The 129620-nt window shown below is 53.4% G+C and overlaps 11 protein-coding genes across 20 annotated transcripts; 6 read left to right on the top strand and 5 right to left on the bottom strand.

Moving 5' to 3' along the window:
• The first annotated feature begins 1480 nt into the window (after window positions 1-1480).
• Dus1l (dihydrouridine synthase 1 like) lies at window positions 1481-9277 on the top strand. 4 transcript variants are annotated; one of them, XM_052194706.1, is made up of 15 exons: window positions 1481-1571; window positions 2148-2394; window positions 3061-3169; window positions 3917-3967; window positions 4293-4405; window positions 5121-5203; window positions 5421-5524; window positions 5712-5856; window positions 6080-6176; window positions 6263-6351; window positions 6758-6903; window positions 8607-8644; window positions 8749-8824; window positions 8919-9001; window positions 9087-9277. In XM_052194706.1, exons 2-15 carry the CDS (start codon window positions 2158-2160, stop codon window positions 9096-9098), a joined length of 1383 nt encoding a protein of 460 aa, XP_052050666.1. In that variant the 5' UTR covers window positions 1481-1571; window positions 2148-2157; the 3' UTR covers window positions 9099-9277. The 4 variants fall into 4 exon arrangements, with proteins under 4 accessions (XP_052050666.1, XP_052050664.1, XP_052050665.1 ...); XM_052194704.1 differs by having other exon boundaries at window positions 8919-9277; XM_052194705.1 differs by having other exon boundaries at window positions 3094-3169; window positions 8919-9277.
• A 147-nt stretch (window positions 9278-9424) lies between these two features.
• Window positions 9425-14280, bottom strand: Gps1 (G protein pathway suppressor 1). 4 transcript variants are annotated; one of them, XM_052194702.1, is made up of 14 exons: window positions 14170-14280; window positions 13319-13411; window positions 12652-12833; window positions 12031-12195; window positions 11810-11945; window positions 11648-11725; window positions 11426-11483; window positions 10996-11081; window positions 10702-10796; window positions 10511-10616; window positions 10353-10433; window positions 10116-10253; window positions 9902-10036; window positions 9425-9827 (listed from the first exon to the last, which is right to left on the bottom strand). In XM_052194702.1, exons 1-14 carry the CDS (start codon window positions 14200-14202, stop codon window positions 9753-9755), a joined length of 1461 nt encoding a protein of 486 aa, XP_052050662.1. In that variant the 5' UTR covers window positions 14203-14280; the 3' UTR covers window positions 9425-9752. The 4 variants fall into 4 exon arrangements, with proteins under 4 accessions (XP_052050662.1, XP_052050661.1, XP_052050660.1 ...); XM_052194701.1 differs by having other exon boundaries at window positions 11426-11486; XM_052194700.1 differs by lacking the exon at window positions 14170-14280 and adding an exon at window positions 13796-14014.
• Window positions 14274-17298, top strand: Rfng (RFNG O-fucosylpeptide 3-beta-N-acetylglucosaminyltransferase). The gene is given in 10 exon segments (XM_052194708.1): window positions 14274-14451; window positions 14453-14614; window positions 14745-14794; window positions 15192-15293; window positions 15397-15550; window positions 15826-15858; window positions 15860-15915; window positions 16002-16167; window positions 16486-16571; window positions 16659-17298. Coding segments are annotated over 10 exon segments (993 nt in total). The 5' UTR covers window positions 14274-14349; the 3' UTR covers window positions 16741-17298.
• Window positions 17299-29889: 12591 nt separating this feature from the next.
• Window positions 29890-32917, bottom strand: LOC127694031 (carbonyl reductase [NADPH] 2-like). The gene is made up of 8 exons (XM_052195395.1): window positions 32834-32917; window positions 31347-31444; window positions 31085-31239; window positions 30959-31001; window positions 30767-30866; window positions 30603-30667; window positions 30257-30374; window positions 29890-30177 (listed from the first exon to the last, which is right to left on the bottom strand). The coding sequence occupies exons 1-8, from the start codon at window positions 32883-32885 to the stop codon at window positions 30074-30076; spliced, it is 735 nt and encodes a 244-aa protein (XP_052051355.1). The 5' UTR covers window positions 32886-32917; the 3' UTR covers window positions 29890-30073.
• A 17948-nt stretch (window positions 32918-50865) lies between these two features.
• LOC127695025 (carbonyl reductase [NADPH] 2) lies at window positions 50866-53322 on the top strand. The gene is made up of 8 exons (XM_052196882.1): window positions 50866-50975; window positions 51694-51791; window positions 51895-52049; window positions 52150-52192; window positions 52286-52385; window positions 52488-52552; window positions 52779-52896; window positions 52976-53322. The coding sequence occupies exons 1-8, from the start codon at window positions 50924-50926 to the stop codon at window positions 53077-53079; spliced, it is 735 nt and encodes a 244-aa protein (XP_052052842.1). The 5' UTR covers window positions 50866-50923; the 3' UTR covers window positions 53080-53322.
• Window positions 53323-55608: 2286 nt separating this feature from the next.
• LOC127694924 (L-xylulose reductase) lies at window positions 55609-57454 on the top strand. The gene is made up of 8 exons (XM_052196703.1): window positions 55609-55743; window positions 55824-55921; window positions 56344-56498; window positions 56584-56626; window positions 56704-56803; window positions 56884-56948; window positions 57036-57153; window positions 57267-57454. The coding sequence occupies exons 1-8, from the start codon at window positions 55692-55694 to the stop codon at window positions 57368-57370; spliced, it is 735 nt and encodes a 244-aa protein (XP_052052663.1). The 5' UTR covers window positions 55609-55691; the 3' UTR covers window positions 57371-57454.
• Window positions 57455-58702: 1248 nt separating this feature from the next.
• Window positions 58703-61075, bottom strand: Rac3 (Rac family small GTPase 3). Of its 3 annotated transcripts, none has more exons than XM_052195658.1 (6): window positions 60967-61075; window positions 60284-60355; window positions 59954-60071; window positions 59784-59846; window positions 59287-59446; window positions 58703-59194 (listed from the first exon to the last, which is right to left on the bottom strand). In XM_052195658.1, exons 1-6 carry the CDS (start codon window positions 60978-60980, stop codon window positions 59064-59066), a joined length of 558 nt encoding a protein of 185 aa, XP_052051618.1. In that variant the 5' UTR covers window positions 60981-61075; the 3' UTR covers window positions 58703-59063. The 3 variants fall into 3 exon arrangements, with proteins under 3 accessions (XP_052051618.1, XP_052051617.1, XP_052051616.1); XM_052195657.1 differs by having other exon boundaries at window positions 60946-61055; XM_052195656.1 differs by lacking the exon at window positions 60967-61075 and adding an exon at window positions 60640-60806.
• A 385-nt stretch (window positions 61076-61460) lies between these two features.
• On the bottom strand, window positions 61461-68927 carry Lrrc45 (leucine rich repeat containing 45). The gene is made up of 18 exons (XM_052195655.1): window positions 68802-68927; window positions 68327-68582; window positions 67887-67948; window positions 67445-67515; window positions 67054-67232; window positions 66722-66850; window positions 65362-65474; window positions 64982-65040; window positions 64644-64721; window positions 64335-64470; window positions 64179-64256; window positions 63948-64059; window positions 63776-63846; window positions 63481-63573; window positions 63098-63190; window positions 62517-62690; window positions 62282-62429; window positions 61461-61970 (listed from the first exon to the last, which is right to left on the bottom strand). The coding sequence occupies exons 2-18, from the start codon at window positions 68544-68546 to the stop codon at window positions 61774-61776; spliced, it is 2013 nt and encodes a 670-aa protein (XP_052051615.1). The 5' UTR covers window positions 68547-68582; window positions 68802-68927; the 3' UTR covers window positions 61461-61773.
• A 117-nt stretch (window positions 68928-69044) lies between these two features.
• Cenpx (centromere protein X) lies at window positions 69045-71903 on the top strand. 2 transcript variants are annotated; one of them, XM_052196824.1, is made up of 5 exons: window positions 69045-69109; window positions 70929-70980; window positions 71060-71113; window positions 71342-71430; window positions 71514-71903. In XM_052196824.1, the coding sequence occupies exons 1-5, from the start codon at window positions 69083-69085 to the stop codon at window positions 71526-71528; spliced, it is 237 nt and encodes a 78-aa protein (XP_052052784.1). In that variant the 5' UTR covers window positions 69045-69082; the 3' UTR covers window positions 71529-71903. The 2 variants fall into 2 exon arrangements, with proteins under 2 accessions (XP_052052784.1, XP_052052783.1); XM_052196823.1 differs by lacking the exon at window positions 71342-71430.
• Window positions 71904-73408: 1505 nt separating this feature from the next.
• On the bottom strand, window positions 73409-109025 carry Aspscr1 (ASPSCR1 tether for SLC2A4, UBX domain containing). Its single transcript, XM_052195287.1, has 16 exons — window positions 108867-109025; window positions 107846-107901; window positions 103914-104028; window positions 102573-102673; window positions 94423-94480; window positions 92761-92834; window positions 91976-92405; window positions 80607-80746; window positions 80340-80421; window positions 79578-79644; window positions 78867-78929; window positions 78401-78453; window positions 74078-74129; window positions 73858-73927; window positions 73612-73787; window positions 73409-73510 (listed from the first exon to the last, which is right to left on the bottom strand). Exons 1-16 carry the CDS (start codon window positions 108966-108968, stop codon window positions 73497-73499), a joined length of 1653 nt encoding a protein of 550 aa, XP_052051247.1. The 5' UTR covers window positions 108969-109025; the 3' UTR covers window positions 73409-73496.
• Window positions 109026-122192: 13167 nt separating this feature from the next.
• Notum (notum, palmitoleoyl-protein carboxylesterase) lies at window positions 122193-129384 on the top strand. The gene is made up of 12 exons (XM_052195263.1): window positions 122193-122312; window positions 122737-123107; window positions 124256-124308; window positions 124387-124482; window positions 124756-124816; window positions 125213-125271; window positions 125564-125666; window positions 126357-126548; window positions 126676-126776; window positions 127213-127360; window positions 128293-128340; window positions 128576-129384. Exons 1-12 carry the CDS (start codon window positions 122235-122237, stop codon window positions 128880-128882), a joined length of 1617 nt encoding a protein of 538 aa, XP_052051223.1. The 5' UTR covers window positions 122193-122234; the 3' UTR covers window positions 128883-129384.
• Window positions 129385-129620: the final 236 nt, after the last annotated feature.

Below are 129620 nucleotides of genomic sequence, written 5' to 3' on the forward strand. Positions count from 1 at the left end.
ACCCCATAAGACTATATTTACAGACAGTTGTAAGCTGCCTTGTGGGTGTTGGGAACAGGAACTCAGGACCACTGGAAGACCAACTAGTAGTTTTGGATTTGTTTTTGTTTTGTTTTGTTTTCCGAGACAGGGTTTCTCTGTGTAGCCCTGGCTGTCCTGGAACTCACTCTGTAGACCAGGCTGGCCTCAAACTCAGAAATCTGCCTGCCTCTGCCTCCCAGAGTGCTGGGATTACAGGCGTGCGCCACCACCACTAGTACTCTTAACCTCTGAGCCATCTCTCCTGCCCTTCTTGTTTACAGTCTTTATTTTTTTACTTTATTTTTCAAGATAGGGTTTCTTTGTGTAGCCCCGGCTATTCTGAATTAGCTCTGTAATCAGGCTGGCCTCTAACTCACAGAGACACTCCTGCCTCTGCCTCCTGAAGGCTGGGGTTAAAGGTGTATGGCATCACCACCCAGTTTCCTGTAATTTTCTTAAGAGGTAGAAAATTAGAGTATCATAAATGGCTTGTGTAATACACATATATTACATTATATCATTATACCATTATACATGTATCATTAGACATACATATATCATTATAAAGTATGTATCAGCAGTTGGACCAAGGCAGGAGAGCAGGACTCAGTGACACAATGTTTCTGTAAGGTTTGTGGAGTTGGAAGTCTGACAACAGGAGGTAAACACCGGAAGCATGTAAGTGGTAGGATACAAACTTTAGACTCTGAAAACTCAAGATGCATGGAAGTAGCAGTAGAGTGATTCAAGAGTAGGAAAACAAATCAGACATAGTGATTCATGCCTGCAATTCTGTTTTGAGAGGCAGAGTCTGGTAGATCTAGCTCTGTGAAATAGAGCACTGCTATTAAAAAATAAATAAATTTACAGTCATAGTTTGGTTTCCTGCTTAAAATACCCTGACAAAACTTGTTTTTGTTTTTGGTGGGGTGGGGCGGGGGTTGGATTTCTCTGTGTAGCCCTCGCTGTCCTGGAATTCACTCTGTAGACCAGGCTGGCCTCCAATTCACAGAGGTCTGCCTGCCTGATGGGATTAAAGGTGCAGGCCATCACTGTCAGGCCAACACCATATTTCTTTATGCATGCTCCTTTCCTCTAGGAGGCATCTTATTCAACAAAGGACTGGCCTCTTGTACCCTTTCCTATCCAGGATCTGAAGAGATAATTCTTTATCTCGTTTCCTATTGTGGTGTTATACTGAATTTATGTCTTGTGTTTGAAGAACCAAGGGCTACTCCTGGGAAGCAGGGGTGGGTTGTGGGAATAGAGGTGGGAGGAAAGGTTTCCAAGTGCCAATCGTCTGGAAGGGACAACGTGGCCCCGGGCATGCGCAATCTGTACTTGCTCAACTCCAGTTTCCACAGGGTCGGCCCCTTCAGCGCTGAGCTGCAGTTTCCGAGGATTTTATTTTTTGCTGCACCGCAGACGGTGCGGAGCGACCAGCAGTGCGCTTCCGGCCTCTGCACTTCCGGCGGTGGTGTCCTGAGTCTGAGCCACAGTGCCTGGCGGCTGCCGCCGCCTTCCTGCGGGTCCTGCTGGCGGCGCCGCGGGTAAGGCAGAGGCTACGGGGCCTGGTGTGTCCCTTTCTTTGGAGCGTGTCCGCAGCCCCGGCCAGCTCCGACGGTGCGGGAAGTAGTCCTAATTCAAGCCTTTGACGTTGTCCGTGGCGGTCGCGGGGCCCCAGCCAGCCCTAGGGGAAGGGTCAGCGCGGGAGGCTCTGGGCCAGACCAGGAAAGGCGCCTTCGGGGCTAACGCGCTCGCTGCTCTCCCAGCCCAAGATCCGAGGCGGCGCCAGGCCTCGTGCAGCCAGGTGGTCTCAGCTGGCCACGTCCCACAGACCTGTTTCTCCTCCACACCTGTTCCACCAGGCTGGCGTTTAATCCAGTAGCAAATGAGGGTGTAGGGTCCAGAGGGTGGGTGGTGTGTCAGGGACACTGCTAGAAAGGCGGAGGGAGGGCAGCCCGACTCTGTGCCTGCGTATGCCTCCCTGTTTTCATCTTGTGTTTGGGAGAGCCGGCAGCAATAACTCACGAGAGCGGTCAGCCCCTTGAGTTGAACTTCGTACCCTCCGGGGTATGGTGGTATACAGTGGCTGAAATGTGAGCCTTTTCCTCTTCTGCCCTTAGTGTGGAGAGGATGCCCAAACTGCAGGGTTTTGAGTTTTGGAGCCGCACCCTGGGGGGTGCCCGACATGTGGTGGCACCCATGGTGGACCAGAGTGAGCTAGCTTGGAGACTGCTGAGCCGCCGCCATGGCGCCCAGCTCTGCTACACACCTATGCTACACGCCCAGGTCTTCGTTAGAGATGCTAACTACCGGAAAGAGAACTTATACTGTGATGTGTGCCCTGAGGACAGGCCTCTCATTGTGCAGGTGAGCAGAAGGACCGTGGCTACTGGGTAGCACCCGAGTTCCAGACTTTGTATGCAGGACAGCATTCCTCAAGCTCGTTATATACATATAACCCAGGAAGAGGGTCGGGGTCCCTGCAGGACACGCGCAGTAGGAAACAGCTGCTGAGTGAGCATCCCCAAAGCTGGGAACTAGCCAAAGTCCTGGTAAAGGGGCAGTTTGGAGGACATGAGGCCTCTGTAGCACCAGGGTCACCTTGATACTTCTGCGTCTCAGTGCCCTCCTGTCGAGAACCATTAGTCCTTTAGAGGTCTGTGCCAGGGGCTTCTGTTATCTGTCATATACAGCTCATATTCCTAGTGATATGAGATGTTTCCCACTTTATTTATTTATTTTTGGTTTTTTCAAGACAGCGTTTCTCTGTGTGGCCCTGGCTGTCCTGGAACTCACTCTCTAGACCAGGCTGGCCTCGAACTCAGAAATCCGCCTGCCTCTGTCTCCCAGAGTGCTGGGATTACAGGCGTGCGCCACCACAGCCTGGCTGCTTCCCACTTTATAATATTGTATATGTTGATGAAAGGTCCATAGCTCATTGAGTCACCATGGATTCTTCACAGGGCTGGGTGACCTAGGCAGGGAGAGTCCTAGGCCTGATCTGACCAAGGCTGACATTCATGTCTTCTTCAGTTCTGTGCCAATGACCCCGAGGTGTTTGTCCAGGCAGCTCTCCTAGCACAAGATTACTGTGATGCCATTGACCTGAACTTGGGCTGCCCACAGATGATAGCCAAGAGAGGTGAGGTCATTTCTTTTCTTTTTTTCTTTTTTTTTGGGGGGGAGGGTTTCAAGACAGGGTTTCTCTGTGTAGCCCTGGCTGTCCTGGAACACACTCTGTAGACCAGGCTGGCCTTGAACTCAGAAATTCACCTGCCTCTGTCTCCCAAGTGCTGGGATTAAAGGCATGCGCCACCACCGCCCGGCTAGGTCATTTCTACAGTCCTGTGTTGACACCTGTCCAGGCCAGTGCTGAGTCCACTGGGCCTCCAAATAAGGGGTCCAGACCTGTTCTGGTGGAACCTGGGTACTGGTGCACATGGAAAGAGTTAATCCCTGCCTCTCACTGGGGTGGCACCTGTAGCCAGCAAGCAGCCCTTTTTCTGGTCTTATCATCCTGGAGAGTTCCCAGGTGCTTGACTGGGGACCAGACTCTGCTAGCCACATAGGTATCCTACTGATAACTGTGACCAGCTGGTGGGGGAGTCCTTGGCTCTGTAGTCTCACGCTCAGGCTCACTGGGCACCCAAGCAAGCATTATTGGTCTTAGGATGTGTGGCCTACTTTGGAGCTTTGACAGCCTAGCAGACAGAAGTAGGAAGCTGTCTGGCTTCATTTTCACTGTAAGCAGAGACTCTGGGGATTCTCTGTAGAGGCTGGCGCTCACACGCACGGGCTAGCAGTGGAGTGCCCTGTATTCTGAAGAGCTGGCCTCGTAGGGGGTTCATGGCAGTGTGGGTGCGACGGGGGCCACTGTCACCCTCTGCAGGTCACTACGGCGCTTTTCTGCAGGAAGAGTGGGATCTTCTTCAAAGAATGAGTGAGTCGGCTGCATGCCACGGTGTCATCGAGTGAGTCGCCCCAGAGACAGTCTGACAGGGCTCATAAGCACAGCTGCTTGGCTGGGGCTCAGGAGAGGACAGTGGTGATCCCTCTGGGGGTTCTTGGCCACAGCACTTTCCCTGCTAGCAGGAGGTGACTATAAAGTTCCCTGATGTATACCAGCTATCCCCTTAGAATCAGACATTAAGTGCTAGGACAGTGTCCTTACTCCTGTTAGCTCCCAGTTCCCCATGGGGACATATTGGGGTTTGGCCACCCTGGAGTGGTGCTGTGATTCCCTCAGAGGCTATCTTTTTCCTCAGTTCTGTTGGCTCATGAGCGACTCTCTGTTCCTGTCACGTGCAAAATTCGTGTCTTCCCAGAGATTGACAAGACAGTGAGGTACGCCCAGATGCTGGAGAAGGCTGGCTGTCAGGTGAGGCCGTGGCTCCCAGGGTGGTTGTTGGGATCTAGCAGGCAGCCTGGCCTCACATTTGAGCACGGTATCTCTCCATGACAGTCTTCCAACACCAAGAGGTAGCTTTTGCTTCTGAAGCTCTTGAGTGGGGGCTGCAGCCAAGAAATTTTCTTTGGGCAGGGCAGTGGGCCCCTCTTAGCCTCACTTCTCTAAGACCTGGTTCCCTGGTCTCAGACCTCTAAAACTGCCATTCCAGCTCCAGGGGGCTGTCTGCGTGGAGAGTAACCCTAGGTTCACTACCGCATGTCAGGTTCTCTAGACATCAGCCAGAGCTGCTTTGAGGTGAGCTCGGTATCCAGCTTCTCTGGAAGCGTGAGCATAAGCTGTGGGGATATCAGACCTGGGCGTCTTCCGTCCTGCGTGTTGAGCCTGGCCAATGTACTCTGAGACATGTTTTCTGGAGACAGCAGGAGCCACCCTCACTCAGCACCTTGAATCCTGAGTTCTCCAGATTTTTCCTGTACTCAGGATTCTGCCTCTTATGTTTTCTGACTGCAGCCTGGGGCTCTTCCAAAGGGGCAGGGTCTCAAGACCCAGGGACCAGGGACAGAACCATGCTAGATGGCCTTGGTCCCTTCCAGCATGGAAAGCTGAGAGACTTGAGCAGGTCCCCTGTGATTGGTTTGAGGTCTTTGCGTACAGCAGGTTTGACCCACGTGTTGGTCTGTCCTAGCTGCTGACTGTACACGGACGCACCAAGGAGCAGAAGGGGCCCATGGCAGGAACAGCCTCCTGGGAGCACATCAAGGCTGTTCGGTGAGCAGATGCAGTGGGTCAGGTGCAGTTACTGCCCAGTTCACACCTTGGGTGTTCAGCACCACCTGATGCCCTGTGACTATCTGGGAGGGAAGGCACTAATGCCACAAAAGCCAAGGTGTCTCACCAAGATAGAACTTGGTGACTGGCCTCTGCCCCTCCTGGCTTAGCACTGCCCTGGCGTGATATAAGAGCAGGCTTCTCTTCCCCCCCACAGGAAGGCTGTGGGAATCCCTGTGTTTGCCAACGGGAACATCCGGTGCCTGCAGGATGTGGAGCGGTGTCTCCAGGACACTGGCGTGCAGGGGGTCATGAGTGCAGGTGAGCAGATACACACCTTGGCCTTGCTTCCTTGGAGACCTGTTTAAGTAGATGGTGTTCACTGTCATGTCTGCTCCACGGAGCCAAACGAAGCCCTCAGACCATTTCCACACTTGCCAACCCTGTAGCTAGCCAGTGACTTGAGTGGCCTGACAATGCTCCAGGCTCTACCTTACCTTCTCCCCAGAGGGGAACCTGCACAACCCTGCCCTCTTTGAGGGCCGGAGCCCTGCTGTGTGGGAGCTGGCTGACGAGTACCTGGACATCGTGCGGCAGTACCCTTGTCCACTGTCCTACGTCCGGGCCCATCTCTTCAAGCTGTGGCACCACACGTGAGTTCTTTGGGCAGGAATTGAGAGGGGGCTCTCTCTAGGCAGCGTCAGAACCCTGCCTGGAGGGTTCTGTGGTCTTCCCAAAATAACTTGAATACCAAGTTGCTGAAGGGCTGGTGGCTTGGGGTGAGGGAGGGCAGGGACCTCAGTGGGAAGAGATAATTAGCCTTGTGCCTAGGACTTGGACTAGGTGGTGACTGGGAGTGATAGGCATCTGCCTCAGGCTACAGGTACATCAGCAGCTTCGAGAAGAGCTGGCCAAAGTGAAGACCCTGGAGGGCGTGGCTGCTGTGAGCCAGGCGCTAAAGCTTCGGTGTCAGGCAGGTGCAGGGCTGGTGCTTGGGAGCGCAGCAAGTCCTTAGTGGGCCGGCAGTTTAGGTCCTTGACAGGCCTTGGGCTTTTGCAGGAGGACATGTCCAGGCAGCAAGAAGGACTGAGACCAGCTGACAACTTGCCTGCTTTCCATTGGATCTGCCAGCCCTACATCCGGCCAGGGTGAGTTGAGTCGGCCTACAGAGGGAGTCTGCACAGGTGCCCTTTGCTATTGCTCTAGTTGCTAAGGCAAGTCCCTGTTCTGGGAAGGAAGAGGAGAGTCTGTGTGCCTAGGGTACTTACCCAAGAGCTTTTAGGCCTGTGTGGCTTTGTCCTCTGGGTTAGCAGGTAGACCCTGGGCCCCTGAACCTTAGATGTCATTCCAGGAAGGCTCAATTTCTGTTAGCCATTCTATTGCGTGAATTGTACCTGTGTCCTCTGTCCTTGGATGAGCCCTGTTTGCCTGGGCAGCCAAGAGTAGTTACTTGGGATGGGTGGGAGAACCGTGCATGCCTCTTGGCATCTTGGGCCTTGGAAGTGCTCCTGAGAGCTGCCGATTTAGCAGTGGTGAACCATCCTTCCCCTTCAGACCCAGGGAAGGGAGCAAGGAGAACGGTGGTGGGCGAAGCAAGCGGGCCCTGGAGGACGAGGAGGGCAGCATGGAGGGCTTGTCCAAGAATAAGCTCAAGAAACAACTGAGGAACCCTCACAAGACCTTCGACCCCTCCCTGAAACGTGAGTGCTACTCCTGTTGAAGCCAGCATTCTCTTCACTCTCTTTACTGGGGATAGGAGTCCAGGCTGTCAAGTTTAATGCTGTATCCAGAGACATGTCTGTCAGCCATCCTGTGCCCAGACCGGACTGTAGGCACTAAGAACCCATGAGGGGCCTTCGAAGCTGGTCTGTAGTCTATGGCTATAAACCTACTTAGTGTAGCAGACAAGGCCATTACAAGCTCCTCAGCCAGGTGCTGTTCAGGCGACCACAGGAGTTTGCCTATGTGACAAAGACTGGGTCACTAGGGTGTCTTTGGCCTGCTGAGTCCTGGGTGTGCCTCATCCTTGCATGGGGCTCAGGCAGTCTTCAAGCAGTAACTGGCAGTTTCCAGGGAACATGCTGCTCTTGACTCATACAGGTTGATATTTGGATACTGCTGGGCCAGGATCCTGACCTGGATAGGTGCGGGTAAAGGTACTAGCTGCTAGACACTCCGGACTTTTTGTTTTTAAAAAAACTTATCTTCAAGGCAACTTTCTTTCTTTTTTTTTTTTTTAAAGATTTATTTATTTATTTATTATATGTAAGTACACTGTAGCTGTCTTCAGACACACCAGAAGAGGGTGTCAGATCCCACTACAGATGGTTGTGAGCCACCATGTGGTTGCTGGGATTTGAACTCAGGACCTTAGGAAGAACAGTCAGTGTTCTTAACCGCTGAGCCATCTCACCAGCCCAGTAACTTTCTTTTTAAGATTTATTTATTATATGTAAGTAACTGTAGCTGCCTTCAGACACTCCAGAAGAGAGTATCAGATCTTGTTATGGATGGCTGTGAGCCACCATATCGTTGCTAGGATTTGAACTCAGGACTTTTGGAAGAGCAGTCAGGTGTCTTAACCACTGAGCCATCTCTCTAGCCCCAGGACTTTTCAGTATGGTTTCTGGATGTGCAGCTTGAGGTCTCAGTCCAGGGTATTGTCCTCTGTGTTCTAGCCATTTTGGCCATCTGGGCTCACACACACAGATGCTTCCTAGAGGTTTAACAGTCTGATGGCAGCTCCCTGGGAGTTTAATCTGAGCTGTGCAAGGCTGAGGAGACAGCAGGAAGGACCATATACTTCACAGTCCTGCATAGACTACTCATGAGGGAAATGCCATAGTAGTTTCTGCCTGTGATTCTGCACCACAGGAAGTGGGCTTTAGGACAGGGATTCTGATTTTGCCCCTTTTGTTTCTTGACCCAGGTCTCAATCTGAAATCCAGGCTGCCTTGGATCTCACTGTGTAGTGTACTCTGACTCTGTAGCTGGCAGCAATCTGGAGTGCTAGGATCACAGGCTTAGGTCCCCACACTTGGAGGCCCCATTTTTCAATGGGAGAGTAACAAGACCTTGCGCTCTGGATGCTAGGGGTAAGGTGGGCAGCCCACCTGCTTGCCATCTCTTGTTATAACTAGCTGCATCCTCTGTCCTTACTCAGTTTCCTGGCCTGGATGGCCACAGCAAGCTTTGTAGAAGTGAGGACCTCAGAGGGCTCAGAAGTTAAGCGTGCTTCTGTTGGTGCAGAGGTCCTGAGTTCACTTCCAAGCCACCATAACTAATGAGATCTGGTGCCCTCTTCTGGTATTCATGCACACGTGCAGACAGAACACTGTAGAAATAATCAGTCGCCCTGCCCTGCCTCATTCAACCTGCCTTCCCCCACTTTTTTTTTTCCCAGCCAAATATGCCAAGTGTGACCAGTGTGGAAATCCAAAGGTGAGCTGGCCTTCTGTTCTGTGGGCAGGGCAGTACTCGTGGTGCTCCTCATGCCTGGAGCCTGGGACTACTCTGCCTCAGCTCATTAGCTTTACTGTGCACAGGGCAATAGGTGTGTGTTTAATCTGTGCCGTGGTTGCTGCAAGAAGCGAGCTTTCAGAGAGACCGCAGATTGCCCGGGTGAGCAGATGCCCCCTGTAACCAGCCCACCCAGCCAGCAGCAGTGGGAACTTTGGCTTCCTGACCCCCATTCTCCTCCTGCCCTCCCTGCCAGGTCATGGATTGCTTTTTAAGACCAAATTAGAGAAGTCTCTGGCCTGGAAAGGGACCCAGCCTGGACTGCAGGAAGCTCAGCAGGTGAGGCCTGTAACACCAAGTGGTTTCTCTGAAGTCATGGGTAGTGCCCTAGCCTGAATGCCAGCAAGAGCCATCTCCACCCCAGGACGGCCACTGACGCCTGGACACTCAAGGAAACGCCTTTACTCAGGGAATCTCCTCTTTCACGCAGAAGAACATGTTGACGTCTGCAGGTGGGGGTCTGGCAGTGCCGCACCCAGGGTAGCCTTGGCTGGACTTGCCCTGTTCCCACACTCATGTTTCCAGCATTGAACAATAAACCATTTCCGAGATGCATTTGCAGACATCTATAGTAATGGCCTATGGCTGTTGCTCCTAGCCCACACCCAAGGAGCCTGCTCTCCTGGCTCAGTGGACGTCCCCTTCTCTTGTGAAGGCTCAGAGTCTCCAGGGAACACGAGCAGAAAGGAAGGGAGCCTAGGCAATGATCAATCTGTACTTTAATGGACTACTTGGTTAGTGACACTGCTGCAGTCAGAACTACATGGACAGGAAGGGTCTGAGGTTCCCTTACCTGGGAATTGCACATGGTCTGTTTCACTGGGACAGAAACCTAGAGTCAGGCCGAGTAGCCATATGGGCAGGCTGCCGCCCACAGCAGAGGCTGCAGTGCAGCCTCAGAGTGGAAGGCAACGAACTGGCATCCCATTGGCCAGACTGCTCTAATGAACCACACAGTCTGGGGGCCCGGGCGCTGCTTCCACAGGCAGAGTAGGTGTGCAGACTCCCGTCTGACAGTCGTGGGTGCATTTCACATGTTGGTGCTCATCCGTGACTGGCTGTTTGCTGGAGTCAGCTCCCCTTGGCTCCCTTCTCTAGGAGGAGACTGCAGTGGACAGGGCGGGGTTCAGTGGAGGCTGTGTGAGCGCTGCCCATCCCCTCACACCCCAGGCTCTTCACCTTCACGTGGATCTGGTTACGTAGCACAGCTGCCCTCAGAATCATGGCTTTGGCACGGCGCTGGAACTCCTTGCCCATCAGCAGGGATTTCTCAAAGGTGGTGCTGCGCTGATCCACATCTCGAGCATACAGTATCTGTACAAGGATGAGGCGGCTCAGAACAGCAGTGGGGCTCCACACCACATCCTCGTGGCCTCCCAGCCTTGTGACCCACCTTGCTGTGAGAGTCGATGCGGGCATTAATGAGCCCCTCCAGGATGAGCTGCGTCAGCTCATCTTCCAGAGCTGCAACTGTTGTGTTGAAGGCTGCAGCCATCTTGTGCATGTCAGCTGACACATAGGGGCTGAAGTACTACAGGACAGAAGCCATGGCTGTCCACTGCTTCTCAGCAGGCCTGCAGCCCACACAGCCCTGAACGTCCACACCCCCTTCCCCAACATCCACACTCACTTGGATAAGAGCCCGGTTACGAATCTGGGTGTACAGTGTCCTGACGTGGGGGGCCAGGTACAGGTCCAAGAGCAGGTTGTCCTGCAGAGCAGAGCAGAGCTGGTCAGGGGCCCCGCGGCACGCCGGCTCGGCCTCAGAGTGCCTGTGCTGCGTCTTACCTTCATCTCATCCAGCATCTTCAAGCATGAAGCATACTTGGACTCGTAGAATTTGAAGATGATGTCTCTGACCTGTGGCTCCAGCTCCAGGAACAACTTGAAGGAGCTGAGGACACCAAAATGCTCAACTAAGAAGGGCCAGAAGGCCCGACTCCACAGGAGCAGAGGTAGGAGCCCACTACCCAGCTTACCTGCTAGAGATGACATTGCGCTGCAGCTCCTGCCGGTCAAAGGTGGCTAAGGCACACAGGCCACCATACACAGCCACATTGCTGGGGGACAGCAGCTGGGAGGCAGAAGGGGAGGTGGGTCCAGAGACCTGGGGTCCTGGGCATCAATGGATGCACAGACCAAGGAGGAAGCCCAAGGTTGGGGCCTGGCCTGCCCTTCCCACTACCCATTCAGGACAAGCATTCCCAAGCTGACAGCCCAACCCACTTCCTCTGTGGACCTGGACAAGCTGAAGAAGCCTTATTCCTCCTCACCTCTGGGAAGTCACAGTGATCAAAGGAAGCGAGGAGGAAACACTTAGCAGCCTGCTTGTACTTCCGTGCGGCCAGCTCAGCCAAGCCTAGAGGGGGAAGACTGATGAGGCTGCGGCTCTGGAGCAGGGTGGGAGTCCTGGGATACCATGGCCGTCAGAGGATCACCCCTTGGCCTCCTACCCCAGTATTCCTCAGTCTAGGGATGGAAATCCTAGCTGTCAGTAACAGCATCTAGCTGAAAACATTCCAAGTTAGGCCTGCAGGGAATCCTCAAAATGCCCACAGTGTGTACACACACACTCACACACACACTCACACATACCCAGGCTCAGGGAAACCAGCTGCCCTTCCTCCCCAGACCCACTAGGTTCTCCATATGAACCTGGGCAAGTGCCACCCAGGGAGGGAAGAGTGGGGGCCAGAAACTCACCGGCAGCACACTTGAGCTTGGTGAGGATAGCCTGCGTCTGGCTGTCCCGCTCTCCACGCTGCTGCAGGAGAAGGCAGAGGACGTGAGGCCCCCTACCCTGCCCTCCTTAATCAAGCTCTATTCCCTGTCCCCACTCAAAGGGGGACTGAGGCAAGGAAGGAGTAAAAGGGGGTAATGGGGGTAACACTAGATAGAGCAGGGTATCTGTGGACGTGGACTTACCTCGGCAATCTCTGGAGTAGACTCGGCCTTGCTGACATAACTTAACACATGAGACCAATTCTGCAAGTACACACTGACCTGGCAGACGAGTAGGTAAGGCCGCGTAAGTGTGGGCTGTCCCTCCTGGGCCCTCCACGCCTACCCAGCCGTCACCCGGGCCACCTTGATGACGTTGAGGCACATGTTGATGACATGCTTAGCGCTGGTACAGTAGTCTCGGGCTCGCGAGTAACATTTGAGGGCATTGCTGAGGTCCCCGCAGTCCAGGTAGTGATCACCCAGGTCATCATGGCCGCGCCTGTATGCCTGGCAGTGAGTGCGTGCTGCTCGAGGGGTTAGCAGGGCCCAGCAGCCCACCTCCCCTGCCCAGAGCAGGCCGGCACCTGATGCTCTCTTTGATGGAGTTGCCCTTGTAGTTCTTCAAGTCTGTGTCCAGCTTCTCCAGTTTCAGCAGGGCCTTCTTCCGCGTGGCCTCTACCCAGGCTGTGTCCAGGGGTGGTGGCTCCACTCCACTCTCAGGGATGGCATCAGGTGCATTCTGCAGCTCCCTGACGGACAGGCTAGCCATCAAGATAGGGAACCACAGGCACCAGGATATTACAGCCATAGGCTGAGTCTCAGGAGACCTCTGCCTCTCCCTGCCCCACTGAAAGGGTAGAGACAGTTGCTGATCTGAGAGACCACAGCCAGCCAGGGAAATTCAAAGGAGAATGAAGGAGAATGAATGGGTGCTTTGGACCCAGTGCAGGCATGCTTTTTTTTTTTGGGGGGGGGGGGGTTTGGGGTAAAGGCGGGCAGCCATACCAGATGCTCAAGGACCAGGACGCTCAGTTGTCTGCACAGAGGCAAAGGATGCCAGAGCAGAGCAGACCGCCTGCCAGCACTTCCCACCCCAAGGTCAGACATCACGCTTCTCACCTCCAGGCGCATCGCAGGTGAAACGCTGGCACAGAAAAGCCAGCCCAGCTCTGGTCACTTGCCTCCCCTGCTCGCCAAGGGCTTACCTGGTAGCCTCAGACAGCTTCCGGTGTATCTCTTCATACATGTCTACATTGAAGGTCCTCTGCACGAACGACAGAGCCATTTTCAAGGCCTCTACCCGGAGTGGAGGGCAACGGTCAGCAATGAACTGTAGCCGCTCAATTCGCATCAGTCCGCTGTAGCTGGCTGCATACTGCTCCAGATCCTTGTGAGGAGGAGGGATAAGGGTCAACCGGGGTGAGCCAGGGCCCGACAACTGAGCCAGGCTACTAAATCTTCCACAGTCCTGACTGCTGTCCCAGATGCTGGGAAGAGACCACTGGGGTGGATTAACCCCAGGTTCAAGCTCTGCACTGGGAAGTGGAACCACAAGCAGACTAACCAGTGATGGAAGCTGGGGTAAGAGAAGGGGAAGGTGTTGGTTGCAAAGACAGCTTCCCACCGTGCCTCACACTGTGACGTAGTGGGACTGCTCCCCATCACAGAGCGGTGGGTACAGGGCCTTGGCACTACCTGAGAACCCAACATAGGCGGGCAGATGCAAACCCAGTTTCCTGGCCTAGAGACATGTGACTAAGGCAGTTGCTAATAGGCCTCGACCATCAAGGATAGACACCACCGTGGGGGTCTGACTTGGTCCCCTCAACGGAGCCAAGCTGCCAGCCGTCCTCCGCCACATGGGGTCCATACCAGGGTGGGGTTCTCCACCACGTAGTTGACATCAGGTGCGTTCTGGGGATCTTCCTGAGGGTCTACATCAATCTGCATGGGTTCCACGGCCCCCTGCAAAACAGGAAGAGCAGCCTGACACAGGCACCGGGACAGGTGAGGATGGTCCTGTCCCCACGGTCACTGCTGCCCGACCTTCCAAGGCAAAACTTGTCTGGGCCCCCACAGGTGCTGGTAGCCAAGTGCCCTCCTCCACTCTCCCACCCAGGTCCTGGACACAAGACTGACTGCAGGAACCCTCAAGCGTTCCCAGCCGCCATCCCATACAGCTTCCTCCAGGCCACAGCGAATGAAACCGACTGCCACCCGATCTCCACTAATCAAGAGGGCCAAAGCAGACAGGCCACGATGCGGAGGAGGTCGGCCGAGGGCTCGAGGGGCCGGGCCCTCAAGCGCCATCCGGAGAGCCGCCGCACGGCAGGCAGGCGCGCAGTGTACCTCGGAAAGTAGCGTGCAGGCCGACAGGCTGGCGCTCAGGCTGTAGTCGCCCGACGTGCCGGGCCGCAGGTCGGACCTGCTGTGCGCAGGGCTGCGGCTCAGGTCGGAGGCCGACGACGAGGCAGAGCTGGGCGCCGGGCTGCCCCGCATCTTGGCCTGACGCACCTCTCTGCGAGGCCAGCACCCGCACGAAAAGCGTTGGCGCGCGAGGCGGGGGCGGGGCGGGGGCCGGGGCCCAGAGCGGCCCGCGAGGCAGGCGACGCCCGCGCGCCCAGGCCACAGCCGCGGGCCCCGCCCCGCCCGCCGCCAGCCCCGCCCACCAGGCCCTGCCCGGACCGAACGGCCACGCGGCGAGCGCAGCCACCAACCCCTACCTGCAAGTTAAACACCTGAACCGGCAGCGGCATCTTCCACCCCCGGCGCCGCAGCGACGTTCACTTCCGGGGCGGCGCGTCCGTCAGTTCCGGGTCAAGGCTCGGGGCGGGGTGCTGTCACTCTTAAAGGGGCCGCCGCAATCGCAGGCGGGCGCCCAGCGCCGGGGCCGGGGCGGTCGTATGAGCCGTGCACGGCGGGTGCTGTGCCGGGCCTGCCTCGCGCTGGCCGCGGTCCTGGCTGTGTTGCTGCTACTGCCGCTGCCGCTGCCCCTGCCTCGCGCGCCCCGCACCGGACCCCGATCGGGTCCCGACCCGGAGCCTGACCCTCGAGGTCTTACGCCTGCAACCCGACGACGTCTTCATTGCAGTCAAGACCACTCGGAAGAACCACGGCCCGCGCCTGCGGCTGCTGCTGCGTACCTGGATCTCACGAGCCTCACGGCAGGTGCGCGCTCTGTCCCCCACTGCGTAGGGTCCTAGATTCCGGGCACTCGCCCCTGTCCCCCGGGGCTCCGCACCTGCTCCCAGACCCGCTCATTGCATCCTCTGGCGCCTCACGATGTTTTCTCCCGCAGACGTTCATTTTCACCGATGGAGACGACCCTGAGCTCCAGCTGCTGGCAGGTGAGATGTTCCCCTGGCCTGAGTCGTATCCTCCAGGGCCATTCATTCCTGTGTCAGGCACTTGACTACTGTGACACCGCTAGTGGAGAGCAGAACCAGGACACCCATCCATTGTCAGTCCACCTCCCAGTGCCCATCCTTCTAGTCACCAGACCCCCACCTTGTCCCCAGTTCCCGACAGGGTGCCACGGCTAATGTCACCCACATTCCCCCCCCCCCCCCAGGAAGGCCCAGCAGCAGTCACCTTCGAAGTGTTGTCCTGTTTCCGCCCGTGCTGTTCTAAGTAGCTCATCTGCTTCAGACTGAGGGCTGTGCAAGTGCCTGGACAGGCCTCTTCCAACCTAGACCTAAGGAGGCCAGGTAGAAGCCACCCCTTACGTTTCCCATTTCGTGCAGGCGGGCCGCATGATCAACACCAACTGCTCTGCTGTGCGCACCCGCCAAGCCCTGTGCTGTAAAATGTCAGTGGAATATGATAAGTTCATAGAATCTGGACGAAAGTAAGTAGCCTTATCCTTCAGAGAACGGGGCTGAGCAATGTGGAGGCTCCCACCCAAGTTGGGGGGAGGGGCCCAGTGCCTAGGCCTCTCCCTCTGCCTTCAGATGGTTCTGCCACGTGGATGATGACAACTATGTGAACCCCAAAAGCCTGCTGCGCCTGCTTTCCGCCTTCTCTTCCAACCAGGACATCTACTTGGGTCGACCTAGTTTGGACCACCCCATCGAAGCCACAGAGAGGGTCCAGGGCGGCGGCACCGTGAGTGCTGGGCTAACATCCTCCCTGGGGCTGACCAGTGCTGAAGAGTGACAAAGCTCTAAGGCAGGCCTGGGCCAAGCGCCCTGGTTTCCAGGTGCCGCCGTGGAACTGGCAAACCAGGTGCAGTGATAGAGAAGGGCTTAGAGGGCACAGGTGGCATGTCAGAAAACCTCTTCCATATGGTGGCCTAGGATAACGGTGACAGGTTCAGGTGGAGGGTTGAGGGTGAGGAGCCCTATCCTGGTCAGCGCTGACCAAGATTTCCCTTTCTCCAGTCAAACACGGTGAAATTCTGGTTTGCTACTGGTGGGGGCCGGGTTCTGCCTGAGCAGGGGCCTTGCCCTCAAAATGAGCCCATGGGCCAGGTAAGTGGGAGCCTGAGGGCCTGGCTGGCCGCCTGGTTTGGGGTGGCAGGGGCTGCAGAGGTGCTGACCAGCCTCCCCTCCCCCAGCCTCGGCAGCTTCATGAGCACCGCAGAGCGCGTTCGGCTGCCTGACGACTGCACTGTGGGCTACATCGTGGAAGGGCTTCTGGGTGTCCGTCTGCTGCATAGCCCCCTGTTCCACTCCCACCTGGAGAGCCTGCAGAGGCTGCCTTCCAGTGCTGTCTTGCAGCAGGTAAAAGATGCTCAACCTGGTACTCCACTCCTACAAGGACCCAGCCTGGCTCCCAAGGGGTCTCCCAGTTGTTCCGGGTTCAGGAGAGGGCTAGCCTCAGAATTTCCTTGTCCCTGAGGGTGGACCCTGGGCAGAGACTTTGCCTGCTGGATGAAGGACCTTCAGGAACCTGCCCATGGCAAGTCTCATGGGGCTTCTTTCGGAAGGGCCACTGTCCTGGTTCCCTGAGCCTGAGCAGTGGGTGGGAGTTCCTCTGGCGGGTGGAGGACGCAGGAGGAAGAGATGACCCTCCCTCACCCTCCCTGATCCTCCTCCCAGGTCACCTTGAGCTACGGGGGGCCTGAGAACCCACATAACGTGGTGAATGTGGCTGGAGGTTTCAGCATACAGCAGGACCCCACCCGGTGAGTGGCCCTGGAGCCTTTGGCCCCGAGGTGGTCCCTGGTGTCGGGCCTACATGGCAGACCTCATCTGACTCCTTCTCCTCATAGGTTTCAGTCTGTGCACTGCCTCCTCTACCCAGACACCCACTGGTGTCCTGTGAAGAATGGGGTCGAGGAAGCTTTTCAGTAACTGGGGCCCCTGGTGGCTGCTCTACCTGGCTCCCTCGGGCCTTAGATTCAGGCAGTCAGCAGATGCTGAAGCTACCTGAAGGCCTCCCACGACCCCAGTCCCAGTTGGACACCAGGTACCTCAGGAAAATGCGACAGCGGGTCTGTGCATGCTGAGATCGTCCAGGAAAAGAGAAGGGCAACGCTGCTGGGCCAGCCATGCCTCTAGCCCGGCCCAAAGGTCCTGCCTATGGATAAGGGCTACTACCCCAGCTTCCGTGTGACTGTGGCCAGGAGAGAACTGGTTCCCAGCCGCCCGCAGCATGGCTTGTCCTCACCCGCAGAAGACGGTGCCAGGCAGGCTGGTCATTAAGGGGTGGGCTTCGGGCCTGGCCACCGGCTCAAAGAGCCACCACTAAAGTCAGTCTCCACTATGTGCAGACCTTGTGGCCAGCTTCAAGACCGTGTTCCCACGCAGGGCTCCGTTGGGCTCCTCAGGAGCAAGCTGCAGGCCCATCATCTTTTAGAGGGGTGCCTTGTGGAGACGCGGTTACAGTGTTGAGTAAAGGCTTCTTTGTCATTCTTAGTGTCACTCCTGTCATAAATGACCCAGACCCTCGGAAGCTCAGCTTTGCAGACACCCACACACACAGCTCATCCAGGAAGAGAGAAGGGCAACGCTGCTGGGCCAGCCATGCCTCTAGCCCGGCCCAAAGGTCCTGCCTATGGATAAGGGCTACTACCCCAGCTTCCGTGTGACTGTGGCCAGGAGAGAACTGGTTCCCAGCCGCCCGCAGCGGTCATTAAGGGGTGGGCTTCGGGCACCCCTATACGTTAGCATCATGACTCCCTCCCACAAGACCTCATGGGCTCACAAGTTCCAGGCAAGGGAGCCAGGCCTTCACCACTATCTTTACACTACGTACACACAGCAGCTCAGTCTCCAGGAAGACCCGTCCCCGCCACACCGCCCGCCTCCCTAACCTTCCCTGCCATGCAGCCAAGCACTGCTATCTGATGTTCCTCAACAGGCATGATGGAAGCTCTGACACACATGTGTAAGCATGGCTGCTGTGTGCATGGCTGCTGTACTGAGGCTTGTGTGGACACAGAGTGGGCACGCTGGTTCTGTGAGAGGGGGAAGCATGGCCATCGTGTGCATGGGTGTCCTTGGATACATGGGCACACGCATAGTGATTGTGTGAACATGCTGAAACTGTGTGTGCCATGGACTCTGGCATGTGTGTGTTTGTGTGTGTTGGTGTGGAAAGGGGTGTATCAATGGCCCCAGGCTTAGAATGGTTCAACAAAGAATTTTTTTTGTTTGTTTGGTTTTTTTTGGATTTGGTTTTTTTCAAGACAGGGTTTCTCTGTATAGCCCTGGCTATTCTGGAACTCAGTCTGTAGACCAGGCTGGCCTCGAACTCAGAAATCTGCCTGCCTCTGCCTCCCAGAGTGCTAGGATTACAGGCGTGCGCCACTACCGCCCAGCTAAGAATTTTTCTTTTTAAAGACAGGGTCTCAATTAGTATAGCCCTGGCTGTCCTGGAGCTTGCTGCGTAGACCAGATGAGCCTTGAACTCACAGAAGTCCTCCCACCTCTATCTTCTGAGGTCAGGAATAATGTAGTGCACCACCATACCCAGCAAGGCACCACCATACCCAGCAAGGCACCACCATACCCAGCAAGGCACCACCATACCCAGCAAGGCACCACCATACCCAGCAAGGACATTTACGTAGTGTAAAGATAGTGGTGAAGGCCTGGCTCCCTTGCCTGGAACTTGTGAGCCCATGAGGTCTTGTGGGAGGGAGTCATGATGCTAACGTACAAGCTTTGAATACTATAGAAACCCTGCTTGGCCAGGTGTGCTAGGTAACGTTTGCCTTTAATCCCAGCACTCCGTAGGCAGAGGTAAGTGGGTCTCTGTGAGTTCAACACCAACCTGGTGTACAAAGTGAGTCCCAGGACTCTGTTATGCTGAGAAACCCTATCTGGAAAAAATAAAACTAAAAAAGCAAAATCCTACTCTGAAGCTAGGTGTGGTGGTTCTCACACATGTAATCCTAAAACTGGGAGGAACAGGCAAAGGGGCCACAAGTTTAAGGCCAGCTTGGTCTACGTCATGAGTACCACATCAGTCAAGACCAAATAGAGACGCTGCCTCAGGTGATCCGGACTGGGCCCGCCACACAACTATCCCCAGACACAGAGTAGTTGACAGCCTTCAGCAGTGAGGTCTTGCGGGTGGAGCCGCTGTGTCCGGAACAAACCGTGTTGCCGAGCGAGGATGCAGCATGAGCCAGTTTGTTAAACACACCTGCATCCATAACGTCTCCAGCTTGGGATGGGCTCATGGCGTCCCCGTGTTGCTGGAAGAGCTTGTGTGTAAAGGGCAGAAGGTGCCAGAAGGGAAACCCAGAGTCCTGCATGGTGGTGAAAACCAGGCTGGGCGTGGTACTGCACACTGGTAGTCCTGGCATTCAGGAGGCAGAGGCAGAGGCAGAGGCAGAGAGATTTCTGTAAGGCACACATGAACAGGTACACACACACATGTGCAGAAGCAAGAGAAATTCCAATATGGGTCAGATCTTACAGGTCTTGGAGTCCTTAGGACTGGAATTACAGGGGGAGGCTTTGGCTCTGCACAGGTGGGTTCTGGGTAGAAGGCTGAGGGCCAGGCTGGGAAGAGGCGTACAGCTGAGCTGGATGAGCCTGAAGCAAGTGAGCATGGAGTTATCGGAAGCTGCTCAGCCTCAGCAAGCTGGAGAGGTGGCTCAGCAGTTAAGAGCACTGGCTGCTCTTCCTGAGGTCCTGAGTTCAAATCCCAGCAACCACATGGTGGCACACAACCATCTGTAATGAAATCTGGTGCTCTCTTCTAGCCTGTAGGCATACGTGCAGGCAGAACACTGTATACATAATAAATAAACCCAGAAAAAGGGGGAAACGTTTAAAAAAGAAAAAGATGAAGAAAAAAGAAAGCTGCTGCAGGAGGGCTGCAGAGGTAGCTCACCCGTTAACACTGACTGCTCTTCCAAGGGTCCTGAGTTCAAATCCCAGCAACCACATGATGGCTCACAACCATCCATAATGAGATCTGATGCCCTCTTCTGGTGTGTCTGAAGACAGCCTCTGTGTACTTACATATAACAAATACATCTTTAAAAAGATACTGTGAGAAATGATGTCATCTGTCAGCCAGTTCAGCTGTGGCATGTTCACTTGCTTGTGACCCCAACTCCATCCAGTGCCTGGAATCTGAGGTCTCCCCTTGTCCTTAGCAATCAGATTGGGCTCCTCCTCCCAAGGGTGAAGGCCTGCCCACACCACCTTCCGTGTGGACACACCTTCATCCTTGGCACGTCCTTGACACAGCTGCTCACACAGACCAGGTCTTGACTGCCAGAGGCTTCCCAGAGTTGATGCAGCTTCCTGTGGGACAAAGAACATGCGGCTGTGTCCCCAGTCCCTCCACCTGCCAAGGCTGGTCCTGTGACCTGAGCACCACATAGCCCATTGCTGTCTATGAAGCTCCTACTCCATCTCACTGATAAGCGAGACCAGATGGGAAAGTTCTCTTTAATAAATGATCTGTTGCAAGGAATCCGTTTGGTGGCACAGGCACACACTTTTAATCTGAGACAGAGGCAGGTGGACCACTAAGTTCAAGGCCAACCTGGTCTACAAAAGAAGTCCCAGGGCAGCCAGAGCTGTCACACAGGGAAACTATCAAAAAACAAACAAACCAATCTGGGTGTGGTGATGCACACCTATAATCACAGCACTGCTTGTGTGCAAGAACTCAAAGCTTCATAGTGACTTTAAAACTATCCTGGCACACGAGCCCCTATTTCTAAACAATCCGTGCCCCAGTTGTATACCTCCTCCTGAATATGGCCTTACTTGGTATCTATTCCTGCCCACGGTTCCCGACTCACTGGAAGTGGTGTGTGTGTGTTCATGGAGAGAGACCCCTAGTTTGTGTGCGTGTGCGCACATGCTTGCATGCATGCGTGTTCATGTGTGTTCACCTGTGCATGTTCATGAGGTTGATCCTGGCTGTCACCTTCAGTTGATGTGGTGTTATTTTTCAGACAGGGTCTCTTAGGGAACCTGAGGCATGGTGGCTGGTGGCACACATGTCAGACTGGATGCTAAGGGACTGCTCCCCGCCCCCATCCTCCTGTCTCCACTTCCCCAGAGCGCAGGGAGAAGACCAATGCTGCCTCCTCACTCAGCTTTTTACCCGGGTGCAAGGGATCCCCAACAGAGGCCATTTTTGCACAAGGACACTACCCATTACACCATCTCCCCATCTCCACTTGTGGATTCCTAGGGACAGATGGTGAGAGGATCATAGTATCCCTTTCATGTTAATTGCTAGGCTGTGACAGTGCTGGCTGAGTCCTTATTTAGCTCCCAGTTGCTCTCAAAGCTTAGCTTTGCATCCCCCCCCCCCCCAAAAATCATTACTTGGGAAATGCCTTTGGAAAATCCTAAGGCTCCATCTACACAGCCGGCTTTTCTTTGATAGTTGTGTGTATGGCTTCCAAGCTTCTTGGATAGTTTGTCTTCATTTGAAGAGCAAGCTACCCAGGATTACCCGGAGCTCTACACCAAATCTCCACTGTGCTCAGGGAAGGTGCATCGAAGGACTGAACTGATCCTGAGAAAACTTTTAAAAAACAACATAAATAGAGGAAAAGGTCGCTCTTCTTTGTAGAAGCCAAACTCTGCACTTGGCTGTCAAGAATGTCTAGGTTTTGGCTATGGTTACACATTTTTTAACAGTTTTCTATTCTGATCCAGGCATTCCTGCTGTTCGGATATTCTGGAAAGAGACTTGAGTCTCAGACTTGAGCCCCTGGTGGTCTGCTAGCTACAATGGAGCACAGTAGAAGAAAAACCAGCAGGAGTATACATCTCAGGAGCAGGGCTAGAGTCTGGACAAAGGCGGCAATTTGCACAGCAGGAAGTGGTAGCTAGGAGATTGGCTGCTGTGGCCCCTGAGCTCAGCTCTGGTTCAGCTCCGGTCACGGCAGGCACATAGACAGCAGGGGGCAGCACAGAGCGAGAGTGGCTGGTACAAGGCAGGCTTACGTATGGAAGGTAGGGGGCGCTGCAGTGCAGAGCGAGAGCCTCAGGCTCTGGTCAGTAACTGGCGACAATCCTCAGTCCTTCCAGCACCCGGGATGGGTCAGCCTCTGGAAAGCCCCCGAAGCACTTTTCTTTCTCTTTTGTAGAGTCAACAAAAGTAGGAACCATGGAAAGGAGCCTGCCGAGTTGTAGATATGTGTGTTTCCTAGCAACAACAATTGTAAGTCAATATTAAGTTTAGTGGACACAACTGCCTTACATACACTCTCGTAGTTAGTACCCCCCATACACTACGGAGTGGGCTGAGATCACAGGGAAAGAATTACGCACCAGGTGCGTGGAACACAGGATTTATGGGACCTACAGAGTGAGTTCATCCAGCAGAGAACCAAGAGAAAGCAGATGAGTTCACCCCACCCCCACCCTCTATGCCCCACCCCCACCCCTGTTTCCCAGTGAGGTGTTTAGACACGGAACATCTGGGAGAGATTGAGGAATTCTGGCTCAGGTTCACGCCAGGGCCCCAGGGTGTTCAAAGGCTGAGGTTGGGTTCAAACCTGTAGGGAAAAAGCCATAGCTGGCTAGTCACAGTGAGGTCAAGGCCTTAGCTGGCTAGACACAGTGAGGTCAGGGCCTTAGCTGACTAGTCACAGGGAGGTCAAGGCCTTAGCTGGCTAGTCACAGTGAGGTCAAGGCCTTAGCTGGCTAGTCACAGTGAGGTCAAGGCCTTAGCTGGCTAGTCACAGTGAGGTCAAGGCCTTAGCTGGCTAGTCACAGTGAGGTCAAGGCCTTAGCTGGCTAGTCACAGTGAGGTCAAGGCCTTAGCTGGCTAGTCACAGTGAGGTCAAGGCCATAGCTGGCTAGTCACAGTGAGGTCAAGGCCTTAGCTGGCTAGTCACAGTGAGGTCAAGGCCTTAGCTGGCTAGTCACAGTGAGGTCAAGGCCTTAGCTGGCTAGTCACAGTGAGGTCAAGGCCTTAGCTGGCTAGTCACAGTGAGGTCAAGGCCTTAGCTGGCTAGTCACAGTGAGGTCAAGGCCTTAGCTGGCTAGTCACAGTGAGGTCAAGGCCTTAGCTGGCTAGTCACAGTGAGGTCAAGGCCTTAGCTGGCTAGTCACAGTGAGGTCAAGGCCTTAGCTGGCTAGTCAGAGTGAGGTCAAGGCCTTAGCTGGCTAGTCAGAGTGAGGTCAAGGCCTTAGCTGGCTAGTCAGAGTGAGGTCAAGGCCTTAGCTGGCTAGTCAGAGTGAGGTCAAGGCCATAGCTGGCTAGTCAGAGTGAGGTCAAGGCCTTAGCTGGCTAGTCACAGTGAGGTCAAGGCCTTAGCTGGCTAGTCACAGTGAGGTCAAGGCCTTAGCTGGCTAGTCACAGTGAGGTCAGGGCCATAGCTGGCTAGTCAGAGTGAGGTCAAGGCCTTAGCTGGCTAGTCACAGTGAGGTCAAGGCCTTAGCTGGCTAGTCACAGTGAGGTCAAGGCCTTAGCTGGCTAGTCACAGTGAGGTCAAGGCCATAGCTGGCTAGTCAGAGTGAGGTCAAGGCCTTAGCTGGCTAGTCACAGTGATGTCAAGGCCTTAGCTGGCTAGTCACAGTGAGGTCAAGGCCTTAGCTGGCTAGTCACAGTGAGGTCAAGGCCATAGCTGGCTAGTCAGAGTGAGGTCAAGGCCTTAGCTGGCTAGTCACAGTGATGTCAAGGCCTTAGCTGGCTAGTCACAGTGAGGTCAAGGCCTTAGCTGGCTAGTCACAGTGAGGTCAAGGCCTTAGCTGGCTAGTCACAGTGAGGTCAAGGCCTTAGCTGGCTAGTCACAGTGAGGTCAAGGCCTTAGCTGGCTAGTCACAGTGATGTCAAGGCCTTAGCTGGCTAGTCACAGTGAGGTCAAGGCCTTAGCTGGCTAGTCACAGTGAGGTCAAGGCCATAGCTGGCTAGTCAGAGTGAGGTCAAGGCCTTAGCTGGCTAGTCACAGTGATGTCAAGGCCTTAGCTGGCTAGTCACAGTGAGGTCAAGGCCTTAGCTGGCTAGTCACAGTGAGGTCAAGGCCTTAGCTGGCTAGTCACAGTGAGGTCAAGGCCTTAGCTGGCTAGTCACAGTGAGGTCAAGGCCTTATCTGGCTAGTCACAGTGAGGTCAAGGCCATAGCTGGCTAGTCAAGTGAGGCCAGGGCCTTAGCTGGCTAGTCACAGTGAGGTCAAGGCCTTAGCTGGCTAGTCACAGTGAGGTCAGGGCATGATGGTTGTTAAGGGCAGAGATGTGATGGACGAGGAAGTGGTGGGAGGAGCTAGGGAATCCTCGTGTTACTTGAGGGTTAGTCAAGGGCCCGTGAGATGGCTCAGTGGACAAAAAGATGCTTGCCACCAAGCTACATTAACCTGAGTTCAGTCCCTGGGGCCTGCATACTGAACTGAGAACTCAAGAAGTTGTCCCTTCCACTCCACAGGCCCCACTACAGCATGCCTGCACACATACAGACAGACAAAATAAAAATCTCATACACGTATTTTTAAAAGATATGTAGCCAGGCGATTGTGACACACGCCTTTAGTCCAAGCACTCCCACCCAGGGAAGCAGAGGCAGGAAGATCTCTGAGTTCGAGGCCAGTCTACAGAGCAAGTTCCAGGACAACCAGAGCTACACAGAGAAACTCTGTCTTGGGGGGTGGGAGGGAGGAAGATAAAATGTAAAGTGGAAATAGTTCTTAAACATATCAAACGATATGTAGTGTATGTGGAGGTGGGTCACACACATGCCAGAGGTGTGGTGCTGTGTGTAGGAGTTGCTTAAATCTTCCTTCTCTCCTTTTCTTCATTCCTTACCTCTTTAATGCACTGGAGAAACACAGACTTGGCCTGTAGGGATTTCCACGGCCATCCTTTGCATGATAGCTCCAGTAACAAACCTTTATGACCCTGGCCAAGAGAAATCATGCCTTTGGGGTGACAGTCACACAGTGAACAGACCCCAGACAAATCAGCAGTGGATTCCTACCACTTTCCTGCCAGTCAGCAGGCCCTGGAGAAAAGTTGTTGTTGTTGTTGTTGTTGCTGTTGTTTTTGAGACAGGGCTTCTTTGTGTAATGGTCCTGGCTGTCCTGGAACTCACCTTGTAGACCAGGCTGGCCTCCAACTTACAGATATCCACCTGCCTCTGCCTCCCAAGTGCTGCAATTAAGGACACGAGACACCATGCCCCGAGAGATTTGTTTTTTGGGTGTGGGTAAGTTTGCTCTGTACATCATAGGATGCAGTGACTGTGGAGGCCAGAAGGCATCAGATCCCCTGGAACTGGAGTTACAGACGGTTGTAGCATCTGTAGCATGTGGGTAGTAGAAATTTAACTCAAGTCTCCTGTAAAGAGCAGTCAGTGCTTTTGACCATGGAGTCATCTCTCCAGCCCCTGGCAGAGAAATTTGAAATTTTGTAGGGACCGTGACCTGTTTTTAATTTCTTTGTTGTATGTGCTTTCGAACTATTTTAGGTTTAGGTCATTTGTTTTTAGATAGGAAATTTGGAATCCAAAAAGTGAGAGGGCTCAAGGTGCCTTAAGGGGCTGGGTGCTGTGTGAACTGAGTGTTGGTCTAGAGCCCTGGGAAACACTGGATGTGCTAGCATGGTGCCACAAGGTAGGATTCCACCTGGCTGGTCCAGCACGAACCTCTGATCAGTAGACCGCGGGCGTGAGTAAGATGAGTGATGTGTGGACGTGTCCAGGACCCAGCCTCGGCCATGGAAGCAGCAAAGCCTTGTCCCTGGTCTGAGGGAAGACAAAGCCTTCCTCTGGCCTGACTGGGAACATTGACAGTGTTTACAGAAAATGCTCACTGTAGCTGTCTGCACCTTGTGTGACCACCTTAAAATGGCTCTCCAGCTGGATACAATAACCAGCCTCCCTTGTTGGAGTCTATGTAACAAGTGCAGTGAGATGCCACTTCAGGTGAGATGCCGCTACACTGTGGCTTCTCCACCAGACTCCCATCTCAGTTTTTCTGTGTGCATACATTTGTCATTTCCTCGCTGCCCCTAGTCACCATTCCAGGATCCAAGCCGCGCAAGGACACAGCAATAGGCAAAACGATGATTCACCTAAGTATGGACTCTGACTTGGTACTACCGTTTCCATGTACCATGTGCATATTTGTCTGTTAGTCTTTGGGACTTAGCCTGATGGAGGTGGGGACGATCTGACGGCTGCAGCAGTTGTCTCATTAGAGGCTCAGCTACCTGAAGAGAAGCAGCTGCTCCTGCAGCCCATTTTGGGTGACTCTAGAACACTCGGGTACTAGAGGAAGCATTAGGGGTGCCAGACACCTTAGGACAAGGAGTAATCTTGTAGGGAGCCACACAAGAAAAAATAGACCTGTTCCTGGCTTGGCAGGAAATCCAGTGGCTTGACAGTAAGATGGAGTATATGGATGTGTGTACCGATGGAAGGGGGAATGTATGGACATGTTTAGTTGATCCGGGGATGTTGTGTGGCATCTCTCAGCCTGGTTTGACCTATTCCACTCTGGGCAAGTGTTGTGGACAGTATGCTAGAAATGTAGAAGGGTGGGCTGGAGAGATGGCTCAGTGGTTAAGAGCACTGACTACTCTTCTGGAGGTCCTGAGTTCAAATCCCAGCAACCACATGGTGGCTCACAACCATCCGTAGAGAAATCTGGCGCCCTCTTCTGGTGTGTCTGAAGACCCCTACAGTGTACTCACATATATTAATAAATAGTGAGTGGGGCCGACTGGAGCAAGCAGAGGTCCTGAACTCAAATTCCTAGCAACCATGGCTCACAACCATCAGTACAGCTACAGTGTACTCATACACACTAAATACACATATACATACATACATATAGACATACATACATAAATCTTTAAAAAAGAAAATGTAGAAGGGCATACTTTTATTCCTACGATCTCAGAATATATTACAGAAAACAGTAACTGTACAGGAATTTAAATCTAGCAACATGGCTACTCTGGCTGGAATACAGACAGGTCTTTAATCCTAGGAGAGAGAGAGGCAAGCAGATCTCTGAGTTCAAGGCCAGCCTGGTACAAAGCAAGTTCCCGGCACAGAAAAGCAAGGTGGTACATGCCTTTAATCCCAGCACACAGGAGTTGGGTGTGCAGTTCAGTTGGTAGCAGGTTTGTGGCGGCGTTTGGAGGTAGTTTTTACTGGGACAGTTTTACAGAAACAGGTAGCAGAGAGAACAAGCTAAACACAGGTGAAGAAAGTTTGAGCCAGAGATTAAGAAGGAGCCAGAAGATTAGAATAGATTGCTAGTTAGCTTGAGGCCAAGTGGAGCAATTTAGTAAGAAACTTACTGTCTTAGTTAGGGTTTTACTGCTGTCAACAGACACCATGACCAAGGCAGCTCTTATAAGGACAACATTCATTGGTGCTGGCTTCAGAGGTTCAGAGGTTCAGTCCGTTATCACCAAGGTGGGGACATGGCAGCGTCCAGGCAGGCATGGTGCAGGAGGAGCTGAGGGTTCTACATCTTCATCTGAAGGCTGCTAGAAGACCCGGTTCCAGGCAGTTAGGAAGAGGATATTAAAGCCCACGTCCACGGGGACACATCTAATCCAACGAGGCCTCCTGTATTTCAACAAGGCCACACCTTCCAATAGTGCCGTTCCCTGGGCCAAGGGTATATAAACCATCACACTGTGAGAAGCCAGATTGATCAGTAGTCAGCTTGGAAGAGTTTGGGCCAGAACAGCTAAACTGAACCAACCAGCCAGAGTTCCCGAAAGATCTTGAAAGAGTGATCTTATTCAACAGTGTAAGTCTCTCAGTCTGAAAACATTCTAGACCTAGATTAGATTGTACAGAGGCTAGAGGCTTCCAGGACTAGGCCTACATTAGCCATTTGAGGCAGTAAATCTCCCAGAGGACAGTTACATTCTGCTAATAAAAGTTACTTTTATGTAACATGTAACAATAAATTCACATTCTACTTTGGTTCACTACAATTTACAAGTAAGGTCAATTTCCTTTATGTCTGTTGGCAAACAAAGTTTATTATTTATTTATTTATTTATTTATTTATTTATTTATTTGGTTTTTCGAGACAGGGTTTCTCTGTGTAGCTCTGGCTGTTCTGGAACTTACTCTGTAGACCAGACTGGTGTCGAACTCAGATATCTGCCTGCCTCTGCCTCCCAAGTGCTGGGATTAAAGGTGTGCGCCACCACCGCCTGGCCAAAGTTTATCTTACTTAGTTTTAATTAATAATTGAGTTGCAAGTTACATTTCAGAGCTGTGTGTATTCACACACCGGGATATAGGTTATCAGATGACTGTAGAATAGTTAAAAGAAACTGGAGAGTTCAAAAGTCTTTACTGGAGGCAGAAGAAAATCCAGATAGAGTTGCTACATGTGGTTACATCAGAATCCACAAATAGGCCAGGTGGTGGCAGCACCCTCCTGTAATCCCAGCACTCAGGAGGCAGAGGCAGACAGATCTTTGAGTTCAAGGACAGTCAAGGCTACACTGGGAAACAGAGAGAGAGAGAGAGAGAGAGAGAGAGAGGAGAGAGGAGAGAGAGAGGAGAGAGAGAGGAGAGAGAGAGAGAGAGAGGAGAGAGAGAGAGGAGAGAGAGAGGAGAGAGAGAGAGAGAGAGGAGAGAGAGAGAGGAGAGAGGAGAGAGAGAGAAGAGAGAGAAAGGAGAGAGAGGAGAGGAGAGAGAGAGATAGATCACGGAATGCCGAATGGGTTCTGAGAACTCACACAGTGGCTCACAGACACCCGTAATTCCAGTTCTGGAGGCTTTGATGTCATGACTTCTGAGAGCACCAAGCTCTCGAGGAGCACAGATAAATGTGCCCCCAAACACTCATACAAATGGAATCATTTTTGTCTCATCTTTTGAAACAGAGTCTCTCTGTCGTCCTGGTAGTCCTAGAACTCACCAGACTGGCTTGAACCCACAGAGACCCTCCTATCTCTTTTACCCTGAGTTCTGGGATAAAGGCATACACCACCATGCCCAGCAGAGATCCCCCTGCCTCTACCTTCCAAGTGCTGAGATTAAAGGTGTGTGACACCATAACTTCCCTTGGTTTGCTCAGCCTGCTTTCTTGTAGAACCAAGGACCACGGCCCAGGGACGGCCAGACAAGGGGCTGCTGCCTCCCCATCAGTCTCTAATTAGGGAAATGCCCTACAGCTAGATCTTATGGAGGCATTTTCTCATTTGAAACACACTTCCTCTCTGATGGCTCTAGCCTGTGCCAAATTGTCATAGGACCAGCCAGGACAAAGGTTAACTAAGCAGATTCCAGTCACCGTGGCTGGATCAGTCCAGTACACTGTGAGAAACTGCTCCCTTGTGTAAGGGGACCCTTGTGTCACTCCCTCTTCTATTCAGCCTCTAACCATGACAAAAGGTTTGACATATTGTTTGACTGTATACCCTTCGTTTTTAAAAAGCCAGTTGTCCCGAATCCCAATCCCCATCAGGCAGGGCCACTGTAAAGCTGGCTTCCAGGCCATGGTCACTGTCACAGGCCTGGAGAGCTGAAAGTCAAGTGGCAGCAGTGGGGTTCAGAGGGGGCGTTAGGAGCACCCAGGAATTCTGCACAAAACACTGGGCAGCGTAAATCCACAGATGAGCACAGGACACACAACACTATTTCCCCGGTGCACCAGCTGTGCTTTCAGGGTTTGGGAGACTGTACTGGCTGGGTTTGTCTGTCAACTTGACACAAGCTGGAGTTATCAGAGAGAAAGGAGCCTCTGGCATTTAGGAAATGCCTCCACGAGAGATTCAGCTGCAAGGCATTTTCTCGATTAGTGATCAAGGGTGGGAGGGCCCCTTGTGGGTGGTGCCATCCCTGGACTGGTAGTCTTGGGTTCTATAAGGAAGCAAGCTGAGCAAGCCTGGGAAGCAAGGCAGGGGAACTTCCACGCCCTCTGCATCAGTTCCTGCTTCCTGACCTGCTTGAGTTCCAGTTCTGACTTCTTTGGTGATGAACAGCAATGTGGAAGTATAAGCTGAATAAACCCTTTCCTCCCCAACTTGCTTTTTTGGCATAATGTTTGTGCAGGAATAGAAACCCTGACTAAGACAGAGGCTATGGTCCATTTATTTAAGCAAATTAGCCCAGCCTTGCTGATATAGAGGGGAGGTGTCCAGAAGTCTGAGGTTGGGGATAGATGTGGGGTGGATACACAGGATGGAAGCAGAACTGTTGAGCTGGGTTGAAGGCAGATTCGTGGTGTGAGGGTGGGACCAGGGAGGCCTCCAGGGTCTGCGGTATCTGGGCAGACTAGGAGGCCAGGAAGCCAGAGTCCACCAGGATGCCAGAGCCAGTGGTCGAGGCACTGCTGTCGCTGAGGAGGAAGAGGATGCTGTTGACGACGTCCTCAACCGCTGCAGGAGAACAGACCAGTCAAGGCCTCTGCTTGCTTGGCTGCTGACAAGTTTCCCTCACCCACTGTCCCCAGCTGACCTGCGAACTTCCTCAGCGGGTGACGCTCTTTGAGCTTCCTGGCAAACTCAGGGTCTGCAGTGATTTTCTTGCCCATGTCAGTCAGCACCACGGTGGGGTTTACGGAGTTTACCCGGATCTGGGGCCAGAAGCCACAGCTGGCAGCACAGCCAAGGAACCAGTCCTACCTGCACAGCTCGGGCCTCGCCCCAGGACGAGCCTGGTGAGCTTGCCTACTCTGTCCAGATGAACCCTGAGCCCAATGCTCAGAGCCTTGTGTAGTCCTCAGGTCTCACCCCCAAGCCCAGCCCTGCCCCAGGTGCCCGTGGTCTGTCCTTCGGGTGTGGCCAAAGCCCCTTGTGCCTACCTTGTGTGGCCCCAGTTCCATGGCCATGGCTTTGGTCAGCATAGTTAATGCACCCTTGGTGGAGCCTGAGGATGTATGTGAGTGCTGAAGACCCCTCAGTTAATCAGTTCTCCTCTGGGAGGCCCACCCAGAACCTACTCCTGTTCCTCCCACAGTACACTCACAGTAGGTGGTCAGGCCAGGATAGGTGACATAGGCCACCATGCTGGAGACGTTGACAATGGACCCTGCCACTCCACGGTTAATCATGCCTTTGGCTACCATCTGGAAGTCAAGCATTTTGGGCAAACATATGCATCATCCCACCCCACCCTCTCCAGGTTTGCATCTGGGTCACAGCCCTCCTGTATCCTCACCTGGGACACCTGCAGGACAGCGCGCACATTCACGTTGAAGGACCTAGCAGAAGGGGACCATCGGCCCACTGAGCCTCTGGCCTCCAGCAACCCTCCCCGGCCTGCCCACTCTCCCAGAGCACCCACCTGTCAAAGATCTCCTTTGTGGACTCTATAAAAGGCTGCATCAGTGCCACTCCTGCGTTGTTGACCAGCAAGTCCACAGGGCCGATGCCGCCCAGCGCCTTCTCCGTGGCCTCCCAGTCACCCAGGTCCACACACACGGGCTCTATCCCGGGACACTGTGGGGGACATTGGTGGCCTGAGGCACTCACTGTTCCAGACGCCTTCTGATGTATTTCTGAGGTGGGGACAGGCGCCCCGCCATGCAGGGCTGTGTGTGCCTTACCTCTTTGGAGAGGCTGACCAGGTCTGAGTTGATAAGGGTCACGGCCACCACTTTGGCTCCTGAGGCATGCAGGGCCTTCACGGTGTCACGCCCGATCCCTGTGGGAGGGAGAGTGGTGGGACAAGGGCCTTGTAGGCCTGGTCACAGTGGGATCTGGGTCCCAGAAGAGGGTAAAGGCTGCTCCTCCCAGCAGTGCAAGTGGGCTGACCAAAAGCTGCAAGCCAGGGTTGGGCGGGGCTGTCGCTTGGCGGAGGTCAGGCGGACAGACCCTCCTGATGGGAGACAACAGTGACTGGTGCCCACTCTTGATGCCAAGCTAAACTCGCCCTTCAAATCGTAGCATGTGGTAGCCAAGGAGAGACTGGCATTTTGACTTGGTGGGCAGCAGGTCTCCAGCCGGGTGGCAGTGTTGGGGCTGGACTCCTTCCTTTCTCCGGTGCCAACTCCCCCACCCACTCACACTCACCTTCCCCCATCTGCTCACATGCACCTTCCCCACCTGCTCACACTCACCTTCCCCTATCTGCTCACACTCACCTTCCCCCATGCTCACACTCACCTTCCCCCATGCTCACATTCACCTTCCCCCATGCTCACACTCACCTTCCCCTATCTGCTCACACTCACCTTCCCACATCTGCTCACACTCACCTTCCCCATCTGCTCACACTCACCTTCCCCTATGCTCACACTCACCTTCCCCCATGCTCACACTCATCTTCCCCCATCTGCTCACATGCACCTTCCCCATCTACTCACACTCACCTTGCCCTGCTCACACTCACTTTTCCTCATCTTCTCACACTCATCTTCCCTCATCTGCTCACATGCAACTTCCCCCATCTACTCACACTCACCTTCCCCTATCTGCTCACACTCACCTTCCCCAATGCTCACACTCACCTTCCCCGATGCTCACACTCACCTTCCCCTATGCTCACACTCACCTTCCCCTATGCTCACACTCATCTTCCCATATCTGCTCACATGCACCTTCCCCCATCTGCTCACACTCACCTTCCCCTATCTGCTCACACTCACCTTGCCCTGCTCACACTCACTTCTCCCCATCTGTTCACACTCATCTTTCCCCATCTGCTCACACTCATCTTTCCCCATCTGCTCACACGCACCTTACCCCATCTGCTCACACTCACCTTGCCCCACTCACACTCACTTTTCCCCATCTACTCACACTCATCTTCCCCCATCTGCTCACACGCACCTTCCCCCATCTGTTCACACTAATCTTGCCCTGGTCACATACACCTTTCTCCATTCACACACACCTTCCCTACTCGCCTCTGCTCACATTCACCTTCCCCTGTTCACACTCATCTTGCCCTGATCACACTCACCTTACGTTGCTCACACACACCTTCTCCCCTGCTCACACTCACCTTCCACCATTTGCTCACACTCATCTTGCCCTGGTCACACACACCTTTCCCCACTCACACACCTTTCCCTCCTCCGCTCACACTCACCTCTCCCTGCCCCTGTCACCAGGGCCCTCAGGCCACTGAAGTTCAGCTTCATGCTGCTGAGGCCACTGTCCTGCAGTGAGGGGAGAAGTGCGGTTGTTAAGATGGAACTAGTGAGTGGGACGGGGCTGGGCAGATACCCTGCTCCCTCCTGGCGGCCCTCCTCGCTCCACAGAAGATCTAATCAGCCGCTCATGTTGGAACTCAAAGAGCCAACGAAGAGACTTGTGTGCACACACATGCAGAACGTCTGACAAAGCAGTGAAAGCATGTGTGCATGCGTGTGCCTGCAAGAGGGTCTGACACAGCAGTGTAGATGGGAGGAAAGGGCAGCTTAGGGAAGGAAATTTGCACTTTCAGGCTTGAGGTGCTGCGTCTTGAACCCAGGGCCTGAGAGCATACTAAGCCAATGATGGCCACTGCGCCACACCTGTGGGCCAGGGCAGTGAAAAGGCTGGGTTTGGGGTTATCTGGACAGAAGCATCAGCTGTGACTTTTTATTTTTATAAGCGAAGGTATTGAGCAGGTGGCACTGGATCCAAATGTCAGGGATCGGAACCCACCATGCCTACAGTACGTCCAGCGAGTCCCCTGCTGACCTCCTTAGTCTGTTCCTCCCAGGTGCCCCCACCTGCTGCCCCTTCCGGCCAGGAGCTGCCCTCGGCAATGACACTGAGGCACTTTCTTTACTCTGAGGCGGGATTCTTGTAAATCTAAGTATGGATTCTGAGGTCTCCTGCCCGGTAGCAAGCCCTGAGTCCCTCTGTCCATCTCCTCTTCTCTGAGCAGAGAACTGGGTCTTTGGAGTCAATTAGAAGTAATCAAAGAATATTGTCCACCACAACCCCCTCTGGCAATTGTCTAAGGTGTGCTCAGGGTCTCTTATCTTGTGCGTCAGGGTTCATGGAACAAGTACTTCTGTCCTGGGAGTCATAGCAGGTCACATGGCATCTGCACAGGACAGGAGGCTCGGATGCCAGACTGCCCCATGGACAACCCTGGGGAGTAGGTGTGCCCAGACTCTGCCTGCTGCCTTTCTCATGCTCAGTCCAGGCTCTGCACCGAGACTGTGTGACTCGCTGAAAGGAGGCAGCTGAAGTCCAGGTGCTCTTTAGTGCGGGAACAGCAGTATCCTTCCCCTGAGCATTCCTCCATGCTGGTCAGAAGGGTGCTCTGCGATCTTTCTGAGGCTCAGGGGAAAGTGTACACAGTGGCAACCCGGAGAGTGTTTCATGTGTGAGTCTGTTGCATGTCACACAGGTTGACACCTAATATTTGCTGCTGCCTGGCAGAGTGTCTTCTTAGCTAACAGGGACCGATCATACCTGTTCACTGTGTTCCCGATCCCAGTCTGAGCAAAGCACCAAGTCCGACACCCAACTTCCAGGTGGCACTGAATACTGGGGTCTGGCCTGATCGGCCCAGTAAGGTCAAAGCCCTTCTCCTTCTATGATGAAAGCAGTAGATTGTGACTCACCTGCTTTCTGGTAGCTGTCAGAACTCCTGAAGAAATGGTGGCCTTTCAGGGATTTGGTGTTGGGCTCCACCACTGGCCAGCTGGGCACCAGGCAGGAGGAAGTGGTTTACCAGGAAGGGAGCCTTAAGCTCCAAGGTCTTAGGAAGATGGTCCTCTGCTAGCCTTGTCATTCAGAGTGGGTGAAAATATCTTCACTCTCCACAGCTCTTTATCTCCTGTCACCTCTGTGGTCTGAAGATTTCTCTATCCAGAGTCATGTGCTGAGCCGTAACTACAGCATTATGTGAGGAGTATTGTATAACAGTTTCCTTTGAGATTAAAACATTCCATCCTGCATGGAAGCTCCTTAAGTAGGGATGCAGGCAACTCAAAATAGCTTCAGGAAGTTCCTGAAACTGACCAGTTTCACTAGGTTCCTCCCTGTCAAGGTAAGCAACAAAATCTGAGCGTTTCTCTCAGACAAACCAAGCAGCAAAGAAGAAAGACTGCAGAACAGAGCCTGAAGATGCAAAAAATCAGCAGAGTTACCTGCAAGAGGTTTAGACCAACTCAGCCACTTGGAAAGGACATTCTCCAAAGTGCTGAGCTGCCCTTGGGCAATGAATTGTGCTCCAGGTAACTGAGACACCGCTCCTCCACACGATCACGAGTGGACTCTGCTTTGAGCTAACTGAAGCCGTCTGCTCTGGCAGGCTGTCTGTCAAAACATGCCCGGATGGCAAAGCACCCTGGACTGCTGCCTGGACCATGCATATGTCTTCTCTTTCCCCTGGGCCAACAGAACTGACAGGTATTTGAATGAATAAAGGAGCCAATCACTGGACAAGTAGGTGGGACTTCTGGGGTAGACAGTGGAAGAGAGGAAGGAGGAGAGTTAGGTCTCTTTGCATGGAGACAGCCTGAGGACTGAGCTTTCCAAGTCAGATCCCTCAGGATTCCCCACCAGAGGATTTAGATTTAATAAGGCTTACAAGATTAGGATTTTAGTTGCTGCACCCAGCGACTGAGTTACTGAAGTCATTTCTGAACTAAGTTTGTGTTGTTTTCCTTCACACGGTGGCTCGACGGGGTTCAGGAGAGAAAGTTACTGCGGCAAAGCATGGGTTTGCCTGAAGTGCTCTACAAAGGCTGTGGGGGATTTGAAGCATAGGGTTGGCAGGGTAATCACCTGCCAGTGGGAACCTAGTAAGCTGGGTGGAGGCATTGTGGAGTTCTGAGTCAGAGTCTCCACAAGGTAAAAACAGACAGGCCATTGCCCACCAGTGCATAGGGGTAGGGGAGGAGATTTGAGGTACAGGGTTGGCAATGGTAGCAACCCATCAGTGAGAACTCAGTGAGCTGGGGGGAGATGTTTCAGGAGCTTTGGGCCACAGAGTCTCCAAAAGATAAAAACAGGCTGGCCAGACCACCAGGGCTGAGAGCAACAGGGTGATGTTCTGGAACCTGGGAGGTTTTTTTTTTTTAATATTTCCCGAAATACATCCTAGTCTACAAAGAAAGGACTTGTCTCAAAAACCCAAAAAATTAATGTAATTTCTTAAAATCATGTCTATATTTCTCCATGATTCAAAAAGTCTTAAACAGTGCAGCTCCCTTTGCATGTTAAGTGTCCAGAAGCAGCACACTGGTCATGACCACAGCAGAGACATCTCACTCAATAGAGTCCTGAACACCTGTGGAATTATTTATTTAATGCTTTGGAAAGTGCCGGGGGAGGGGGGGGAGGGTGGTGGTGGTGGTGGTGATGGTGCACACCTTTAATCCCAGCACTCTGGGAGGCAGAAGCAGGCAGATTTCTGAGTTTGAGGCCAGCCTGGTCTACAGAGTGAGTTCCAGGACAGCCAGGGCTGTACAGAGAAACCCTGTCTCAAAAAAACTGAATCCAAAAACCAAAAAAAAAAAAAAAAAAAAAAAGGCTTAGGAAATCATTAGCCTATTTATTTAGTGTGCATGTGTGTGGAGGTGGTAATGTGGTACACACATGCCAAAGCACATGTGAAAGTCAGAGTATAACATGAAGAAAGGCATTGGTTCACCCTGTCGTCAGGCTGAGCAGCAATCTCTTTTATCAGGTGAACCATCTCTCTGGCCACTGACGCGTGGGGAGCCTGGTTCAAGTCCTGTGCAGGTGGTCAGGGGCCAGCAGAATATCTTTGCTCCTTGGGGCTTATTATAAATTATCTTATTGTCGAGTGTTTCATCTACCTGTAAATCTGTGTACTTAAATTACAGATGATTATGAGCTGCTGTGTGGGTGCTGGGAATTGAACCCAGGTCCTCTGGAAGAGCTAAGATGCTCTTAACTACTCTTTTACAAAGTACATGTGACCATGAGGAGGGTGGGTTCTATAGCTGAAAGTCCTAGAATCTTGTGTAGCCTCTGACAGCTTGGAGGTCAGCTCGCCATTAAAGTACATGTGACATCTCCCCTAAGGATGGTTGACAGTGTTTTGTGGGAAAGTCTGGGATAATCCTTCTTGGGAATTTGGGTAAGGTCTGCCTTTGTAGCAAAAGGTAGGAGAGGCCTGCCTCCACAGATAGCAAAAGGGTCATCAGGTCATTAGCAAAATCTACTCTCAGCCTTGTGGATAGAATGCAGGTATTTTGTCTCCTTCATTGAGTAGGTCCCACGACCCTCTCCTCGGCCTCCTGTGTGTTTGACACTCCTCTTTTCTCTAGGGAATCTGTGGGCGCAAGGACCTTTGTATCCACAACTCTGAGGCATCTCTGCAGCCTCTCACTTTATCTTCATAAGATTTATTTTTATTTATGTGTGTGTGCAAGTGCCCACAGAATCAGAAGAGGGTATCAAATCTCTAGGAGCTGGAGAATCTTTTGAGAACTCCTTATGTGGGATCTGCACTCTGACAGAGCAGTCAGTGCTCTTATCTGCTGAATCCTCTCTCCAACCCCTCTGCATTAATTTGAATGAGAACGACTCCCACAGGCTCACATGTTTGAATGCCTGGTCCCCAGTTATGGAACAAACTGGGATTTATCAGGTGGTATGGCCATGTTGAAAGAGGTGTATCACTTGAGGTGGGTTTTGAGGTTTCTTTTCTTTTTTTTTTTTTAAAGATTTATTTTTTATATATGAGTACACTGTAGCTGTCTTCAGACACACCAGAAGAGGGAGTCAAATCTCATTACAGATGGTTGTGAGCCACCATGTGGTTGTTGGGAATTGAACTCAGGACCTCTGGAAGAGCAGTCAGTGCTCTTAACCACCGAGCCATCTCTCTAGTCCTCCCCCTTATTTTTTGAGAAAGGTTTTCTCAATGAACCTGGAGCTTTCCATCCCAGCTAGACTGGCTAGCTGTTGAGTGACCCCTCAGGTTCTCCCCAACTTTGCCTCTCCAGAACAGGTCACAGATGTGTGCTGTCTTCTGACATGCACAACAAACACACTACCCACTTACCCCATCCCTGCTTTAAAATTCCTTAGGACACGGAAAAATCATGTTTCTTTTCTTTTCTTTTCTTTTCTTTTCTTTGTTTCTTTGTTTCTTTCTTTCTTTTTCTTTCTTTCTTTTTTTCTTTTTTTTTGAGACAGGGTTTCTCTGTGTAGTCCTGGCTGTCCTGGAACTCACTCTGCAGACCAGGCTGGCCTCGAACTCAGAAATCTGCCTGCCTCTGCCTCCCAAGTGCTGGGATCACAGACGTGCACCACCATGCCCGGTGACCATGTTTCTTTTCACATCAGTTCCTGTGCTGGTTGAGTCCTGCTGTTTTACGTAGCTTCCAGTTGCTCTGGCAAACTTAGCTGGAAAGGAAAGAAGATTGCTACTGGAAGTGTAAGACTAGAAGAGCCTTGCTCGAGAAGACCTCCTCTCAAGGAGACACGGAGGCAGCAATCGATGCAAAAGGCAAGAGGTTTAATGAGCCAACTAGGCGGGGTCGTCCTGCCCATGAAGGAGAGGTGACCCCGAAGAGACATTACAGGCAGGTTTTATACTTTTTGGAGGCACAGGTTACATCAGCCAAGTTGCAGTTTAAACCCATTGGCTAACGTCTATTGACTATTGATCTTTAGATCTCCTGGAATTTTCTGGAGGTCATGTGGTTATCAGTTGAGGAATGTCCCGTGGGTGGGCATTCAGCCTCTCCTTGACTCCAGGCTGGAGCGGGAAGATGTAAAGAGGGTGTGGGGCTAAAAAGGCTTAGGGTATCTTTAACTATGGCAATTAATTACAAAGACTCTGAATTCCTTCCAAAAGCTGACCAGATAACTCTTGGAACACGGAAGGGGAGAAGTAGCTGGACCACGGCCATTACTTCTCAGAAGATCCTGAAGCCCATCTCCACAGCTGGCTCTTCTCTTACGGTTCTGTGTGTCTGAAACAGGGGCTACAAAGCCTGCTGGGCTACAGAGCCTTCCTCTGCTCCTTGGACATTTAATTTCTAATTCAGAAAGATAATGTTACAGAGTCTTGGTGTTTCTCTTGGGTTACTGTCCAAGTTCAGTTATGATTACAGAGATTTCGAACCAGTAATTTTCTACTTTGATGCAGTCACTCGTGTGACTCAGCTATTCTGGGAAAGGACTGTAATCATCTCAGAACTGAGTCCCTGACAGTCTGGTTAGCTGAAGTGGAGCACAGGGAGGCAGGAAACATATTAGACTAAAGGGTAGCTGCAGAGCTGTCTGCTGAGAGAGCTGGGCTGGGGACTGGAGACCGGAAGGTGGGACTGTGGCTGGCACAGCAGGGGTGGCCAGGATATTGAAAGTAAGTGCTATTAGACCCCAAGGGAGCAAGATGGCCACAAGCATTGGTCACCCGAGGAAGCTTGCAAGGGTAGCTCTGTGATCTTTGGTGACCTTGTTCTTCCTGCTGACAAGTCTTCCTTCTAGCAATCCTACTCTTCCTCACGTCCTGCCTTCCTGCTACAGGGTTAAAAGTGGCACAGGCCCGAGAGGAAGGAGTTTGGCCAGGCTAATGGTAGAGATTCACAATTCAGAGTTTGCCTATGGCTGGGTCGAAGTTGGAACTCTCCACATGGGCTACGCACAGCCTCCATCTCTGGAGGGAGGTAGACCAGATGATGATAGCACAGGGCGGCACACACTGCTGAGAGAACTGTTTAACCTGTGCTAAAATTCCTTCCCTGGGGCCCATGTGTGGTGAAGCATGCCTTTGATCCAAGCACTCAGGAGGCAGAAGCAGGTGGATCCACTGAGTTGGAGTCTATCCTGGTCTGCAAATCAAGTTCCAGGATAGCCATGTCTTGAAAAAAATTACTTCCTTGGGGAGTGATCTATAGCATGTGCCCCTCCTCCCAAGGTCTCAAATGACAGAGGTGTGATTCCACCAAGCTCACCTGGGGAAGCCCCTGAGTTTATCAGGGTTACAGAGCAATGGTTGAATGACTCCAAACAGGAACACGGGGACCACACTGGAAGGTCTGCACCCAGTGGAGGATGGTGGCTCCCCTCTGCCCCCTTCCCCCCCCCCCAGATGGAGCCCCCTTCCCTGCCTGAATGGAGAACACTCAACTGGAGGGTCCCGTGACTCTCCCCTCCTGTCCTTTTGTGAGAGGCACTAGACAGTCACTAGGCCAGCTGTGATTATCTTTTGAAGCAGAACTCCTAATAATGGCGGCAGTTAGGTTTGGAGAATAGTCTAAGCTTTATAGAGAAAGAGACCGGGAAGAAATTGTATCCTTTGTCCTTCCATGATTGTTTCTGAGAAGGAAGAAATTGGTAAAATGTTTTTCTCCCTTTTATTTTACTGATTACCTATAATAGGCACGATGAGCATATCGAGACAGGGTTTCCCTGTGTAGTCCTGGCTGTCCAGTAACTCACTCTGTAGACCAGGCCTCGAACTCAGAAATCTGCCTGCCTCTGCCTCCCAGAGTGCTGGGATTACAGGCGTGCACCACCATGCCCGGCTCTCGTATCATGTTTTTGAGACTATTTCTTAGGCTTCTACATCTGCCTGATTAGCTGGCAGGTGCTGAGGTCGGAGAAGCCATGTGGGGCATGTCGGATTGGGAATGGAAGGTTGGTGGTGCTGTCCGAGGGCTGCTAACTGGCCCCTTCCCGTTATTCATAAGTTATTTGGTATCTCACTTCATTCAAATGGTAGTGCAAACGTGTAGAGCAGAGAAAAAAATTGGAGTAGTGGCTGAAGCACCTGAACTTCCCAGCTCAGGCTCAGCTCTAGCGTGGCAGGCATAGGTATGGAAGGTAGGGGGCGCTGCCGTACAGCTCGAGAACCTCGGTCTCAGGCCAGTAAGAATGGCAGCAGTCCCCAGTTCTTCCAGCGCCCGGTAGATTGGCCTGTGGAAGTCCCTGAAGCACTTTACTTTCTCTTTTGTGATTTATGTGAGTGTGTGTTTGAGACAGGGTTTCTCTGTGTAGCCCTGGCTATCCTGGAACGCACTCTGTACTCCAGTCTGGCCTTGAACTCAGAGTTCTGCCTGCCTCTGCCTCCGAGTGCTGGGGTTAAAGGAGTTAGCCACCACCGCCCAGTTTATCTCCTCCTTTGTAAAAAAAAAAAAAAAAAAATGGAATCCATGAACAGGAGCTGAGTTATGTATATGTGTGTTTCCTAGCAACAACAATCGTAAGTGAATATCCAGCTTCGTGGACCCAACTGCCTTACATACACTCTCGTAGTTAGTACCCCCATACTCTACGGAGTGGGCTGAGATCACAGGGAAAGAATTACGCACCAGGTGCGTGGAACACAGGATTTATGGGACCTACAGAGTGAGCTCATCCAGCAGAGAACCAAGAGAAAGCAGATGAGTTCACCCCACCCCCACCCTCTCTGCCCCCCACCCCCCAGTTTGTCCCAGTGAGGTGTTTAGACACGGAACATCTGGGAGAGATTGAGGAATTCTGGCTCAGGTTCACGCCAGGGCCCCAAGGTGTTCAAAGGCTGAGGTTGGGTTCAAACCTGCAGGGAAATAGCCATAGCTGGCTAGTCACAGTGAGGTCAAGGCCTTAGCTGGCTAGTCACAGTGAGGTCAGGGCATGATGGTTGTTAAGAACATAAATACGACAGATGTGGTTATGGTGGGAGGAGCTACGGAATCCTCAGTGTCATTTACTAGGACCTCACAATGCTACCTAAGACCTTACCACTAAACTATACCCGAGCTGCCAAAATGTATATTTATTAATAACAAGCCTGAAGACCTGAGCGCCATCCCCCAAATCACCATGGTGGAAGGAGAGGATCGACTTGTGCAAGGCGTTCTCCTGCACCTTTACACATGCAGGACGGCAGATAGGCATCCGTGTGCATACATGTGCATGTGCACACACAAGTAACTGCTGATTAATTAATGCATAAACAATAAAGATAACATGTGAAGAGGCAATAATTCTTGTATCTATGATACGATTTATATTGGTGTGTTTACATGTATATGTGTGTGCATGTTTTGATATATGCAGACTTGTAGAGGTCAGAGGTCAACCTTGGACGTCACTCCTCAGAAGTGACTAACCTTGAGTTTTGAGACAGGGTCTCTCATTAGTGAACAGGGGCGCACTAATTCAGCTAATTATCCAGCTAACCCAGGCATCTTCCTGTGGCCCCATAACCGGATTACAAGCTTGTGACGTTACGATGGCCTTTTTATGTGGGTTCTGGGGATCGAACTCAGAAAGGAAGCACTATACATAGTGACCTGTCTCCCCAGGCCAGTGTCTATTTGTGCACATATGAATATGAGCCTTGGGAAAGAAGTAGGCCCTCACAATGCTACCTAACACCATACCACTGAACTATACCCAAGCTGCAAAACTTTAAATTTATTAATAACAAATGTCCAAAAGAAACCCCCATGGTAAACTCCTACTGGTGAAAGACACTGTACATTGCTTTTTGGTTTTTTTTTTTAAGATTTTATTTATTTTATGTATATGAGTACACTGTTGCTGTCTTCAGGCACACCAGAAGAGGGCATCGGATCCCATTACAGATGCTTGTGAGCCACCACGTGGTTGCTGGGATTTGCACTCAGGACCTCTGGAGAGTAGTCAGTGCTCTTAACTGCTGAGCTGTCTCTCCAGCCCTGTACATTGCTTTTGCTAAAGCTGAGCATTCTCTCCTGGGCCCACAAGGTGACTGTGTACAGATGAAAGTCTGACACGTTTCTGTTCTTTGGGTCTTTCTCCTTTAGACACATTACCATCTGTCTTGACGATGTTGTGTGTCGGATCATTCAAAGGCACCTATACCTGCAGTCACCTTGGATTCCAGGAGCAACAGGACTGATGGACATCTCTAAGTATTGGTAAACGATTTCAAGTGAAAACAGTTATCTTCAGGGCGAGCCTGTGCCTCAGAGCCTGAAGTCATTTAATGAGAGTTAACTCTAACAATCACCTCGAAGAACCAGAATTAGTATACAATCAACCAGACCACAACTTGGACAGGTCTCATGTTTAATACAAACCCCCATACACACATGAGACATACCAGTTTACTTTGAAAAGCTGGTGGTAGAGCCTTTTAACTTATAAATAAATAAGCCATCACTTACCATTCTGAGCCTTAAGGGTGATGGCTGAGAGAGTGCCTACAAATTTCAAAGTAAAAAGTTGTCTTTGACATTTGACCTCAAATTGGAGTCACCCAGGGCAAGGCACAGTCTGAAGCCACTGTGTCATATAATACACTGTGTCATATAAAACAGTAGAGTCAGCCATGTCTTAGGAAGCAGCTCAGAGGAGGAGCCAGATGTCTGGAAGGATCTGACGGGGTCTGAGGACAGAACCAGTCTCTGGCGGGGCAGTTTCTGGAAATCTCTGAGACTCTTTCCGGTTGGATGGAGGGCTGCTCCTGTCTGTGCGTTGTAGGGACTGTGTTAGGAAACAAGCAGCTTTTGACAGCACAGTGACCCAGTCTACACAGGAGACAGTCCCCTCAAGAACACTGGGGCCCAGCGTCAGGGCCTCAGCTCCGTTCACAGGTGCTCACAAGTTGGGATCCCACCCTGCAGACACTGAAGGACAAAGGGCTACAGCTTTCTTTCCCCTGAGGACAGCGTCAGGAGTGGGGACTTCTTTGGGGACACAAATTTGACAGTCCTTCTTTTCTACCCTGCACCTGTTTGTCTCTCCAGCCAGTTTCTTCTTCCTCCTCCTCCTCCTCTTTACTTTTATTTATTCTTCTCTCACACAATAGATCCTAACCACAGCCTCACCCGTCCCCCTTCTTAACCTGAAGAATGTCTGGGCGGGCCTTTTCCAGCCGTATCTCCTTACATAAGCCTCTCTCACCGGGTCCTCACTGCCCAACCCAGAAGAGCTTAGATTTTGAGAAGGTTCAAGTTTAGGAAAGTCTTTGTTCATGTCTGTGAGTAAGGCCTTTTATAAACTCATTATATAATAAGGGGGGGTGTATATGAGACACTGAGGCCAGTTAGCTGTCCTCAGGAGATGAAGATATATTCATCTTAACCCATTAATGTTAGGGCAAAATAAAACGCAACCTAGGGTGACCCTTGGTGTCCTTCCCAGGACAGGGGCCTTTGCTCTGCCTCTACATATTGCCACTCCCAAAGGTTCATGGCTGCCTAAAGGCCTGACCCTGGTGCAGAATCTGCCTTAGCTGACAAGCAGAAAACCAGCCACAGAGCCGGATGGAGAGGAGGGACCCATGGGTGGCCACCAAGCAGCAACTGACCGAAAGTCCATCTTTGAATTTGCATTTCCTTTTTCTGCTTTTTTTGTTTGTTTGTTTTTAAGAGGGGGAAGTTATTGTTGCTTTGAGACAGGGTCTCATTTATGCAACCCTGGATGTCCGGGAACTCACCCTGTAGATTAGGCTGGCTTTGAACTCAGGGAGCTGCCCATTTCTGACTTCTGAGTGCCATACTCAGCTCTGATTTTTTTGTTTCCAATAACACACCCTCACCTTGGTGAGAAAAGAGAGCCGCAGAATTCTGTTCCCTATTTGGGTTGGCCCTCCTCCAATCTGTCATGCCAGGGTAAGTGTGGGGCTAAGCCTGCACTCTCTCCTACCCCATGTTCCTGTCAACACTCGGAGTTCAGTAGGAACCTTAGCTTGCCCCAGCAGGTGCCTAGGGGCTCTCTCCCTTTCTCCTCAAGCCCACTTGTCCCTAAATCGGAAGGGCATCTCTGATCCAGCTTGGCCCACACCTGGTTGATGCATTTCCTTGTGAACCTGGAGTCCAGTTTCGAGTTGTTTTGTCAAGGGCTCTCTCTATGTTTTGAGAGTAGGAAAATCAAATAAAAGCTTCCCCCCACGGAGCTCCAAATAAGGAACTTGAGAGGGCTCAGAAGTTTCTAGAAGGATTTTGTCCAGCTCTGGCTATAACTTGTCCATGTGTCCAGGGGGGAGGTCACACCTCTATATACATACCACCAAAGTTGGCCCGACCCGAGGGGCCTCTGGTGACATAGAGTCTCTTTGCTTGTTTGCGTAGCTGGCCTACCTCTCTGCCCTTTCTCCTGTTACATGTGCACACACAGGTGTTCAGAATGACTTGCAAGGGCAGGCCTGTGCCTGTGCAGGTGCGCGTCCCCCCAAGCCTTCTCTCCAGGTGGGCCCAGGCTGGTTAGGGCACATCCTAGCCTCATCCATCCTGGAAGCGAGGACAGGGGTAGCTCAGTGGTGACCTGACACTGGGAGTGACACAGCTAGGACCAACTTAGCTCTGCACTGACCTGCTACCCTCACCCAGTGGCTATCCCTCTGTAGTGGGAGGACAACAAGCAAAATCACACAATCAAATGGAGAGCACAAATATCTGTATGGTGCTCCATCAAGATGCGTACCCTGGAGCCAACAGTTACGATCTCACTAAGGGAAACGGGCTTTGCAGACGAAGCTGAAGAAGGAACAGATCCCAGAGCCCAGACACCGTCTTGTGAAGAAACCAAGCCCCAGCCGGTTGTCCCTCTTCCCGCTTCTCTCAGAGGTGCTTGCAGTTTATCTGCCGGGGTAACACGGTCTCCTAGAAGCCAGCAGCCCCACTGTGGTCCTGTGAGGACAGGTGGTCGGTGGATTTCCAGCACACACTGTTTTATAGCAGTCTTACAGTGGTTGTCAGTGCTGTAACCCCTACCACACACACACACACACACACACACACACACACACACACACACACATATACACACACACACACAGAGGAGAGAGAGGAGCCCAAGTCAGTTTCCTGACTTCTTGAATGCAGACCATGGACAGCCAAGCACAACCAGAGAGGCTGGATGTACCCCTGCTTCTCCATGGAGAACAGGGTTAAATTTCAGAGGTTAGTGTTACAGTCAGGGACTCTGTGTTCCTGACCAGCCAGAGCTGCATAGCAAGACTCTGTCTCAACCCCCAGACCCATGCGTTGTGAATAGTCTGTATGCACACTGCCATTATGAACACCATTTCTTTTATTTTTTTATAAAGATGTATTTATTATTATATGTAAGTACACTGTAGCTGTCTTCAGACACCAGAAGAGGGCGTCAGATCTCATTACAGATGGTTGTGAGCTACCATGTGGTTGCTGGGATTTGAACTCAGGACCTTCAGAAGAGCAGTCGATGCTCTTAACCGCTGAGCCACCTCTCTAACCCCTATGAACACCATTTCTTGAGTGTTCCATCACAGTCCAACACTTCTGGGGCTCAGCTGTGGCCCTGCTGGAGGATTCTCCCCTCCGAGGCCTGTTCTCAGAGACAGACTCTTTTGCTTGCACTAACTCACATTTAACTCCTTGGCAGCTGTGCTGACTGTCCAGTCCTCTGCCAACCTTAGGAACCTTGCTGCCTATCACTCTACAGAACATTGTGAACGTTTGTTGCCACAGTGAGCTCATGTTCACCGGACTTGTAGGTGTGAAGAAACATCTCTCCTCACTCCACTCTTAAGACATGTCTTCCGGGAGGCAGAGGCTGGTGGATTTCTGAGTTCGAGGTCAGCCAGGTCGACAGAGTGAGTTCCAGGACAGCCAGGGCTACACAGAGAAACCCTGTCTGGAAAAACAAAAAAACAAAAACAAAAACAAAACAACAACAACAAAAAAGATGTGTTTTCCAAGACTGGTGAGGAGGTGTTGTGACTGTCCTCTGAGCTAAGTAACAGCCATCTTGAATTCATATGTGCCCCTGGGGAAAGGACCATCGCTGGGCTTGTTGAGTGTTCAGAGCCCCTCATGGAGGGCTGGGGAGAGTCCTGAGAGCTATATAAGTCAACCTGGAAGACCCACTCGCCCAGGGACAGATATCTCCTTGGAATGCTGGGGCCTGCTGTTCATGTAAAGAGAGCAAGCCATGTGTTTTCACTTCCGTAAACAAGCTTGGTTGCCCCAGCTGCATGGGATGTGCTTGGGTACACATCGAATGGAAGCATGTAGGCGGCGATTATGTCAGGATGTACGCTTGTCCCTGATTGGATGAACGCTGAAAGTACATTGGGGTTTGGCCTTGAAAGGCTCCTGACTGACTTAATCCAGTGCCACTCTCTGGGGATCCCAGACAGGGATCTGGCCAGTGTCCATCTTCCTGGACAGTATTAAATAAAGCTTGCTTTAGTTGTACAGTTATGGATTTGGTTTTTCTTCTACAAATCTTCGGGTTTAACATTTGCATGCAACTGTGCCTTAATTGTATGTAGCCTGGGGGGGGCAGAGAGACTGGGGTTGGGGGTGAGGGGACTGGAGGGAACCTCTATCTATGGAGCTACAGGGGAGCCCTCATTCCTGCTGGATAAAGGCCTGGTGCTGGCAGAAGCAACATATCCCTGTTAGTAACTTCTTATCTATGCTCTGGAAGGGAGCCCAACACCCTCATTGGTTCCCTGAAGCGTGCTTTGATGAAATCATGCCTTGGTTTGTCCTTGTAGCCTTAGAAAGAGAGGAAGACCTTGTTTATGTTTCTTCCAGTCAAGGATTTTTTTGGTTTTGTTTTATGAGACAGGGTTTCTCTGTGGATCCCTGGCTGTCCTGGAACTAGGTAGACCTCAAACTAGCCTCAAACTCACAGACATCTGCCTGCCCCTCTGCCTCCTGAATGCTGGGATTAAAGGTGTGTGCCACCAGCACCAGCTCCCCCAGACTGGAATTTTAAATGGTTTATCAGGTAATGGCACTCCTCTCATGTAACCCTGACAATCTAACTTAGATCCCCGGATCCGCATGGTAGAAGGGAGACAAGTCAACACTCACACGTTGTCTTCTAACATCCAGGTTAGTACGACATGGATGTGTGACTGCAGGATGTGCAATGCAATAACAAATAAATGAAAAGAACTAAAAGATAGAGAGTAATGGAGGGAGACAGTATTGTCCTCTGGCGTCCACATGCACACACTGACACCTGCACACTCACAAACCCTCAAAGCCTGAAACAGAAAAGGCAGAGGTGGGCCACAGGAACCTCCATGTGGTCCTGGCCTGTGCCCTTTATCATTAAGTTCCTCACTGTACAGAGCTCAGAACTCCATAGTGGAGATACCCATATCAACATCATGAGATGCTGAGGCTGTGATTGTACAGTGCAAGGCATTGTGGGAAAGAGATAAAGACTAGGGTGTTTGAGGGCCTGTGAAGTGTTACTTTGGCAAATTGTTCTCAAATGGTTCTGGGGAGACAGAACTCTTTGCGCTAGACTGGTAAAAAAAAAATGTGCTATGTACCAGGAGAAAGACTGGTTAGTGAATAGTTCTGGGTTTGTTCCCAAAGCAGTGTTCTCCCAGAACAAAGGAAACATGGTAATTTCACCTGGGAAAGCTACCCATGTCCACACGGGGAGGCATGTGTGGAGATAGACACACTTCTGAGCATGCTCTGTCAAAGGTCGTGCATCCCGTGCCCGTAAAGGAAAGATGGCCACTCCAGTAGTCTAAGGAGCCAAGTTTGTCTTCTGGGATGACTAAAAGACTAAGTCAGTGGATGCACAGCAGACGCCTGCGGCTTGGAGAAGCTGACCTCACAACAGTAGCCTGGAACCCAGTTCACAACAGCAAATACATAGACTCCCAAGGACGCCCTGGATGGAAACCCACAATAAGAACTTATAATGGAAATAAGATACCACTAAGTGTATATAGGATTCTTGGTTGACTTAGATCTTGCAGAGAGGAGCTGTTGGAATGGTTAGACAGAGGGGAAGGCTTACATACAATGTTGTATACTGGCTCTACCCCCCCCCCCCAGCCATAAAAGGATAAAGGATAAATAAAACATCCCAAAGGAGTCAGGCTTGCTCACATCTTTACATTCACCACAGCAGAGGCAAGCTGTAGAACAGTCTATCAGAAAGTTAGTGGAGTCTTTATATGACCAGACCCTCAGAATATTTCTCCTAGAAAATGACAGCTGTCTGTCATTTGTGAAAGATTTGCCAGCCCTCTTCTCCTTAGGTCCCCACGAGAAACCAAAGGACGATGCCACCACAGTTTACCTTGAGGGATCATGGGTTTATTGGACTTACATATAGACATAGGTAACCACTGAAGAGGGCATCAGATCTCATTACAGATGGTTGTAAGCCACTGTGTGGTTTCTGGGATTTGAACTCAGGACCTTTAGGAGAGCAGTCAGGTTCCTTAACCGCTGAGCCATCTCACCAGTCCTAATATTATTTTCATAATAAAATGTTTTATCCAGGTGGTGGCGCACGCCTTTAATCCTAGCACCTGGAAAGCAGAGGCAGGCAGATCTCTGAGTCTGAGGCCAGTCTTGTCTACAGAGTGAGTTCCAGGGCAGCCATGGCTACACAAAGAAACCCTGACCTGAAAAAAAAAAAAAAAGACTAAGCCAATGTGACTTGATGGCATTGTTGGTTCCTCCTAAATTCCAGCTGAACAAAAAGAAAGATCAGGGTTAAGGAAACGGCTCGGTGATGAAACGCTGACTCTGCCTGTGAGGGCTGCCACCCGTGTCTGCTTCTCCCTCAGGGTGCCAGGCTGCCAGGCTGGAGGGAGGGAGTTAGCAGGGCGTGGGTGGGTTCAGTGCAGGCTCTTAGTCTGCAATGAGTGCTCAGGTAAAGAACACACCAGGGAACAACTCTAGGGAACCGGCTCAGTTCCCCATGAGGGAATGGGAGATATTTATCCCCATGGGGAGGCAGCCAGGGTCTCCGGGGCAGGGTTTGTGTGGCCGTGTGCCATTGGTCAAGATAGGGGTGTTGGAAGATGCTTCATTTGCATAATCAGGGGCTTGTAGAGTTGCGTGCGTGTGTGTGTGTGTGTGTGTGTGTGTGTGTGTGTGTGCTTGCTCATGAATATGCATGTGTACACCTTATAAGGACAAACAAGGGTTGGGGTTGATAGAGAGCAGTGGACTTTATGGATCTAGGTTAGGAGGGAGGAGAGAGCCGACTCCTGTAGTCCTCATCTGAGGTATTCAGGGTTGAAGCTCTCCTTTCCCTTCCTCCATAGTCCTGAGCCGTTACAGTTCCACAGAGGCCAAGAACCCACATACGTTTGTAACGCCATCTTTCCTATGGAGAAATGGAAAGTAGGGACAGGCAAAGCCTTGGCAGCCCAAGGGCTGTCTAGCCTGGTCTATCCAGTGCTGAGTGTCTCCAAAAACATGTCCGCCCTCTTTCTGAAGGCCACTCAGTCTCAGTGTGGAGCCTGGCACCAGGAAGGGAAGGTGGCAGGAGAGCCGGAGCGCACCTCCTCCTGGGGGTGTCCCCGGGATGCTCTGTGCGCCCAGACCTGCCCTGCCTTGTGCCCTGCCATGACCCCCTGGAAACAAGTGCTCCTTCATGAACCTGGTTGGTCACCCAAGATCAAGGATGGGCTCAGTATGGCCTTAGACAACTGCCTAGACACAGAATCAGAATGGACATTCAATCCTCTGATTGTTTTGCAAAACTTCCCCCAAGGGTCCACCCATCTGCCCTGAGAAGGGAGTTCTACCTCGGAGGGTCTCAGTGTGGCCACCAAGGGCAGAGCCTCTGGGGGCAGGTGGAGCTCAGGAGAGTAGCAGATGTCAGGAATGCTGGGGTAGGGCTTGGGTGGGAGGAGACTTGCCTTAGCAGTCTAAGCCACCGCCCTAGCCGGCCCGGGAACCAGATACCACCCTAGCTCACTGGGTGTCTGCCCTTACTCCAGAACATGGCCAAACCAGGGTGCTGGATCAGCTCCCGATAGCTGCCAATGCTGAGTGGTTGGCCGCTGTCATGTCCATGTGCAGAGTGGTCCTGGTCCTGGCCCTTCAGTTGGGCTGAAGCACCCACCTGACTGGAAAGCACAGCTTCTCTCCCATGAAAACTGTTACTGGCTTCTATGCAAAGAAGGCAAATTGGGAAAGCAAACTTTCTGTTCTCCTAGATTAGGAGTGTGGCCCAGTGGGGCAAGGTCTGCCTTGCGTGCCATGAGGGCTCAAGACCAGGCACCAGCCCAAAGAAAACAAAGTTCCTTCCCAGGGCTCCGATGTCACAGCTCCACGGCTGTCAGCCCCTCTCACTGGCGTGTTAGCGCTCAATTTCTCATTTCTTCTTCAAGCCCTAACAAGCAGCTGGGTGCTCTATTTGGGGAGCGAGAGCTTTACCCTTGGAGCAAGTGGGTCATGCCACCCTGGCCAGGCCAGTACGCTCCTAGCTCCACCCACCCCTGCCCCGCCTGCCAGCCCAGACATAAAAGCTGAACCCATCTCTTGCTGCAGAAGAAACTGGTGTCAGCAACATGAAGCTGAATTTCAGTGGCCTGAGGGCCCTGGTGACAGGGGCAGGGAAAGGTGAGTGTGAGCAGAGAAGCGGGGTGAGTGTGAGCAGAGAAGTGGGGTGAGTGTGAGCAGGGAAGCGGAGTGTGAGCAGGGAAGCGGAGTGAGTGTGAGCAGGGAAGCGGAGTGAGTGTGAGCAGGGAAGTGGAGTGAGTGTGAGCAGGGAAGTGAGGTGAGTGTGAGCAGGGAAGTGGGGTGAGTGTGAACAGTGAATCAGGGTGAGTGTAAGCAGGGAAGAGAGGTGAGTATAAGCTGGGAAGTGAGATGAGTGTGAACAGAGAAGCAGGGTGAGTGTGAGCAGGAAAGGGAGGTAAGTGTGAGCTGGGAAGTGAGGTGAGTGTGAGCTGGGAAGTGGGGTGAGTGTGAGCAGGGGAGAGTGTGAGCTGTGTACTGGGGAGAGGACAGGGACAACCTCACTGAGTAGGGGTCCAAGGTGACCTTGTCACAGCTCAGCCTTTCTAACCCTGACTCCCACTAACTAGAACTAGCCTGCTTCTGTCACCTGGCTGGAGACCCACCAGGACAGAATGGCACCCCCTCCCTGGCCACCACCATACCCCTGATGGATGGATTTAGGTTGGCTGCAGGATAGCTCCTCCATTCAGGCTGGGCAGTCAGGCACTGGAGGCAGCCTTCCCTGGGCTCAGGAGCAGCCAGCCACCCTGCTCGTTACTTCCATCCTAGCTGTGACCAGGCCTACAAGGCCCTTGTCCCACCACTCTCCCCCCTACAGGGATCGGGCGTGACACCGTGAAGGCCCTGCATGCCTCAGGAGCCAAAGTGGTGGCCGTGACCCGTACCAACTCAGACCTGGTCAGCCTTGCCAAAGAGGTAAGGCACACACAGCCCTGCATGGCGGGGGGCCTGTCCCCACCTCAGGGATACATCAGAAGGCGTCTGGAACAGTGCCTCAGGCCACCAATGTCCCCCACAGTGTCCCGGGATAGAGCCCGTGTGTGTGGACCTGGGTGACTGGGAGGCCACGGAGAAGGCGCTGGGCGGCATCGGCCCTGTGGACTTGCTGGTCAACAACGCAGCGCTGGTTATAATGCAGCCTTTCCTGGAGGTTACCAAGGAAGCCTTCGACAGGTGGGCAAGCGGGGAGAGCGGGCAGGCCAGGGAGGGTCGCTGGAGATGGAGGTGTAGGAAGGAGGCTATGTATTGTCCTTCCCCCCCCCACCCCCGCCAGGTCCTTCAGTGTAAACCTTCGCGCTGTGTTTCAGATATCACAGGTGAGATGATAGGAGGGTGTGGCCCATACAGCAACAATGGAGGGGCGGAGCTAGGGAGATGCAGGGTGATCTGCCTGCAACCCTTTCTTCCAGATGGTAGCCAGGGACATGATTAACCGAGGAGTGGCAGGGTCCATTGTCAACGTCTCCAGCATGGTGGCCCACGTCACCTTTCCTAACTTGGTCACCTACAGTGAGTGCACCCTCCAAAAAAGACTATAGAACTCTTAGGTTTTCGGTGAACTTCACAGAAAGAGTGATTAAAGGGTCCTCGGCACTCCCCATCCCCCAACAGGCTCCACCAAGGGCGCGATGACTATGCTGACCAAAGCCATGGCCATGGAACTGGGGCCACACAAGGTAGGCACGGGGGTTTGGCCACACCCGAGGGACAGACCACGGGCACCTGGGGCAGGGCTGGGCTTGGGGGTGAGACCTGAGGACTACACAAGGCTCTGAGCATTGGGCTCAGGGTTCATCTGGACAGAGTAGGCAAGCTCACCAGGCTCGTCCTGGGGCGAGGCCCGAGCTGTGCAGGTAGGGCTGGTTCCTTGGCTGTGCCGCCAGCTGTGGCTTCTGGCCCCAGATCCGGGTAAACTCCGTAAACCCCACCGTGGTGCTGACTGACATGGGCAAGAAAGTCTCTGCAGACCCTGAGTTTGCCAGGAAGCTCAAAGAGCGTCACCCGCTGAGGAGGTTCGCAGGTCAGCTGGGGACAGTGGGTGAGGGAAACTTGTCAGCAGCCAAGCAAGCAGAGGCCTTGACTGGTCTGTTCTCCTGCAGAGGTTGAGGACGTCGTCAACAGCATCCTCTTCCTCCTCAGCGACAGCAGTGCCTCGACCACTGGCTCTGGCATCCTGGTGGACTCTGGCTACCTGGCCTCCTAGTCTGCCCAGATACTGCGGATCTCTGAGTGGCCTTCCTGGCCCCACCCTCAGCCAAAGCTTCTACTGAGTCGTGACCCCGCCCTCATGTCACAGCCACGCCCACCACGCAGCTCACGGCTCCACTCCCATGTTATTGTCTGATTCCCACAACCACTCCAGGCCCCAGACCTTGGAGTCCTGTTCTCTCTGTCCCGCTTTGTTGGGTTCATTTGCCTAAATAAATGGACCACTATGTTACCTTAACCATTGCACAGGACTCCTTGGGGGCGAGGGCTGGGCGGGGCGGGTCGTAAAGCTGGGCGCTTTACGCCAAGCCAATCAAGTCCTGCTACAGGCGGTTTGCCTCAGAGCCTGCTTGCTGTCTTCCAATACCTACTGTGTCTTGTGACCAATGTGATCAAAGGACAGTAGTTCTTCTGAAAAGAAGGGGTCGGTATCGTTGTACCCTTTCCCCTTTCCATTAAAAGATCTGGTGCCTCTTGGTGCTCTGACCCCCCACCCCCGACTCGGCATTTGGGGGAAGGGAACGGGAGGTACCTGGACCAAGTCTCTTTGTGCAGGAGAGGAGCCATTGGGTGGGAATCGAATCGCACCTTCTCAGCGGAGCCCACTTCCCTGGCCTGGTTCACACATAGGACAGTGATAAGAAGGACACCCAAATGGGCTGAAGTTTTCACAGCTAGTTAGCTGGTCTATCAGTGTGGCCTGACCCAGCACAGGAGCCCTGCAACCCAGACTCTCAGACAGTCTTGGAGGGCCGGCAGATTCTCATGAGCTTGGTTCTATTAGCCCACCGGCTTGAGGGAAATGACAGGAGGTCCCTCTCAGGGCAAGTGGCGGAGTGGAGGAGGATGCGCTGTTAATACCTTCTAAAGAGAGCCCAGGACACAGGATCTGAGAGCACGTCTCTCCAGAGAGCAAAGCCTGAGCAGCTGCGTGCACCCAGGACCACAGAACAATGAACGAGATTTGTACGCGTCCTGAAACACCGAGTCACTAACGAGCAAGCTCTAATTAGCTGTGTCTAGGTGTTGGGCAGGCTGGCTCTCTTTCCCGGTTTCTGACAGGGAGTTGGCAGAATTCAGGGTTAGGAACAGAATGGCCTCGCAGTGGTGGTGAGTGGCTCAGAACTGCGGAGGGAGGCTGGACTGCCTATCTCCAGATGCTTCTCCTCCATGGTTTTTATAGAATTATTATTACTTCATATGTCTGGGTTTTGTCTGCCTGTATGTCTGTGTGCCATGTGTACTCTACACAGGTCAAGAGAGGGCATGGGTTGCCTTAGAGCCGATGGTTGTGAGCAGTCATTTGGGTGCTGGGGACCAAACCCAGGTCCTTTGGAAGTGTGCAGTGCTTTTAATCACCGAGCCTCCTGCAATTGATTTTCTTTTTTCTTTTTCTTTCTTTCTTTCTTTTCTTTTTCTTTTTTTTTTTTTTTTTTTTTTGGATTTTGGTATTTTTCGAGACAGGATTTCTCTGTATAGCCCTGGCTGTCCTGGAACTCACTCTGTAGACCAGGCTGGCCTCAAACTCAGAAATCCGCCTGCCTCTGCCTCCCAGGTGCTGGGATTACAGGCGTGCGCCACCACCGCCCAGCTGCAGTTGATTTTCAAAACAGCCCATGGCCGCACCTCTCTGGGTCCAAAGCCCCACATCACTCAGGGCCCTGCAATCACCAGATCCCTACTACTGGCCAGAGTAGGTCCTCGGAGCAATTGCTTTGGTGTTCCTCATCATGACTCTAAAAATAAAATATTTAATAGGGAGACCCAGTGCACACCTGGGCATTAATCTGTAACTGACTCTCAAGCCTTGGAAAGCACCAGTTGTCGGGCCAGTTCTGATGTACATCTCCACACCCAACCCAACCTCTTATTGTCCAACCTACTGTCTACACGGGGCTGCTAACCCAATACAAGCTGGGTGAGGTGAACTTGGGCTTCAGTTTTCCTTGAAGCTAATTTGGGGCTGTATTGATAACAGCTTCTTCTTTGAACTTATCTAGATACCCTCCAGTGTTTTGCTTTTCGAGACAGGGTTTCTCTGTGTAGCCCGGCTGACCTGTTACTTTCTCTGTAGACCAGGCTGGCCTTGAATTTAGAGAGATCTGTCTGCCTCTGCCTTCCGAGGGCTGGGATTAAAGTGTGTGCCACTACCATTCGGCTTTGGATGTCCTTTTCCCCCACTCTGAGTATTACATGTGGGCTATGGTGATCCCCTCCTGGACCTGGGGACAAAGAACATAGAAACGTTTTTAGACATGTCTCTCAGGTTCACGAGTTTCCATGAGACCCCTGGAATAATTACTTACATGCGTTTAATGGAGATCTTGGTAGTAGAAACCATGCAGACCAGAGCTCGCTCGCTAAGCAGATTCCGCCCTCTATAGTTGGGTCAGTCTGGTGCAGTTTGAGAAGCTGCGTCCCGTGGTTAGGACAGCTTTGCCTCGGCCACGCCCACTGACATTCAGCCAATCAGCACCACAGAGGAACTTTCATTTTAATATCCTCGCCCTTTCAAGACACAGCCCATGTGATTGGCTCTCCTCGCCACCTCCCTCGATTCGGGAACTCCAAGTCCATCTTGTCCAGGCAGGACCAGGCTAGGGCGCCATGGACCTGGGGCTTGCAGGTCGGCGGGCGCTGGTCACCGGCGCGGGCAAAGGTGAGGCGGCAGGCGAGTGGCACTGGAGGGTCCGGCTGGTTTGAAAAGGGGGTACCCGCACTAATCCTCGCTTGCCTCAGGCATCGGGCGCAGCACTGTGCTGGCTTTGCAGGCGGCGGGTGCACAGGTTGTGGCGGTGAGTCGGACGCAAGAGGACCTGGACAGCCTGGTCCGCGAGGTAGGCACAGCGTCCAGAGGTGAGGAGGCGGCCCCCGTCCTCACCCGCAGTGTGCTTCTTTGGGTAGGAACCCATGGCACCTCTTCGTAGGCCTGCGGCCCTGTGCAGTTAGTGGGGTCGATGAACCTATCCTGGCTCCCTGAGTTTGGAAGAAGCGGCTGAGAGAGCAGACCCGGCCCAAGAATGCTGAGCCAAGCGGAAGAGAACTGCTCGGAGTGGGGGATGGGGTGGGTGTGGGTGCTGGGTCTCTCAGTTCTAGGTTCCAGCTCGCAATTTGCTGCTTGCAGCAGGAACTCTTGACCCTTCAGTTGAAAGTTCCGTCCAGGTCCAACTCTCCCAGACTACCCTTCCTCGGTGGAAGAGGCAAACAGCGCCACCTTGGGACACAAAGCTCAGAGCTTTGCTTTCCCCGATCCGCACAGTGTCCTGGCGTGGAGCCTGTATGTGTGGACCTGGCCGATTGGGAGGCCACAGAACGGGCCCTAAGCAATGTGGGACCGGTGGACCTTCTGGTGAACAATGCCGCCGTGGCTCTGTTGCAGTCCTTCCTGGAGGTCACTAAGGAGGCCTGTGACACGTAAGCTAGCAGGGGTTGGAGGAACCAGATCGCGCCCCGCCCCCAGCCTCAGCCCTGCCCTGACCAGTCTGTCCATCACTCCTAGGTCCTTCAATGTGAATCTTCGGGCTGTCATCCAGGTGTCTCAGGTGAGCTGTCCTACCCGGCCAGGGCAGGACCTCGGAAGAAGAGTGTGAGTTCTGCTTCATGTCCCTCAAATTTTCAGATTGTGGCCAGAGGCATGATAGCGCGGGGAGTTCCAGGGGCCATCGTGAATGTCTCCAGCCAGGCCTCCCAGCGAGCGCTGACCAACCATACCGTCTACTGTGAGTAATCCTAGCTGTGCCCGACCCCCAGTCCAGTCCACTCTTGGCCAGCTTGGTCTCCACGACAACCCTCCTCACAGGTTCCACCAAGGGTGCTCTGGACATGTTGACCAAGATGATGGCCCTAGAGCTCGGGCCCCACAAGGTACACAAGGCTGGGATGAGTCCTCCAAAGAAGTCCCCTTGCTCAGGACCCTCTCCCATGTAATTTTCCTTGCTGGCCTCTCTGCAGATCCGTGTGAATGCAGTAAACCCCACGGTAGTGATGACACCCATGGGCAGGACCAACTGGAGTGACCCCCACAAAGCTAAGGCTGTGCTGGACCGTATCCCACTGGGCAAGTTCGCTGGTGAGTCAGGCAGGAGTCCAGACTGCAGTCCCGGTGCTTGCCTGGGCCTGGGGGTTGCAGTTGGAAGGGTGAGCCAAGCCTCCTTCCATGCTTTTGACCTCTACCTGCTGCAGAGGTGGAGAACGTGGTGGATACCATCCTCTTCCTGCTGAGCAACCGAAGTGCCATGACCACCGGCTCCACCCTGCCGGTGGATGGGGGCTTCCTGGCTACCTGAGGCCCCACCCCGCCCCCAACACTCTGCTCAACTTTATACTCAGAACATTGTGCCCCCCACCCCTGTAATAAAGCTCCCTGCGCAGCCTGTCTGCTGATTCTCCAATAGGCACAGATTCGTGCCATCTGTGACCCAAAGCAGGTGTTGCTTGGTCCTCAGCCTTTCAGCCTCGGCAGCTGCCTGGCCTGGGGCGGAAGGTGGTCAGATCCTCGAGAGGTTGGTCAGTCTGTCTACAGATAGCCCGTCCAGAAGCTTCTAGGTGGAGTTGTGGATTTTCGGTAGGAACTAAACCAACAGCTCCGTGTGGTTTTGACATGGCTGCCAGCTGACCCCGCTTCCCACCAGCGACTAACACAGAGAAGCTAGGTGGTAGACGTTACTCATTTGCCAATGAGCTGCACAGCTTCTCTGTGGGATTGGAGCCCGAGCTGTTTTCCAACACTTGAACGTTCCCCACAACGTCTTTCTGTGCTATTTACAACTCGGGGAGAGTCCTGGTGTATTTAATCTGCAATGTCTCACTGCTGACAGCCGGGGCCCCTGCTGAGTCCAGCCCTGGTCAGTGTGCTGCACTGTGTGATGTGGAACTTCCACAAGAGCCGACTTTCCAAACTGCTGGGCTGATATCATTTGATGTGAGTTGGGGGTGGGGGGACACGGAGGTGAGGAGGTCTATAGTAGCACCCCATACATCATGAGATATAGAGGGCAGCGACATACATTAATCAGGAAGCGATGAGTTTGTTAATCTTGTTCTCTTGTTTACTAATTGTAAACTGGTATGATTTAATTATTAATAAGAGCCGTTTCACTGGCTGGCAAACTTCCTGAAAAAACAAACAAACAAACCCACCCCTAACAAGCAGCCCTCTCAGTCAGCATGAACCACTTAGGTGCGCCTCCTGGAGGAGAATGTCCCTTCAGGGCACCCTCTGGTCTCACGGTGACTCCTGGGATGGCCTGTAGCCTCTGGGATGAAGGTGGAGTAACTTTGGGCCCTCCTGGGCTGCCTCCCCCCCCCCATGTCCCCACCTCATACTAGCCAGAGCTGGGTCAACCTCTTTACAGACTGTTCCCAATGGAGCTGCAGAAGCATTTCCCCTGTCCCCACCGGGCGCCCGGGTCGCACACAGAGACCGTCCTGTATGCAACAAAGTGTGCCTAACCCGGTTTGATCAGAAGGATGTCCGCTCCATCACCTAGGGTGTATTAAGCTCAGAGTTCCTTTGGGAAGGGTGTAGTCTAAGGTACTGTTTAGGGGTTCCAGACTCTTCTGCCCCTTAGGGGAGTGGCTGGGGCAAGCACCAGGGCAGAAGGCAGGGCAGACAGCAAGACAAAGGAGGTGGTGAATGTTTATTGTATAAAATAAGAAGGGGCCACCCTTTCCTGGGACATGATGAACAAAACCACCCCCACCCTTCCAGGGAGGCCCATCCTGGGGCTGCCCTGGACCCCCCACTGCAACCCTGAGGGAGACCCCGCTCCCTCCTGGCCTCCCATAGGGACCAGGGAAGGCTGGAGCTATATCCCAGAAAAAGGAGGCATAGGGGACAGGACCCCATCACCCCAGCCTTGTCCCCATGCTCCCCCCACCCCCACTTCCCACGGCAGACTGAGGGACAGCAGACAGGTCAGCACAAGGGCACACCTGAGCCAGCCCTCTGCGGCCGGGCCGGCTCGGCCAGACGCGGCTCTAGAACACAGTGCACTTCTTGCCCGGCTTCTTCACTGGTGGCGGGCAGAGCACGGCCCGGATGGCCTCGTCGAATACTGTCTTCAGACCTCTCTGGGTCAGGGCCGAGCACTCCAGGTACTTGACAGAACCTAGGAACATGGGGAGGGGGGGTGTAGTTGTGGATGGGGGAAGCATAGGACAGGGGTGCCCCACCCCCAGCCTCAGGCCTCTGCTTGCCCACCGATCTCTCGGGCCATGGCCAGGCCTTGGGGATAGGTGATGGGTGCCAGCTTCTTGTCCCGCAGCCGTTCAATCGTATCCTTGTCATCACGGAGGTCCAGCTTGGTGCCCACCAGAAGGATGGGTGTGTGTGGGCAGTGGTGCCGCACCTCTGGGTACCACTGTGGGAACAGAGGTTCTGACCCTGCTGGCCTGGGGGCAGGGCCTCCAGTCTGCACAAAGAAGGCCTCAGCTCCTGAGCTTTTTTTTTCTCCCCTGACACCCATGGCTCTTCAAGCTTTTCAGAGTGACTAGCTAGGAGTCTGTTGGGTTTGGCAGTGAAGGACGATGCCCACCCAGGGAGGCTAGAGACTGCCCACAGCTCCTCTGCCGGGGCCCATGGCCCGGTGAGCTGTCCTCCCTGATACCCTGCCGCCTTCAGTGCCCCCCTCAGCAGAAAAGATCCCTGGCAGAGACCCCTGCTAAGTGGGGGTGTGCCTTCTGCCTAGGCCCACCTACCTTGGCACGGACGTTCTCAAAGGAGGCCGGGCTCACCAGGGAGAAGCAGATCAGAAAGACATCCTTCAGAGGGAGGGACAGACAGACTGACCAAAGGATGTCCGAGCAGCCTGTGACTCCTCCCCATCCGGGAACCACCCACCCCCAGAGCTGGCCCTCTCACCACCTACGGTTTGAGGATAGGAGAGTGGCCGAAGCCTGTCGTAGTCTTCCTGGCCAGCAGTGTCCCACAGCCCCAGGTTGACCGGCTTCCCATCCACCATCACGTTGGCTGAGTAGTTGTCGAAACTGCAAAGTGCAAAGGTTAGGCTGGGCAGGGAGGCCAGGCCACTGGCGCCACACAGAACCCAAACTCTGGCCAGCGCCTCAGCCTCACCATGGAAACCCAGAACCAGGGTCACTGGAACCAGACCTGGAGCCTTGGGAGGTGCCGTGCACGTGTGCTTGGCCTCTAGTGGCCAGCGCCAGCCACCTCCCGTTCCCGAACCCCATGCACTCACACAGTGGGGATATATTCTCCTGGGAAGGCGTTGGTCGTGTAGCTAATCAACAGGCACGTCTTCCCCACGGCACTGTGGAAAGAGATTCAGCCCACGTGGATCCAGGACCGAGCCTCCGCCCCTTCTTCCCCCACCCCCGCAAGGACAGCTCGCTCCTACAGTGCTAGAGGTTAGTTTGGGTGACTGGGATGGGGTGGGTAGGTCGTAGCTCGGTAGATCTGCAGCCACCTGGGGCTAATAAAAAACGACCAGAGCAAGCTAGCCTCCGAGGGGGTACAGCAGTGGGCGCGGCTGCAAGGGCTCACAACCCTGGACAGGGCGCGTCGCAACGCACAGGGGCGTAAGAGCTCTGGCACCTCGGGTGGCTGGCGCGAGGGTGGAGCCACCCAGGAATCGGCACAGGTGAGGCCCGGCCCCACCCACTGCGAGCACCGGGCAGAGGCCGGGCAGCATCAGGTGTGCCTGGGCTGGAAGAAGGTGGACGGGCTTCAGCTTGACCCCACCCCATCAGCCCCTGGACGCACGCGGCCGAGCTGTGGTGGGGGCGCGGCGGAGCTGTCTCGCCCGGGACCCCGCGCGTCTGTCTGCCCCGCCCAGCCGAGCCGCACCCCGTAGCCGCCTACCAGCCCCTCCGCCCCTGCGGCTCGGGACAGCGCACTCACCCATCGCCAACCACCACGCACTTGATGGCCTGCATGGGCGCGGGGCCGGGCGGCGGCGGGCGCGGCCGCGAGCCGAGCTGCGGAGAAATGCCCGGCGCCGCAGCGGCCGCGGACCCGAACGCTGAGCGAGCGGCCGGAGACAGCCGAGCACCGCCGAGTGTCGGGTGCGAAGACAGCCGAGTGCGCGCAGGCGGGGCGGGGCAAGGGGCGAGCTGCGGCGGGGGCGGAGCCCCAGCCAGTCCTTGGACCCCGAAGGCTCAGTCTGAGGGTCCACACCCAGGAACAAGGACGTGCCATGATGTAGCTCAGGTTGGCGACGCCACGGAAATGGATGCGCCGGGGCGGCCGAGACCGATGCTTCCCAGGGACACCAGCCCATCCTGCAGCCGAGAAACCCTTCGTGTCTACGACCCGCTGCATGGCAGCCTTCCTAGATGACTGATAGCAATCAGAGCGACCCAGTAGTCATTCGCGCGGTTGGGGCGACCGGTGCAGAAAGGAACTGGAGGAGAATGTATCACCAAGTACAAAAGTTCTGTATTTCCACCCTGCCATTGGGGCGTTTGCTCCCTCCCACCGCTGTCCTGTCCTGTCTGTGATTCTGGGACTGGGTCCTCTGGGCGCGATCCAGTAGGTTTCATCCCGCCCATGCTAACGGTGAGCTGCGATGAGCTACCTCAGTTGGGCAGGTGTGCCGCTGAGCACTGGTGTGGCCAGAATCCTATCCTGCAACTGCAGCTCACGGTTTATTTGGGCCCCAGGCCTGTCCTTGAGAATGGGGTGCAGCATTTCTACCCTCGCTGGGCGCTTCGGTTCTCCCGCTTCCCTTCATTTAGGGGGACTCAAGGCTCTCAGAGGGGACCCCTGCACGTAAGCCAAGACAGCGTTTTGCAGGAAGCTTGCCCTCTGGGCCTCTTCATCCCGGATCCGGGAGATTTCTGCCTCTTTGAGCCGCAGCTTCTCTCGGAGAGAAGCGTTCTCACTCTCTCTGTCCAACAGCGCCTCCCGGTGTTCACTCCCGATCACTGCAAGAGAGAGGCTCAATAAGGAGGGGGTAGTAGGTGCCTTGCCCTGCGGCAGCCATGAGGTGGTGTGGTACGCCCTTAGCAACAGTTCTTGGGAGGCAGAGGCAGGCAGATCTCTGAGTTCAAAGGCCAGCTTGATTTACAGAGCGAGTTGTAGGGCAGCCAGGCTACACAGCGAAACCCTGTCTCAAAAAAAAAAAAAAAAAGAACAACAAATGGGGGTGGCCTGCGTCTTTAGAGGGGGGACTCCCCAACCCTTACCCCACCCCCACCCCGGGCCAAACTCAGCTGCCCAGGTGACAAGTGCTAACCTTTCAGTTGCCGCTCCAGGGCCGCCACCTTCTCCCTCAGCACCTCCTGGGCCACCAGGTCCGCCTGCATCCGGCCCATCTGTTCCTGCAGCTCCACCCTGACCCTGGCCACTTCTGCCACTTTCTCTTGGTCCTTATTGCTCAGCTCCTGGAATGGGAATGGGGTTGGGGAGGGTGAGTCCACGCACGGCCTGGACGCAAGCGCTGGAGTCTGCGCCCCTTGATGCCAGGCTACCTGTTGCAGCTCTTCCAGGCGCCGCTGCTGTCCCTCCATCTGCAGGCTCAGCTGGCTGGCCCGTGCCTGGGACTCGGCCACCATCTGCTTCTGCTGCACGCAGGTGCCCTGAGCCTCATCCCTTGCCTGCGCCAACAGCCGAATCTTCTCCTCCAGATGAGCAAGGCGGTGTTGCTGTGGGCACGGGAAAGGTTGCTATGTGTAAAAGGGCTCCAGTCTGAGCTCAAGACTGTGGGGACGGATGATCTGCAAGTAGACTGGCCACCTCTCTGCGGGGACCGAGGACAGGGCTGCCTGGTGTCATACCACTACCAGTGATAAACTCGCCCTGCACACAGAACCATCTCCCACTGAACCCCTGGACCTCGAGTCGACTCCAAGTCCGCTCTACCACTCATTTCTAACCTTCCTCTTGTCTGTGCCGTGTAGGGAGCACCGTAGCCCGGGTGGCTCCTGGAATTTGTCTGAACTCAGTCCTGAGGCCCACAACCCTGGTCTCGCCCGCCCTCTTCCATCAGACACCTTTGCAGGGTACTACAGTCGCACCCCCCCACACACACACACTTGTGGTCAGAGCTCACCTCCTCCAAGCGGGCCTGGTTCTTGGCTTTGATAAGCTCCTCCTCGGCTTGGCCACGCTCACTGAGCACCGTGGCTTTCATGCGGCTCAGCTCCTGCATGGCAGAGGCTATCACCAGCCCTTCATCTTGACACACACACACACACACACACACACACACACACACACACACACACAGGCTGAGGAAACTTCTCCACAAGACTCCTCAGAACCAGGGCTCCTCCTATTGCCAAAGAGGCATGGATATCATTTTTAGTCTCTGATCTTTCAGGGACACTCATGGGTGGATCCTCAGACCTAACACGGCTGAGACTGAGGAACATTCTAGGGTCCTGAGGCCATGAATTCCACGCTGCACTCAACCCAGGGTCCGTGTGGCCTCACCTCCTCCAGAGACAGCCGCAGCGCCTCTAGTCTCTGAACCCTCTCCTGCATGGCCCTCTCACTCTCCTCCAAGTGACGAGTCATGTGATCCACCTGTCCGAACGGGGCAGTCAGGGCTAGCCAACGCCAGTTCCCCTAGCCCTCACCACATGGAATCCCTACCCAGGAAATTGGGTGTCACTTGGCAAAGGCCTGCCCTGAGGGTCCTGGTGGGCACACGCAGTACTGGGTCACACGGCCCAGTCTGCAGGCCCCACTAGAGGCCGGAGAGCCAAGGGCATCTGTAAGACGGCACCTCCTTGGAATGGAGCTTTTCCAAGTCTTCCATATTCTGTTTGGCTCTCCTCTTCTCCACATCCAAGCGCTCTGGAGGCCCAATGGAGAAGTATTGTGAGTCTTCTCTGAGGGTGTCCTGTCCCTGAAGCTCCTTGTCCCCTCAGTGCCAAGCCTGTCCTATCCGTGCCTACCCTCAGCCTGCATAGCACGGATCTTCAACTCGGCCGATGTGTTAGTCAGCTCCTGCCTGGTCAGAAACAGCTGCTCCTGCTGAGACTTTGCCTTCCGCTCCAACTCATCCACCTAAGAGGCAGGCAATTCTAGAAGAAGCTTCGCCCAGCCCTGTTACACCACCCTGGGCTCTTAGGGTAGCTGGCTCTCTCCCCATTTCGGTTGTACCCTTCCACCCACGCCCCTCACACCTGGCTTCTAAGCAACAAGTTCTTTTCATTGGCAGCTGACAGGTCCCTGCGTAGCTTGGACTCCCGATCTGCAGCTTCCTGAGAGAGAAGGGCGAGGGTTAGGCCGCCGCCGTACACTTCCATCCACCAGCCAACGCAGACTGCCCAGCTCCCAACCTGCTGCTCCAGCCTGCGTTCCTTCTCATGTCTTTGGGACAGACTCTGCCGTTCCTGGTCTGCTGTGGCCAGCAGCTCCCCCAGGTCCTGGACCTTCTGTTCTGACAGAGCCAGAGCGGCCTCTGTCATCTGCAGCCTACAGAGAGGAAGATCACTCTCAGTCCAACTCCATCAAGAATGTCACCTGCTTGGCAAAGGTCTTCTGCCCTCACCCCTACCAAGCCTCTATTCAGACCCCAGGAAGCACAGTCTCCTCCTCTGCCCCTGGGCAGGGTCTATGTCTCTGAAGGCTGCTCTCCTCCGCCTTACTTGGCTTTGAGGGCATTGATGATGGACTGTCTCTCATTGAGGGCTTCCTGAAGCTGCCCAACTCGCACTGCTGATGCCCTGTGGACAGAGAAGTGGTTCTGGGAAATCTAAACCCCGGTGCCCCATGACTCCCCTCAGCCACACCAGCAGCTGTTCTTCTCCACACCGTCCCCAGAGCAGCAGGTACAAGGCCAAGCCACCACATCTGCCACCAACTGCCAGCCCACTTGCTTGAAAGCAGTGGCCTTGTTCTCTGGCCTTGTGACAGACAGGGCTCAGAAGCCAGGTCCAGAGAGACAGGCTGGGGTTCACTTCCTGCAGCCCCAGGGCTCACTCACCGGCTGTCTCTGGCCATCTCTTCCCGTTGCTTATCTATTGTCTCCATCAAATCCAGAAACTGGGGACAAAGTCAGTCAGACATCATTAGGAGCAGAGCCTACCCTGGTCAGGGACAGGGCCTGCATGGACAAGTCACAGTGCAAGGGATTCAATTGTCTTGACCTTGCTACATTCAAAGGGGGTGTGGGGTGAACTGACAGAGGGAGGCCTGGAGATCAGGACTCCTGTTGGCTCTCAGCTGAGGTGAAGTCAGCATACAGGAGGTGGGGCTAGGAGGCCACCTTGGCCCTGGCTAGCCTTGCCTCAGAGGCCTGGCGGATAGATATACCACAAGGGGAAGGGAGAAGGCCGCTGGCCCAGGGTTAGCGAGGGCACTCACCTGCTTGGACTTCTCTTCCTGGAGGTGCTGAACCTCCTTGCTAAGGATCTTGGTGCGTGTTTGGTTCTCCCGAAAGGCAGTGATTCGGTCCTGATTGTGGTCCATGGCTTGCTCTGTCAGAGTGTGCCATGTTATCTGCTGGGCTCAATATAAGGGACAATGGCTACCCCGGTCCTGTGCTGCCTGTGTCTGGAAGTTGGCCATCGGGGAGGGGAAAGCCCCATCCAGTTCCCCTCAGGTGAAGGACTTCAGTGCTTTAGGACAGGACTGGGTCGTACAGGGTCTTGGGATGCCCTGGTGTCTTTTGCACTCATGGAGAAGCTGCTGTACTAATCCTAAAAGACGAACATTTCCTTGATCATCTGCCCGCCCCCCCCCCAAAAAAAAAGGTCAATAACTTTAAAAGCTGGTGCTATCTTCTAAAAAGACTGACATCTCTGGGTCCCATGGGCTCCCGAGGCAGGGGGATTATGTGGTCAAAGCCAGCCTGGGTTACATAGCAAGTGTCTTTCACACACACACAAGAAGTGCAAACATAAAACAGTCTTAAGGACTAAGGCCATTCAGATACAGCAGGCCTGGGAGCAAGCGTTGCACACGACAGATGGTTCTGGCCCAGCCAGCAGGAGGCGCTGACTCCTCAGCAGAAGCGTGAAAAGGGCCGGGACCCAGGACACTAGTCCGGAAAGCTCAGGTTTTGGTGGGTGATACCGTGTGATGTGATGATAAACTTCTGAGCCTGAGGCTAGGACATCATTCACAAGGACTTGGGATTCATAGGCAGAGGTGGAAGTGAATTCAGGCATACATTCCTGACACCCCTACCACTTGCTACACAGCACATGTACACACCACATACACACACACACACACACACACCATACACAAACACCACACACAAATTACACACCACACACACCATATACAAACACCACACACACCACACACAAATTACACACCACACACATACCATATAGACACACACCACAGACATAACACACACACACACACACAGAGGGTGGGGAGGGCTGGGCAAAGTACCAAGAAGCCTCCCTAGCTGAGGTCCGGCCAGGGCCAACTGATGGCTGTCAGAGCGAAGGCTTCAAGCCACAGAGCCGTAGGGTTACCTGTGAAAGCTGCACGTGCTAAGGTATCAGGGAACATATAGACGCCTTGTGTGAGCACCAAGAAAGCTGCCTACCTTCAGCTGCCTCCTTCCCCCTTCACCTAGACTAGCAACTTGTATCATGAGCCACTGCACAAGGCTCGGGCCACACCCTTCTGAGGTTGACAGGCTCCTGTCAAAGGGCTCCACATCTTGCTCCAACCTGTAAGAAGCTAGCAGCCCTTTGTGCCATACCCACAGCTCTCAGGATGTCACCAGGGACGTTGTTCCCAGCCAGGTCCAGCTTCCACAGGGTTCTGTTGCTGGGGAGACAGTTCACCAGGGCCCGGCCCCCCAGGAGGCCAATGTTGTTCCAGCGCAGGTCTGGAAGGGAAAGCCTCTGTCATTCAGTTGTATGGAAGTGCTGGGCTAGCCTAGGATACTTTGGTGCTTATTGCCTGTGGTGGCTGCCAATATAGACAGGAACCTGGGCCGACCTCTCCATCAGCAGAGGAACAGGGTGCAACTTAATCCAGTCCAATGTACCTCGGTCTCATGGGGGTACAGCAGGATTCAGGAGCCCTCACCCAGCTCCTGGAGGGTGGCGTTGCCCTTCAGAGCCAGGGCCAGCTCCTCTGCTCCCTTGTGACTGATCTGGTTGTTTCGGAGGTCCAGCTGCCGCAGGGTGCTATTGGCCGCCAGACCCCCACAGAAGGCGGCAAAGGCATCTTCCCACGTGCCAAGGTTGTTCCACTCTAGGGTGAGGCTACAGGAAGGGTGGACAAAGGGCTTTTGGCTTGGCAGACCCCTCCCATGGAGTTCAGGGCTTGTGGAAGGCAAGTAACCAGGTTATTCCCTACTAGTGGGGGCAGAACCTTGGTGAGTGGTGGGAACTGAGCTGGTTACAGGACTGTATTCTCGGGCCAACCCTAGGCCACCCAGTGAGGGAGCTGCGAGGCACAGGTGAGGCCTACCTACCTCTGAATAGACTTGTTCTGCCGAAGGAGCCTTCCCAGAGACTCAGCTCCTATAGCTCGGAGGTTGTTGCCCTAGAAAGGGAACATCCTGGCCAGTCCGTTCTTGTGGCCCTGGCTCTGAATTTGAGCCATACAGACTCTAGGCAGTGGGGAAGGCTAGGAGCTAACTCTAGGAAGAGTTGTAGTGGCCAGATCCTAGTTTTCCTGATTTTAGCAGCATCCTAAGCCTGGTCCCTTGGAGTTTATGTGGACTCTGTTGAAATGAGGGTTTGTAAAGCATGCTTGAAACAACACTTAAAACACTCCCAGCACCCATGGAATCCTCAGAGAGCAGTCCTGAGGCCTTAGACATCGTGCCTTCTTACAGACACAGTCTGGCAATTGTCAGGACACAGATCCCTAGGTTTCTCTCTCTCCACTGCCCAGGGCACAGGCCTGCTCACCTTTAGATCCAGATGCTGCACACTAGTGTTGGCACACAGCCCTTGGAACAGCAGTGTGGACCCTGTGTAAAGGCAGTTGGAAGAGAGGGCTGGCACTGGAGCGCTATGTCAGGGCTGCTACTCAGATAGTGGCACCGTTGTTCTGGGTTGCTGTGAGGTCATGTCAGAAACGTGTTTTGAGCTTTCCAGGCCTGACCTTTCTCAAGCCAGCATGGGGCACTGTGAAATATCACAGTCTCTGTTACAGTGATATTGACCTCAGGTTTTGGGAAAGAATAAGGTGTAGAGAGGAGAAAGCAAAGAGGCCTGCACACACAAAGACTTTCCTGCTTACGGCTACCCAGGCCAAACAAAAGCGGGACACTCGCCCGAGGCCCGCATGGAGGTGGAGAGTTTGAACCCCATTCAGAAGTTTCATGTGTAGAGGCCACGGGCCTCACCTTCCTCACTCAGCATGCAGTCGCTGAGGACAAGCTCCTTCAACAGGGTCTCCTTCTGCAGCAGTTTGCCAAGGGCCCTGCAGGTGTCCACCGTCAGGCTCTGGGTGGTCAGGTCCAGGCCTCCCCTCGGCAGCTGGTGCAATTGCTGCAGAACAGCCTCCTGGGGCTCAGCCCCACTCTCCTTGCAAAGGCGGTTGTAGGAGCGCCGGAACTCCTCCATGACCTCGAATGCTGACAGGGCCTCGCAAGCATGCCCCTAGAGTCAGGATACACGTTAGCTTGCTAGCCAATGGCTGGGAGCCCCTTTCCCTAGAAAGTGTACACAATGGCTAGCTGAGCTGGCGCTATATAAGAGGAGGCCTAGAAATGTGGACTAGAAAGGAGGTTGGAATCACTCGAGGAAGGGGTTTGGAGATAGGAAGAGTCGGAGCGCAGAGCACTGGCCTAGAAAAGCAGGTAGACGCGTTGCACGTACCCTAGTCTGGCTCTGCGGCCCCCAGCCCGCCCTCGCGACGTAGCCTCGGGTCGCTGGTGTGGCTGGACGCGGTTTCTCGCGCCTCAGTATCCAGGAAGAGTGTGGGGCGCCGGGAAGGATAAGAACTACAACTCCCAGGAGGCATTGCGGAAGGCAGTGCTATCCGTAGACCAATGAAAGTGAAAGGCGGGCTTGTTTTGGAACTCAAGTCCCGGTCGTGCTCCACGTTCATTGGATGGGATGTGGGCGGGTTCCGGAGAGCGCTCACTGAGACTGTAGCCATGGAGGAAAACGGTGGCTTCCGGAAGGTGAGGCCTCAGGAATAGAGGCAGGCTCACTAAGGCGTGGCGGATCCCCGCGTGACAGTCGTGCTTGCTCGAAGTCAGCCTTATCGACGTGTCTTTGGTGGGGGTCCGGCAGCAGGGTTGGAGCAGCCCGCGCGATCTGCGGCTGGACTGAGCGGGTCTGTAGATTAACTACAGGCTGGACGGCGCCGGCGGCACATCCAGGCTGGTTCCTAGGGGGGCTTCCTAGGAGGGACCACAGAGCCTTTCCAGCTCGGCCGATGGGAGTGCGCGGGGCACAGTGACGCGAGCCTCTGCTGCTTGGGCCGAGGTCATTTCTCAGTGACAGGTTTGGGAGGACTGGCCCATCTGCGGGAGGGAAACTGAAGCGGAGGCGTTCCGATGCACGACGAGTGGTGCGGTGAGGGGGTCGGCTCTTGGGCTCAGGCCAGTGCGCGCCTTGAGTTCAGGATGGCCTCAAGCACTGAACGCACTCCGTTCAGTACTTGAGTAGAGTTTGGGGGCTTCGACCATGACCGGAGTTGTGATAGTTCCCAGAACTATGGGGAGTGGGGCTGTCCCAGGAAAGTGACAGGAAGGGAAGGACCTACATTTCTAGCTGTGGCCTTATGGTCAGGGACCAGGAGTTTGAGGTGCCACGGGTTTTACCCTGATCCCACCCTCCAGCAGTCACATCCACTCTTTCATGGAGCAGCCCGCCGAGCTGTCGTCCAGTCCTGTGTTTTAGCTGGCTCTCTGACATAGGCTTCCGCCCACGAGCTAGCTGTCAGTCTGTTGGGGTTCCTGGGGCTGGGATCCTTTTCTGGCAACTCTGGTAGCGGACGGGGGTTGGGGGGGTTGGGGACCAGCAGGTGGCGCTGCTCTCACGTAGTCGTTCATGGACCTTCCTGGCCCAACAAGTTCACCTCTGTCCATTCCCACCCGTGCCCCTCTGCAGCGAGTGGGTATCATGGCTTCCATGTGGCTGATGCTCGTGAATCCAAACTCACCTTCCTTTGTGGGCCACCCACTTCTAGAGTCGTGGGTGCCTGCTGCTGCCTACCTTTTGTCTTTCCCAGCCGTTTCCTGTTCTGTTCTGCACCAGGCGAACTTGAGTGGTCTCATGGCCTCACAAACTGCAGATGCTCAGGGGCTGGCTCTTCCTGGCTCACTGAATTTCTAGGCTCTGCGTTCTCTCATTTCCACCTCACACTGCCACCAACCTTTCCAGTCCAAAGCCATTCCGGAGACCTGGCCAATCTCCTGCCACCACCACCTGGTACTCATATTACATCATTACAGCTAGGTCTCTCCAGACCTAGGCTACAAGTGTCTTCCCAAAATTAGTGCTGTCTCCATTGACAACTAAAAATGACTTCCAACTTGTTGCCAAAGGAAGCTTAAGGGTTCTTGGGTATACGTCCACCTACCTACTCCTCCAGCCACAGCCCAGCTTAATACGCTGATGTCCTGGGTGAGTGTGGCAGCAGATCCAAGCCAGGACTGCCAAAGGGGTCAGCATTCCTCAGGGCTGCCAGGGCCCCGACAGATCTGCAGGAGCATTCTCTCCCTGCTGCAGACTTGGAGCATTGTCCCTCAGCTGCGGGATCGGACTTTCTCCTTCTCTTTTGTGCTCTCCTAGCTCCCTAGGGAAAGTCTCTCAAGCCCTTCTTGACAGCCCCCATTACATCCTCCCCTCAATACAGGACGCGGCCCCAGGCTACAAGTTTCTAGCTGGGAAGCCACAACCATACTCTGTTCAGAACTGATACTGGGGTGGGGGGCAGGGAGTGACAGACAGACTTGTAGGGAATGGCACTGACTCTCTATGCCCTCCCTCCAGGAACTGGTGAACAAACTACTCCATTTGCACTTCAGGGATTGCAAGACTAAAGGTTTGGGGCTCCAGGGGTGGGGATAATGTGGGGCCCAGGGAGGGAGGGAGGCTGTCCTGTAACCTCCCTTTCCCTCCAGTCAGCGGGGATGCACTGCAGCTCATGGCGGAGTTCCTGAGGATCTTCGTACTAGGTGAGCCACAGGCTCCCACGACACCGGAAAGATGGGAATTCCTTGTTTGTTTTTGTTTCTTTGTAAACTAAGGTTTTTCTCAGCTACCACCAAGCCTAAGCCCTGTCCCTGAAAAACTTAAGAGCCACCTAGGCCCCCTCTGGGGGCTGACAGTGGGTGCAGGGGACCTAACAAGGGCAGGGTTAGAGCCGCCCCACTTCCCCAGCTCACTTCAATACCTTCCACCAGAGGCTGCTGCCCGTGGGGTCTCGCAGGCCCAGGCAGAGGGCCTAAATGTTGTGGATGTGGATCAGCTGGAGAAGGTGCTCCCTCAGCTGGTACGTGGGATACAGGTGGGGCAGTCTGCAGCTCCCCAGAATGGTGCCTGTGTGCTCACATTGAGCCCATTTCTCCTCCATAGCTCCTGGACTTCTAGAGTTCCCCTCCTGTGGCCTGCCAGGTCTAGTGAATCCACCCAGCATCAACACCTCACTCCTGAGCGCTCCAGCTTCCAGAGGATGGATGGGAAGATCCCCGCAGCTGTTACCCTTCCTAGCTGTTGCCTCTGAGTCCTTGTGAGACAGGTGCAGAGGTGCAGGGAGAGGTGAACCAGCCTGCCTCCAGACACAGCCCCCCTCCCCAGCCTTGCATTATAAATAAAGCAGCTGCTGGCAGTGCCTCCTTCTTGCCACTCTACATCAAAGCTGCTGTGGGGCCTTTTAACCACCTGACCCTCACCCCCAGGATGCCTCCCTGAGCTGTAAATTTGTTCTTACAAAGCAACATCAATAAATCAACACCATCTCTCTGAGGCCTGCCTTCCCGTTGCCATTAATCACCCGAAGTCTAGTTGCTTCAAAGCCGGAGGGAGCCCCATGCTCCCTTCCATCCATCTCAGTGGGACGAATGCAGAACTCTCAGAAGGGACGAGATGACAAACAGCATGTGTGCACATGCCGCAGTATACCCGGAGCCCTCACACATGTGGCTGCATCACCTTGAAAAGGTTGCTCCTGCCACAGGCCACAGCGACTGCCACTCGTGGGCAATGGAGTTCAAGAATGTCTCTGTGATCCAGTATCGGCCCACTGGAGGAGGCAGGACCAGGATACACAGGTGAGACCTGGAGATCTGCTGCCTGGGCCTCTGCAGAAAGGTTCCCTTTAATCCTGTGCAGCTGACTGCAGGCTGCGTCTAGGTAAGGGATAGGTTGTGCCTTCAGAGAGGTGTAGCTGGGAGGCCTTCCTGAAAGCCCAGGCCAGGCCCAAGCCCTCTGATGATCAGGCCCAGGCAGGCCAATGAAAACATGCTGGGTGTCTGCCTGGGCGGGTGGTGGCACACACCTTTAATCCCAGCACTCAGCAGAGGCAGGTGGATCTCTGTGAGTTCAAGGCCAGTCTGATCTGCATAAGTGAGTCCAGGACTGCCAGGGCTTTGTCACACACAGAAGCGTCAGTCTCAAAAAACAACAAATCAACCAAAACAAACCAATAATTGGTTATTTGCTACCTGCTACTCATAGTACCCCTGGAGGTCTAACTTACAAGTCCCTTACTGGAGCTTGGCAGTGTTCAGTGTGAGGACACCATGCTGTGCTCAGGAGTTAGGAGGTGGCTCCCAGTCCTGAGAACCGTGTGTATAGGGAGAGTGGTAGAGTTGGGCATGTAATATGAAGGGAAGGCATGTAATATGAAGGGACAACTACTACTCTCATAGGACCTAGAGCGGACTTGAGGGCAACCTCAGAAGGCAGTGGCCAGCCCAGATTGAGCTGAGTAGAGAGACCTGCTCGAATGCCTGCAACGCCCAACCGCCCACGCCCACACCCACACTGGGTAAGCCTCTGGCTTCCAAGCACTGAGCAGTGGTCAGGGAATGAGAGATCTTCCAGGAGGAGCTGGCTGATGGGACAGAGGACGCCAACCCGCTTAAGTACTGGAACTGGACCTGCAGTCTCCGACTGAAGGCCTAGACAAAGGGCTACCAGAGCACCCCAGGCCAGGCACAGCCGAAGGCAGCTCTGTGGTAAGGGCCTGCTTTGTCCTAGTCGGGCTGTGTGCCCAAAACGTGCTATGGCCCCAGGTTGCAGGCAGTTTGCATAGGAGGCTTCCTCCTACACTTCTGTCCAATCTGTAAAGGGGCTAAAGAGGTGAGATATGAATGAGAGAAGCTGGCTAGCCCGGGGTTCTGGCCTTCTCAGGCCACCCTGGAGTCCAGCCAAACTCCCAGGGTTCTCTGGGAAGCAGTGGATCAGAGTGAGCATGAGGGACCCCTGAGGGCCTTTTCTGCAGAAAAGAAGCTCGAGAGAGAGAGAGCTTTGAGAGAAGCGCGACTCTTTATTCCTGCTCGGGGTGGGTGGGGTGGGGTCCTGTGGCTGGTGATGGCCGTCTCAGGCAGGTAGCTCTCACCTCTTGCTGGCTGTGATGCAAACACGGGCATGAGCACAAGCCCCTGGGTTCGGGCCCAGCCACCCTGCCCTTCCTTCCCAGCTGGTCCCTGGCAGGCAGGCAGGCAGGCACCTGGCAGCTTCAGCCACTTGGGCACTTTGCCCAGGCTTCTCTTCACAGGCTGGGCTGTCCCCTGGATGGGCTCTGGGGGCCCCAGTGCCCCCTCCTCAGCGATTGGCTCAGACTCCAGGGACACGGGGTCAGGGGCTGGCAGCAGGGGTGGGGACCCGGCGGCCCGGGACATACACCTAGGGGTGAAAGGCCAAGGCCAGGTGGTGGGCACAGCCTTGGAGGGCTCCCAACCCCTCATGAGCTTACCTGGCCACCAGCACATCTGCCGTAGATGGGGAGACAGTGTGTTCCAGCAGCCCAGGTTCCAAGTAGAGACCTTCAGAAGCCAGAGCCTACCCTCAGACACAGGCGAAACCTGCACTGCAGTCCCCAACCCACTTAAGGACCTCAGAGTGCCAGCTAAGGCATCTCGCCTCAGGCATCAGGGAAAGCAGGACTCAGGGTGGGTCCCACTGGCCTCACTCACCTGTTGGTTCTTCAGCTCCAAAGTGCACAAGCGCAGCGGGGAAGAGGTTTGCCTGCAGGGAGGGCAAGGATCAAGGAGACTCTGAGGCCCAGACAGGCAGAGTTGAGCAGGTTCTGTCTCCCAGAGGTGTCCACCCTCTTCTGGCACTCCACCCTCCATGGCCCACAGACAGCAGAGCACCAGGTGGGAGCCCCACTTGTCCTTCAGTCCCACTGACCAGCTGTAGCACCAGCAAACTGTTACTGACTGAGGAGGCCAGAGGAGGCATAAGGCTGTTGGGGGGAGGGGTGTCTAGGTCTCCCAGCCTGACACTGTCTAGGGACAGAAGTGGGAGAGACCTGTGTTCCCATACCATTGACATACAACCTCTCCCTCTACTTATTAAAAAAAAAAAAAAGCCCACAGTGAGGGAGCTGTGGGTAGGAGTGTCATCTCTAAGGTTAGGAATGTACGCAGAGCCACTTGGAGACAGGAGTGTCCTAGAACAACAGGCCCAGGCATGAGGGAAAGGGGCTGGCGCTCAGAATCAAGCTGCTGTAGAGATGCCGTGAGCTGAGATGCCTCCTGTGAGACGCACCAGTCCAGGCAGGGTTGTTAACTCTGTACTAAGAAGGAAGCTCCTCCTGTCCCACCCAAACAAGGATAGCTGGGGCTTTGAAAACACAGCCGAACGCCTGGGATCAAAAGCTCCCAAGCCACATCTATCCAAGCCACACCTGCACCAAATCTGCTGGTGCTACAGCCCCGCAGTGACCAGAGAAGTGGAGAGGTGTGGCTCTCAGCGGGTGCTCTGCTGTTCTGTGGTCTGCCTATCCAAGGGGCAGAGGGCATGGGGTTTGTGCAGGGACTGGACCTACTTTCTTGGGCAAGGTATAGGGTGGGAGCATGAGGTAGACAAGGTTGCTTCCTCTTGCCACCACTGAACACAAGGCTTTGCGGCCTCCTTCCAGTGTGGTAGTACAGCCAGGGTTATAGGGGCCCAAGAGGCCCTAGTATCACACATCAGAATGTTTTCCTCTTTTTCTGACTTTGTGCCCAAGGGAGCTGGGGGATGGGGCTGGGGCTGGGGCTGATGTGGCCAAAAGCTGAGGGCAGCCAGGAGTCTGGCAGGCCCTAGGAAGGGGCTGCAGCTGCAGGCTGAGGGCATTCTTTCCATGCGGCTCCAGGTTCCTGCGAGTGCCACAGGCTGGAGGGGTGGGCGGGGTGGGTGGGGTTGGGGGGGATGTTAAAAGATTAATAAGAGCAAGCTTCAAAGGCCAGGCCTAGGAACTGAAACCTCAGCCTCCAGCCGGCAACAGAGGGACACAAACAAGGGCGGTGAACACTTTGAAACGCAATTGTGAGGTCTGCGATCAAAGCAGCATGAGAAGAGGCCTGTGGGGTGGGCGGGGGGCTGCCCCAGTGCCCCTGGGAAGGTGCCAGAAGGAAGCCAGGGATCCGAGCAGGGACATGGGGAGGACAGTGCTAGGCCTTCGTTCCCCAGAATGGCTTACCTCCCACCAAGGTAGCCTTTCAAGTAGCCAGCAACCGAGTGGTGTTCACATGTAGCCTGTGGCCCACTCTTGCAAGCACTTCTGGGAGCCTGGCTGGCATGCCCACAGGTCATGTCTGTTTTCTATCTCCACCCGTCAAGGGGGCTCCCTTGGAGGTGCATGAGGGGGCAGCCGCCATGCCTAGTGGGGCCTGGGAAGCTTGGCAAAGGCCAGGTAGAACCCAGAACACCCTGAAAGGCCAGCTGTGGGCTCTGTCCCCCAAATGCCCACACCCAGCCCCAGATGGAGGCGATGTGAGCAGGGGATTGCTGACATCAAGGCTAAACAGTTTTCAAAGGAGGCTGGGCCTCAATATGACCTAAAAATGAGCTTCCCCAAACTCTCCTGTATCCCCCTCTTCAGCCGTGGACTGCCCTGCTGCTGGGTCACCCGGGACAGAAAGAGCTGCTGCTCTCTTCAGCACCCAAGAAACAGCCCAGCAATTAGGTCACTCCCCAGTGGCAAGGCTGCTATTGTCTTGTTTCTCCCCAGGACCAAACACTCCTGAAAGAGGCCAAGGCTGCCTTTTGGGGGCTTTGAATTCTTGAACTGCCTGCCTGCTCTAAACAAATACTAGGCATTGCCAGGACCAAGCCTGTTCAAGGGAGGAGCAGGAGGGCAGCCTGTTGTTGGAGAGTGGGCTACACTCTGAAGGCAGGGGACAGGGAAGTCCTGTTCCCTCCCAGGCTGAGCCTCACCTGACTCAGCTAGGTAGAGGAGCACTCTGCCATTGTTGTTCTGTCAGCGCGGAGTCCAGGGCCTACCTGGCTCCTTACCTCTTTCTCTCAACGTGAAGATAAGATGCCCTTGAGCTAGGGGCAGGAAGTCGGAGAGTTTGGGGAAGGAATCCCCTACTACAAAGGGTCTTCTAGGCCCCTCAGACCAGCTCCTCAGGAACTCATCCTTCATTCAGTGCCAATCAGAAGCTGACACCCTGCCCACTTGCTTGGGATCCCCCACTGGGAGCTGACACTGACCAGAATGCGGGGCTCTCGCCCACTCTCTCTACCCTTACTACAGACAAACAGAAGAGGCAGTGGAGCAGGCGTAACCATGGCTGCCTGACCACAAGTTTCAAGCTGCACCCCTCCCCTAGGCTCCCAGGACTACTAAAAGCTCAGGGGACAAATGAGGGTGACAAGTGACCAGCAGGTCCCAGAATACACCTACAGGGCAGGAAAGGCAGGAGTTCGCTGCCCGAGAGTCGGAAGCACAGCAGCCAGGCGGGGTGGGGCTGGGCACAGGCTCTGTGGGCTTCTCCCACTTCGCCTGCCTTCCTTCCTTCCTTCCCTGGGGCACCAGCAGAACACTACTCATCTCCTAAACCTGGAGCAAGGGGTGGGCTGGGGCACCACAGGAAGCCTAGGGCTCAGGCCCACAACACTCACAGTGCAGGCCAGGTGGAGTTCCGCACCCCACCTCCTTGTGGTTCAGTCCTTCCCCCCTCCGCCGTGCCCTTTGGAAGCCCCTGCTCTGCTGGGCCAGTGGCATCCCGCACAGTCTAATGCAGACCACCCCTGGGCAGCAGATCCAGGCTTGCCAAAGACGCAAAAGCTGCAGCCTCAAGGGCTGCTGCCTGCTCACCTACAGGGAGGGGAGCAGGCTTCTTTCCCTCAGCAGCAGGAAGGGCTGCCACCCCTTGGGAGGCCCTGTGGCTCCAGACAGAGCTGATGCAGGAAAGGAGCCTGCTGGTAGCAGGGGCAGTGCACCAGGAATCAGGCAGAAGTGGGTGAGAGGCACCCTGGGGCTTGGGGAGGGGGCATGGGAATCCAAACTAGGGGAGGAGCCTGGGCACTGGCCCTCCGATCCCAAAGCATCTTCCAGATTCAGTGTTTATCAACAAGCTGGCCGGGGAGGTAGGGAGGGGTAAAGATGAAGAAAGGGCCTGCGGCGCCTGGGGGTTCAGAAGCCAAGAAGAGAGTCAAAGGTCACAGGCCCACTCCGGGGACCTCCCTGCCTTCTTCACAGCAGAGCCCTGTGGCTGCATTTCCCTCAGCAGCCCCTGCTCAGCCTCCAGCCTCTCCCTGCCCCATCTCACCCCAATGGTAGCAGTCCTAGGCAGCCAGAGGAGCCTGTCACCCCCAACACAGACCTTTGGAGAGGCCTTCAGGCACCTCTGTTGTTAATTAAAATATCTAAAGACTTTGAAAAGGAAACCATTAGACTAAAGGGGCTAAGGCGGCCCCAGATGCTCTGGGGGGGTGGGTGCGGAAAAACAAGGCATTCATTCCATTTGGCGCTGCAGGGTGCAGGGTCAAATAGCCTCTGCCTAGGAGATCCTAGAGCCTCCAGAGCCCCGTGGAAAAGCCTGGGGCCAACCATGGCCTTCCTACCAGAGACCAGCAGGAGTTCTAGTGAAAGTGGCAGAGATAATGCAGGTAAGTGGCAGCTAAGGACCCCAGCCCTCCTGAAGCCCGGCACCACTCCTAGACCAGGCTGCCAGGCCTCTTCCTCACCCTTCCAGAGGCTAGGGAGCTGGTGTCATACAGCAGCCCAGGGGCCAGGACCTCCAGGCGGCCCCAGCTGAGGACAGCAGGCCAGCTAGTTGGGCAGGCCCATCCCCACCCCGGGGCCAGGCAGGAAGCGGAGGAGGCTGGAAAGCCCTGTCAGAAACAACTTCAGAGGCGCACTGCTCCCTCTGAATTCACCGGCTCTGAAAGGCTTTATTACCCACCGCAGCGCCTGCCAGGGCACTCCTTCCCTTCCCAACCCAACCGCAGCATGGCGCCCTGCCCTGTCCCCCTTCCCCCCTATCCCCCCAGCACAGCCAGCCCCAGCAGCACCCCTGTACCTGAAAGAGAGTCAGCGTGTGGTCATCCAGGACCATTTTGGGTGGAGCGATGACTGTGGAGAGAGGGGGGAGCTGTCTTTTAGGACACTGGCAGTCCCCATGTGTCAGGGCAGACAGGCCTCAGTAGGCACTTGTGAATCACCTCTCAGTTCACAGGCTGTCCACCCACCTCTACAGCTCACGGGGTCCTCGCCACCCTGGTGACAACCCTGTTCCTGGATCCAGTCCCCCTTGTAGCCTGAGCCACAGGGTAAGAATGGGAAGAGGCCAAGCTGGGGAGGGGAGCTGGGCCCCGAGGTCAACTCCCTGCAGGTACCACAGGGCTAGAGAGCTAGACAACTGGGCTCCTAGAGAAAACCATCTTATGTCCCAGCCCAGAGAGAAGGTCACACCTTGCGGACTAAAAAGAGGGAAAGAGGGTCAGTGCCGGATGGAGGCAGAGGCCAGCGGAGGAGCAGAGACTTACATAGGTAAAAGGAGAGCTCAGGGTTCCCCAGGTGGCTCCTAACAAAGTCTCGAAGATCTCCCACTGTGGAGAAAGGGGAACAACACTCATTACTCAAGGTCCTGCAGGGAACCTAGGGACAGTGAGCCCCAGGGTTATCCCCAGCAATGCAGGTCCAGCACCCACCCTGCTGGTAGATGCTAGCCCTGGATGTGAGGATTCCGCAGTGCATCCCCGCCATCCTACATGCTCAGTGAGGTGGGAACCACTGTACGGGCCACTTCTAAGATCCCCATCCTGATGCAAGAGAGGCCTGCCTACTGACAGCACCCCCAGTACCTCCTGAGGACCTAACTCCTCAACCTGAACTCTGCCAGGACAGAAACCCATCAGCCCTACAACTACTTCATCCTCACTGTCTTAAAACAGAGCACCAAGGTCCACTCCATCTCTGGTGGCTTCGATGGCTTCTTCTCAGAGGCTTCCTACCTGCTCATGCCCCAAACACTCAGAATCATGAGCTCTGGGGACAGGACTGAACTTCTCTGAGAAGAAGCAGCCCAAGTCCTACCCTGGGCCTGGAAGACCCACAAATGCTGCAGCCTCAGAGCCACCTGCATGTCACATGGAGAGGCTGGCAGCCTGCAACTACCCCATCTTCTGGAAGCTCCGAGGGCAGGGACACCCAACAGGGCACAGTGGCCCTCTCAGGTACTGCAGGCACTCACTCACCTGTCTCACTGGGGCGGAAGAAGCCCTGCAGGATGTAACGGTCAGGGAACAGGACTCTCAGTGCCACCTGTTGAGGAGCAGGTGAGAGGTCAGAGCCACACTGCTCCATTCCTACTCTCGGAATTGCCAGCAACCCCAGGTCTAGCTTTCCATGTGCTCCTAAATAAATACATCTGAGCTACAAGAACAACGAACCAAGTGCCCAACGCATGAACATGTGAATCCTAAAAGCTCACCAAACGGCACACTCCTATAACTCCTGTCAGGAAATTGCAGGCATTTCTGCCTATAAAGCACGTCGAAAGCCAGCCTGACTACATGAGCCCCTGTCTGAGACACGACACATCCTGCATGCATTTTCTGGTCGCTGTTGGCTGGGTGTGGTGCTGTAGACTTGAAATCCAATGCTCAGGACGTGGAGGCAGAACACTGAGCTCTGAGCCCACCAAACAACAACAAAGCAAACAAACAAGGAGTTGTTTCCCTCACAGGGTTAGAGAACAGTCAGTGGTAAAGTAGCACGCGCTGAGCTTCTCACCATCACATGCTGAGGACCGGCGGGCCAGTGCCGGCCCTCAGCACACAGGCCTACCAGGATATTTACTCACCCACGGAGAAGGTCCCATGCGGTGGTGTTGGTGGCGGCGCAACATGAGCCTGGGCTGCCTAACCTATGAACCAACTCAACAACTACCTGTGTGGATGTCACAGTCACTTTCTGGGCAAGTTCTCCCACAGGAACTTAAGGAAGTCACTGCTTACCTTTGGGTAACGTTCCAGTTTCTCCTTCATCTGAGCCTCCCTGAAAGCCTTGGTCACTAAGGGGGCTTCTTCCAGACGCTTCCTGTGGTCAAGAGGGCCAGGTCCCAGTCTCAGCAGAAAGTTCCTTACTCTTGAGCCCGAAAAGCAACCGCCTTCCCCCTTGCTCTCCAAGGCCCTAAGGGCTGTTCTCCCCCAGGAGGGCAGAAGGAGCCAGGGTGAAGCCACAGAGGAAAGCCACTGAGATGACTACAAGGCCAGGGCACCCACCGCTCACTCTTGAGCTGGGCCAGGCGTCTCCTCACATCATCCACAGTCACCTCAAAGAACTCGTCAGGTACTTCTGCGGGCCAGGGCTGTAGCAAGTCCTCTAGGTCAGGGTGGCACACCACAGGATCTCGGTCAACAGGCTATGAACAGAGGAGTTCAGTGAGTACAGCTCCACCAGGTATGTGTGCGTGTGTGCGTGTGTGTGTGTGTGTGTGTGTGTGTGTGTGTCCCCACAGTTGGAACAACCATTAAGAGTCTCCATCCCAGCAAGCCATTTCACAACCAGAGGGCCAGAGTAGGGCTTAGAGCTGGAGTACTCAGAAGCCTTGGTGTGTTGATGCTCAGGCCCCCTGGGCATCAGTGCCCGTGGGCACTCAACCTCAGGGCAGCCCACAAGTGTCATAACACACTTCTTGCCTCAGTGGAAGAACCTCAAGTTCAAGAAGCCAACATAGGGAGTTGCACCCCTGTTGAAGGACACGTCAGGGGTTCCAGAAAGGAGGGACAGTGGAAGCCAACAAATTAGAGTGTTGGCAAAAACCCCAGCCAGCTGCCCCTACTGCCCTCTCCAAGTCACAGCCCCAGAGCCAGGCTGACTCCACCTCTCCCTCCCTGGGGAGCAAGCTGGCCTTCCCTCTGCCCACCCAGGGACAGAGGAAGGGACAGCGTCACCCCTAATTGGCGTCAATGGCAATGAAAATTACAAGGCAGGCCCAGTCCACTTGTGGTGCCCAGGAGGGTGGGCACCTCCTCTGTGCTGGGGCCACCCCATGGAGCCAGGCCTGACCAAGGTGCCAGTTGGACTGGCAGAGCCCATGTTGGGTCCTGTCCTGCAGAAAAAAACAGCTGTAATGCCATGAGCCAGGCCCTGAAATGTTGACAGCTTGGGGACAGGTTGTCTGGCTCTGAGAACAGCTTCCCATGTCCCCCAGCAGCCTTCCACAGGTCAGGGCCAAGCCACCGTGCCATCATTCTAAAGATGTCTTCAGGCCCAGGGTTGTTGACCCTTGCCAGGACAAGACACTCACCCTCAATATAACCACACTGGGTGTATTTTGATGTATACCTGTCCCAGATGTCTGCCTAGAAGTCCCCTCATGGGCACCAGATCCCTGTCATCTATTAAGCTTTGCTATACTACTCTAACCATGGAGCCCACCTGACCTCAAGGCTACATGGCTAGGAAAGACTGGCTGAGACCTGGGCAGGGGGCCACAGGGAGCTGACGGTGGACCGGGGGTGGGGGGACTGCCCCCCAAAGCCACAGCCATGGAGTGGCCACCAGAGGCTGTTTGCTCCGGGTCATTACGTGGACACAGCTCCTGCATTCCAGCAGGGCCATGAGCTTGCCCAGGCTCCAGCGGGAGGGCAGAATGCAGGTACATCCTGAGCTATCAGCAAGTCGCTATGGCAGCCAGTCCAGGCTAGGTGGTAGCAATCTGCGATCCGAAGCAAATGTAGTCTTGGGCACTCAGGCTCAAAAACCAGAGGAACTCAGGCAGGCTCTCTTGCTGCCAGTTCAGGACCCTCCCCCTAAGGAACAGACTGGGGGCAGCAGGAGAATGGTGGCTTGCTAGCTGCTTCCAGGACAGGGCACGTAGGGAACATCAGCAGCACGTGTCCAGCAGCTGCTGAATTTAATCAGAAAAATAAAACTGGCACTTTTCGTTATAAAACTGGCACTTTTCGTTGTTTTGGCCTTTCCTGCTCGACTTAGGAACTCTCTACCACAAAGCCGCAGAGCCCAGGGACCAGGACAGGACAGAGCCTACTCAGGACAGCTCTGCTGCAAGACAGAGCCCTGAGGTCAAGGGTCCACTGGAACCTACTGGCAAAGATCAGGCCAAGTAAGCTACTGTAGAAGGGTCCAGGGCTTCAGATCTTCCAGGACACCTCAAAAGGTCTGCAGCTAGCCGGCAGGGAGCGCCACACCACCAGCAGTGGCAGCAGGGGACTGCAGGGACTCAGAGTGGAGAGGCTCCACCAGCCTCACGACCTTCCTAAGACAGCTTCCATCCGAGAGTCACTAGACAGGGAGGGGCTGCAGCAGGGCAGTGGCAGCACAGAGGCCACACAGCTGTCCCCTAGCCATGCCTGAGCCTGTTTACTCAGGATACCCTGCCAGAGCCTGGCTCCCATCTGCCGCCCCGATAGCTTTACACACGATTCCCAGCCTAGGTACTTATGGAGATGTTTTGGATATACAACTCATATCTGGTGATGAGACATCAGGACAAAGGAAAGCACACAGGGACAGCTGTCAGGCCTGTCAAGTCAGAGCGACGACCAGAGCATCACTGGTACCTGGAAGAGAGGAAAGCCTCTCTGGCCAAGCCTCCAACAAAAATGATTAGAACCCAAGATACCATCCTAGAACCCTCCCGTACTGTGGGAGGACACAGAAGGCTGTGTCCCACTGGGCCATGGCGGGGAAGCTGAAGGCTCCTGGAGAGCACAATGAGAGAGAAGCCTGGGGCAGGAGACTGTCTCCCACAGGCAGGCCAGCTCCTTCAGAGCAGGGAGCTCAGTGTGAAGGAAGGGCTTCTTAAAGAGCCCTTTCCCAGGATGCCCAAGCATGTTGGGCCCAAGTCCTCAAAAGAAGCCTGCAGGGTCATGATATATGACGGTTGCTATGTGACTGGTGAGGAGACTGAGGCACAGAGTGCCTTCGGAAGAGCTGACATGACAGTGCGCACATAAAGGTCAGTGGCCTCCCTTCCCTGTCTGTGAGGCGGTAAGGGACGACACTGAGATCAAAGAGCCCTTACTGAAGCCAGCACAGGGGGCTTTGACTCCAGGAACCTAGGAACACAACAGATTCTGAGTCCTGGCTAGCAGTGAGGGTCTTGCACACTGACCAGAAAAGAGGCAAGGTGGGCAGGAAATAGTTAGGAAGAGCTGATCAGGACAGAAAGCAATAGTCTCCTATATCCCACATCTACGAATTCTGGATCCCATAATACAACCTGAGATCTGATCCCAGGCAATTGAGAACTAGGGCACAAGAGGCACAGAGGAGAGTGCCCCTGCGAGGCAGGTGGGCACAGCTGGAGCCACCCTCAGGTCAGTGGGAAGTAGAGAGTGAGAAGCCACTCCAAGCAGAGAAGGAAGAGACATCAACGTAGCCTGGCCTGGCCTGCCCAGCCCCAGCAAGGTCTCGTGGACACAGGATCCCCTACTCATATCAGAAATGGGCCTCGTCACGGCTCCTCTTTGGACAGTGATTTTCCAGGACAGGATGACAGATGAAGAAAGCGTGTGAGGACAATTTAGAGGTGACCTCAATCTCAGATTTTCCAGTTTCTCCATGAACGGCTGCCTGCTCCTTTTCTTGCTCTTCCTCAGCCCAGCCGGCGGCGGGCGGGCGCTGACAATGGCTTTGGTGAGAGGGAATGTGAAGCGTTTCCCCTTGAGGCTTTGAGCTTCCATGAATCACTACAAGAGGGATGCAGGCCAAACCTCCGAGTTACTCACAGGGCTCAGGCACCCTGGGAGGGGGGAGGAGGCGCCTGAGCACATGGACACCATCAAAGGCCCTGGACAGCACAGCAGGACACAGTTGTGCCAGAGTACAAGGCCAGACTGACTCAGGCTTCAGAGCAGCACGGAGCTGCTGCTCCTTTCCAAGACACCTCAGGGGAAACACCACCCCAGCTCACTGACACACCATTTTCATGTATATTAGCTTCTCTGCTGTGGATATGAATTACTTCCATCTCAAAAAAAAAAAAAAATGACCAAAGGTTTTTTTTTTTTAAAGAAGAGAGACCAGCCGGGTATGGCCTTTAATCCCAGCACTCTGGAGGCAGAGGCAGGTGAATCTCTGAGTTTGAGACCAGTCTGGTCTACAGAGCAAGTTCCAGGACAGTCAAAGTTTGAGGAAAAAAAAAACTGTTTTAAAAACACCAAACAAACCCTAACAAGCAAACAACAAATGAGTGCAGTTGCAAACCCTCAGCCACAGCAGTGACATGTGAGCATTCAGAGCATTTCTGCCAAACATCAGAGGCATATCTCTCACCTCCCTGAAAGTAACGGCTAGACCAGGGACAGGCGCAGGGTTTGGCCTAGGCTGGCAGCTGCTCCTGGGGGCTCACTCTGTGTTGGGTCTAGTGGTACATATTTACAATCCTAGTACTCATGAGGCAGAGGCAGAGGCAGAGGCAGAGGCAGAGGCAGAGGCAGAGGCAGAAGGACCTCTATGAATTCAAGGCCAGCCTGGTCTACAGAGTAAGTTCCAAGCCAGTCAAGGCTACATAGAAGTCTAACAAGCAAAACAAAGAATAAAAGATATATATTCAAGAAAGGCTCGAACTCTGGAACACGCACCTAACACAGCCTGGGAGCCTAGGTCCGGGGACAAGTGGGGGTCCTTGCTCTACTGGGCTGTTCTCTACCCTCCTGCCCAGGCCAGGTGGCCCTGGGCCACCCCATGAAGCTTCAGGAACCTGGAGGGAGGGAGGGAGGGAGGGATGGAGGGACAGCTCAGCAGCCAAGGTCATGGATGCTCTTACAGAAAACTGAAGTTCAGGCCCCAGATCCCACACTGGGTGGCTCACAACCTCCTGGAGGCCCCGCTCCACAGATACAACTCCCTCTTTTGGCGTGTGTGGGGACTGCACCCATGTACATATACCCACACAGTTATGTATATATACACATTATTGAAAATAAAAATAAGCTGGGCATGGTAACACATGCCTTTAATTCCAGTACTCAGGAGGGGGAGATAAGTAGATCTCTGTGAATTTGACACTAGCTTAGTGTCAAGTTCCAGGCCAGCCAAGGCTACATAGTAAGACTGTATTTCCAAAACAAACAAGCAAACAAATAAGCAAGCAAGCAAACAAATAAATATAAGTAAAAAACTTTAAAACAAAACAAACAAACAAACAAACAAAAGCCCTGACAAGCAACTGCTCACTGCAAAGCCACAGTGGACATTTCATTGAAGGAATGGCCTGTAGCTCTCAAAAAAACGTGAGCTTGGTCCTCAGAGCCGAGGGCTACCCATCACCACCGAAGCACAGCAGACCCACAGCCGGCCTGTGAAGGAAGATGACAGAACAGAAGCCCGTAGGGCAGAGAACAGCAAACGGAATCACAGAGTCCCCATCCATGGGCCCCGGACTCCAGCCACCTACAGACACCCATCACCCTGCCCTGCCTGACATTCAGTGGTCCAGGTGGGTATTCTAACTAAGTTTGGCACAACCTTTTGGCATCCTGCACTCACTACAGACCCCTTCCAGCCCCATTAGTGCTAACCAGTCACCAGCCCAGGGTGCAGAGGGTGAAGGCCAGACTGTATGAGGGGCAGACATGAAGGAAATCCCCCGAGGGGGAGGGGCAGGCCGGCCAGGGGCAGCCAGACCTGCCCAGGAGGACCAGGGCCTTTGATCAGGGTTGGCCCCTGTGCCAGCTGCTGGGGAGGCTACAGGCACAGGGGTGTGTGTGCTATGAGCGCCCTGCAAGTGAACTAGAGCTACAAGGCGGCCTCCTGGGCTGTGGAGGGACTTCAAAGGACATGGCCAGGGGGCGCCGGGCAGCCCCAGCCTCTCCCAGAGCCGGGTTCTGATCGCCAGTAAAACTACCTTCTAATAATTAATGTCTGACATCAAAGGCAGGAACCGCCGGGCTCTGTGAACCATCCCGGGCCTCAGCAAGGACCTGCCTGTATTTTATCCTGTCTCTTTCTTCTGAGTCTTTATTTAAATCCAAAAACCACACACAGGCAAAACATTAATGGGAAACTTGGAAACTCTTTTTGATTACTAAAGTGTACCTTTGAAGTTCCCCAAAAAAGTTGTGTTTTGTTCCCGTCCCCCTCCCCCAAGACTGAGTAGGGACACAAAGCAGACGCATGTGGCCGGCCAGCCCTCTGGGTGTGGGGCTGCTGGTGACAAGAAGCACAAGGGGCGGGGGTGGGGGACACGACACATGCTCCACAATCAATCAGCTGCCCAGGCTCCCAGATCAAAGGCTGGAGGAGCACAAGCAGAGCATGCGCGCCCTGCACCCTCCGCCCTCCGAGGACAAACCCTGCTGGCTGGGGGCCCTGGGTTCTGTGCTTAGGGCTATGCTGGGATCCTGACACAGGGACAGGACTGCCTGCCTGGCAAGCTGACCGGACCGGCTGCTCTGACTGCTGCACCCATATACAGTACAGGAAATGGAATTCAATTTGGCATGGAGGGAGCGAGAGGCTGAAAACTGGCACCCTCAGGGTACGAGAAAGACGCAGCTACCTGCCCCTTAGACATGGCTGAGGCCCTGGAAGCAGCTCTGCCTCCCTAACCATGTGGATCTGCTTTCAGACTGACGATGGATGCAGAAAGTTCACACCAGCCAAGCACCACAGGGCAGGGATCAGCACGGCTCCTAAAGCACAGCGGGCACTGCCACCTCCTCTATTCCAGGGTGCTCTGCAAGGACAGTTCTGGGGTTCAGGGCCATGAGCAAAGAGATAATCAAGGCACTAAAGAAGTACACAAGGGTGACTGCTCATCCGCTACGGACACAGGGAACCAGGCACTCCCTCAGGTGTGAAGACAGGGTGAGAGTCCCAAGCAGAAGTGTCTAGATGGGAACTAGTCGGGCTGGCACCAGCACTCTGACCTGCCACTGGCCACCAAGAGTGTCAGCCCTACAGTGGTGGGCTCGATGCACACTATCATCCCTCAGAGTCACTAGGCGAGGGCCCTGACAAGGTCCACGGGGCCCTCTGCATGACGGCGACCAGGACCAAGACAGCTCCCACAGTTCCCACAGTAATGGGCACAGGAGCTAAGCAGGTAAGACCTGGGCTAAGCAGGGTACCCAGGGAGACCCTACTCAATGCCCACCTCAGCAGCACACAGCAAACAAGGTGGGAAGCAGGTATTCACCATAAAGACTCTGAGGAAGGCACAGCATCACATGTAGTGTTTCCCAAGAAGTGGGAAGGTTTGTTTCTGTTCTTAAATAAAGCTTCATAAGGCCAAGAGTGGTAGCACAGGCCTTTAATCCCAACACTTGGGAAGCAGAGGCAGGAGGATCTGAGTTCAAGGCCAGCCTGGTCTACAGAGAGAGTTGAGGACAGCCGGGGCTACACAGAGAAACCCTGTCTTGAAAAACCCAAAAGTCAAAATAAGAAATAAAGTTTCATAGACAGGAAGATCACCAAGTGTGGAAAGGTCACCATCACCCGAGTTAGAAAGAGGACCCGTCAGTACCCTGACACCAGCAGGAGATTCAGGAAAGAAAGGCAGGTACTGCGGCTGGGCCTGCTTACCTGGCACTCACGCTGGCCTGGCCCTCGGCCAGCTGGGCTGTTATCGCTTCCTCCCCATGTCCAACACTGGACCCTTTGCTCTCCAGACTGCACAAGGGCTGTCCATGGCCTCATCTACCTCCTCCAAAGTCCATAGGTGCCTGACCACTTCCATACAGGTTAGAGGATGAAACAGCCTACAGAGTCCAGGGCAGGTCAGCCAAAGGCTCAGAGAGCCCGCCAGAGGTAGGGGTAGGGCTTGCAGAAGCCAAGCCACAATGTCCCAGAGTGAGCTCCAGGACAGCAGCAAGGGCACACAGAGAAACCCTGTCTGTCCCTCCCCCATCAGATACTTTCCTGATCCCAGGCTGGATGGGAGAGGGGGAGGGAGGGGAGGAGGAAGAAGAGCAAGTGAGCACAGATGTCCGCCTGTCTCCCCCATGACCACAAAAGCAAAGGTCAGAAATAAATTGTCAGTTAACTTAAACTTACACGTGGCCAAAATGAAGCATCACTGGCAACTGGCCCTGAAAGCAGGAATAGCTTCACCCACATTCACCCAAAACCTCAACTATGAGGCTGAAGAAGACGACAGCACTCACAGGCCCACCACCAATGCGAAAAGGCTGCCTGCAGACCTCAGTGCCTAGATCTGAAGATAAAAACTTTAGAACTCTCAGGAATAAAGGCCTGCGCCTAATAAAGCTCGTTCACGGGCCGCTCCCCGAGGCCACAGCAAGGCCGCCATGGGGAGTGAGTGCCACGGCTCAAAGAACACTAGAGACTCAGACAAGTCAGATCTGACATTGAAAATGCAAGCTTGGGATGGTCATGGAGACCCCAACAGAAATCAGACAGACTCCCTGGAACTAGTAAAGGTGCCACTGGTGACTGTGTAGCAGGAACCCTGATACTACTCCACATATTACAAAAGTATCATCAAGTGCAGAGATGCCACAGGGCTTCACGGGGTCCAACAGCAGTCTCTCAGGAACTTGGCCAACATCCTGAAAACTATGTGAAAGGATAAAGTCCTTGAAGAGACATGTCACTTTTGGCAACGAGAGGTAAGGAGAAGAGTCCTCTGGCAGCCATTCCAAGATGAGCCTCGCCGGCAAGGAGCTACTTGAGGGAAACCAGCTCAACAGACTGGATGCCACTGGGACAGAGCAGGCCAGAAGCTATGTAGCTAAAGACAGTGCTGCAAAACTGGCTAGAACCAAGCACCGAAGGAAGCCCAGTAAATTCTCTCATACTCTATATGTAGAATAACAATTAACTCATGGAGTCAAAGGAAATCAAAGGCAGAAGGTGACACCTGATCACTCGGAAAGCACAAAGATCAGAGACAGACTCCAGAGGTCCACTAGGCTTCCTGTGCAGTAAGGGATGTGTGCTAGCATCACAGTCACAGGGACTGCCTCAATCCACCCCGCCCGCCAGGAGCTCCACTGTGGCCGAAGGACGCACAAGACAAAGGCAAAGCTCGAGTGGCAAGAACTCAAGGAGGGGCACACTTGATCAATAACCACAGACAAAGTGTTACTTATCAACCCCGAGCTCTCAGCAGTCAGCAGTGCTCACTGCTCTTGGATGGGACCTAAGTTTGATGATTACCAGAACCCACATCAAATGACTTACTGGACTTAGCTGGTCTACACCACCAGGTCCAGAGAATCCAATCCAATGCTCCCTTCTGCCCTCCATGGGTATTTACACTCATCTCTATCTCTCTCTCTCTCTCTCTCTCTCTCTCTCTCTCTCTCTCTCTCTCTCTCTCTCTCTCTCTCATTCCCTCTCCCTCTCTCTCTCTCTCTCTCTCTCTCTCTCTCTCATTCCCTCTCCCTCTCTGCCCACCCATCTCAATGGCGACTATTAGATGCAGCAACAGCACAAGGCACCGAGGGGCCATGAGGCTGCAGGCTGCTATGAACCATGTCAGCCTGCACAGCAATCCTGGGGTCCAAAGGTGTGCTGGGCAGGAGAGAGACAAGCAATGGGGAGGGTCAAACCTCAGATAGTGCATCAGTAAACCATGGGATAGAGAGACCCTGCCCTACAAATAACGAGACTGCTGGAGGAGGCCTGGCCTGGGGGGACTGGATGGATGAGAGAGAAGGTTCCCAGTTCAAGTTCAAGACATGTGTCTCAAGAAGAAGATGCATCGGTGGTTACGGCATTCGCTCAGCAAGCGTGAGGATGGGACCTCAGGTTCGCCGAACCTGCCTCAGTGAATAAGGTGACCCTCGACAGCCTCAGGCTTCCACATGCCTGTGTTCTCATGTGCATTACATTCCCATACCCACACTATGCACATGTGTGCCTACGTACTTGTAAAACATGCACATATGCTTGCACACACATGAAAATGTTAAAATAGCTAGGTGTGGTGGCAATACCATTAATGCAGGTTCTCAGGAGGCAGAGATTGGGAGATAGATCTCTGTGAGTAACGTGGCCAGCTGGATGTCCAGAGCCAGTTCCATATTAGCCAAGGCTGCATACTGACACCTTGTCTTTTTTTCTTTCTTTTTTTTTTGTTTTTTTCCGAGACAGGGTTTCTCTGTATAACCCTGGCTGTCCTTGAACTCAGAAATTCGCCTGCCTCTGCCTCCCAGAGTGCTGGGATTACAGGCGTGCGCCACCACTGCCCAGCTGACACCTAGTCTTTAAAACAAAAATAATAATATTTAACATCGTAAGGAAAATGAATAAATAATCCTCCTTCCCAAACAGCTGCCTTCCTTTAAGACAGCAGCCTCAAGGCTCCAGGTCATGGTCACCTTACAGCCTGCCTCAGAGCTAACTTCAGGCCATCTGCTGACCAGAGAAAGACCCTCTCCAGCCCTAGGCCAGAACCCACAGGGCCTGCTGGATGAAGTCCTGCTTGGCTGGGCTCTGGAAGACTGGGGCTCTTCCCAGGAACAAGCTCATGAAGGAGCAGAACTGACAGTCCAGGAACTTGCCATGTTTCATACAGGGTACTCAAGCTGCTCAGAGGCCCTGGGGGCAAGCAGTGTGTACACATGGGAACACTGGCACCCAACAGTGGCCCACACCATGTCCTCCTAAGTCTCCTGCTGGAGCGCCACCTAGGGTTGGGAAAAGGTGCTCACAAAGTCATACTCTAGTCCATCAACTGACCATAAAGGGTGATCCAAAACAAAAGTACCTTTCTAGTCCTTGAGTGGTGGCACAAATAAGGCATTACCGGGACAGTAGGATGAGAATCAGAGACAAAGGGGGTCAGGGTGACAACCCCCATTAACAACTCAAAGACAGACTCAGAATTAAGACAAAGCCATGTCAGGCATGGTAGTGCACAACTTTAATGCTAGCACTTGGGAGGAAGAATCAGACAGAACTCTGTGTGTTCAAGGCCAGCCTGGACTACACAATAAGACCGTGTCTCAAACAAACAAACAAAAGACAAAAACAGAGCAAAACAAAAAGCCCAGGAAAAAACTAAAGAGCTGCGTTGCAAACTGTTTAAATGGGTGTGCACTGCTATGGGAACACACAGCAACAGGCGCACAGGGAGGGGCCCACCTCAGGAGAGTCAACCACACGAGGAGAAGCAGCACAGCACAGGTCATGCTGGACCAGGGACCACTGGGTGGGCCGTCTCCCGAGGGCTCAGCTGCTCTCCCCCCCCAACTGAGATGAGCCGTAGCACTTTTCACACCAAAGCCATCCCTACAGCTCAAGTCCCCCACTTGAACTTCCAATGAAGGCATGGAGACCCTGACCCACAGACAAATTCACTGCCATTCTTACACAGTCTCTATCTCGGCCTCAAACCAGTGACAAGATGACAGGAAGGCTGCCTGGCACGGGACAACCAATGCTCAAAACCACTTTCACACTATCAAAACCTCCCAAGCAGGCACAAGATAGACAGCTGCTGTCCTCAGTCTCCCTATGGGAGTACGCCAGGCTGAAGCCCATGTAGACTATGCTAGGCAGCACAGACATGTTGGTGGTGATCTGGGCAGTGCATATCTCCACATGCTTATATGGGAAGCTCAGACAGAACAAGTCCCTTCTCAGGGGGCGCTCACCCCTGTGGACATCACAGTCAGCATTGCCAGCGTTCAGTCTTGGCCCCTGGGCTTACCGGTTCAGGCTCCTGCTGTGGCTCCTCACCAGGCTTTGACTTCTTGGGCTTAGAAGGGCCCCCAGGGCCAGAGAAAGACTTGGATGACTTGGCTGAAGGTGATGTTAGAGGTCTCAAGGATACAGATGGGCCCCCTAGCCGCTGGCCCCCACCAGAGAAGGGAACGAATGTGGCAGATGCAGGCTCCTTCGGGCTTTGCTTCGTTTGAGCATCCACTGGCTTGGGGCCGCCTTCAAGGCCAGTCCCTGAGGTAGTCGCATCACCCTGATGGTTTAGGTCTCCCCTGCTGAACTCCCCCGAGTTCAAAGGAAGCAACGGGCTACTGGATGCCTGGTCGGCTGACACAGAGGAGACTGGACTTCCTGGGGCCCTGCTCCTGATGGCCATGGACTCCTGTTTGCCGGTGGTGTCACACTGCTTTATGACAAACCTAGGAGAGCACAAAAGTAAGTCCAACACCACAGATTGACCCTACCCCCTTCAGGGTCCCTTCTTAAATCCATGTCTTCTATCTACAGAGGAGAAATGAGAAAATGGCTGAAAGGAGTGGTCCTGAAGACACAGTCACCAATCACTATGGGACTGGCAGTGCTACAGTGAGGCAGCACTACCTACATTCCCAACCCCAGGAACCTTTCCCACATGCCTGCCCCGGCCCCCAAGTCTAGGCTCTCCCACCTCAGTCTCTGAAGTTCTAGGGTTAACAAGCATGAGCCATACCTAACCCCCTCCCCTGCCCCTTTAACTAAACAGATCCAAAAGCCTAGAGACTCTGACGTCCCTACCTGATGGTGGCACTACCACCTGTCAGGCCCAGTGACTGAAGTGTTGTGTTCTGCAAGGCAGCTCTACCAGTCACCTGCAGAAAAACAAACAACATGCAGGCCCTGCCTGGAATGACTCCCGCTACCTCCTGAGCCCTGGTTGGTAAGATCTCCCAAGCCAGGGCCCACCAGGGATCCTCTTTCCACACACCTCAGCTGTCCCTAAAAGTCCCATATTCTGTGAGGACAAGTATGCAACTGGTCTGCAGCTGGTGAGAAGCCATTAACCATCTGTCTCCTGACCTGGTCTGGTCTCCTTAGCCACGCACTCAGCCCACTACGTCTGGAGAGGGCGGACTAAGGAACCAAGATTCTTGCGCTCAGCCTTCAGCTGTGCTCAGGGTCAGGAGACTGAGGATCTCCTGGCCAGCATCTTGGGAACAAGAAGGGCAGACTGCAAGCCCAGACTCCCATGACTCCTGAGCACAGGCTCCAGAGCCACCACTGGCCAGCGTCTCCACTGCCTACCAGGACAGGCCCCTCTTTCTACATTCTTAGAGCTATCATAAACCAAGCCACCTCGTTCCAGGCATCCTCGTGGCCTCTAGAACAATGGGCAAGAGGCAGCAAGCAGCTTGAGACCCAGGGCTCCAGACGCCAGGGTCCAGACAGACAAGTCCCTGCCGTCAGGTCCTTCTCAATACCACACAGGTGCCTACCAGGCCACAGAGAGAGAGTCCACCCTGTCAGGTAGACCGGAAGCAAGATGGTGGCTCCTACTCTTCTCTAAGAGTCCCCAGATCAGAATGCATTGTCTCATGGGCTCTTCTGTCCTGTCCTGTGCAAGGTGACAAAACCTTCTCAGTACACTATCTGTGGCCGCACAACTGTGCTGCCATCTCCAGCCTTAGCTACTTCCCAGCCATGCCCACTGGGCCAAGCTGGGTCTCTGAGGAGCTGCCCTCAAGGCAGACAGTCATATCCAGCCCGAGACCTAGATGTGTAGGCAAGCAAGGTGGCCAGGCCAGAGTCCCTGCAGTCCTACGCTCCAGCTCTTTGCAGGAAGAATGTGCTCAGAGCAGCTTCCTGCAGCGAGTGCCTCACAGCCCCTCACAGCCTCGGGTTGAGGAATCTCAAGTGGGGCTAACAGAGAAGGTCCTGTCCCACCCCAGGACCTTCCTGGGGACCTGCAGAAACAGCATGCCTCTGCCTAAACCAGGACAAGGCACCGGGCCAGGGAAGAAACAAAAAGCCCCTGTGAGGTGAGGGGACCCAGGGTAGGAGGGTCCTCGTGGAGGCGGGCGGGGTGGCGGGCGGGGCTGGCGGCTGTCACGGCCTCACTGCCAGCTTTGCCTGCTCCACGCTGCACTCAGTTTTGAAAAAGATCAAAACACACAGCAAAGCAAATATTTACTAAAATGAAACCACTTTTGTGACTCTCCAGCTTTGAGAGAAGCTGAAAAAACAAACAGGGCACTGAGGGAGGTTTAGGGAGCTGCCCGGGCGGCCGTGGTCGGCTTCCAGTGGAGCCGGCTGTTCCGCTTTTTTCCACAGAACACATAATGCTTTCAGGAGCTGGAGCTCCTGCCATTGCTTTGAAGACTCAAGGCAGTGAAGTTTCCAGGTTGGAAAGTGGGCTGGGCTGCTGAAGTGTAGGAGAGGCGTCTGGCGGCCAACACCTACCTCATCCCTCATGTATACGCAGACAGGGGTCCTCGCACCCAGCTGCTGCAGACGCTCCCTGGAAAGAAAAGAAGGAAAACATCAGGAGCCACTACAGGAGACCAGAGAGACCCCAGGGCCCCTAGTCCAGCACCATGGAAATGCCAGGGATCCAGGCTCTGGACCCCAGCCTTCCTGATTCCCTCCTGTACTCCATAACCATCAGAAGGAGGCGATCAAGGGATGCATGGAGACCCAAGAAGGGCCTCAGCCTCAGCCACGGCCAGGGATTGATTCCTCCCACCCACTCTAGCCAAGATGGCCGCCATGAAGCACGAGACCCAAGGGGGACAAGCAGCCATATCCCTATGGCGCACACTGCCAACATCACCTCAAGCAGTCAAGGACCCTTTGTCTTGAACTGCTTCTGAGAGCTGACACCCAAACCCAGCTCAGGACACAACGCCCGAGCAGACTCTAAGCAGCTTAGGCTATCAAGGCCATAAGCACCGCCATGAGCTGTTCTCATACCCAGACCCAAAGTGGGCAGCAGGTGTGAGGGAGGACATCAGTCTCCGAGAAGGGTGAAAGACATGCTCTTGACCCACAGGCAGCTTCAAGGAATGGCCTACAACTGGTACTTGAGCCAGCGCCCCAAAGGACACGTGTCCCTTTTGTGCCTGGACACAAAGTGAGAGTAGTGCCCTCTTGGGAAGAATAACCAGATGTCCACAGGGTTAACTCTCTAAGGTGCTGGTTACCCAAAACAGGATGAGAGACCTGTCTCCCCAACCTGAATGGCAGTCTCATGCAGCACTCAGAGCCACTGAGGCAGGGAGCAGGAAAGAGACGGGAAACCCCACAGAGGACAAACACCGAGGCACCTCCACTTCCCACTCTCCACCATTTCACCTCCCTTTCAAAGTCCCTAGGGGCTAAGCATTTGTCGCTCTGCACACAGAAGCCCCAAGGGGCACCCAGTGGGCACTGGTAGACCTAAGCACAGGAAGTCACACAGGGACCCCTCCTCCGACCCCGACCCACACAAACAAGCCTACCTTTGCTGACACAGGAGGTGACTAATGGGCCAGATGACTGGCTGGCCCTGAACCATTCGTTCCCTCTGCTGGAGGACTGAGTGGAAGTCAGTGCCTACACTTCCTAACACAGAGACCCCCTCTCAGACCTTAGTGCAAACATGCTCAGCTCAACTGTCCTCCAAAGAAAATGAGTTGGGCCCATGGGCAAGGACTAGGCAAAGTCCCAGCCAGGCCTCGTGATCATTACGGCCCAGACAGAAAGGCAGAGTCAGGACGGGAACTGAGCCGGTGACCAGGAGTCAGGCTACAAGGAATAGGGAAGTGTGGAGCTTGGGCAAGGCAGGCCAGGGAGAGCTGGAGGCCAGGATTCAAGGATCATCCAGACAGGAGACATGCACCATGATCAACCCCAAGTGCTCAAAGGACCAACCTGTGGGGCACACATGTGCCAAACACAGCTCCAATGGGGAAGGGTCCACAGGAGTGAGACTGGCACTGGTGACATGAAGTAAGACTATTAGAGGAGAGTCGAGTGTCAGCTCACAGCTGACATGGCATGGACAGCTCAGGAACAGATGAGCACTTATGCCCAAATCCACCGTCAGGCCTCTGGGACCTGTGTGCAGAGCTCATTTTGTTTTCTGTGCTTTTGCCCTTGTATGTTCCCCACTTCTGGAACACATTCCTCTCAGAGTTCAGCACTCCAGTGTCACCTGCTCCCAGAGGCCTTGTCAGGACAGCAAAACAGAGCTTAAGGAGACCACGGAGCCCAACCTGCAAGACAGACTTCTGGCTCCGTGTGGTGTGGTCTATGAGGTCCTCAGCTGGTATACTCTCCACGAAAGGCCAGCAGAACCAGAGAGCGCTGTTCACAGAGGTCATTGTGCAACTGTGTACTGGAGCTGCCCTCACTGGCTGAGGAAGATAGGCCAGGGAACAAGGGTACAGTCTGGGAAGGAGGACGAGAACAGCGAGACGATAGCAGACAGGTAACACACTTCTACAAGAAGGCCATGCTGCCAGGCCTCCTGACCAGGGCTGCCCAACCCAGCACAAGGGAATGGCCAGTGCAGTGCTCTGTCTACAAGTCATTGCTTGGGGCATAAGAGGATAACAAATACAATAGGGACAGAGCCCGACATTGAATTATCAGACTTTGCCAGCTTTGATGTGCGGCTTCTCCAGAGCAAGCAAGCGGATCAAATTCCCTCATGCAGCATCTGAGAGGAACCACATATAAACATGCCGTGTGGCCACAGGCCCAGGAAGGGGCAGCCAAAATAGCTTCCAGACCTGCCACCCCTGCCTAGCACGCAGAACTGCCAGTCCTAGTGATGGGACTGAAGCCCTCATGTACCAGCGGCCACCATCACACCCACACAGACCTCTCAGGGCCTCCTCCTTGCCCCCAGGCAGGACTGAGCCACACGACAGCAAACTCCAAAGGGAGAGACACCCTACCAGATGGCTAAGGCTCCTGAGTCTGCTCACCCTGGAGACGCCCCAGGAACACGAACAGGTGTGTTAGCAGTATCCAAGAGAGATGTCACCACTGTCCCTACAGATGCATGCCTCACTCACCACAAAGCTCACCATCCCCTCAGGGGTGGGAAGTCTGGACATTTGGGACTCAAATCCTTGTGAGGACAGGGCACCGTCTACTGAGGACAAGCACTGTCTGCAGCCTATGGAAGTGCCACCTGCTCAGATCTGACACACAGGCCTGGGACTAACAAGTCTGCCAAGAAAAGCCTGGTACCACCATGCTCCCAAACAGACAGTGACACACAGGCACGACCAGCAAAAACACCAGGTCTGCGGCCACAGGCAACTGGTTTTCCCTGGTTTAGGTGCCGTCTGAGGATGAAGCCATGTCCTGTGAGGACTAGGAGCCAGTTCCCCTGCTGGTGATGATGGAGTCCCATGTGTCCAGTTCCATCTGAAGGGAACAGAAGGCAGACAGAGCCTACGCAAGCCCGAGGAAGGGAGCCTCTAGACTTGTATAGACAGCTAGGACTGAGCCGGAACCACTGGGCACCCAACCTAGCCCGAATAGGCCAGGGGTTTGATCTCAGCCCCCAGAGGAGTGCTCCCTTCACCCGGTCTTCTCTATGACCTGCAATACCCTGCAAACCCCAAGATTCACTCAGCTCCCCTGAGGGTTGCAGCTGGCTGCTCAGAGTTAGGAAGCAGAGATCGGGCTTGGGGCATACGGCAACCAGGCGGAACACAGGGGCAGGGGCAGGGGCAGAGGCCTAGTCAAGAAAGGGGCACATCTTAGGACAGGCTGAACGGAGTGTCCCTCATGCACAGCTGGCACCTCTGCGGGCAAGTCCCCTCTGCAATGAGTTCATGAACTGACATTTTACAAAAGAAAAAAAGAAAAAGCAAGAACCCACACTGTTCCCAAACAGACTCCAGAGATCAGCCTGGGGGCAGAGACCTGAGTCCTGGGGTGTCCCAAAGCACATACTTCAGTTCACACCCTCCCAGATCCTCACACCCCATCTCATCTCTGTCTTACTCAATACTTCCTGGTGGCCACTTGCCTGCTGGGGCCTGCTGGACTGGCCCTACTGACCACACACCCAGTGGGCTGTGTGGATAGCCACAGGGTCTCCGGACATGTGTCAAATTCTGACTCACAGCAGGAGGCGTCAGTGACACTACGAAACCCCAGGGTCCCTGTCTCTCCACACATTCTTAATCTCCACTTCTCTAGCCTGTGGACACTGTTATTTCCATTTGTGTCTTGCTTAACCACTGGCGAGGTCATCCATCATGAGACCATAAAGAAAGATCCTAAGTCCAACCGTCAGGGTGTGGCCCACAGGGGAGCTCGAAGCCAGCAGCCCAGCTACTTCCCGGTACCAAGGAGCTAGACAGAAGCCTAGCCAGTCCCTGAGGCAACCAGAGAGGGCCCAAGCTCCAAAGGAGACTCTCCAATTTCAAAGATTCCATGCATGGTCTGGAGAGGTGGCTCAGCAGTTAAGAGCACTTGTTATCTTGCAGAGGAGCCGGCTTTGGTTTCCAACACCCACCTGGTGGTTCACAAGCATTTGTTAGCTCCAGTTCCAGAGAGCTGACTCCTCTTCGAGCCTTTGTGGGTTCAAAGCACATGTGCACATACATACATGCAGACAAGCAGGAAAACTAGAAATAAATCAATCTTCAAGCCAGACATGGTGGTACATACCCTTAATCCCAGCCCTCAGGAGGCAGAAGCAGGCAGAGGCAGGTAGATCCCCGAATTCAAGGCCAGCCTGATCTATAGAGTGAGCTCTAGGACAGCAAGGGCTACACAGAGAAACCCCATCTCAAAAAGAAAAAAAAAAATCAATCTTCAAAAGCCTCTTAACATAAATGACAATAACACTTTAAATGTACTTAAATAAACATATCAATAAAGTTAATTTACTTTTTCATTAACACAATTACTAGAAAGTTCTGAGTTATGTCTTTGACCAGCACAGGTGGCCTATAAGAATTCCCGGTAGTCTGGGCACGGTTGGGTCAGACCAGAGAACCACCCAGCGCCTCCCAAACACATACACACAAGGCATGCTTTACACACAACATGAAAACCTCAATGAAACCCTTTCGTGGGCTATGGACCACAATGCCTAATCTCTGGTGTCCCCACAGGCCTGCCACTCACTGAGTTCTTGGAATCTTCCAGCTTCCTACATGTACCATTTGGCAGAAATTAAGAATACCTAAAGCACTGGGCTTACCAGTTAGAACCTACTTATCCCTCACATTTCCACTGAGGAGACTGTTGTTCCTGCTAGAGTCTCCACCCCTCATTGTGAGACTAAAAATGCATCGACTCAGGAGCATAAGTGGGCACCAGCTCAGGTCTGAAGTTCAGAGCTGGAATTCATGATGTTTTACCTCTTGACCCATTGAGTCTATCTCTGAATGTATCCTGAGGAAGAAGCTACTGCAGGCAGCCGAACAGTCCACTCTAGCTCTGCCTGCACAGGCCGCACCATGAGGAGCAGGGCCTGTCTGCCTACACAGGCCGCACTATGAGGAGCAGGACCTGTTGGGACAGGTACAAATGGAGGCTAGCCACTCAACAGAAGGCAACATGCAGGAAGAAACACTGTGAGGATTTCAGGAAAATATTTATGACAATCACAATTAAAAAAGGAAGTCCTGCCAGCAGAGGATGACACCATCCAGGCCTTCAGGAGGCTGAGACAGGAAGCCTCTGCCTTCAAGGCTGCCTGGGCTGCAGAGGAAGTCCAAGGGCAGCCTGGACACATAGTGAGACCCTCATGTCTCACTTAAAGGTAAAAGAGGTGGGCAATGAGATGGCTTAGACAGACAACTGTCTGCTACAGAAACACAAAGGTCTGAGTCCAACACCCCAGAGGTCACATCAGAAGCTGGGCACAGTGGCATACATCTGTAATGCCAGTGCCAGGACAGAGGCAGAAGGCTCCCTGGGGCTTACTGCACAGCCAGTCTTCCTGAATTGCCAAGTACATGGTGCGCGTGCACACACACACTCAGACACACACACACACAGAGTAACAGGCTAAGGCTATATATAACTCAGTGGTAGAACACATGCCTACTACATGCACAAAGCCCTAGGTTCAATCTCCAATACAATGAAAAAGGGGCAGGTATAAATCACCCTGTATCCAATATTCCATGTTTAAAAAGTATCTGTAATATCCACAGACAGACATGTCAACTGTCATGGCCCAGAAGCCCTGACCTCAGGGCTGCACAGTCTTCTGGATCACGCTATTACTGTGTCTTCAACTGCACTTCATAAGCATCAACACACCCTGAGGGATACAGTGCTTCCCCGCTTCCTCTAGTCCTTCAGGTCCTCCTCAGGAGACACTACAAGACAGTCTGGGCCATTTCATCTTCATTCTCCTGTGACAACAGATACAACACTGAAGGAGAAGCAGCCAGTGTCTGGTGTCTTGATCCTGCAGTGAGCCTAGAAACAGAATCTTGGCCCTGAGGCATTTTCTCTGGGTCCTACATCTTTCCTGACATTTAGATATTTAGTTTTATCTGTACCACCCCGATGATCCGTGAGAAAAGCTACCCAGCACCCTAACACGAAGTCTGTAGGTTCCTTCCTTGGAGACCAACAGATTTTCACAAGGATATGCAGAGTAAACTTTGGACCTTTCACATCTAAGGTTGTCTGTTCTATCCTCACTTTTCCATGACACTCTGGGAAGAGGGAGAAATCTAGCACAAGCAGCTCTTGAAGGGACCGCTCTATCCCCATAGGGTCTACGTCCGCCATCCCCTGTGAAAGCAGCAGCTGCATTTCTGTCTCAACTCGATAAGGGTCTTCTGTCTACTGTCTGGAACTAAACAAATCTCTCAGTCAGGGCCACTTAGTCTTCAGCTCTGGAAAGTTTTATACAGCTGGGCAAAGTCTGGAGTCTCTGTTCTCTGGACCTGCTTTGCAATGAGTGACTTGGCACAGAAGACTGAACAACCCAGCAGACCCTGCGCACTCTGCTCCCTGCCCTTCCAGGATACGGAGATTCTATCCCCAGAGAACTCAATGTGAAGCAGCCCACCAGCAGCCAGCAGCAACATGCCAAGCCGGATGCAAGCATGAGGCCAGGCCTGCGCACATCCCAACCTCGTAGGCTGTCAGTCAGTACCCACAACCACCATGAGGAGGAGCCCACGCAGCTGCAGCAATGCTCGGGCCAGGTCAGCCACAGTCGTGACTGAGGTACAAGCTGAGGTAACCCAAACGGCTGCTGTGTTCCCACATTCCAACAACTCCTTCTCACCATGCCTTCCAGCCTACTGGTCAGTCAACCACCCTGCCTATCTGCCTCCTTCCTCCCTTGTTTTTGCAGACAAGGTCATGTAATATAGCTTAAGTTGGTCTGTAACTCACTGTGTAGACCAGGCTAGCCTCAAACTCACAAACTCCATGTCCTGAATTATGCAGCCGTGACCAGCAGAAGGATGCAGTGTGTGTGTGCGTGTACATACGCGTGTGTCAAACTTGGGGCCTTCTACACACTTGACAAGTGTTCCCTGCTAAGCCATACCCACAGCCTAAGTGATCCTTTCTAACCAGTGATGTTTATGATCTCATGCACTCAAAGGGCATGACAAGCCCTGGGGTTCCTGCCCAACAGTCTTCTTGGCCATTGCACAGCCCTAACGTTTACACAGCTGCTAACACCAGGCCTAAACTCACTTTGCTTTCTCTTTAATAATTTATTTTTAGTTTATGTGCATTGGTGTTTGCCCACATGTGTGTCTGTGACGTACGTCTGTCTGAGGATGTCAGATTCCCTGGAACTGGAGTTACTGACAGTTGTGAGCTACCATGGGAGTTCTGGGAATTGAACCTAGAAAAGCATCCAGTGCTCTTAACCACTGAACCATCTCTCCAGTCACCTTGATTCATTGTTAAATCCATTTCAGACTGAGCAAACACTACTCCTTCTATTCTGTCTGCTGAGATCTTGGCGGATACCTTTATTGTCAGCACTTGAGAGGCATAGGCATGCAGATCTCTGAGTTCAAGGCCAGCCTGATCATAGAGTTCCAGGACAGCCAGGGCTACACAGAGAGACCCTGTCTCAAAAAACAAAAAATAAAACCAAAAGAAGTAGACATACTTCCACCTACAAGAGAACTTACAGAAATACTATTGTACACACTTCAGAATCACATTAAAACTATTAATCAATGAGAAGTAACTGAGCCAATATCAGGAAAACTTATTCGTATAAAGCAATGTCACAGCACCAGGCAGATAACAGTCTTTTGCCCACTCTAGTCAAGGATTCCCAAACACAAATCTCACAGAGACATGGGAGATACATCCTACATCTCCTCTCCTGCCGCAGCTCATCATCCATCAGTCCTTGGCATCTTTTGCATCCCCACAAAGATGAATGGCCTTGCTCTTCTTAGAGGACAAGAAGGCCAGCAGCAGGCCAGGAAGCTGAGCTGCCCATACCTCCCAATGCTCATCTCCAGTCAGTCTTCTCAGGCAGAAATGCAAAACCCAAAGAGCCAGGGCCCTGGGCAGAGCACAGTACAGGTTTCAGACCTCTGCCAGGAGGGGGCGGGAAAGAGCCTGGGAGCTGGGAGCCGCCCACTAATGCTCACCTTGTCTGTGCAAAATGGCTGAGAAGCTCCCAGAGCGTCTGTCGGGAACAGAAAGCGTCCTGCAACCTGGAGCCATCATCCAGCTGTAACGCGATTCGAACCTGGAGAGAACACCTAATTAGGAAGAATAGCACTACCCTAGTGGACCCAGACTCCCAGAGCCAGACCCTCCCCACCTCCCAGGGAGACTCCAGAGGTGTGATGCCCAAGGGGGCTTCTCAAGAGTGCCATGCCATCCAGTTCATAAACACCTTTATGCAGGCTGCATGTGAATGAGCCATCATGGACAGGCCCTGTTCCACTACCCACAGGCTGCAGATAGCACCAGTGCACCCTCTCTGGGAGACCAAGGATGAGCTACTCCCTGACCCAGCCCCAGAATCCCATGAGATATTTAGTAAGATGTCACCAACTTCAGGGTTGTTATCACCTAGCACAGAAGACTGACGCCCGGTGTTTTCTCAACTTCTGTTTATTACTAACGTACACATCTTCAACAAGGAGCACGAGCTACCCCCCAAGGTGAAGAAAGCCCTCTGACCCCTATAGCGGAGAATCTCAACCTTCCTAACACTGCGACCCTTTAATATAGTTGCCCTCTGACCCCTATAACGGAGAATCTCAACCTTCCTAACACTGCAAACCCTTTAATATAGTTGCCCTCTGACCCCTATAACGGAGAATCTCAACCTTCCTGACACTGCGACCCTTTAATATCGTTTCTCATGCTGTGGTGACCCCAAACATAACATTATCCCATTGTTACCAACTGTAATTTCACGACTGTTATGAATGAATCATAATGTAAATCTTTGATATAAACCCCCGTGAAAGGGCCATTCGGCCCGCCGAGGACATCGTGACCCTGGACCCCGCTGGTCGAGCTGCAGTCAGCTGGTGGGCAAAGCTACAGCCGAGCCAAAGCAGGCACTCTAGGAAGGCTGGCTGGGACGCACGTGGCAGCCATGTCCACACAGCAATTTAGGATCTCCGACCACAAACAGCTAGCTGGTAGGGAAATGCTACCAATAAACCCCACCAAAACCAAATCACAAAGAACACAATTTTTTAAAAAACTCAAAAAATAAAAAACCTGCACAATGGAAAAAAAGCATTGCCTCCCAGTCCTGAGTTATTCAAGTAGGAACTACAGCTCTAGCTTGACTGAGGAAGGCAGAGGATCCCAGGACTTGCCTCAGCCTCTGCAGTCCTTCTCAGGCCCGTGGGCAAAGCTGGGACACATCTCCCGGTCAGGCCTCTAAGGGCCATGCAATGCCCCGCAGCCCCAGCACAGATGGAAATGGAGAAGCAGCACCACTGTGCTTCACAACTGACACCTACTGTGTTCTCAGGCCCCTCACGGCTACGGGACACCGGCACCATCTCCAGCTTGGCATTGTTAGGCAGGTTGGCAAATCTCCACTGGAGAGACAGGTCGAGCACAGTCCTCTGAAACCTGCAGAACAGACACAGCCATAACTGTCCTAAAGGCACAGTCCCATGCCTGCTATTCCCCTGGCTACAAGAGCAAAAAGTCAGGGCCTGAAGAAACAAAAGGCAAAGTCTTGGACTACCAGGACCTTTAGACAGGCACAGGGCTGGCAGGGCTATGAACAGGAAGAGAACAGGATGAGCTACTTCAGAAGGCAAGGGTGGAACCTCTGCATTCCACAGCAGATACTGGGCCCAATGGCCTTGGAAAGTTGTCTCACAGTAGTGTGGCTGGTGGAGTGCTCACATAATGTGCATGAGGCTTGGGTTCAGTCACCAGGATTGCACAACCCTGGCACGGTGGCCCAGGCCTGTATTCCCAGTTCTCAGGATGTAGACACACAAGTATCAGGAGTTCAAGGTCATCTTGATTACAGAGAGAATAAGGCTGGCTTGGGCACTGTAAAACCTTGCCTCATGAAAAGCCCTACATAATGCAAGAGAACAGCTACTCCAGCAAGCTGCCCTCAACCTCCACAAGCATGTCTAGCACACATGTACCATACATAACTTATGTATAAAATGTAAAGGAAAAAGGAAAAGAAAGTTTCCTCGAGCAGGAGCAAGGTGAGTGGTGACAGGCTACCCTCTTCACTACAACTGTCAAAGTTGCTCAGCCCAAGAAAGCCCATCCCCACAACCCCTGCCTGCTGCTATCCAAAGGAGCACAAGGCAAGTACAGGAGGCAGATCCTACAAAACCACCTCTGGGACGGCCCAGCCCAGGATCCTTAGAGACATTCCGAGCGAGACCAGACAGCCACATTAGCCATCACCTCTCAGCTTAAGTCCTGAGGGGTTCCTGTGCTGGAAGGCCTAAAGAGCTCAGTGCCTTCCAACCAATACAGAAAGACTGATGCAGACACCCCTCCCCTCTTTGGAGGACAAGGCAAGCCTGAAACCTCACTGGCATCCTGGCCAGGGAGGCTCCAAGGCCTTGTAGGGGCTTTAAACATCTGGTTTCTCAGAAGCACTAAAGGAGCAAGAGATCTGAAGTCAATGAAGACTCAAGCACACACAGGAAACAGCCTCTGTACTGACTGGTTCTGTGTATCAACCTGACACAGGCTGCAGTTATCACAGAGAGAGGAGCTTCAGTTGGGGAAGTGCCTCCATGAGATCCAGCAGTGGGGCATTTTCTTAATTAGTGATCAAGGTGGGGAGGGCCCCTGTGGGTGGTACCATCCAGGGGCTGGTAGTCTTGGGTTCTATAAGCAAGCTTTTGCCAGGCAGTGGTGGCACACCTCTAATCCCAGCACTTGGGAGGCAGAGGCAGTTGGATTTCTGAGTTCAAGGCCAACCTGGTCTACAGAGTGAGTTCCAGGACAGCCAGGGCTACACAGAGAAACCCTGTCTCGAAAAAAAAAATAAAATAAAATAAACAAACAAACAAAAAAAGAAAGCAAGCAAGCTTTCTTTCTTGTATAAGAAAGTAAGCCAGGGGAAGCAAGCCAGTAAGAAACATCCCTCCATGGCCTCTGCATCAGCTCCTGCTTCCTGACCTGCTTGAGTTCCAGTCCTGACTTCCTTTGGTGATGAACAGCAATATGGAAAGTGTAAGCTGAATAAACCCTTTACTCCCCAACTTTCTTCTTGGTTATGATGTTTGTGCAGGAATAGAAACCCTAAGATAGCCTCCAAGATGTCTGCCCTCTCCAGACAGCTCAGCACAGACTGGAGAGATGAATGACACTTCAGGCCACACGAAGGCAGACGTGGACCTTGATGGGTGGCTCCTGTCATCCCAGGATGGGCCAACAGGAAGCTAGCACCTGCCCCTTGGAAGAGGAGGGAAGGAAGCCCTGTCAGTGCCATCTCCTAAGGAATCACCCAGGAAGGGCCACAGTCTCCACCCAACAGCACTCTCATCCTGATCCCCTTAGGGCCCAAGACTCTTTGAGAATGAGAACTCTAGCTCCTAGAGTTCGAATATCTAAGTTCCACCCACAGCTCTGAAAGCACAAAGCTCATGCCTTAGAAGACATGCATGGGCCCTTTGAAGGTTGCAGGAGGACTACAGCAAATACAGAACTAGACAGATAAATCTGTGTCAAGGTCTATGGCCGACCACTTTGAATATACAAAGTGACTAGCCCAACACTATAAATGCCACACAGTGGAGGAAATAACAGTTTTCTGGACTGTGACCTGTTAATAAAGCCCAAGGCTATTTGGAAGAACTGACACTGAGCCGGAGCCGGGGATGGGGGTAGTAGCACACCCCTTTAATCCCCATACTGGGGAGGTATTGGCAGGAGGATCTCTGTGAGCTCAAAGCCAGCCTGGTCTAAACAGTGCTTCCAGGCCAACCAGGCCTACATAGGTTCACACACACACACACACACACACACACACAAGAGAGAGAGAAGGAAAGGGGGAGGAAGGAGACGGGGATGGGGAGAGGGAGAAACTGAGAACCAGACGACCTTATCAGCTAGTTCTCATCAGCTGATTGTGATCAGCCATCGTTGATGCCAACCCTCAACATAGGTTCATCAAAACCAGCAAACTGCCATAGAAAATGCTAGTGCGATCCAGGACAACAGGCCTCAGAGCTGAGAGCGATGGGTGGGGAGGAGAGGCCACTCTGTTTGCAGCCAGGCACCGGAGCAGTGGGAGCAGATCTTAAACAAATTACAGTCAGTGGATGAAAGGGAGGGACAAGAGCGAAGCTAACAGTGTGGTAGAGGAACTGGCTCAAATGATAGTCATTGCTTCAAGCAGACGCCATCACGAGGACGTGGGCAGTTAACAGAACACAGCTGGCACAAGGTCCTGAGGCAGGACACGGAAGGGTAGCTCGGCCACTCAGAGCACATGTTCTGGGATTATTAGAAGGAAACTGGAATGGCTGATACAGGTTATCTTTTCCAAGGAACTTCTTCCTAGAAAGCCCCTACGACAGCATGGGGAAGGCCAGGAGAACAGGCTCTTGTGTTAGGGCAGTGTTGAGAAAACTCGCCTCCACGAACAAAAGCTACACATAAGACAGAAACCTGTATCCCTCCTGTGGCCTCAGCCCTGAGGGCCAGGTGGAGGAGGACTCTCTGTACTAACACCCTGACAGGAGACCCAGGCATGGGAGAACCCCAGCAGCTGGGAGGGTGACGATTCGTTTACAGCTTTCTATCGAGTCCTTTGTCCTACCAGGAATTTACACATTCAAACAGCCAAAACCCTGCACTGTGTGTGGGCTTACACAGTGCTCCCCAATAGATACATCACTGTTCTTGCCCCCAAAACCCGTGAAAATGACCTTATTTGTCACAGGTATTTATGAATGTAGGGTAAGAGAGTAAATTAAATGAGGTCACCCTGGACTAACCAGAGGACCCTAAACCTAGTGACTTGTGTCTTCAGGCCATCTGAAGATCAAGGCAGAGGTTGTAGTGATACAATCACAAGCCCAGAATCACCTGGACAGCCAGAAGCTTAAAGAGAGAGTCCTCTTCCTGAGAACATTCAAGAATATAGCCACAGGGGCGGGGTCTTTGATCCTAGCATTGTGGAGGCAGGGGCAGGAGGATCTCTGTAAATTTGAGGCCAGCCTGGGATACACAGAGAATCTCTGTCTTGGGGACGGGGGTTGGGTAGCAGGGACACCCCCCCACCTCCCACCCCCACACAGTCACATTTTGGGCACTCTGGACTTTGCCTCCAAAACTGAGGGTAAACTGTTGTTTTAAAGTACCTAAGGGGGCACTTCCAAGGCAGAGATAATATGTGTGTTGAGAAGAGACCAGGTGGCCTGAGAAGCCCACAGCTGAGTCCAAGCAAACTCACTTGAGGTCATATTCACTGGGGTTGAAGTCCTGCCGCCGGCATGTGTCTTCTAGTACCTGTGAGACAAATGGTCAGTAAAACCTACCTGGACCTCAACTGATAGGCACACTGGCCAGCCCACCAAACGTCCCACTCAACAGGTCCAAGCAAACTGTACATGCAAATCCTGTCTACTCTCCCCACTTCCTACTGGGAGGGACCCATTACTGACTTAATCTTCCAACTATGGCCCAGCCTGTCCACCCCTGGTCTCATGTTCTAGGCTCTGCGTGGCCTCTAGCTACAAATATAATCTGCCTTACTGGGACTAACATGTGTCCGGCCACTCTGCGGCCTGGCAGTCTTTGTGCAACTGCTGCATAACCAGAACCCTCCTCTACATGAGCGCAGCTGCAAATAGATCCTTCCAAAGGGCTTAAGGGGCTGTGTTAGATACGGCAGAACCTCATTTTTGAACTGGATTCCCCAACTTCACCCTGTGTGCTCCTGCCACTGATATGAATCGTGTACACCTTTGCAACCTAACAACAGAGGTTTAATAAACAGGTGTAATTCATATGAGGTGGAAATCCGCAACAATCAAAAACAGTGAATGACTTGGCAAAATTCACTTCCGGGAACACAGACAGGCCCTAGGGTCCCGAGGGACGCCCCTGAGCTGAGCAGGAAGGGGAAGGAACGCCACTCTTCCCGGTAACCGAGAAGGCTGGATTCGGACAAGTGCCGAAGATTCTGGGTCTCGCACCGCACCACCCTGTTAGCGGGGTCCCCACAGTGCTCAGGAAACGGGCCTCCGGGTATCCCGCCCCGCCCCCGGGACCCAGCCCGAGCCTTGCGCCAGAGGATGGGGCGGCCAGCCGCGCGAAAGGCGCTCATTGGCTGCCCCGGGCCCCGCCCACCGATGCCCGGCCCCGCCCTACCGCCCTGGGAGCAACCGCAGGGGCGGGCCCTGACGCAGCGACCCCGGGCGGTCCTCCTCTCCACCCGTCCGCCCGTTCCCCACCCGGGCCGGCGGCCGCACCTGCAGCAGCACGGTGCTCGGCGTCACCTTCACCGTGTGGCGCCGCCCGTTTGGGGCCAGCACCGACACCGCGGAGCCCCCGCCGCCCGCCGGGGCCGCCATCTTCCGCTCACGTGACCACAGCCGGCTCGCCTCAAACAACTTTATCCGCAACAGCCGGGACGCACAGCCACGTGGCCTCGGGGGCGGAGCCGACTCGCTTCCGGGCCCGCCCCAGGCTCCGCCCCCGGCGTCCCGGCTGAGCCACTGGCCTCCCGACGGCGCGGCCCAAAGGCTCCTCGCCAGAAGGAACACATTTATGTCAGGGGCACTGTCTCTTCATCCCGAGACACATGTGCCTGGGAGCCTCCACTCTGGAGACTGCCTGCAAGAAAGCTATGCTGCCTGCGGCCAGCCTGAGGCCCAGCAGCTGCCTGTCTGCACCAAGTGCTTGGTATGGCCACACCAGAGTTGGCCTTTGTACCTACTCCGTTAGGTATTGATCCTGCTCCCCTCACCCTCTCAGATGTCCCTGTGATCATCCACTTCACCTGGTGACAACCTTTTTGAAAAATATTTTATTGAGCCTGGTGGCGTGGTAACACAAGTCTTTAACCCCAGTACTTGAGAGGCAAAAACAGACCCCTCAATTCAAGACCAGCATGGTCTACAAAGCGACAGACTTCCAGGACAACCAGGGCTACCCAGAGGAACCCTTTCTTGAAACACAACAATAGCAACAACAACAATAACAATAATAGTTATATTTTATGTATGTTTTTATTGTGTGTCTGTGGAAGAAGGGGTACAGGTATGCTGTGGTGCCTGTGTGGAGCAGAGAACATGTCTGCTCTCTCCTTCCACCTTGTGGGATTGAGGGATACATTTGAGGTTATCGGGCTTGTAGGCACCTTTACTTGCTGAGCCATCTTACTGATTTCAGGCCCTCTCTTAGCTTGCCACCATGACTTCAAGGAGAGTGATATGCTAGTGGTCCTTGGAGTTGTAAAAAAAAATCTCTAAATCTGACAGTGGAGAAGCTGGAATACAACATCTATGTCACACGTGTACTAACAAACATGGACACCTCCTTTGAGGGAAAAAGAATGTGAAGGGTTTACATGTTCTATGCAACCTTGGACCCTCGCTGAGCTAAGCACCTTCCCTGGTCCCTTTTGCTTTCTTCCTTTCTTTTTTACACGCTAGCATTTAAAATAATAAATGAATTAATTAATAAATAAATAATAGCTAAGTAAATACCTCAAGCCTTTTTTCTTTCAACTGACCCACAGTTAGAATCCACTAGCAGAACATTTAGAGAGGTGCAGTGAGAAAAATGGCTGAGCATCAAGAGATAACAGTTTGTTCTGCAAGGGAACGCGTGAAATTTGACCACTTACGGTCTCAAAGTCAGAGTTCCTTATAGGAACAAGTCAGCTGTAGACTACATTTTTTTTTTCCCAAGACAGGCTTTCTCTATATAGCCCTGGCTGTCCTGGAACTCACTCTGTAGACCAGGCTGGCCTCAAACTCAGAAATCCGCCAGCCTCTGCCTCCCAAGTGATGGGGTTACAGGCATGTGCCACCACCGCCCGGTGACTAATTCTTTTTTTTTAGAGGGAAGGAAGGACCCCTCCCCCCTTTTTAAGATTTATTTATTATTATATGTAAGAACACTGTAGCTGTCTTCAGACACTAGAAGAGGGTGTCAAATCTCTTTTCAGATGGTTGTGAGCCACCATGTGGGTGCTGGGATTTGAACTTATGACCTTTGGAAGAGCAGTCAGTGAGTAAGTACTCTTACTCACTGAGCTATCTCTCCAGACCGGACTAATTCTTTAAGATTATGGTGTCATGAGTTTTTTCCCCCACATTTATTTATGCAACAGTTTTAACACCAATTGATGAATGAGTTCTTTTTATTTCCTTGACAGTTGTCTGGGCTAGTTTTATGTCAACTTGATACAAGCTGGAGTCATCTGAAAGAAGGAAATCTCAAATGAGAAAAATAACTCCACAAAATCTAGCTGTGGGGCATTTTCTTAATTGGTGATTGAGGTGGGAGGGTCCAGCCCATTGTGGGTGGTGCTGTCTCTGAGTAGTGGTTCTGGGCAGTGGTAGTTCATGCTTTTAATCCCAGCACTCCAGAGGCAGAAGCAGGCGGATTTCTGAGTTCCAGGCCAGAATGGTCTACAGAGTGAGTTCCAGGACAGCCAGGGATACACAAAGAAATCCTGTCTTGAAAAAGAAAAAATAATGAATAATAGGAAAAGAGAAACATCTCTCTTAAAAAAAAAAAGATTCCTATATATTAATGTGAATTCTGGCTTTTTTTTTCTTCATTTTTCTTTTGTTGTTGTTGTTATTGTTGTTTTTGAGACAGGGTTTCTCTGTATAGTCCTGGCTGTCCTGGCTTTTCTTTTTTCAGGCTTACTATTTTTTGTGTGTTATGTGCATGGATACTTTGCCTGCAAGCATGTCTGTACACAGCACACGCACGCATTCTCTTGGTTCCAGCAGAGGCCAGAAGCATGTCTCAAATCCTTTGGAACTAGAGTTATAGATTGCTGTGAGCTACCATGTGGGTGCTGAACCTGGGTCAGTCACCCGGAAGAGCTACCGGTGTTCCTAACCACTGAGCAATCTCTCTAGCCCCCTCATGTCTTTTTTTTTTTTTTTTCATTTCATTGTAGGGTTTGGGTTTTGTTGTTGTTGTTGTTGTTGTTGCTGATGATGATTCTTTCATGCTCAAATTGACTGAATTTAGTCAATGCCACTGCCTTCATGCGACTGCTGTGCTTCTTGGGGGGGGGGGGACTTTAAATCATTTGTGTTTGTCTTTCGTTGTTTCGTTTTGGATCGTGTCTCCTGTAGCCTAAATGGCCTCTTACTGTTGGTCCTGCTTCCACATCATGGCTGCTGGGATTACAGGCATGAGCCACTATCATCGACTGTCTCACCCTGTGTAGATCAGGCTAACCTTGAACCGGCGGCCTCCAAGTACAGAAATGACAGCTGCGTGACAGGACATCTGACCCAGTTTCTATTTACTTCAAATTTAGAATGATATAAGAACAGTACAAAGAATGTCTTTTAAGCTGGGCGGTGGTGGCACACGCCTGTAATCCCAGCACTTGGGAGACAGAGGCTGACGGATTTCTGAGTTCGAGGGCAGCCTGGTCTACAGAGTGAGTTCCAGGACAGCCAGGGCTACACAGAGAAACCCTGTCTCGAAAAAAAACAAATCCAAAAAACAAAACAAACAACAACAACAACAACAAAAAAAACATCTTGGTAGTTATTTTTTGTCCTTAGACTATATCTCAGTAGAGAAGGAAAATACAGACTATTACGTTCTAAAATTTGATGCAGGGAGCAGTGTGTGCCTGTAGTCTCCGCTAGCTACTTGAGAGACTTAAGACAGAAGAATCACTTGAGCCTGGGCTCAAAGCCATACTCTCTCTCTCTCTCTCTCTCTCTCTCTCTCTCTCTCTCTCTCTCTCTGTTTTGTTGTTGTTATTGTTGTTGTTGTTTTGTTTTTTTTTTTGTTTTTTTGTTTTTTTGGGTTTTTTTGGTTTTGGTTTTGGTTTTGATTTTGATTTTGGTTTTTCAAGACAGGGTTTCTCTGTGTAGCCCTGGCTGTCCTGGAACTCACTCTGTAGTCCAGGCTGGCCTCGAACTCAGAAATCCACCTGCCTCTGCCTCCCATGCCTGCTGGATTACAGGCGTGCGCCACCATGCCTGGCTTAAAAGCCACTCTCAACAAAACCATGAGACTCCACTCATCTAAAATAAGAACGTGCATAAATAAATATTAGTGGGAAACTACTTAATTTTTTTCCATAATTAGGTCAGGAAAATATATAATGGCTCTCCAAAGAAACAGACTCTTGGGAAAGCAGAAGGTCACTAATACAAGTCTGAAGCTGCCATGGGCTTCTAGTGACCCTTAGGCCAGTTAGGAATACAGAGGGGAACCTTGTCTTAAAACAACCAAAAGCAGACACCTAGCAGGTGAAGACTTGGTTTTGGTGGGAACTGATCATAAGGATCTGCTGTTGTCTGTCAGAGGGGGAGCTAGGAGAACTCTCCTCCATGGTATTTATCTGCACTGTGACAGTTAGATACAAGGAGCTGCTGCCACTGCTGCTGCTGATGCAAGTCCTGAACTCAAAAAGCTTACAGCCAGGTGTTCCACCACCAGCAAAGAGCAGAAGCCGGACATCCCACGTGAAGAAGAAAGGAAAAGCTGGGCTTTGTGACACACACCTTTAACCCCAGGACTTGATCATGGAGACAGAGGCAGGAGGATTTCTGTGTGTTCAAGGACAGCCTGGTCTACAAGGCAAGTCCAGGACAGCCAGGGACACAGAGAAGCACTGTTGGGGGGGGGGCAGGGGAGGAGAGGGTATGAGGAAGGGGAGGAGGAGGGAGAGGAAAAGGAAGAGGAAGAAAAGTGGGGACAAGGAAAAGGAAGAAGAAGAGGAGAAGGGCAGTCAGATTGGCTAAGATCAAAAACTCAGGAGAAAACAGGTGCTGGCAAGGGTGTGGAGAAAGAGGAACACTCCTCCACTGCTGGTGGGGCTGCAAGCTGGTACAACCACTCTGGAAATCAGTCTGGTGCTTCCTCAGAAAACGGCATAATACTATCAGAGGACCCTGCTATACCACTCCTGGGCATATACCCAGAGGATCCCCCAGCATGCAATAGGGACACTTGCTCCACTATGTTCATAGCAGCCCTATTTATAATAGCCAGAAGCTGGAAAGAACCCAGATGTCCCTCAGTGGAGGAATGGATACAGAAACTGTGGTCTATTTACACAATGGAGTACTATTCAGCCATCAAAAACAATGAATTCATGACATTCTTAGACAAGAGCTGGATAATGGCATCCTGAGTGAGGCGACCCAGTCACAAAGAAGACTCATGGTGTGCACTCACTGATAAGCGGCTATTAGCCCAGAAGCTCGGAATACCCAAGACACAATCCACATATCAAATGATGTCCAAGAGGAAGGAAGGAGAGGCCCCCGGTCCTGGAAAGGCTCAGTGCAGCAGTATAGGAGAATGCCAGGACAGGGAAGAGGGAAGGGGTGGAGTGGGGAACAGGGAGAGGAAAGAGGGCTTATGGGACTTTCAAGGAGAGGGGATCCTGGAAAGGGGAAATCATTTGAATGTAAATAAAGAATATATCAAGCTGGGTGGTGATAGCGCACGCCTGTAATCCCAGCACTCTGGGAGGCAGAGGCAGGCGAATTTCTGAGTTCAAGGCCAGCCTGGTCTACAGAGTGACTTCCAGGACAGCCAGGGCTATACAGAGAAGCCCTGTCTTGAAAAAACCAAATCCAAAAAAAACCAATATATGTATAATTAAAAGATATAAAAAAATAAAACATAAAACATAAAACATAATTTAAAAAAAGAAGAGGAGAAAGGGAAGAAAAGGAGGAAGAGGGAGAAAGAGGAAGAAAGAGTCTGCTCTTTCCCTGCCATCAAGTGTGTCCCAGTCCGTCTGTCTGTCCCCTACCCCCAGGGAATGGTCCAGCAGCAGCTCCACCCCTCCACTTTGCCATTTGACAAATACAGCTTCATATCATAGTTAGGTTAGGGTAACAGTTTAATATATGGTCATTTATTTTTATTTTTACTGAGTTTTATTAAAGTCTGGGTTTTTATTTTTTTTCTCCTTGTTCTGACTTACTATTAAAATTTGATTGCTCAGAATATTTGGCACTCGCTAGGCAGAGGCAGGTGGCTCGATCTGAGTTAGCAGGGAGCCTGGTGCACACAGAGAGTTTCAGGACAGCTAGGGCTATATAGTGAGACGTTGTCTCAAGTTAATTTTTTTAATTTGGTCCAGAAATTGTAAGTATAAAACAAGGCTCCCTACCCTTGGGGAAGATCCTCCCCACCCTTGATCACCCACAAAAAGCCTATTTTATTCCGTAGCCTTTGTTTCTCTTTGCAAAAACAAACAAATACATGCATCAAGGTGCTTGGGGGTTTGCCAGGCAGTGGTGGCACACACCTTTAATCCCAGCACTCAGAAGGCAGAGGCAGGCAGATTTCTGAGTTCAAGGCCAGCCTGGTCTACAGAGTGAGTTCCAGGACAGCCAGGCCTACACATCAAAACCCTGTCTAGAAAAAACAAAACAAAACAAAACAAAACAAACAAACATTAAAAACTGATGCTTGGGGGAACCACCTATAGCTTCCTATCATCTTCTCCTTCTTACTCAATACAACACAAAGCATAGCTCTTTTGTTCTTTTCTCCGAAGCCCCTCTGCAGCTGGATGAGTCAAGGGCAGAGCCCCCTCATGGACAGCAGTGGCTCAGGGTCCCCTAGTAGTAGAATGACTGGACCAAAGCAGCCAAATCAAAACTTGCCACCTAGCTAAGAAGCATTCCCATCTAGGTCCCTGTGCCCAGTTCAGGATCAGGTCCACGAATGCCCATCTGAATCATCTACCACAGAGAGCTACCCATGTCTGCCCTCAGTGAGTGGTCTACAGACAGGGCATCTGGTCAAGTAAGAGTCTCAGGTCCTGTTTGATATACAAAAGACATCAGGGCATTTCTTCATTAAATATGTCCAATGGCCAGATAGTGGTGGTGCATGCCTTTGATCCCAGCACCACTCAGGAGGCAGGAACAGGCAAATCCCTGAGTTTGAAGGCAGTCTGGTCTACAGTTCCAGGATGGCCAGGCCTATGCAAAGAGACCCTGTCTCGAAACACACACACACACACACACACACACACACACACACACAGAGTCTTAAGTTTCTAAGGGTCAGGCTACAAGAATAGTCAACCCGGGCTGGAGAGATGGCTCAACAGTTAAGAGCGCTGACTGCTCTTGTAGAGGTCCTGAGTTCAAATCCCAGCAACCACATGGTGGCTCACAACCATCTGTAATGAGATTGGATGCCCTCTTGTGGTGTGTCTGAAGACAGCTACCCTGTATTTACATATAATCAGTAAATAAATCTTTAAAAAAAAAAAAAAAGAATAGTCAATCCACTGCTTGGGGACCCTTCAGCTTCAGGTATCTCCTGTGGAAGAGAAGGCCTTCTCCCAGCTACTGGAAGAAGGAAATGCCTGGGGCGGACCTGCTCCTCAGCCCTACCTGCCTCTGGTTTAACTACTTCTGACTGAGAAGGAATCTAGCATCCTTTTTGAGAACACCTTCCTTCTGCTGCCAGCCCATCTCCCTCCTCCTTCCTCCTGCCAGCAGCCAGACAGCTGCTCCAAGAATCTGCTTTGAATTAGTGTGGCCCTTTAAGAGAAGCATCCGCAGCCTCCAGCGCTGAAAGGTTCCCAGTGGCGAGATCTGAGAGTTTGTTTCTGTCTCCCCAGAGGACACGTGCAAGCCTGCTTGAGGATCACAGGGTTGGAAGAGGGAGCTGGGGTCACATGACAGCTGGCCTCATTGGCTTGTAGAGTCTATTGCTTCAGGCACCTGGGGGCCAGCAACTGAAACAGGCCTTCGGCTCTTAGGACATCCCTAGCAGCTGTGTCCATTCAGGATCAAGGATAGATACTAGGTATCTCAGGGTGCTCCTGAGGCACCCCAAGAAGTTCCACAGATAAGCAGTGACCCCTCTCCAGGCCTACCGTTCCCCCAGTTTGGGAATGTGTCCACCCTAGAAAGCCTCCCGTTAGCCCTTGTCATTGCAAGCCAGCATCCAGCAGGGTCCTCCCACAGGTCTGACTGCCAGGGAAGAAAATGGGTAGGGCAGGCCTTAGCTGCAGAGGTCCTGGTAGGAACAGGTACTGCAGAAACGTCAGTAAGGTCCAAAGCATGTCAGTGCACTAAGCTGCTGCCTCTGAGTCACCCCATATTGGTTCACCATTGAGGGACTGTAGGGCCTCAGTCTCAGGACTCTCATGCTCCCAGGGAAGGAACTCTGACTCCTGGGATTAAAGACACAGCCCTTTCTGCCAACTGACCTCAGAGCTACTCAAAGCTGCTTACAGATGGCCACCTGTTTTCCAGGAGTCAGAGCTGAAAGTCTCAGAGAGACGGGTTCCCAGCAGCAAGCTGAAGAGATCGCCTTCCTTGGTGCGTTGCTTTCCTCCGGCCAAGAGGAAATAAGCTCATGAATATGGATACAAATATGAAGGCTTTAGGAAAACCAAAAGAGGCTTAATTTCAGGGTCTCCCTGGCCTTGAGCTCCAGCCCAGACAAAGAGCTGGAGGTAGAATCTTAGCTATCTCCAGAGCTTCCCCTCAGGGCAGGCGACAGGACAAGAGGCTATCCTGCCCAGATTTCTTGCTCACTTGGGCCTCAGAGGTCAGCAGCTGGAACACAGAACCACCCGGAAGCCATGTGAGGCCTGGTGGCTGAGATCAGTATATAACAGCTGGGCCTCAGACAGCAGAAGGTAGCAGCTGGGACACGGAGGTGGGTGGGGTGCAGGCTGGGGGGCTGGGAGCGACACAGGGAGAAGGCCAGTCCCACATCCGGGCAAGGGAACTGGGTCCAGAGTTGCTTGACACGCTTGTCCCTGCTGGTCAGCACAGTCCTCTAACCAGGCCATTCATCTGCTGGACCCCACAGAAGGTCTTGGCTGGGACACGAGTGCTCCGATCCCACGCACTTTTTCACAGCACAGAAGAGCAGCTCAACACAGACCTTAGCTCTTCCCTGAAGTGTCCCATCTCAGCTCCTTCCCAGGAAAGGCTCTGCCTAGGGAGGGCCTGTGACTCCTGGTACTTAACTCTACGTGTCCTTCTCCCCGGAACCCAGAACAGAGAAACCCCAAACTCCTATCCTGTTCTTGAGGTCTCAGTCTGAAAATGCACAGTACCCTGCTCCAGCCTCCCTTGCTACTGGGCACACACTAGATCTGAGCCAGGCAGATGCACCCACCACCAGCTCTAATGGGAGCCAGGTGGGAACAACAGGCAGAGAGAGCCAGCGGTGCACATCCGGTGCAGAGCCGCCGCCTAGTAACTGATGTTGAACATCCACAAGGGTAATTCTGAGGGGCCACCCTAGCAAGGTGACTTGTAACACTGTCCCACGTCTAACTCACCCTCCCAGTCTACAGGAACTCCCTTCCTGTACATAGGACACCAGACCGCCCATTCCCTGAGGTGCCACCAATACCCACCATGACGGCTGTTGTCTATCACTTGTCCATTGAGACGGCATCCTGCCGCACTGGTGTTCACAGTGAAGCAGCTACTTTATAGGAAAGGGACTGGAACTCAGAGACCCATAGGCCGGCAGGGGTAGAGCCAGGATTCCAATACAGAAAGAAGCCCCTACCTCTCCCCCCACCTCTGTTAGATCCTCAGCTATGGAAAGAATTGTGAAGAAGACCAGCCTGTGCTAACCAGCCAACCTAGTCACCTGGCTTCAGGCTCAGTCCAGGTCCTGTCCTGTGCCAGGCTACTGTCAAACTTGGTGGCTTGTGTTTGCTTTGAAGCAAGGTCTCCTATACCACCTATCAAAGGCTGGCCTTGAACCCCTGATCCTTTCATCTACCTCCCAAGTAATGGTGTGCATCAGTATTCCAATTTTTGGACTTTTTTAAAATGTAAACTTCAAGTAACAGGGACCTAAGCCTTGGAAGTGTTACAACTCCACAACATTTAGGACGCCTACAATGTGTGCAACCTTCCCCACAGTTTCAGAAGGTCTTCATCACCCCCAAAGATACAAGCACACCCGTCAACAGGCACTCCTCAATTCCCTGGTCTCCCCGGGTCTCCTGGCAGCCTATGGTGTGGGTTTTGTCCCCGTGGATTCACCCCTCCTGGGTACCTCACCTCTATGGAACCTCACAACATAAGTCCTTTGTGTCCGGGTTGTCTCATCACTCAGCATAGTGTTCTTAAGGCTGTAGCACAGGTCAGAAATTTCTTTTCATAGCTGAAGTGCTTCCCACAGTAAAAAGAAACCACACTGTGGGCTTTGGGACTGCTTCCACCTTTTAGCCATTGTGAACTGCACTGCTCTGAACACTTGCATGCCAGCTTTTGGTTGAACACCTGCTTCCAATTCAAAATCGGCACCCAGGGGTGGAGGTGCTGGGTCGGAGGTGATGTCCTGTCGGCTTCCCACGGAGCCACACAATGGCCATTAGGTACCACCCTCCCTCTGCAGCACACAGAGACCCCGCCTCTCCTGCCCCCACCCATGCTTGGTTTTGCTCATATCCACTCATGTTAGCAAGGAGCAGTATCTGACCTGGTGCCGTCGAGTCATCCATAAGGTGGTGAGGGTTGCCAGGCAGTGGTGGTGTACACCTGTAATCCCAGCATGTGGAAGGCAGAGGCAGGTGGATTTCTAAGTTTGAGGTTAGCCTGATCTACAGAGTAAGTTCCAGGACAGCCAGGGCTACACAGAGAAACCCTGTCTCGAAAGAAAGAAAGAAAGAAAGAAAGAAAGAAAGAAAGAAAGAAAGAAAGAAAGAAAGAAAGAAAGAAAGAAAGGAAGGAAGGAAGGAAGGAAGGAAGGAAGGAAGGAAGGAAGGAAGGAAGGAAGGAAGGAAGGAAGGAAGGAAGGAAAGAGAAGAGAAGAGAAGAGAAAAGAAAAGAAAAGAAAAGAACAGAAAAAGAAAAAAGGGGGTCTGGTTTTGGTATAGATGGACTGAAGGCAGCAATCCCTAGGGTCTTCCTTAAAGGACCTGGTTTCTGGAGAGGTTTCCCCACATCTGAGATGCTGAAAACTCTGCTGCAGAGGACACACACACAGTCAGCCTTGGGGGAACATAAAACCAGCCTATGTGAGCACACTGTAGCTGTCTGCAGACACTCCAGGAGAGGGCATCAGATCTCATTGCAGATGGTTGTGAGCCACCATGTGGTTGCTGGGATTTGAACTCAGGACCTTCGGAAGAGCAGTCAGTGCTCTTAACCACTGAGCCATCTCTCCAGCCCCAAAATGAGCCTATTTAAGATAGAAGAAGGACAGGGATTTGTACGGGGCCCATAGCAGACACTTATAAGGCAAGGGAGGACTGCGAGCAAGGGCAGCGGTGTTAAGGGAAGTTTTGGTTGGAGCCCCTTTTCCTGCTACTAGTGTTAAATAAACCAAACACAAACTCATTACGGTTTGACGTGCAGGCTAAATCACGCTACAGCAACGGGCAGAGTGTAGAGTTTGCGTGTCCTTGGCTTGTTCTGGAATTCCTCTGGCAATCAGAACCACCACCCTGCTGTGCACTTTCACGCTTGGGCTCCCGCAATCCCACAACAACCCTCCAACAGGCGCACGGTCACTGCCTCACTTTAAAGAATAGGAAACGGAGGCACAAAGAGAGGTCACGGGCCGTGCCCAAAAATCTCCCCACCAGGAAATGGCTCCGGGCCAGGGATTGGCAGCCTAGCCCCGTGCAGCATGCCACCCAGCTGGAGGTTAGCATTTCTCTGGTGAGAGTTGGAATAGCAGGCTCCTAGGGAAGGAGTCTTCCACTGTAGATCCTCGCTCAGTGCTTTGATTCTAGGAGCCTTGGCTACTGAGGAGAAAGGCTTTAAAGGGACGCCTCAGAATGACGGAGCTGCTGCCTCGGCCAGCCGCACACGGAGAGGAAGCAAACCTAGATTTCTTTTTTTGTTCTTAATGTTTTAAAAGTTATTAACAGTATGTGTACGGGTATTTCGCCTGCACATATGTATCTGTGCACCAAGTGAGTGCATGGTGCCCAAGGAGGCCAGATAAGGGCTTTGTATTCCCTGGAAATAGTTACAGACAGTTGAAGCCACATGTGGGCTCTGGGAATTCAACTTGGGTTTTCTGTGAGAACAGCCAGCACTCTTACCCGCTGAGCCGTCTCTCCACCCCAAAGGTGAGCTTCTGTGTGAGCAGAGCCCAGTGTGTCTGTCAGCCTCTCGAACTCAGGTCCCATCTGGAAATGGAACACACATCAGGTGCCCATGAGCAGACCCCTGTGTGCTTTTCCTTGAATGGGCCCAGCACATGGGACCTGCAGTCAGCCTCATTCTGGGTTCTGTAGTTTTACCCTTCTCTTTGGCTTCTCACTGGATCTTAGGAGAGCTGGTCTGCTCGTGTGTGTGTGTGTGTGTGTGTGTGTGTGTGTGTGTGTGTGTGACTTGCTCCCTGCAGCTCATCACTCAGGCTGGAGAACACGTGGTCCTGTAGCACAGGCAGCATCCTTCCCGACTCCTCCCTAGGCTCCTCCCTAGGAGCTGCAGCAGGTACCCACTAGATGAAGCAGGCTCCTCCTGTCGTGAGTGAATTAGAATGTGGGCTGCAGAAGCCCTGCCCAAGGTCTGGACCCTTGTCCTGTGGCAGGTGTGTTTCCTGTCTCTAGAAAAAACACTACCAGACTGCAGACAGGAGGTAAAGAAAAAACAAGCGGCTGGCTTGTGGCGAACTTAGGGTGGGTATGCTTGGTTTTGACCGCGACTACCATCGTCATCAGTTCTGCTCCCGCGACTTTTAACCACGTATTCATTTATTTAACTTTAGAAGTTCACTGTGTAGCCACAGCTGACCTAAAACTTGCAGCAATCTACTTGTCTGTGAGTTCTGCGCATGCCAAAGTTGGCTCCCAGTTTTGACTTCTGACAGGAATTTCATTCTCGATAGTCCCCTGAGCCTCGGGATGTGTAGAGGAGGCGGTTGGTTACATTAGGTGAGATGACTTGGCTGATGTAAGGTGTTCTCCAAGCCCGCAACTTCTCTGATCCTCAGCTCTCTTCTCCTCCAGTGTCATCTGGAGCAGGGAGAGGTTCCTAGTGGTCTTCTTCATGGGGTGCAGCGGCAAGGGACTTTACACCAAAGCCTACCAACCTTATTAAGTCGCAGTACCGCCTCTGACCTACATGTCTCCTAACTTCTGCGGGCTCCGGCACTAGATAGGGAGACTCTCCGGCGGGGTGAAGTCACACGCCCGATCCTTCCTGCAGGTCGACCCCGAAAGCCCGGTCTTGGGCCCCACCTGTCCGCTCCTCGCAGAGCCCCCTCCCCCGTACCGCTACTACCGGCCCCTCGGCGCGGAGCCCTGTGTCCGCCGCCGCTTTGATCCCGGGGGCCCCGCTGGATAAAAGTCTCGGGCAGCTCTACCCCAGCGCCAGAGAGGAGGGAGCGCTGCGCGGTCGGGCGCTCCAGCGGGATAGCACAGCTCCAGCAACTACCGGGACCTACGGTGAGCGCAGGACTCCAGGAGGTTCCCAGTGTGAGGAGGGGACCCAAGTGTGCGAGTCTCCCAGGAATGCGCTGGGCTCGGGCGGGCACGGGAGGGAAGGCCCCAGCGGCACCAGGTGAACGTTCGCATCCTGCGCCTTGACCCGTCGGGCGAGCAGCTGCGCAAGCCGCAGGGCGGCCCCGCTGCGGAAAGGCCTCTTCCTCCCGGCCCCCGGGGCGCTCCGAGGGCGGGGGTAGCGGCGCCGAGCTGGCCGCGGAGAATGGAGTTGCCCGGGGCCAGCCCGGCCGCGCTGCCCCCCACGGAGCCGGGCCGGGAGCGCCTCCGGCGGCCGCAACGGGTTAGTCCAGGCCCCTCCGTCAGGCTTGTGGTTTGGGAAGAAAAGGCTAAGCCTCCGCCAAGAAAAGAATGAGCGCAGCCCCCTCCCCCTGCCGCGCCCCGGCGGCGGCGGCACTTCTAACGCGCGGGCACCCGGGCGGCCGCGGCCCCCGCAAACTACGCCCAGCTCGGCCCCCGCCGCTCATTGGCGCGGGCCCGAGCCAGCGCACCCAGAGTCGGCATTGCCCTCGGCCGGCTACGCGCGGAGCCCGAGCTGCGGAGGCCGGTGGCGCCCGACTCCAGAGCCTCGACGCCGAGAGCCCACCCAGCCGCCCGGGGCAGGGACAACGCGCGGGAGCCCGGGTCGAGGTGCAGCAGTGTCTTGCGCGCCCCCTGGCCCCAGCGCCCCGAGCTGCCGACGCCTCACGACCGTCCGCTCTCCGCAGGTGGCCACAGGCCGGAGTGACATTGCCATGGGAGGAGAGGTGCGCGTGCTGCTACTGCTGGGCCTGCTGCACTGGGTTGGGGGCAGCGAGGGCAGGAAGACCTGGAGGCGCCGTGGCCAGCAGCCACCCCAGCCGCCGCCCCCGCCGCCGCCCCCGCAGCGGGCTGAGGTGGCGCCGGGCGCTGGGCAGCCGGTGGAGAGCTTCCCGCTGGACTTCACGGCAGTGGAGGGCAACATGGACAGCTTTATGGCGCAAGTCAAGAGCCTGGCGCAGTCCCTGTATCCCTGCTCTGCGCAGCAGCTCAACGAGGACCTGCGCCTTCATCTCCTGCTGAACACGTCGGTGACCTGCAATGACGGCAGCCCCGCCGGGTAAGGCCGGTCCTGGCCAGGACCCCGGGAGGCCGTCAACCTGGCTTGGCTGGCCCCACCGGTGCTCCGCGCCTGGCTCGCCGTCGTCCCATCACTGGTGGCGCTCGCATCTTCTGCCTCCCCGCGCGCGCGCACAAACGCGGGGACTGCACTGGACCTTTCCTATTTTCAATGGCTGATCTGATCCCTAGAGGAAAGGATTCCACACTCGGGTGGGCGTCTAGTGCTGCTCGCCCTGGGGAGATCCTGGCCTGGAGCCTCCCAAAGCGGGGGAGGGGGCAGCTCTTGAAGCTCTGGTCCGAGGCCAACTCGGGTGCTGACCTCTTGGCCACCGTGCGCCCGCCTTTGAAAGTTCAGGTCCTCGGACAGAAAAAGAAACTGCAGTCCCAGTGTGGCCATAGCTCCAGTAGAAAGAGGCAGCACTTTACAGGAGGTTTCTGTCTCAGGATTCCCCCCTGAGCATAACAGATTGGCTCAGGACAGTCAGGAATCCGAGCAAGTAAGGGACACAAGAGGGACCAAAGGCTCCAGGTGCAGCATTCACACATGCCCTCAACTTTGACGTAGAAAGAGCACACAGGTGAAGCCGGGGGTGGGGGGTGGGGGTGGAGGTGGGGTCAGAAGGGTCTCTGGATGCCCATGCGGCGCTCCGTTGATCGATGTTAGTCTGGGCCTTGATAGGAAGGCTGTATCACCGCCTCTGCAGCTCCTGAGCCTCCTCTCTGCGTTCTTTACTATTGCCGTTTCCTGGGCTTCTAGCCCTGGCAAATTTCTCATTATTCAAGTGCCACTGCGTGCTTGAGAGTGCACCTCTTCGACAGTCATCGGCGCCAGGGTTAACACGGGTCTCATGCGGGGCGGGCTGTGGGAATTTTCCACGCACCACAGGACCCTCCATCCACCCACCCGCTGTCGCCACCTCTGGGGAATCAGTGGGGTTTCACCAGCTTGTGCGTTCGGTTTGCGATTGGCTGCGGGCGCCCCCGCGCGGCAGTGGTGAGCTCCAGGCAACAGGTGGAATGACCCTTTCAACTCCGAAGTGGGAAAGAAGGCTGAAGATTCCGGTTTGGGGATGAGGGTAGAGAAAGAAGGTGGCTCAGGTACCCCCCCCCCCCCCTGACAGCATGCTCTGTGCGCCTTCCCTACAGCTACTATTTGAAGGAGTCCAAGGGCAGTCGGCGATGGTTACTCTTTCTGGAAGGTAGGCTCCAGAGGCTGAGGTGCCGGGCAGGGGGGATCTTCTGGACTCTGGACCAGAGCCTGATGCCTGTGCTTGCAGGCGGCTGGTATTGCTTCAACCGGGAGAACTGCGACTCCAGATACAGTACTATGCGGCGCCTCATGAGCTCCAAAGACTGGCCACACACACGCACAGGTCAGCAGCACAAGACCCGCGAGGGCTGGTGTAAGTGGCAGAACAGTCAGACTCTCAAGTAAGGTCTTCCAGGAAGGACCCGTTTACCCTGGAACCCCATGCTAGACCCCGAGCCTCTAAAACCACGGAGAGCTCCTCTTCACCATTTGGTATGATTTTTCCCATAGCTAAGTCCATCCATCCTCCCATCAATCCCTATCTACCCTTGCACCTCAGGCCAGGGCCATCAGGAACGGAGTCCCCATACCTGCATATCCCTTCCTGTTTCCCCAGGTACTGGTATTCTATCCTCACAGCCAGAGGAGAACCCTCACTGGTGGAATGCCAATATGGTGTAAGAGAGCATGGGTTTCCCTCGGTGGGGGCTCCTTCCTGGGAGGGTCCTTCCTATGGAGTATTTTGACTGTGGGATTCATTCTTGGGAGCTAGCCTTTGTGGGAAGTCATATTTTGGGTGGACTTTAATAGAGGGCTTAATTCTTCCCGGGGGTGATAATCCTTCTCGGAGGGTCCTTCCTAAGGGCCCTGTTTTAGGAGGCCTCTTTTCTAGGATTCCTTCTTGGGAGAACAATTCTTCTAGGTGGTCGTTTTCCTGGGGGGTTCTATTCTGAGAAGGCCCTTCCTGGGGAGGTCCTTGAGGGTCTTATCCTGGGCAGCATTTTCCTCGGGGTCGTTCATGGTAGATTTGGGCAACAGAGGACCATGGTGGGCTCACTCGATCCCTGTTACAGCTTCATCCCCTACTGCTCCAGTGACGTTTGGAGTGGGGCTTCACCCAAGTCTGAGAAGAGTGAGTCCCTGGCTTCCCAGCCCATTAAGACAGGGCGGGGTGGTGAGACTTATGGGAAAATACAGACTTTCTCAACTTGGTTGTAGCATGCCTTAGGGTTCCTGCTTGCCTGTGGCTCACCTGGTCCCTGAGGGACCCTCTTAGCAGGGTCTCCTGCCCTTGATCCTCCCCTCCCCCGTCTACCCCATTCCCTATCCCAGCCCTGGAAAGAGCCCAGGCCCATCCTCCTGCCTACTCGAGTAGACCTGGCCTGGAGTCTAACTTCACCTGAAGCTGCCCCTTTTCCCTACAGACGAGTATGCCTTCATGGGCTCCCTCATCATCCAGGAGGTGGTACGAGAGCTCCTGGGCAAGGGGCTGAGCGGGGCAAAGGTGTTGCTGTTGGCTGGGAGCAGGTAAGCGCAACAGGCCCAGGGGAGGAGGACTTTGTATGGCGGGAGCAAGGGGCTGTTGTGGCAGCTCTGGAACATGGGCAGGACGAAGTGCGTGGGGGAGAACCTGGAAGGTAACTGGAATCTAGTCCGCAGGAAGAGCAGCCCCACGTGGGGCACCTCAGAGGTCTGGCCTCAGAGTTCTATGGCTGGGAACTGTTTAGAGACTGCTTCTGGACCCTCAAGATGGTTAGGCTGCAGTAGCCTAGATAGTGGGTTAGTGGTCACATGCGTTCCAATGTCCCTTCTCAGGATGCAGTGTCGGGGACCGGTAGGGTGACGCCAGCTGGTCAGTAACAGTGTTCCAATAAGAGCACAGAATGCATGCTTAGCCTGTATGAAGGAGCCTGAAACACTGGGGTTTATCTTCTTCAGATAAGGAAACTGATACAGGAGGAAAGAGGGAAAGGAAAGTCAGCTCTATGCTCTGCCAGTCTTAGCTGTGGGCCAGTGCTTAGACCTCCACCAGGCCTCTGCCTACAGACCCGGAGGGAGAGAGGACCCTGTGTCTTACCCATGGACAAGCAGCCTGGCTACAGTCAGAAGGCATTGTTCAGAGGCAGTGCTTCCTCAGGACTGGGGCCGGGGCTAACCAGCTCTGGGTGGACAGCACCCCTCTCCAGCCACTTGGCCTCATGTCTGGCCTTCCCTCAGCGCTGGGGGCACCGGGGTGCTGTTGAATGTAGACCGCGTGGCTGAGCTGCTGGAGGAGCTGGGCTACCCGTCTATCCAGGTGCGGGGCCTGGCTGACTCAGGCTGGTTCCTGGACAACAAGCAATACCGGCGATCAGACTGCATTGACACTATCAACTGTGCACCCACAGAGGCCATCCGCCGTGGCATCAGGTGCCCTGGGACGGGGAGCCCAGCCCCCACGCCAAAACCCTGTCTAGTGCCAAGGGCCTGGGGTGACATGGCAGCTTAAGGGGAGGAATACCCCAGGATCACAGCCTAACCTGTGATTGTGCTGCAGATACTGGAGTGGGATGGTCCCAGAGCGCTGCCAGCGGCAGTTCAAGGAAGGAGAAGAATGGAATTGCTTCTTTGGTTACAAAATATACCCGACTCTGCGCTGTGAGTGGCCAGTTCAGATGAGGCATTTGGGAAGTGGTGGGATATCCTGAATTGTACATCAGTCCTGAAATTATAGGAGTTGGGCCAGAGACCTTTTACTATTCAACAAAAGTGGCCATGCCTACCGCAGGGTAAACAGTCATTCCGAGTTACCTGGGACTGTCCTGACCTTAGCACCAAAACTGTTGGTCCCAAGCAAACTAGCATCTTTGCAATGGCATCGGAGACAAGTCTATATGCTTCCTTTCTATATTTTGGGGCTACCAAATAGTTCCTTCAGCCCCTCTTACTAAAGAATAGTGGGAATGTTCTTTAGAAAAAAGAAAGGCCTGGGATCACGGGCTGTCGGGAGGGTAGCTAGTCTGCGAGTCTGCTAGGAGCAGGGTAGGGTGTGAAACCCAGAGGCAGGTCCAGCTGTGCCTCCTTCTCCTCCCAGGTCCAGTGTTCGTGGTCCAGTGGCTTTTTGATGAGGCTCAGCTGACCGTGGATAACGTGCATCTTACCGGACAGCCGGTTCAGGAGGGCCAGTGGCTATACATCCAGAATCTGGGCCGAGAACTGCGTGGCACACTCAAGGATGTGCAGTGAGTGTGTACAAAGGACCTGGGCTGGGTGGTTCAGGACATAAAGATAAGGGTCTTGAGGTCAGGTGTGGTGGCACGTAGGAGGCAGAGGCAGGTGGATTTCTATGAGTTCAGGGTCAGCCTAGTCACATAGTGAGACCCTAGCTAGATAAACAAATAAAAGTCTCAGACTGCAATCAGAAATCACCAGGCATTGTGTTTGCCTAGAACCTACAAAGCCATGGGTTTAATACCCAGCATCACGTACACCCAGCATCGTGATGCCCGCCTGTAACTTCAGCATTTGAGAAATACAAGGAAGAAGATGAGAAGTCTTATCTTGGCTACATAGCCAGTTTGAGGTAGCCTGAGCTATATGCGACCCAGGCTAAGAAGAAGGAAGGAAGGAAGGAAGGAAGGAAGGAAGGAAGGAAGGAAGGAAGGAAGGAAGGAAGGAAGGAAAGAAGGAAGGAAGGAAAGAAGGAAGGAAAGAAAGAAAGAAAGAAAGAAAGAAAGAAAGAAAGAAAGAAAGAAAGAAAACCGAGCGGTGGTGGCGCACGCCTTTCATTCCAGCACTTGGGAGGCAGAGGCAGACAGATTTCTGAGTTCGAGGCCAGCCTGGTCTACAGAGTGAACTCCAGGACAGCTAGGGCTTCCCAGAAAAACCTTGTCTCGAAAAAACAAAAACGAAAAAAACCAAAAGAGAGAAGAATATGGCAGACAATTCACATGCTTAAGACAGCCTCCTGCTCCTGCCTAGCAGACTCTAGCCGGATGAGGTGTACGTGGAACAGGTTTGGGAAGCACAAAGGGCAAGGGTCAGCATGGAGTGCGTGGGTACTGGAGCCAAGGCCAGGGCAGTTGAGTCCAGACACAGCAGAAGGAAGGGCTGCTTGTCTGACAAAGCTTCTGCTGTGGAGAGGACTCAGGCAGATCGATCGTCTCCCTACCAGGGCCAGCTTCGCCCCCGCCTGCCTGTCACATGAGATCATCATACGGAGGTCAGTATCTCCCACAGGTTCTAGGTAGCTTACATCTGTAGTATTAACTCCATATGCCTTTAAGCCCCTCCCAAACCAGTAGATAGATAGATGCCTTTCCGTGAGACCCTTCCGGAGGCTCTGCATAAAGTTTCTTTCTGGGCCCTCCAAAGCTATTTGTGTGGCTGGACTGAAATGTAGCCCCAAACAATGACAGCCACGGCTTTGACGACCCACACCTGGGTTCTTTCTACAGTTATTGGACAGATGTCCAGGTGAAGGGGACCTCACTGCCCCGGGCACTGCACTGCTGGGACCGGAGTTTTCATGACAGCCATAAGGCCAGCAAAACCCCCATGAAGGGCTGCCCTTTCCACCTGGTCGACAGCTGCCCCTGGCCCCACTGCAATCCCTCATGCCCTACCATCCGGGACCAGTTCACAGGGCAAGAGATGAACGCGGCGCAGTTCCTTATGCACATGGGCTTCGACGTGCAGACAGCGGCTCAGCAGCAGGGGGTGGAGCCCAGCAGGCTGCTAGGGATGCTGGGTACTGGAAACTAGACCGCTTCCTGCAGAGGAGGTGGTACTGAGGGGCTGGTCCGCTCACCGTCCCGGATGACTCACCTCTACTTCTAGGCCCTTCTGCCTCTCCCAGAACACACATGGGCATGGATGCCTGACTGCCTATTCTCTCCCTCTGCCCGGCTAGAGGAGTCTGCCCTGGTGCAGGGACCCTTCCCACCCATCTCTGTTTCCCTAGCCCCCAGCCCAGCTTGGGGAGGGAGCCAGAAGCAAAGCAAGCACTGGATTCCTGAGCCCATCAGCTCGGACAGTCCCTCCCAGCCCCCAACTGATCATGTTCTTTTGTATTATTTTATAAAGTGACTTTTTTATTACTTTAATTTTTAAAAAATGGAAATTAAGAAATATATGATGGCCGGGCGGTGGTGGCGCACGCCTTTAGCCTTTAATCCCAGCACTTGGGAGGCAGAGGCAGGCGGATTTCTGAGTTGGAGGCCAGCCTGGTCTACACAGTGAGTTCCAGGACAGCCAGGGCTACACAGAGAAACCCTGTCTCGAAAACCAAAAAAAAAAAAAAAAAAAAAAAAAAAAAAGAAAAGAAAAGAAATATATGATGGATGATATTGTTTTGTAACATATTTTTTCTTAATAATTAAAAAAAAAACAAACAAACCAGAAGCTCACCTGGAGCCTTGTTTATTTGAAGGGCCAGTCTACTCATTTTGCATGTGTTCCTAGGTGTGGGATCAGAAGTGGGACCAGAGGGACTCTAACCTC

This window comes from Apodemus sylvaticus, chromosome 10 (assembly GCF_947179515.1).
Source record: "Apodemus sylvaticus chromosome 10, mApoSyl1.1, whole genome shotgun sequence".
Lineage (NCBI taxonomy): Eukaryota > Metazoa > Chordata > Mammalia > Rodentia > Muridae > Apodemus > Apodemus sylvaticus.

Bases quoted from the DNA above. Each gene is read 5' to 3' on its own strand.
- LOC127694924 (XM_052196703.1), top strand. From the start codon at position 55,692: ATGGACCTGGGGCTTGCAGGTCGGCGGGCGCTGGTCACCGGCGCGGGC. The intron at 56,804-56,883 runs GTGAGTAATCCT...CCCTCCTCACAG, and splicing joins GACCAACCATACCGTCTACT to GTTCCACCAAGGGTGCTCTG. The intron at 57,154-57,266 runs GTGAGTCAGGCA...TACCTGCTGCAG, and splicing joins CCCACTGGGCAAGTTCGCTG to AGGTGGAGAACGTGGTGGAT.
- Aspscr1 (XM_052195287.1), bottom strand. From the start codon at position 108,968: ATGGCGGCCCCGGCGGGCGGCGGGGGCTCCGCGGTGTCGGTGCTGGCC. The intron at 104,029-107,845 runs GTGAGTTTGCTT...TCTGTTCTGCAG, and splicing joins CCCAGTGAATATGACCTCAA to GTTTCAGAGGACTGTGCTCG. The intron at 92,406-92,760 runs GTAGGGACGTCA...GTGCTCTCCTAG, and splicing joins GGTGGTAGTGCCACCATCAG to GTTTGTCATAAAGCAGTGTG.
- Lrrc45 (XM_052195655.1), bottom strand. From the start codon at position 68,546: ATGGAGGAGTTCCGGCGCTCCTACAACCGCCTTTGCAAGGAGAGTGGG. The intron at 64,257-64,334 runs GTTGGGAGCTGG...CTTCTCTCTCAG, and splicing joins AACGCAGGCTGGAGCAGCAG to GAAGCTGCAGATCGGGAGTC. The intron at 63,847-63,947 runs GTAGGCACGGAT...TTGGGCCTCCAG, and splicing joins CCGTGCTATGCAGGCTGAGG to AGCGCTTGGATGTGGAGAAG.
- Notum (XM_052195263.1), top strand. From the start codon at position 122,235: ATGGAGTTGCCCGGGGCCAGCCCGGCCGCGCTGCCCCCCACGGAGCCG. The intron at 125,667-126,356 runs GTAAGCGCAACA...GCCTTCCCTCAG, and splicing joins TTGCTGTTGGCTGGGAGCAG to CGCTGGGGGCACCGGGGTGC. The intron at 126,777-127,212 runs GTGAGTGGCCAG...TTCTCCTCCCAG, and splicing joins AATATACCCGACTCTGCGCT to GTCCAGTGTTCGTGGTCCAG.
- LOC127694031 (XM_052195395.1), bottom strand. From the start codon at position 32,885: ATGAAGCTGAACTTCAGTGGCCTGAGGGCCCTGGTGACAGGGGCAGGG. The intron at 31,240-31,346 runs GTAAGGCACACA...TGTCCCCCACAG, and splicing joins TGGTCAGCCTCTCCAAAGAG to TGTCCCGGGATAGAGCCCGT. The intron at 30,178-30,256 runs GTCAGCTGGGGA...GTTCTCCTGCAG, and splicing joins CCCGCTGAGGAAGTTCGCAG to CGGTTGAGGACGTCGTCAAC.
- Rac3 (XM_052195656.1), bottom strand. From the start codon at position 60,791: ATGGGGTGGGGTCAAGCTGAAGCCCGTCCACCTTCTTCCAGCCCAGGC. The intron at 59,847-59,953 runs GTAGGTGGTGAG...CTCCCTCTGAAG, and splicing joins CACTCTCCTATCCTCAAACC to GATGTCTTTCTGATCTGCTT. The intron at 59,195-59,286 runs GTGGGCAAGCAG...CCATGTTCCTAG, and splicing joins GGCCATGGCCCGAGAGATCG to GTTCTGTCAAGTACCTGGAG.
- Gps1 (XM_052194699.1), bottom strand. From the start codon at position 13,945: ATGCGGGGCAGCCCGGCGCCCAGCTCTGCCTCGTCGTCGGCCTCCGAC. The intron at 12,196-12,651 runs GTAAGCCCTTGG...CCTGTCCGTCAG, and splicing joins AAGCTGTCTGAGGCTACCAG to GGAGCTGCAGAATGCACCTG. The intron at 11,082-11,425 runs GTGAGTTTCTGG...TTCCCCCTCTAG, and splicing joins CAAGCTCAAGTGTGCTGCCG to GCTTGGCTGAGCTGGCCGCA.
- LOC127695025 (XM_052196882.1), top strand. From the start codon at position 50,924: ATGAAGCTGAATTTCAGTGGCCTGAGGGCCCTGGTGACAGGGGCAGGG. The intron at 51,792-51,894 runs GTAAGGCACACA...TGTCCCCCACAG, and splicing joins TGGTCAGCCTTGCCAAAGAG to TGTCCCGGGATAGAGCCCGT. The intron at 52,386-52,487 runs GTGAGTGCACCC...ATCCCCCAACAG, and splicing joins TCCTAACTTGGTCACCTACA to GCTCCACCAAGGGCGCGATG.
- Cenpx (XM_052196823.1), top strand. From the start codon at position 69,083: ATGGAGGAAAACGGTGGCTTCCGGAAG. The intron at 70,981-71,059 runs GTTTGGGGCTCC...CTTTCCCTCCAG, and splicing joins CAGGGATTGCAAGACTAAAG to TCAGCGGGGATGCACTGCAG. The intron at 71,114-71,513 runs GTGAGCCACAGG...TCTCCTCCATAG, and splicing joins CCTGAGGATCTTCGTACTAG to CTCCTGGACTTCTAGAGTTC.
- Dus1l (XM_052194704.1), top strand. From the start codon at position 2,158: ATGCCCAAACTGCAGGGTTTTGAGTTTTGGAGCCGCACCCTGGGGGGT. The intron at 3,170-3,916 runs GTGAGGTCATTT...CACCCTCTGCAG, and splicing joins ACAGATGATAGCCAAGAGAG to GTCACTACGGCGCTTTTCTG. The intron at 6,904-8,606 runs GTGAGTGCTACT...TTTTTTTCCCAG, and splicing joins CTTCGACCCCTCCCTGAAAC to CCAAATATGCCAAGTGTGAC.